The sequence below is a fragment of the Sinohyriopsis cumingii genome, chromosome 16, assembly GCF_028554795.1.
Source record: "Sinohyriopsis cumingii isolate HCF-2022 chromosome 16, ASM2855479v2, whole genome shotgun sequence".
Taxonomy (NCBI): domain Eukaryota; kingdom Metazoa; phylum Mollusca; class Bivalvia; order Unionida; family Unionidae; genus Sinohyriopsis; species Sinohyriopsis cumingii.
Window position 1 is genome coordinate 21,087,775 of NC_142976.1, and position 110,559 is coordinate 21,198,333.

The following is a 110,559-nucleotide window of genomic DNA, read 5'->3' on the forward strand; positions in this document are numbered from 1 at the left end:
ACGGTCGTGTTGGTCCGTGAACCCACAAGACCTATCCGGCCGTCCCAGTTCCTAATTAATTGTATTTAAATTTTGTACAAATTTCAGCTTTTTAGGGAAAGGAATTCCTTAGTTTGTTTTAGTTAATCAGGTCCCTGAACGGTCGTGTTAGTCCGTGAACCCACAGGACCTATCCGGCCGTCCCAGTTCCTAATTAATTATATTTAAATTTTTGTATAAATTTCAGTTCTTTTAAGGAAATTAATGATATTGTTGTATGTGGTGTTTAAGTTGGGGTTTGTGCTATTGAGGAATTCTGGATATGTACTCGTCGATCCTATTTTATTCTGTTCCGTTTTGAAAATTTCCCTTTCTTTCCGTAATTTGTAACATATGTTAAAGATATGGTGCAGGTCTTCAGGCTCCCGACAGCAGTAACAATTTGGGTTGTGATGTTTTGGTCCTATGTGTTTTCCGTAGCTGTTGGCCAACTTGGTTTTTCCTGTATAAATTCTATTTATTACTTTTTGATCTTTCCCTTTAAGTAAAGGCGGTTTCCTATTTCTAGTGGTTTCTTTGAGTGTGGTATGTAGTTTTTTGCCTGTCTTGCTATTGTCCCAATATTCCTGCCATTTCTGATTTATCATGACTGTGATTAGGCTGTAGATTTCACTAACACTGTAAGCCAGTGGTACGTGGTTTAGCTCGCTTAGTTTTAGTTTAGCTAAGTCATCTGCTAGATTGTTTCCTTGTATGTTTATGTGGGATGGGACCCATAGGAATTCTACTTGTTGTTTATTGCTTTTTAGTTTCTTTAGTATTAAATTGGTTTTATTTAGGAAATTTTCTCTGCTGTTGGTGCTGTTATTTAGAATGGTTGTAAGGACGCTTAGCGAGTCGCTTATTATTACTGTTTGGGGTGGGTTGTTTTTCTCCACCCATTCTAGTGCTTGTAGTATTGCCCAGAATTCTGCTGTGTAGATTGAACAGTGGTCCGGTAGTCGGTGACCAACTTGTATTTTAAGTTTGGGGATTACGTATGCAGCTGCTGTTTTTGCGGGTTTAGTGGTTTTTGAACCATCTGTGTATATTTGTAGATGGTTTGCATATTTAGTTGCTAAAATTTCTGATGTTATAGTGTGCAGCTGCAGTTCTTGATTTAATTTATTACCATGTTTGGTGATAGAGGTATTGATGTTTGGATCTTCGTTATACCAAGGTTCAGGGTCGAAGTTATTGTATTTTTCTTTTTGGTTTATGTCTATGGGAAGTAGTTTTGCCAATTCGTGCACTATTTTTCCTGTTGGTACGTGGTGCTTTTGGGTGTTACTAAAGGAGATGTTGCATTTCTCTATTGCTAATAAGGTGGGGTGAGTGTTTGATTGTGTTCGTAATCGGGCTGCATATCTCAGTATTAATTCCTGTCTTCTGAGATAGAGCGGTAGCTCACCTGTTAGTACTTGGAGTTCTGCTAGTGAAGTTGATGGTAATGCTCCAGTTATTGTAATTAGGGCTTTTCGTTGTACTTGCTCTAATTTTTTTAGTTGTTTTGCTGGTGCTAGGTTGTAAACTTGGCACCCATAATCAAGTTTGGATCTTATTAGTGCCCGATATATTGCTAACAGTGTTTCCTGATTGGATCCCCAGTTCGATCCTTTAAGGCTTCTTATTAGATTGATGTCCTTATCACATCTTTGTACTACTTCCTGTATGTGTTTTCCCCAATTTAGGTGTTCGTCGAAGTACATACCCAGGAACTTCTTAAATTTAACATATTTAATTACTTGATTGTTTATTGTAAAAGTCGGTTGTGGTTTATTTAGTTTACGTGTGGGTGAAAATATTATGACTTCTGTTTTATCCTGTGACAGTTTGAACCCCCATTTGTCAGCCCATTTTCCTATGTTATTTAGACTATCTTGTATAGTTTGTATGGTTTTTTGACTGCTGGGGTTGCCAGCTTTCCATATTCCGCTGTCGTCCGCGAATTGCGAAATTTCAATTTGTGTAGTTGCCAGATTTTTATCTAGGTCATTGATCATTAAGTTGAAAAGAGTGGGACTGAGTACACTGCCTTGTGGAGTTCCATTTTCAAATGGGTGTATTTCAGAGTGTGTGTCTCCAACTCTAGTTATTATTTTGCGGTCTGTTAAAAAGTTTTCGATGAAGTTGAACATTTGACCAGTAATTCCATAGTGATTTAATTTGGCTAGTAAGCCTTTGGTCCATACTAGGTCAAATGCTTTTTCTAAGTCTAGGAATACCGCTATTAGATTCCTATCTGCTTTCCTTTTTGAGTTAAAGGCTAATTTGATCGCTGTTTCCAGTCTTATGAGTTGATCCGTAGTGGATCTTTTGTTTCTAAATCACCATTGGTTTTCGGATATTAAATTATTTTGCTCTAGGTGGCATTTTAGGCGATTAGTTATTATTGTTTCCATGATCTTGCATTTATTGTTTGTTAATGAGATAGGTCTGTATGAGCTGACGTGGTGGGGGTCCTTATTTTGTTTCAGGATAGGAATAACTATAGCAGTTTTCCATTTATCAGGTAGTATTCCTGTTTTCCAGATTTTGTTTAAGAAATTAATTATTGATTTTTTTTATGTTAATTGGAATATTTTTATACATGATATATCCGATTTTATCCTCTCCAGGGGAAGTTTCTTTTTTGGTGCTTAGTGCTTTATCCCACTCAGCAGTTGTAATATCTTTGTTTAAGTAGGAATTTTTATTGCCAAGGCCAGTAAATAGTTTACTATGGGTTCTTTCTACCTTGTTTCTATGTTGTTGAAATGAGTTGGTGTGGTTTTTATTACTGCTCATTTCTGCAAAGTGCTTAGCTAGTGTTTCAGCCTTATCTTTGTTTGTAATTGCCCCTGGTAATTTTGGTGTGCTATTATATGTTTTTCCTCTAATGGCTCTAATTTTGTCCCAGACTTGTTTGGTACTGGTTTTGATATTTATACTTTTGCAGTATTTTTGCCAAGTAGTTTCTTTGGCTTGTTTAATGATCTTTTTGAGTTCCTGTTCTTTGTTTTTGTAAGTGGTGAAATCCAGTGAGTTTCCTGTGCGTCTAAATTTACTGAGTGCTTTTTTCTTATCTTTATGTGTTTGTTGGCATAGTTCGCTCCACCACGGGACTGGTTGTTTGTTGGGGCGGCCATTTGTTTTAGGTATGCTAGATGTTGCAGCTAGATTGATAGTATTAATCAGGTTATCATAGTATGTGTTTAAATTATCATTTTCTATATCCTTGTGGTCTATTATGCTGAGTAAGGTTTTTGTACATTTTCCAATCTGCTTTTTCGTATTTCCACTTGGGTTGTGTTTGTTGCGAGTTGAACTGAGTAGTCATTTGAAGGGTGGTTATCAATGGGAAGTGGTCACTGCCTATGGTGTCAGTTTGATCCACTCTCGATTCCGCTACCTGTGCTATTGATGTGGAGCATATGATTAGATCGATGGCGGTGAGGGTACCATTTTCGGGGTTTAATCGAGTTCTGGTACCGTTGTTTAGTATGGTCAGGTTGGATTCTGCTATCCAAGTTTCAACCAACCTGCCTCTTTTGTCCGTTCGATCACTTCCCCATATCTCGTTATGCGCATTGAAATCTCCGCATATGACTACTCGGTCCACCTGTTTATTGTCATTAATTTGTCGGTATGAGTCTATGTTTGAATTTTTACTACTGCCTCCTGGATCGTATAAATTAAATATTTGGATGTTCTCTATTCCAGTGTTTATTATTAGTGATTGAATTTCCACTGACTGATTTTCGTCTACTTTAAGAGGTATGGGCACTGGTGTTACGTTGGGCATGTTATTTATAATGAAGATAGCTAAGCCCCCCTCCTTGCCCTTTGAGTCTATTTTGAAAGTACCCTGGGGCGTAACCCTGAATTTTTGGTGGGGCCCTTATTTTGTTGGTGATTTTTGTCTCTTGAATGCAGATTATGTCAGGTTTTATAGATAAGTTTTGTAGTTTTAGTCTTAGCTCATCTATATTGCCTGACAGTCCCCTCGCATTCCATTGTCATATTGTTAAGTCCCTATTTGTTGTACTATACATGATGGTTATGTTCATTTATTGGTCTATGGTGTTGTGGATTTTTATATCCTACTTGTTCCAATGTGAGTTTTAGTATAGTTTCTAGTTGTTTGATCCTACTTTCTAGTGCGTCTAGTTTGTTATTTGTAATATTTGTTGGATCCTTGATTTGAGTGGTGTTAATGATATGTGACCTTTGTGGGGAGGGTGGGTGTGGGATGGTAGGTCTACTAGAAGTTTTTGAGGTTTTTGAAGTGGCAGCTTTCAAGTTTGTTGTGCTGTTAGATACAGTTTGCTTCGGCTTGTTTAATAATATTTCCTGTTTAGCTAGATGGTAGCTCATGTTTTTAGAGTTCATTAGTTGTATAATTTGTTCTTCTCTAATAGCATGGGGGCAGTTTGGTGTGTCGGGGAGGTGGTTTCCCTTACAGTTTGTACATAGTGGGGTTTCCTTTTTGCATTGCCCTCTGTGGTTACCCCCACACTGTTTACATGTGTGTTGGTATTTGCATTTAGAGCCATAGTGGCCCCAGCGTTGACAATTGTTACATAGTCTGGGTTTATTGATATATGCTTCAAGTTTATATCTGATTCCTGTGGGGTTTAGTTTAATTATTGTAGATAGGGGTAGGTTAGATTCTATTACTGCTATGTCAGTTTCGAATCCGTGGTGGTTCCTTAGTTTGAAGGCTCTATTGATTTGGGTTCCACCTTCCTTGATTTGAGCAGTGATTTGTTCATTGTTTAATTTTTGCAGATTTCTGGTTAACTTCAGGATAGATTTGAAAATTGTTTTTGGTGGCTCTGCCTTTTCCTGTGTTGGATACCTAGGTTTGTTTGGAATTCTGATATTTGAGTTGAGAGTGGCTCCTGTGGTTGTTCGGTGGTGTTTTTCTACTTGGACTGGTATAGTGTTGATGTCCCTTATTTCTAAATATTTGGCCATTTGCCTTTGAGTGCCGCAGTGCACTATTATGTATCCTGTGTTAGGTCTAATTATTTTGAGCTGCCCTGAGTGATTTCTTTGTAGGGCTCCTATGATACTGTTTGTAGTCATGTTGGTAAATCTGGGGTTTCTACTTTTGATGTATAGTGTTAGTTCTAAAGGGTGGTACTTAGATTTTGGTTTTTGATTTGCGTGTTTTGTACAGTTTGTTTGGGGGTAGGTGGTTTTCTCTAATTTGGTAATTTCTTCTATTTGTGGTATTTGGTTTGCTGGAGTCCGTTTTGTATTAGTCGTGTTAGTTGGTTCCAATTTTTGTTTCAAGGGTCCTTTTCCTTTTCCTAAATATCCCTTTTGTTTGATTGTTGTAAAAACGGGGATGGGGGTGGATTCTAATTCGGTTGGACTATAGAGTAAGTCTTTTTCCGTTAATGGTTTGGATGGCCCCGGGGTTTGACTATTATGGTATTTAATTGCACAGCTTTTGGTCGGATTTAAGGGTTTTGTTTGGGTTTTGCCCGTAGGCATTATTGTTGAGTTTCCTTTGTTAGTCTGCTTAATCCCCTGCTGTGCTATCTCGCTATAACTTCCTGCCCCTGCTTTTTTGTCTCAATTTGTATAGTTATAAGTAGCTTTCTAGGGGATAATGCCAATGTTTGGAAATTGGGGGTTGGTGTTCTAAAAGAAAGGTCTATCGTGTTGTTTTCCATGGCCAAGGTACTCTCCAAAACCTTCCCCCCCCCCCCCCGGCAAGGTATCGTAAGTATTGAATATGATGGGAGAACTAGGGCTGAGTTTTACTGCCTGTGCTCTTATCAATTCAAAGTCCGGGGTTGAGGAAGTGAAGGATAATTCCGTGGCTTGTATTTGTTTGGAGTTTGGTGTAGTTTTAAAAGTTCCTATGTGCGTAGGAGTAGAATCTGTAGTGTGTTTTTTAGGGGTTATGGACGTTTCGCCCCACTTCAATGGACATTTCGCCCCACTTCAATGGACATTTCGCCCCACATGGTACATGGACGTTTCGCCCCATGGACGTTTCGCCCCACATCATTGGAAATATCGGACATTTATAGAAATTCACAAGCATTACACCATTATCTTCATTTTACTTTAGGGGCCTGCCGTTATGATTTAATTTCATGCCCCATAATCCCATCACTCTCATCCATTTCAATTACATTCAGCGTGCCGTTATATCAGACAATATTTTCCTTTTTTTTTTCTTCATTTATGTAATAAGATCTGTCGTTAAACTTTTTTTAAATGTTGAACTTTACTCATTTTTTTTCAAGCTCGGGTTAATTAACTTTTTATCTCCTGCCATTTATTGGCATTGTTACTTTGAATTTTGTAAAACTAGCTATAAATCGGGTCCTAATTACTCGACTGAATTGCTGACAGAAACAGTCCAAATTAATATATTTCATTTCTATAGCCCGATCGTTATACATTACATCTTTTCAAAGCTGTGCACAGAATAGCCCGACATATCGCGAGCAATGAAAAGACAGGAGGAGGGGCGAGGAATGTTAATTGTAATTAACAAAAAAGAGATATAAAAATGGTTTCAGAGATTTATATTTTTGAAATATGAAGCATGTATTTGCATTTTTAAATAAAAACACATCACTAATCAAAATTACATCTCATGACAAGGTATAGGTGTCAAATTATGATGTGCAAAAGTATACTTCTAAACAGCAACTATCTATGATTTCTTTTTTAATGCATGAAGTTACCTGGATGTAATTAAGTCATATTAACACTTGCTGGGAGCAATAGTGAACGCCAGAACATTTGTTTTCTTTATGGCACCAGACAGATACACCCCTCCTTATATAAAAAAAATAAAGTTGTTTTATATGTGTATGTTTTCCCCAAAGGTATGAGATTTGTTTGCTTTATAAAAGATTTCTGAACAAAAAAATTCAAAATTTTGTCGGGGTATTTATGTATTTCCCTAGTGTAATATATAGGGTTGTTAATCCTAGTCCGGTTTTTATTTTAAATTTAGTTTAGAATTTGGGTGAATAAATAGTGTATTATATTTAAACGACAAATAAACCATATTGTTTTGTATGATTGATGATGTGTGTCGTTTCTCGCATTACCATTATACTGAGACAGGCTGTACTCGAGTGAGGGTTCATACTTTATTTAATGTGGGGCGAAACGTCCATGGGCCGAAACGTCCATGGGGCGAAACGTCCATGTACCATTTGGGGCGAAATGTCCATTGAAGTGGGGCGAAATGTCCATTGAAGTGGGGCGAAATGTCTTGGGCCGAAACCTCCATGGGGCGAAACGTCCAGGTACCGTTTTTTAGCATTTATTTTGTCCATTTTCCTTTTTAGCCTAACTTCCCTGTAATTTCTGGTGTTCCTATCGTGGATTGCCTGCTTTGTTAAATTTAGAGATGCCATAGTATTAGTTGGAGGTAAATTAGGTAGTACAGTAAAGAAAAGATGAGAGGGCTGTTTTTAATCCTTGTGACAGAAAGTCTCACAATATTACCGGTGCTTGTAGTAATGTAAGGATTCTGTCCAGGCGTATACTAGTATGGTTCCTAGTGCCTGTTTTTTGGATTGGTGCTTAACAGCTAGAGGAGATTAGGTTTGTTATATAGAAGGAGAGAGATTAATTTGCCGTTATTATTTTCTTTTGATTGAAAATCGCACTTCGTTATTGGAGCTATATCGTGTGCGGATTTAATCCAGGTATTTCTAGCATGATTCCTAGAACCTGTTTGGGAAAATAGGCGGCAAATTAGATGAAAAAGATTTAGATATAGTAATTAAAATTTTGAATTTAAAACAGCACAGAGTTTTTGTTGCTCGAAAGCTTAGTAATTTTCGTACCTTGTATTTAACAGTTAAATACTATGAGGTGTTCAAAAGGTAGCTGCTAGGCGGGCTGGTAGGCTGGATTCCTTTGTTCTGTCAGATAAAAATGGCAGCCGTTTTCAGCAAGGCGGGCTGCTAGGCGGGCTGATATCCAAGTTATTGTGGTCGTCCTCCCTCAGGTCCTTGCTGCACCCTGCACGTATTTGGTGGTCAAAAGATTCCAACAGCTTTAGAAAAAACAAGACCTTCCGTTAAGGCCAGAGCTTGCCAAAACGGGAAACTATCGATTTTGTAGTCTTGAAGTACTTCTTCTCCCCTCAGCGGTCTTGATATGAATGATGATGATGATGAATGGTTAGACTTGTTGTTGTTGAGTTGGATTATAGTGGTGTGCGCTCGCAATGAGCATGTACCACTGGTTTGTGGTGCCACAGGCACCTTTTTGGTTGCTCCTGGGGGAAGGAATGGTGCCACTTCCTCCAGGCATTTATGTGTTCACAGAACACTTATTGATTGGGCCGTCAGGTCGAAGTACTTTTGTGTACATATCAACCTGATTGTAAGGCCTATATTTTTGTTTGTATGAGTGGGATTGGACCCAGCACGCACTCTGTCATTCATTTGCATTGCTGAGCGACCAGTGGGATTGGACCCGATCTAGTTCGCGTTTTAATTTATGATGCGTGCACTGCACGTATGGGTTTTGATTGTCTGTCCGTGGTAAGGGGTGAAAGTGGTCGGGCTCGGGCGGAGTTGTCTTGCCACAGGTAAGCAGGGTTTTTCCGATCCAGGATATTTGTTCTAAATTTCCGTCTTTTGGAATTTGAATAAAAAACTCTGTGCTGTTTTTAAGAGAGGTTGAGTTTATTGAGGTAGATGTTAGCTAATAGGTGACAGCAATTTGATTGGTTTGTTTTGCAGCATTGTGCTGCTGGCCCTGGATGGAATTGGTGTTTTTTCCATCTTATTGAGTAATTATTTAGGGTCCTATTTTTCTAGTTATAAGTTTTGGTTGCAGCCTTGTGCTGCTGGCCCTGATAGTCATTGGGTTTTTTGACTACCTTATGCTTGTAATGTTTTGGGGTATTGTTCTATGTTATTGTTATATTTGCAGCATTGTGCCGCCGGCCCTGATAGTCGTTGGGTTTTTCGACTACCTCATATGTGTAAGTTTTGGGGTCTTAATAAGGGTATCCCTGATGGTCTATTCTTGCAACCACCTTATGCTTTCTATTTTTGGGATTACATAGTTATATCTAGGTTTATCTTAGCTGTCACCTATGTATAGAGAAAAGAGTTCTTTTAGCTGTTGGTTAGGATGTTAGGAGAAGGATAGGTAAGGAGGAGTGGAGTAGGATTTTTATTTTCACCACCTACCCCCCTGTATATTCCTTCCTGGTTTTTGTACTAGTTGTTTTTTATGGTTGGTGTTTTTTTAATTTTATTCTTGTTATTTGTAAAGTTTTATCAGCCAGTGGATTTGTTTTGCTTATAATTGTTTGGATTTATCCTTAGTTTGTTTTAGTTTATCAGGTCCCTGAACGGTCGTGTTAGTCCGTGAACCCACAAGACCTATCCGGCCGTCCCAGTTCCTAATTAATTGTATTTCAATTTTTGTATAAAGTTCGGTTTTTTAATGAAAGTAATTCCTTAGTTTGTTTTAGTTTATCAGGTCCCTGAACGGTCGTGTTAGTCTGTGAACCCACAAGACCTATCCGGCCGTCCCAGTTCCTAATTAATTATATTTAAATTTTGGCATAAACTTCTGTTTGTTTAAGTAAAGTAATGCCTTAGTTTGTTTTAGTTAATCAGGTCCCTGCACGGTCGTGTTGGTCCGTGAACCCACAAGACCTATCCGGCCGTCCCAGTTCCTAATTAATTGTATTTAAATTTTGTATAAATTTCAGTTTTTTAATGAAAGTAAGTACCCCGGCTTTAAAGTCAAAGCGCGGACGTGAAGGAAAACATCCCTCCACGGTTTTCGAGCCAGAACGTTCAATGAGTGCCATGAGAGGGATAGTAAGAAGTCAAAGAACATGAATCAAGATTTCTATAGTCAAACAAACCACAAAGGCATTTTTTTCAAAACACAACATTTTTTATTCAAAATCACTTAACACTAACAAACAACTCTAACATTTATAACAATAATCCAACAATATAACATCAAACATTTTGCTTCAAATGACAAACATTTTTTTTCCAACTCACACATTATTTTGGACAAGGCTGACAACGTTGTGAATGAAATTGTGATTTCCACTGTTGGAAGACATTAGGCCATTGATGGACACTACGTTTCCTAGCTTGAAACAAAAGATAAGCATAATGGTCACAAAACCATTGATCTACTTTCACATCGTTTCTAGAAGAAGAACGAGGATCAAAACGAGTCACTAAATGTTCTAAGGAATAGCCCAGGCTGCGATGATGCAGAAAATACACGCAATATTGTCCACACACCAAGGAATCTGTGCCTTGTAATTTCACATTATTGAATCGGGTGGTCTGAGCATTTCTTCTCATAAAGTCAATGATATCGTCTTCCAAAGGTGGCATTCCACACATCCTTCTTGAGGAAAGTAGACGGCTACCCAGTGGGTTCCTGGGAGATGACCGTCGTCCGTGTTGATGACATAAGCTAGATGGTCTTGAGGTTTGCGATGAGGGAGTTCATCTTTAGCACAGACGACAGGATTCCAAGAAGCCGTGTGCGAACTGTGGTTCAAAAGGTAATAAAGTTCCCAGGTATCCATGTTTTGTGTGTCCTTTTTCTTCTTCACAGGTAATAATAAGTCATCAATTCGATCCTGACTTTTTGCTTGAAAATGTCTGACAAATAACCGTTTATTCGCTTCGTCTCCCCACTCTGATTCAGGAGAGCTTCGATACGATGGATCTCTTGAGTGGTTAATGGTGGACAACAATGTTCACGCAAGTCTTTATACCACTGATGCAACACGACTTTGTCCGAGATGAGACTCCAAGCTTCGTCCAGATACTCGTCCAATTTTTCTTCTTGACTCAGCATCAGGCATTTGTCGTGTTGAATTTGACTGGGATGATCGTTTTGACATCCATAGCAATTTTTCTTGATCAATTCCGTCATTTTTTCGACCAAGTGTTTGGCAAAACAGGAGACTAAATGGGCTTCTTGTTCTGGCCATCTTGACTTCATCATGATAACTTCTTCTTCCACAGTCTCCTCACATTTCATGTCCAAAGTTTCTATACTAGGTAAAGAGGGATAACAGTCTTCCATGGCTTCTAATAGTCTAGAATGACTTCTCTCAAACTGTTGATTTCTATCGTATTATCAAATTCTGCATCCAGGATGACGTTCACTGTGTTCCCTGCATCCAGTGGACTCGCAAACTGAATTTCCACACGAATTTGGCCGGATTTTATAGGGTGGAAATGTCCCTCGTCGCTGCCTTGGTCTGGAGTGAAATCGAAAGCCCACAAAGCATAGCCTCCTGCATAATCCTCGTACGTAATACTGTGACTGGTGTTGGTTCCTAACTGTCCGGTGGCTTCGTACAGCGACATGTACGATCTCAAATAATTCCTGTCACCAAAGTTAGGCTCAAAGGGTCGGGTACACAAGGTCTTTCCATCGCGACTGACTTCAATTTTGGACACATTGTAATGATGAAAGTTGAAAGGATTTTCATGGTAGGCTCCGTTGAAGGCTGAATTCTTGACGATACCAACAATCAAACGCTTGGGTAACTGTCCTTGGAACAGATGATCTTCGATCATGGATCGCTGTCCAGCAGGAATGGTGAAGGTTTTCACTTCCACGCGACGTATCGGATACTTGGCGGTCGTTCTGCTCAACGTCTGACTTACGTCGTTTCCCACTTTAGGTAACACTTCCACACGACGCACGTAGAGTCTGGCTTCTTGGATGATGGTTTTGTAAGTGGAACCATCAGCAGCCATCAAATGGAAAGCGGCACTGCTGCGATTCAGTCTCAAGCGGACATCCACCCCTTTCAGCAAATACTTTTCTTGTCTAGATGCAAGCGATCCATCAGTTCTAAACTACGACTTAGATGAATTTTCGTTCGTCGTTCTACAAATCCCGTTGTATTTGAAGCATACCCGGCAAGTGTAAGGCTGTTGAACTTAGTCGCTTTGTCAGGTTTCGATACCACGCAAGCATCCAGATGAGTGTTCTTGGATTCTTTTCCGTACTTCAAGAGATTTTCCATGTACGCTCGATAAGGGTAAGTATCCATGCTGCTGCTGACCAGTTTGTTATTCAAGTACAAGTCCACTTCGCTAAACAAGGAATGCATGAAATTGTTGACGGGAGCTACTGCATCATCATTGTCTAGGTTAGCGTTGGGTGGTTCGATCACTTTCACTTTCAAGTATAGGTAACTGCTATTCAGATCGATGTAATCTTCGGGCTGTCCTTTGATTTCAAACTCGATGGGAGCGGAATCGGTCAATGAGGAGACGGGATGAAATTCCACCCACTGGGATTCTTGCATCGTCATCATGGTGGGGGGCATGGCAAACAGATCCAGTTCCGACTTGGAACAAGCGCAAGATTCTCGGTGCATCATTTTGTTCTGTTCTTTCTCAATAATCGAAAACGTCTAAGTCTCGAACGGTTCTTCTTTTCTTTGTCTTTCTAGAAGTGTGAAGTCTGGTGAAAGGGTGTTTTCTTCGTCGTCTCTTTCTGCCTTGTCCTTGCTGAATGCCTGACTCGGTAGCGTGCAGGGCATTTATAGGTGTTTCTCGGCGGCCCAAAAGGTCTTTGCCCGTTTGCAGCAAGACATTTTTGCCTGCCCTCATGAAGGCTTCTTTAGGGTTTTGTTTGTCGATGATGACATTTTGGAGAAATTCTTTGCCTTGCGTCAGTGCCGCATCTTTCAAGGCGTGCAATCCGCGTGTCACCATCGGTTTCAACACGGGGGCCACCGAACGAAAGGCCGATTTTAACATATCTCCTAAACCGTGTCCTCGCTGTCGAGCAACCCCTCGGTACACTGGATACATGACTTACGAGTCGTGAGACAACCGTTTTCGAAAATGGAGTTTCACCGTGACTTTTCCTTTGGTGAATTAAATATTTTGTCCCAGATCTCCTTTTATAGCAATGTTGACCGTGTCCAAATACGACTTGCTGACAGGCAAATAGTGAGGATTTACAAATTCGCGGTGGACGTGATAAGTGTTTCCACCTTCCTCGTCAGCGTTCGTGGCAGAATCCACTTTGAAAGGAATGACACGCAGTAACGGCACAGAGGTGTGTCCCACCACGTTGTACTCCACCACATCGGAATACACGAACATCAAATTCAGTCCTTGGTTCAGTTCTACCGGGGCACGAAATAACTTGCTAAAAGACTCGTTGTCGTAAATGATTGGTACTTTTTCTTGATCATGGCCATTCTCATGTCCATGTCTCCGCCCAACATGTCAAACAATCCAGGACAAAATAAAATGGACAGGATTTTACTCCCGTCAAATTTCATCAAGAAGCGACGAGCTGCTTTGTGGTATTCCATGGTGACACTTTTTGTGACACTTTCCAAAGCTTTAAGAAACACGACATTAAACCTGGAGGCTATGGTGCTGACCAAATGTTGACCACTAAAATAATAGCCTGGAGGAATGAACAAGTGATAGGTGGTGTACTTTTGATTTTTTGTGCTAGGGGTTTTCTTGTCATATTTGCCATAGGTATCCAAGTACTGTTGCAATGGTTCGTCATGAACTTCCACATCAAAAACATTTTGATTGGGAAGGACATTGAGGACTTGGGTTGGGTGAATGATTTCTACTAAAGCCACTTCAAAATGGGCTTCGTGATCTAATGGGATGGCCTGAGGTAATTTGGCCGTGTAACAGCACAACGTGTTGTTGGGAAACACCTCCATGGAACTGTCACTGGGTTAGGTTAAGTAAAATTTGGTGACTCATAATTCCAGAGTTCTGTGGCTGTCCGAGGGGTTACTGGACGTCAGAGGCGTGTCTCCGACCAAAATGGGGTCGTTGTTGTTGTTATTGGACTGGTGACTGGCACTGGCACTGGACACAAGGTTCCCGTGGTTCCCGTTCGAGGAGAATTTCAGGGAGGGATTGGGAAGCAGGTAACCGATGCCACTGCTCAATAAAATGGTCCACAATTGTTTGTCTCCTTGTTGCAAACTCAAATTGGCAATGGCTACCCCGATGACACAATACACCACGAAGATTTGTCCGAAACAGAAAAATCACCAATACACCACACCCACAAGGGTTGTTTTTGCAAATCTTGTATATAAGAACTGGGTGAAGGATTGGTAGCCGTAGTAGCTGCGTCTGTGTGAAAGGGCATGATGGTCACTTCTTGTTATAGTCGAAGCGTCGATCCAAGAATCAAAACTGGGTGGATATCCTTTCCAACGTACTTTGACTTCTTTGACACGTCGTTTGCCTACTTTACGGGTTCTGCGTTCGAGAATGCTTTCAATGTCGTACACGTCGTCTTCTTTTTTGGTGACACGTTGTAACTCGGGCAAATAAAACGTTCCTTTGAGCACTTCTCAGTTCATGTCTTCCAATTTATAGACGGCAGGATGACGGCCATGCACTCGTCCAGTGACACGAAACAATTCGGTCGTCCAGTTAGGTAAGTAACCTTTGTCGAAAGTGCGTTTGGTTTTGCCAATGCGCACCCAATCTCCTACGGCCAACATTCCACTTTTCATGGGGACAGCCCTCGTCGGGGACGTACCAAACAGGCGCTCAAACACCAACACTTCGTTCTCGGGAGTCACGTCTTGCGGGGCACGTCCGATGCTTCGATGGTAAGATTGGTTGTACGCTTGCACTAGGTGCGGTAAGATGTCGATGTACTTCAGAGTGTGGTGATGCGTAAAATATTTCCACATGCGTTCTTTCAAAGTGCGTTGAAAACGTTCCACGATGCTGGCTTTGGTTTCGGGATTCTCGGTGGTAAAAAAATGAATGTCACGTTTCTTTAATTCTTTTTGGAAAGCTTGGTTCAGAAATTCGGTGCCTTTGTCCGTTTGCCATCGAAGAGGGTGACGACCGCTTTGTTTCAACACTCGTTGCAGGGCTCGCACTAACTCGCTGCTGGATTTGGAAGTCAAGGGCACGACCCAGGCAAATTTGGAAAAGACGTCGATGACACAAAACAAATATTTGTAGCCACGATTGTAGCTGGCCAAATGAGAGACATCGGCTAAATCGGCTTGCCATTGATGATCGATGCCTTCCACTCGGGTGCGACTTCTGGAAAACTTGCGTCGAATGGGTTTGTGTAAAGTGTAGGTAGCTTGTTCTTGTAACCATCGTTGCACTTGAGGTAAACGGAGACTTTTCAGTCGAGTTTTGGCAGCACGATACAATTTTTGAACTCCTGCGTAACCTGCAGGATGGGAGGGATCGTAGTAAATGCTGGCTAAGACTTTTTCCATTTGTTTGTTGGTGTGTTAATAAGGCACCCACTCTTGGAGGATGCTACTCTTTTTCTCTTGGGGTACTTTCTTGGATTGCAATGCTTTACGTGTGCGACCGGCAATAGGTGTTGAAGAGGAGGATGTCTGAGCGGGGGATATCGGTCCTTGTTTCACTTCTGTCTTCACTTCTGTCTTCACTTTCTTTTTCTCTTGTGATGAAGAAGGGGTGGTCATCATCTTTTTAATCCATCCAGGTAGGTGTTGTTAACTTGCGTACTTTTTCTGGTGGAGTTTGAAACCATTCTTCTTCTTCTCCTTTTTCTGTCTTGGTCACTGGTAGTGGTGGTACTGGTACTGGTGATGGTGCTGGACTTTTCATCAAGGTCTTAAAATCTTTCAGAGTGGGTAGAGCTGTTTCGTCTAAAGCTTTCTGGTGAAAGAGTTGCAGTCGTTGCAAGAGTTGATAGTGCTTTTGCGATTTTTCTGTTTCGGACAAACCTTGGCGATCCATCAAGGAATGCAATTCGTGTTGTAACTGGGACATCTCGCTCAAATGGGGATTGGGAGGTAAATGCGGGGTGCGTTGTCTTGCCAACGATGGTATTCCATCCATCGTTTGTAAGGCACTAAAGCTAGTTTTCGTCCTTCCATGGGGTTGTCAGGGGTCGATTCTGAAATCTTGGGACTTCCGAGGGCCTTTTTATCTTGCTCCCACCAGTCCTCCCAACATGGTTCCCAAGACTCCTTTCAGTATGGGGCCTAACAAGAGGGGTAAAATGTCTCCACGTTGGACCAACATCTTCTTTTGACGAATGGGAATTTTCTTTTGAACCATTTGGCGAAAAACGTGACGATGTTTGCCTAAGCATTGTTTCTGGTGTTTGGACAAAGGGATCGTGCCTTTCAAGACGTTCAAACAACATTCGCACACGGTATCGATGACCTCTTTGGAGGCTGATTGAATGAGTTTTTTTTCGTAGAGGTGGAGAAGCTTTGGACAGGACAGATAACATGTCCCCATGTTTGACTAAACGAGGAGGCAGTCCTTTTCTTTTCTTTCCTTGGGGTTGTTTAGAAGAGGGATGTTTTCTGGAGGGTGACATCTTTGAGTCTTCAAGAGCACCAAAAAGACTGATACCCCGACTTGGTCACAGGCCTTTTTTATACTGGAACGCGTCGCCACTGATTGTCTTTACGTCGTATCAATTTGAGGACAGGCATGACATGCCGTGCAGGTGTACGCAACGGAATAAATCGAGCCAGTTCTTGCTTGGACAAATCCAGTAAACTTTGTAACATGCCCGATCTTTCTTGGACTTTGATTTTGGGAGAAGGTACTTTGTGAGCAGCAGCCACTGCCACTAAATTGGAGGGTCCTGCCACTGGGGAAGTTCTTCTTGGGGTCATCAACGGAGAAGTTCTTGGTGTGATCAACGTTTCCAAGTACTCTTCAGTTCTTGGTGTCATCAACGGAGAAGTGGATGAACGTGAGGCTGCCGGAGACGCGGTCACCGCCGTGACAGGTCGTGGTTTGCGAGTGTAAGGTCGCGTCCTGGCCGAAGAAGTGCCTCTCTTGCGACTAGTTTTCTTCTGTGGACTTTTCTTTTTCTGGGGACTTTTTCTCTGTTTCTTTTTCTGAGGGCTTCTTTTCTTTTTCCGGGGTGGTGTCTGGTAAGAGGAGGGTCCCGCCACTGGAGAAGTTCTCCTTGGGGACCTGGTCTTTTTCTTCTTTTTGGAGCTTCGTTGGACTTTGTTCTTGCGGAGAAGTTTGGGGGTAATAGGATCCCATCTTAAGAGCGAGCGAATGATGACCCCTCCTAGAGTACCGTTCCCTCCAGGTTTCAAAATGATTTGTTTTTTGGTTTGAGAGTCGATGCGGGGATCGGCCAGTTGGGTCAAAGCGACTTTGTTTCGATCAAAAAAGCGTTTGGTTTGATGAGGAATCTGAATGATCCCTTGGAGTAACTGACGTGTCGTCACCGTGAACCATCGTAAGACTTCTTTGAGACTAGCTTCTAAGACACGAGCTCGTATTTGTGGATTTTTTCTCGACTGATGCCATACAAGGCACGAATCAATTTGACGGGAAGATGCGACTGAAGGGACGTCATGTTCAAAATGTGTGTGAGACAGACGAAAAGGGTCTGAGGTTTTTATAGATTTTTTTGTGGAGTGAAATTAAGTCGAAGACGGAGACGTGTACAGGACAGGCCCTCCGTCTTGGCACCAGTGGTGAAACAAGTGGGTACGAAATCGCAAATCCTCGGGGGTCGTAGGTTTCAAATCGACGAGTAAATAGGCGTGTGGAGTTTGAGTGGCATCGTCGTACACCTGAGTCAGCCAAGGCGTTCCTAACTGTTTGGCTAAGACTTGCATTTGTGATTTATCTCGAGGGCTTTTAAACAAGACCACGTAATGCGCATTGAGACTGATGTTGCGATGGGCTTTACTTTGTTGAAACAAATTTTGGGTGATGTAAACGACACTGGCATTACGGTGATGGGCTTTGCGCGTGAACCACAGTTTAATTTCTTCTTCGTCTTCTCCTAACATGTCGTCAAAAATGACCAAATGGGTTTGACGGGTGTCAGAGACGATGCCGTCGTCTTCTTTAGGAATGCCTTCCACAAACACGATGGAATCGCCTTGACTTTCTCGCAAGAGGCTGTACGCCGATTGCCACTCTTTGTAACACCACACGATCCGTTGAGGTGGCCGATCGATCAAATGATGTTTATGTTCGATCAAACGTTTGACAAATTCGGTTTTGCCTGAACCGCTAGGTCCAGCAGTGAGCATGTTAAAGGGATGGCGAAGATACAAAGCCTCCCAACTGGCACGATCTAAGTGTTCGTCGATGACTTTGACAGTAGAGGAAGAGGGAGCAGAGACAGCAGAGGTAACCATAGTGTGAGGAATGTCACTTGTGACACGAAAACAAACAAGACGAGAGTTTATATACTTTATTTCAGAACACGTTTATTGAATGTTTTAAACATGAATACGAAAGACAAAAATACATAAAAGCCAAAGGCTTAAGTACAAGGATAAAAGGCACATGATAACAATTAACGTGGAATAAAAACAAGTGTCTGTACAACATGTTTTGGGTAAAGTTCTGACCAGTTCTATAGGGGGTAAGGTCACACAAGTGTCCTCCCGAAAGGGTCTTTCAGGACTGTCCACGACAGTCCTGTCCTGGGTGACGGGTTCTTCTGGCACCGTCACTAACACGGGTTGAAAAGTAACTTTTTTCCTTGAACAACTCTCGTGCATACTGGGCCACTTCTTGGGTCCAAGCCTCAAAATCCCATTCTTTCCAGGCACGGACATCTGTCCAATAGGGGTGTAAGTCACAAGCTACACACACATCGTCATACACGTCTTGGGTAGCTAAAAGTTGACGAATCTTTTTTTTCCCATAGAGGTCGAGAAGTATCCAGATGAAAACGTAAGGCTTTGAGCAAAAGGAGTCTCTCGTGACCATTTAAGACCATTGAGGTGGGGCCCCGAGTGGCCGAGTGGTCTAAAGCGCTCTTCGTTACGGATCACTGCCATCTCACCTCTGTCTGCGGAGGTTCGAGTCTAAGATTCAGCCAATGTGGGCATGTGAGAAAGCTTGCTAGTAGCTTCTCGTGGGTCGGTGGTTCTTTCCGGGGTTTTCCGGGTTCTTCCTCCACCATTAATACTGGCCGCCATGTATAGCCTATCGTGCTGAAAAATGGCGTTAAACCCCACAACAACAACAACCATTGAGGTGGTAAGTACTGTTCGTAAAGAGTCCACAAGGAATCGGCTGGTAAACGAAATCCCAGAAAACAAGTCACTAAGACACACACCACATGTCGACCCAAATTGAATGGATACAGTTCTTGTAATAATTGATGGTAATGATCCACGGTTTGAATATGGTCATTGAGTTCCTTCCACGGAATATGTTGCATTACATACTACATAAGTCGCGGCATGGCAGCCTGTTTTTATAGTCTCTTTGTTTCGGAAACAATACACGTACTTTCTAGCCAGAGATCTTCGTTCTCCAGTGGGGAATCTAAATGTTGCATACTGTAACCGAAACGTCAGAGTTTGTTTAGAAGTTTCCTCTTCCGCTAAGTAGATTCCACGTAAAATATGTCGGTAATCCTTTGCCTTGTCTTCCTCAATGCGTTGCACTAGGTGAATCTCGAAGTAACCAAAATGATCAACACGTGGATCATCGGGGCCGTGGAAGTATTGAACAAGGTCTGACCACTGAAACAATTTCTGACGAATCAGTTCTCTTATACCATTCAGGTACCAGTGGTTAAAGATCTGGTGACGTAACGGATGCAATTGTTCCTTACGTTTCACTTGTATTTTGACCAGCTCTCGGTAAATGCGTTCTCTCAACTCCACAGGCAAAGCACGAATGTTCTCTTGTAAAGTATCCATGAATAAGTCAGTCCGTACAATTCACAATCTTCTTCTTCTAGAGCAAAAGTAATCCACATAGTGAGTAATTTCTGGCCACTGCCATTCAGGGTAACGTCCAAGAATGTCACTGAACTCTTTTGATGTAAACGGTCTAGAGTAATACAATAGGACGAATGCACACTTGACCCAAAGAAATCTAACACACTGGTTGACTTTTTTCACTTTCCTCTTGTGAATTTCTCGGCACAAAAGTTCTACAGTCACTCATTGAGATTTCACTCTGGCAAGTCCCTGCCAAACTTCCTTGTAAATCTTCTCTTGCAGTTCTTTAGGTAATGATTCAATATCGTTTTTGAAATGAAGTTTAAATACTGGTCTCGGTGATGTCCAACATTTGACTCCTAGCCAAACTGGTTTCTTCTTCGTCAACGACATGGTAAGTTATTTTAATGTCTCGGTCCCACTAAGGGTAAGTAATGACAATTCGGTGACCATAGAGCATGTTCTACGTAGGCCGAATCTTGCGGTTCCTAGTGGTGAAGTGACAGACCGCAACTGAAGCACTTGACTTTATCTCCTTCGCCCAAGTAGAACAATCCGGCTCTGGCTAATTCTTCGGGGGTCGGTCCTCCCAGATACTTAGGCCATTTTCCTTTGAACGATTGAAGACGATTTTCAAAGTCGCAGTATTCCGACAAACGCACAGGAAACGAATATTCGTCTTTCACAGGTTCGTTTCGATGAGGGTTGGGTGACATGGACAGGAGTTTGCTCAGGGCTGGATGACATCCGTGGGGGGGTGGGTAGACGTGAAGGCGAACATCCACCTTTAAAACGAAACCCAGTAAAATGTCCAAGAGGACGAGTGGCATCGCTTTCACATCCCTCAGGTTTGACACGCACAGCATCACTTTCCATGATAGGGGTAGTGAGAACAAAGTTCCCATGATGCTTTACGGCATCGCTAGGGTCACAAAGTACAGCATCGTACCCATCGCAAGGCTCACAATTGCATTCCACTTCAGAAGTCCCACACTTGAAGTGTACCTGTCTAAACTTGTTTTGTGTTTCTCTGAAAGTATTCATCTTGTTCGCTCGGTCTTGGTAGTCCCAATGAACTATCGATCTTGACCATAGCCCCTTTTTATACTAGTCGCAATGCAGTCTCCAGCTTGTACATCTTTCCTTTTTATGTTTTTTATGTCTTGTTTTGGAAGGTACCGTCTCTAAGGTACCGTCATCATTGTACCGTAATGTCATGGGTGGAAAGGCCATAGAAAGGTAAGGGCAGTGCGGAGACCATCGCGTATGTTCCAGAATAGCTGAATCTTTATAGATACATAGATCCATTCGTAACTTCAGGCCACAAGCGAAACACTGCACTTCATATCCCAATCCTGACTCAGGTCCCAAGTAGACAAATCCTGTTCTAGCTAAAACATGCGAAGAAGGTAATCCTTCCTTATCCGTAGGCCATTTCTGAAACGTGTCCAATCGACGGGCACAATCACAATAGTCAGGCAAGAAGACTGGAAAATGGTAGGGTTTGAACTTGGAGTTCTCATCGGGTTTCTCACTCGATTCTTGCTGTGGCGAAGTCATCCTTCTAGTGGGTGACTATCCTCTTACAACCAATGTTTTATACCAACGTGTCCATACGGCAAAGTAAAGTGGTTGGGTAGTCGCTCTCACTTCTGGTACACGATTTGATAGACTCTTTCCAAGGGTCGACTGACGATGTGGTGAGTGGTTAAACGTACAATCTTGTTCGGTTGATAGGTGGTCACTTTAAAGTGTTGATCTTTTCCAGACTGCAAGGCTTCTTTCAGTACCCCAAAGTTGACCACTCGACTGGTACGATAATTCAGAGTCAATCCTTTCACTTTGCACGTGCACTTCTCCTTGTGGGTCCTGGTATTCGTAGCCGTAATTTTCTGGACCGCCACTGACGAAACTTAGACTCTTGTCGTCGGGATGCTCGTCTGTCCAGGCTCCTAAACGGTCTCCTTCGATGTCAGGGTGCTGTTGACTCGGGTGATGGATGTAAATGCAACTGTCCGTGTCAAAGTACAGGACGCGTTCCCCTAACAGTTCTAAAGCTTCGTACAATTTTAAGCGAGCATGGGCTGTCACGTAAGCCGCAATGATGACATTTCCAAAAGGGTCGTCTTGTACAAAGTCCAGATCTTCTTCGTAATTGACCAAGATCAAATCCTCACGAACGACGTCCACGTGTTTCATGTATTTGGTTTTGTCGTGAATCATCTGGAAGTAGCGGGAAGGCTCTGTCAAATATTCCGTCTTGGGTAAACACGGACGTTGTGCCATTTTACCCCACAAGCAATTTAACATCACTTTGGCAAATGATCGCCTACCTTCGTTTTTCTCGATGTGGTCTAAAGTGATGCCTTCTTGTTCATAGTATTTCTCTTTGAATGTCATTTGGTCTTCGGGAGTGTGACACCAGGAAGGATAGCCGCTGGCTTCTCGCTTCAGTTTCTAAAAGGCAACCACGTAGTCGGCGAAAATGCCTTTCTGAGTGGGGTCACCCTTGTGGTATTGTTCTGTCTTGGGAAAGTGGCAAATTTCGTACACTTCTAACAGTTGGTATCCCATGTCCAGAGCTTTGAATAATTCCACGCTGACCCACGTTCCCGTCAAGGCCCGTTCTTCCTGGGTGTGCTGACAAGGCAGATCTTGGTTGCACGTTTCGGCAGAAGTACGGCACAAAGGAAACATCAGTTTGCCTTGGCAATGGTGAGGTAGCACGGGATGGTACAAGTCCGTGGGAGGCAAAACTTTACACTTGATCAAGCCTTCGTATTGTCGAATGTTTTTCAGGTCGATGTGTTCCATGAACAATTGTGGGTGCCCTACAGGAAAGCGACAATATTTGCACACGTAGGGATACAGCGAACACACGTCCAAGTATTTGATTTCTTCTCCTTTCTCTTCGTCGGCTTGGTACAGCAAACAGGTGGCATTGGTCCTTCCTCCGTACAAACTATCCCTTGGGTTCAGGGGGTCCATGAACTGGTAACTTTCCACGAGGCGTTTAAATTCGGGATCGGTTTTCAAACGGTGATCGTACTCGTGTTCCCACATTTCCACCACTTGGTATCCTTCCTGTTCTAACTTTAGGCGTCGCTGACAAGTGGCCTGGTACAGGTCTTCCATGGTCCGTTGTAAAAACTGATTTTTAGTGCCACGGTCAGGGTAACAGACAGGACATCCGTGAAATAAGCAACCGTTAAACTCGTACACGATCTTGGGGTTTTCTAAGTCCCAGCCATCGACGGAATGCGTTCCGATGGTCTTTTGGCCTCCTCCGTTGCGGGCATGCTGAATCCATTTGTCTTCCTTGTCGCACAAGTAATGTAACCAGCGTAGGGCTTTGACCGAGTATTGACGTTTGACATAGTGGGTCGTTTGAGGACTAATGACAGCCACGGTGTTTTCAGACATGAATCGTTGTCGATACACTAAGGAACACGCTTTGGCAATGGTTCAAGCTTCTTTCAAAGGATCGACCCCTCCGTGTTCCATGAACAGTTCTCGAAATTTTCCACAGCAACACCGTAAAATGTCCACGTCGGAACGACAATACTTTAGCATTTCTTCCTGAAAGTCGAAAGGGTCCGAGGCATGAGCCTGGTACCAAGCGTAGAAAGCTTCTCGTTGTTCGGTACGCATGTTGTCAGGGTCGTAATAGTGAGCCTCAGGTAAATGGGGTAGAACGGCGTGTTGATTGGCTTCCGTATTGAAAAAGTGTGGAAAGTACCCTTTAGCCATTTCTGTCATTCCAAACGTTTTAGGCATTCGACTCAAAGGCATGGAAAAATAGCTCATCGAATCTTTAAACTGCACTTGTCCCACTTGCATGAAAATGATTTTGGCTCCGTTCAAAGTCACTTTAGGACGTTCGGTGCCATGTTCCGTATAGTATCTGAGAAGAAACTGTCCATCGTATCCGGAGAAATTGTGAGCCATCACCGTGGCAATGACAATCTCCGTAACGTTCAATGTCCTCTTGGCTCCACGTCTTGTCGATGGGGTCTAAGACCCATTGGGCAAAATCGGCTAGCGTGCTCGGTCCTCGAAAGATTTTTTCACGTCCTCCAGGAATCTTGCTGCAGTGAGGGCAATGACTGAAGATAGGTTCTTGAATGCACTTCTCGCACGCTCGATGAGCCACGCAAAAATTAGGAATGTGAATGCCGGTCTTTTGCATGCATTCGAAATCAAAAAAGATGAAATTGCCTTTCTTCTTTTGACCGTCCTCTTTCTCTGGTGGGGGTTGGTATTTTTGCACGTAGCATTGGTGTTCCAAGTCCACGATGTGGTGACAAATGTGACATTTTTTCTTTCCTAAACATACGTGTGCCTTGGCATTATTGGTACGTATGCCTTGTCCACACGTAGGGCACAATCTCAGCAGTTGACAAGCACATTTCTGCTGTGAACCTTGCGTCTTCAAATGTTGTTGGTAACAGGTAGGGCTGACAAACGTGCGCAGACAAGTTGAACAAAGCACTGGTCCTTTGCTCAGACAGGTGGAGAGGCCAAACACCCTGAGCATTTCAATCCGCAATGCTTGTGTTGCTCTCGATTATTATAACCATGGTCATATTTCTCACAATAATAAACATATCCCAGGAATCCGGTGATACTGGTAATGGTATCGAAATGGTCATCGTGATAATAGACATGAATGTATTTTCCGTCCTTAAAGTCTTTCCCTCGAAACAACAGAGGCCCGCGCACTTCTTGAGGGTACACTTTCAAGTGTATCGTGGAGCTAGGGCATCTTGCAATTTTTGTATCTCCGGAATGCCACAGGGTGTGTCTTTGGACAGTCCGGCTTGTTGTAACAGGAGTTCTGCTTCATTTCGTTGTTTGGCTCGGTTCGATTTTCGAATGTTCTCCCAGGCTCTTTTCCATTCTATTGTGTCGTTCTTGTTGGCATAGGTTCGTCCCACCACGATAGCCCTGGCTAAACACATCTGGTCTTGAGGGTTGTGAATTCGGACGAGGCTCGTTTTGGTGATGCGAAGGTCGTTCACCAATAACACCTTTTTGCGGCCAGTCCCTTGAGGAGGAGAGACGTGGGTCATGTCGAGTGTGGCTTTTCCATCGGTGATGTCAAACTGATCATTGGATTGTTGTACGTGTTGAATCTTGTCCATGACTTTGGAAGCAGTCAATTCTGCAGGGGTGCTAAACTCGATCCAAACAGGGGATTTCAAACCGTCGTGTTGTATGGAAAGTCTCAAGCGATCGTCTTCTTTGGCTTGACATTGTCGCTTGAGTGTGGTGAGCAAAGAATCCCACACCCCGGTGATGAACCCTTCTGCTTTCTCTAACGGTACTTCAGCCTTGAAATCTTTAAACTTCACCGTGTATTTGTAAGCCGTGGTTCTAAATTTTCTAGAGGAGTGCTTTTCGGTCTCTCGAATGGAATAGTACTTTTCAGGGTTGACTAAGGGTGGTGAACTTTGTTTAGAGGGTTCGGATTCTGGTTCACTCATGTCCTCTTCAAAATCACTGGCATGAATTTGTGCCAAGACTTCAGCCCTGGTACGAGGCGATAGATCACGTTTCTGCCTCTTACTTTCTTCTTCTTTCTTCTCGAATGAATAGGATCGTTTCATCTTGAGTGCAAAACGTCAAATGACTCAAGTTTAAACACCACAGACTAATGTATAGTCATGGCAAACCAGCGTATATAAAAGGGTGTGTGTCTTGTCCTTTCACTATTCATTTCACTCTCTAACCGAGCACAACGATGGAAGAGACTAGCCAAATCGAACGTTTCATCAGAGCTTTGCGAGGAGTCATTAGAAAATTCTCTTCAGACCAGCCGACGGACTACTCTCCTTCCTTTCGAGATAAAAGTGAAGATACTTGCTATATCTGTCAGAAGAAAGGGCATTGGTCTTCAGAGTGTCCAGACCGTCAGAAAAGAAGAAAAAACAGGGGCTAGAAAAGACAAAAGTCAAGATACCTGTTATTATTGTCAAGAAAAAGGACATTGGTCTCCAGATTACCCAAAAAAGAAACAAGAGGAGTCAGAAGAAAAGAGGGATTCTTCAGAAGAAGAGAGGGATTCTTCAGAGGAAGAAAGCAGCCAGGTGAAGAGAAAGAAACAGGAGAAAAAAAGAAGGGAAGAAAGTGAGGAGGAAGAAGAGGAAAAGACTGTGACGGTGAAGAAATTTAAAAAACAGAGAGAGTAAACAATGAGACAGAAGAAGTGTATGAACTTTTTAAAGTGCTCTGTTGTGAATTGGATTGTAACTATGGATAAAAGAATAAATTAATTATATAAGGTAATTGTCTTTGGGTTTTGATTTTAAAATAAGAACGAACACTCACGCACTCATACACAGACACGTACTATAGGGGTAAAATGTTTTTTTTTTTTTTGAGTTATTGGCAAATTGAAAGTGTATCTCTTTTCGAGAGACGTGGGTGGCCCTGAAAAGGGCCTTTGGTTTTTGGTGTAGGGGTGAGTATAAGCAATCAACTTTAACTGTCTTAAGCATTTGCCACGACCAAGGCCTACTTCTGGACTGCGTACTGTTGATGATGATGATGATTTGGTTGAAATCACTAAGGGTGGTACGGTAGGCTTAGTCACAGGGTTGACGTGTTTAGCTCGGGAAGGTCGTATTCTCTTCGGTCGTAATAAAGAAGTCTGATACATTTGTTTCAGACTTCTTAACTCCGCTAAAATGTCCAACAGTACCGTGACCGTTTGATTTTCACCCTCTTGTTTCTTTGCTGCTACTTCTTCTTCTTGTTTTTTTTTTCTTACCTCTTCTTCTTGCTGCTGTTGCTGTAGGAGAAAAGCTTGTTCCGCTTCCTTTTGTCGTTGTATAAATTTCTCCAATTCTTCTTTCTGTCTCTGTCTAAAATTCTCCAATTGCGGTAATGAAGGTTCCGGAACAAATTCTTGCGAGGTAAGAAAATCCACAAAATCCCAATTTACCTCTTCTGAAAATAAGTCCGGGTTCCCTTGGGCAGTCTCCACTGCTGGTGCACCCCAATGGATCGTTTTCTGAGTTTCCGTCATGTTGAATCACTGTCTCGCATCGATTGACTGCACACAGGCGCTAGCGAATCTATATAGACCACGTGACGTCACAGACTGTTCTCTTCGGATTGGATGCGGACTGACTGAATTTTGTAACGCGTATTCGGATTGGTCAATGAACTCAATCCATCTCAATCCTTCCTACCCCTATAAATAAGCGCAGTTCACTGCATTGATTCACCTGTTCTCGGCGCCTCAAGATGTGGACCACAGTCGAATCATCCACCCTTGTTTCTTCAATGATGTTTAGGACGGACATGTTAATGTATGTCCGATCCAAGTGGACCGTTGTCCACAAGTCAGACACCAGTCTGTGGATACGAAGAGTCTATGTGGAAAGACAAGGATGCCTCAAGAGGACTCTGATTTATGGCCCTACACTAAGACGCAGCTTGAGGACAAGAAGATGCCGCAGATGCCCTTTATGTTAAGGGCATATTAACATAAACCCAAAGGCCCTTTTCAGGGCCACTCATAGGTCTCGAAAAGAGATTGACTTTCAATTGCCTACCCTTTTTTTAAAATTTTTTTTAAAAAAATCCCATGTTAAATTCCCTTTGTCCCTAGACAGACCCAAACTCTATTCCCCATGTTCAATTCCCCTTGTCCCTAGACAGACCCAAACTCTATTCCCCATGTTAAATTCCCCTTGTCCCTAGAGTGACCCAGCAATTTTCTCCATGTTAAATTTCCATTGTCCCCAGAGTGACCCAGGGGTGTTTTTAATGGTAATTCCCATTGTCCCTAGGGTGACCCCCTTAACTACTAATATAATTACACTTAAACATCAAGGACTCAATATGGTACTGAACACATTCCAATATAATTACACTTAAACCTCAAGAACTCAATATGGTACTGAACACGTTCCAATATAATTACACTTAAACCTCAAGGACTCCATATAGTACTGAACAAGTTCCAATATAATTACACTTAAACCTCAAGGACTCAATATGGTACTGAACACGTTCCAATATAATTACACTTACACATCAAGGACTCAATATGGTACTGAACACGTTCCAATATAATTACACTTAAACATCAAGGACTCAATATGGTACTGAACACGTTCCAATATAATTACACTTAAACATCAAGGACTCGATATCTTGCTTTGCTGTACCTCATGTTTACATTTATTTGGAAGGGTTGATCTTTCCAAATATGTGTCACTTCACGTTTCGAACTTACCCTTCTGCTAGCGAAACGATACATCATACATATATTACATGAATATTCAAGGTAAAAGAAATTCTAAGAAAACTTATACGATCAACAATAATTTGATCCTGCTTATCTCACTTACTGCGTCCATCCAACTGGTTGGTGTTAGATGTAATTATTTGAAAGATGGTAACTGACACTTATCTGTGGAAAATACTTTATATTATTTATTACAAGAGGAAAGACTACTCAGTGATTTTGAGATGTGTGCCATCCATAGATCTAACACTTTAGTCAGATAGAGAATCAGGTCAATGGCTAAACTTAAAACCACGAAAATCAAAAGCACAAACGCAGCGTTCCGGAATTATCGGTCTGCTCCGAGCATAGCGATGTAATATATTAAGAAACGTGATGTTATTATTCATGTCTGAAAACTGCTTATCAACTGACATTTATGAGTTAACCAGATCCATTTTTTGCACATTAACCCTGGATATGCTTTGGTATTGCTCCATACACAAACTTATGTTGTTACAAATGCACCTTGATAATTTACCCCAGCCACCCACGCACCCCACCCTAACAAAAAAAAAAAAAAAATCATAATACTATACCATAATTAAATTTATGGAGACTGTTGGCTACTTACAAAATCATATATGATAATAAACTGCATACAGTCCAGATCATGTAAATAATCAAGAAATAAATATATGAATTTCTAAACATTATTGTAGATGAGCCTACTATGTTATGAATTAATGAACATGTTGCACTTATCCAAATTATGACAGGATGTGCATTAACGCCACTTTTCAGCACATGACAGGGTGTTCATGACGGCAGTATATTTAATAGATTATGGACCCTGAATGACCCACCGACCGATGGGAAGTTACTAACAAGCTTTATTACGCGGACAGAGGTGAGATTTGTGCGCGATATGTACTGGCGAGAGCCGTGGACTACTCGGCCACCTTGGATCCCATTATAAATATGAAGAAGAAAAAACATGTTAAAAGCCAAAGATTCCCATAGCAAATCAACCACTTTTTAAATCTGGTCAAATTTAAGACCAGGTTTTATTCTTTGTGCACCATGTAGGTAGTCTTAACTAGAATACAAAATTTAATCTCTTTCCTGGCCGATATAACACATTTCCACATTAGAACTGGAAGGGCATTTAATATTTGCTTGTATAATTAATAAAATCGTAACGACACTGATATTTCACAAAATGTATGCCATTTCATAAAATTGTCATTGTTAAACAAAAGTTGCATAGGCTTCAGATGAATTTAGTTGTGTAGGAATATTTTGGTGTTCGAAAGTATTAGAATATTTACAAGTTTTTGTATCCAGCTTCAACTAGTTAAACGTTTTCATCCACATTAACCGGTTTTCAACATTTTAAAACTCACATCTGTGTATCCGCCATGGATTTATTTTTATGATAGAAAACCTTTAACCGCCTCCTTCTTATACTCCAATTTTTAATGAAATTCCATGGGCAACTGGTTTTCGTTAAAGCTGTTACTACAACAAAATGTCACTAAAAAGATTTCGTTTCATGTTTAACCATATTTTTTAACCCTCTCTGTTTTGGGAAGGTTTTTATATAACTAGCTTTAAGTATTTGTATTAGTGTAAATAAGGGATGATGTTATACGATGATGTTCGAAATGTTTGACGTCACCCTTCTGGCAGTTACATATGTAAATAATCTTAGAGTGCTACAGTGCGACTTTACCTAATGGGTGCTCTTGACTCTCTCTTTCCAGATTCGCTGATTGGATCTTTCACTGATTCATTCATGTATAATAACACCATCTGCGTAAGCCATATTAGCATCCCTTCTTTTTCATCACAGTTAAAAATAAAATTCTCCATTTTTTGACGAGTATAGAAAGACTGATAGCCAATGTCGTAAATCCAGTCAGAAGAGCAGTTTAGGTCTCAGGGTACTAATTTAATTCCCATAGTAAACCTATGCAAACACCATGATATTAAAAATTCAATAACTTAAAATGTTTGAGTGCTCATGATCAAACCTATATTTATCAGTATCGATGAAACCCGGATGTCAGCGTCTGTGTAGAGGAAAGGATATGAGCCGCGGCATTTTCTGTACCTGCATGGGTTTGAAACATGTGCTTTCAATTCCACACCAAAGAGTCAGGTACTATTTTTTAGTAATGAGTGTTCCAAACTCAAAGACTGTTAAGGTAAAGGACTGAAATTCCATCAATAAAACAATGTCTCTAAAAATATCACTTACAACTAGGATAAGCTCTCAAAAGATTTTTTTTCCTAAAACATTGCTTACATTATTAACCAATCCTGGTCAGCCAAACCCATATATACTCTATTTTAGGTTCACCCATTTCCAGGCTGGTTCCCATTTTTCCATACCATTAGTACCGTGTGTCCTTTATATGTCGCAACGTCATACGTTTAAATAAATTTCAACTTAGCAAGTTGTAACAGTGCACTGTAAACAGGTTCATTATTTATGCATTGATATTATTTCCTGACGAGCTTACAGGAGAGAAAATAAATGAATTAATGTTAATATTTTTCACACGATTTGTGAAAATTATGCATTTACAAAATTCTTTCGAAACGTTGTCTGCTTTTGGTGATACCTGCTTACCGTTTTGTACCTTTCCGCTTTTGACAAACAACTTATCCTCGAAACATGGAACTGAAACAAAAGTTAAGCTGAATGTATTGTTTGTCGTCAACAAGGAAACCGGTGTTCAAACTGTCGTCCACACAAAAGAAAATCGAATGATATATAAAGGAAGAATATTTCAGAAAAGAATGAGCGGAAGGCATCATTCACTGTAAGAAACTGAAAGCATGACACACACAAAAATGGACATTTGAAGAAATTACATACAAAATTTTTGTTTGATTCTCATTTCACGAGACTATACGAAACATAAGTAATATATAATATATAAATGCATTGATTATTAAGATGATGATGATGATGATGATGATGATGATGATGATGATGATTTATTTTATTATAGCATATGTAACATATGTAACATCAAAAGTTGTTGTTGTTGTTATAGGGTTTAACGCCATTTTTCAGCACAAGATAGGCTATACATGGCGGCCAGTATTAATTGTGGAGGAAGAACCCGGGAAAACCCCGGAAAGAACCACCGACCCACGAGAAGCTACCGGTAAGCTTTCTCACATATCCAGGTAACATGTTACAGGAGTAATTTACATATGCATCTTAATGAAAACGTAGCAGGAGAGTATGGCACAGAAGATCAGAATATATGTCCTGTGTGAATTTTTTTAGCATAATTGAGAAAACATATTTTATTGATTTAAGATGTTTCTTGAGTATCTAAACAGTACGAATATTTTTTCTTGTTTAATGCTGAATCTGTTTCCAATTTCTACTGTACCTTAATTTATCAGGTGAAGACCTTTAAGGCATAATATAGTATATAGGGATTACTGCACAATTATCCCTGAATCGGATACACCAGTGTAGACTGGAATTCGTTGTTCGCTTCAGTGTTTATTCCATGGAATAGCCACGTATTAGTGATGACACATAAGTAACGGTACATGTAATATGTTACTAAATGTACACACAGATACTTTTTTTTAAAACAAAAACTAATATTGTAATGGATTTAAGAAGACAAACTAATACACCAGTGCAGAATGGAATTCGTTGCTCACTTCAGTGTTTATTCCATGGAATAGTCACATATTAGTGCTGGCAGATAAATAATGGTCTAGGTAAAATGTGTCAAACTGTATATGCATGTTTATGGATTTTTTTATATATATAAAAACTGTTATTCTAGTGGATTTAAGAACACAAATGGATACACCAATACATAATGGAATTAGTTGTTCCCTTCAGTGTTTATTTCATGGAATAGTCATATATCAATGCTGGCACATAAATAATGGTCCAGGTAACATGTTACAAACTGTACACATGCAGATATTCTATATTTTAAAAAAACGAACTGTACTTGTAATGGATTAAAAACTACCACCATACTATTTTTAAATTCTACGAACTCATTATACATGACAAAAATTGCACAAAGTATTTCCATAAAAGTTTCTTTCAAAATAAGTATTGCTGGTAACAGGCTAAATACTGCTTAGCTGTTGGCTTTCCATACAATGGACAAAGTGGTGTCAATTTATATGACAGTTTTCCAACCAACGTCTCCTTTCTAAAATTACGTATGCTATAAAAGCGAGTCATATTTTGTGTATTTGCCTCCATAATGTAATATATATTTAATTTGTATTGTTTGTTTGTTAGCTTTTTTATTTACATTATATCCTCTGGATAAATATTTTTTGGACTTGACCTAGTCGAAAATCATGTCCATTTGCAACCTGACGTGAACCATTGATTTGGGTTTTGTTGTTGTTGTTGTTGTTGTTGTTATAGGGTTTAATGCCATTTTTCACGATAGGCTATACATGGCGGCCAGTATTAACAGTGAAGGAAGAACCCGAGAAAACCCCAGAAAGAACCACCGACCCACGAGAAGCTACTGGCAAGCTTTCTAACATACCCACATTGGCTGAATCCGAGACTCAAACCCACGCAGACAGAGGTGAGATGGCAGTGATCCGTGACGGAGAGCGCTTTAGACCACTCGGCCACTCAGGGCCCCAATATCACAAGTAGCTTGTTCTTAAATTTAGTTACTTTTTAATATCTTAACTTTTTCTTTCACCTTTACTTTTAAAATGTATTAAACTTCTAAGACTCTTTTCACAATATTTAGCAATAGTTTAGCTTTTTGGGTTTAATTATTTCTTGTTAGGTATAATTTCATAATTATCTCTTGTGATTTGAAATATTTAAATTTAAACATTTTTCTTTTGGTATATTTTTAAAACATGATTTGAATATATTAATTTTTAAATCGCGTGTTTTTTCATTTTGCATGATTTTAATTTGTGTAAATTTTAAAACATATTTGCTATGTTTATACTTTTATTATTTTGATTTTTGTCTGTAATATATGTATTTTAGATTTTAACTTTGTAAAAATGTATTATTTTAAAACCTTCTTTAAATGTCACAAATTGTACTGGTTATGTTAGATTAACTATGTAAATAATTTTCTTTTTTTAACAGCTTCAACCCATTTTTAATCTTTTCGCAATGTTTGGTATTTTTATTGCATTGTATGTTTAACGTGTTTGCTTTCTTTGTATAGTTTTATTATTTTAATTGTTGTGGTATTCGTACTTTTTAAAATTTTATTTAGAGTTTAAGAGATTTTTTAAAACTATTTAGACTTTGCTATTCTTTTTTAAAGATGTTAATATATTTTTGTTTATTTATACTTTTTAAAGTTGTTAATTATTTACTTTTTATTATAATTCTTTTAAATTTCATCCAAAATTGATTTAATTTCAAGATTTGAATTTGATTTTCCTTGCTTTTTTATATAATTTTCCAGATTTATTAGGCTGTTTTTATTTTCAGTTTTCGTTTCAGAAATTTTTGTATCTCTTTTGCTAAAATCAAGATTTATGGAGTTTCATTATCAACTAACTGCCACATCTATATCGGAATTAGCATTTCTTTGTAGACCGGTCTAATGACCGCCATGTTGGATTTTAAATGGGTCACTGAGACAGTTGCGCAGCATAAGTGTGTGTGTGTGTGTGTGTGTGTGTGTGTGTGTGTGTGTGTGTGTGTGTTCATACCTGTGGACGCTGCTGGCTAAGACAGTGTGTTAATGACCCTCATCTCTTTCGAATTTGTCAACGCTGTGGTCAGTAAGACTATTGATTAATATGTATTGATGTTGGTCAGTAGTTGACGGTGCGGTCTGCAGGTGAGGGTGTGGTGAGTAAGAATACATATTGGTGTAAATGGTAAATTCCAAAAGATCAACAGAGTGGCCCAACATATTAATTTCCCATCGGGCTCCAGCGTGTTCCCAATTTTTAAATCCCCTTTATGCAGAGAGTGACACCACCCCCACCCGTTAATTCTATATTAGTACTGAATTTTCCTTGTTTCCATAAGTTTATATTTTCAAAATAGCGGCTTGGCATGGAACGCCAGAGCTGTCTTAAGATGAGAATTTTTATTATATGCTGTGCTTTTGTACTTACATGATGTGCAAACGTCTTTATATGCTATGCTTTTGTACTTATATGATGTGCAAACTTCTTTATATGCTGTGCTTTTGTAAGCGTGATGTTAACTTCCCTTCCTCCTAGAGTGAGCCCAGAATGACGCAGTTAACTATTTCGAGCCATTGGCGTCAGTAGGATAGCTCATTTGTATGTGTAGCATATTTCCACCAGTTTATTTATTTATTTTTATGTTAACGATATCTTGAAGCTGACTCAATTTTCTTCTGACGGTTGATAAAGTACGTGTCAGTTTAATCGCACGGTTACATCTGTTTATCCAAATCATATTTTTCGCTGCATAAAGCATGTATTATCGTAAGCTTGGGAATCACTCCCTAACTGCCACGAACACTTTACTATCTTATCAGATTGGATGATATCCCCAAAAATTTGTATCGACCGTTCCGAAGAAATCTTAGCTAACCACTTGAATAATTATTCGAACAAATGTGACTAGTCAGTCGTGGAGAAACATCTTAACATTGCAAGTATGGTTTTGTTGCAAGTTTGTTTCATAGTTTCTCTTTACATGCACGTAATCTTTGGAGATGATGATTTATTTGTGTGCCGACGTGTAAAGGACACGTGCGAGAGAACAGACAGACGGATAGAAGAATTAGAGGAAAAATTAAAACAACTACAGTTGCTTTTACAGTCACCATCTCAAAAGGAGGGAAATGGAATGACCATAACTTGCCAGCGATATCCAAGAGGTATTTAAAATATTTTTTTCGTATTTGTCATTGTATGTATGTATGTATGTATGTATGTGCGTAAGTATATATGTATGTATGTATGTATGTATGTATGTATGTATGTATGTATGTATGTATGTATGTATCTGTGTGTGTATGTATGTATGTATGTGTGTGCATGTATGTATGTGTGTGTGTATGTATGTGTGTGCATGTATGTATGTGTGTGTGTATGTATGTGTGTGTATGTATGTATGTCTATCTGTGTGTATGTATGTATGTATGTATGTATGTATGTCTATCTGTGTGCGTATGTATGCATGCATGCATGTAAGTATGTATGTATGTATGTCTATCTGTGTGTATGTATGTATGCATGCATGTATGTATGCATGTCTATCTGTGTGTGTATGTATGCATGCATGCATGTAAGTATGTATGTATGTATGTCTATCTGTGTGTATGTATGTATGCATGCATGCATTTATTTATGTATGTATGTATGTTTGTATGTATGTCTATCTGTGTGTATGTATGTATGCATGCATGCATGCATGTATGTATGTATGCATGCATGCATGTATTTATGTATGTATGTATGTCTATCTGTGTGTGTATGTATGCATGCATGCATGTAAGTATGTATGTATGTATGTCTATCTGTGTGTATGTATGTATGCATGCATGCATGTATGTATGTATGTATGTATGTCTATCTGTGTGTGTATGTATGCATGCATGCATGTAAGTATGTATGTATGTATGTCTATCTGTGTGTTTGTATGTATGCATGCATGCATGTATGTATGTATGTATGTATGTCTATCTGTGTGTATGTATGTATGCATGCATGCATGTATTTATGTATGTATGTATGTTTGTATGTATGTCTATCTGTGTGTATGTACGTATGCATGCATGCATGTATGTATGTATGTATGTATGTATGTATGTATGCATGCATGTATGTATGTATGTATGAATGTATGTATGTATGTATGTATGTATGCATGTATGTATGTATTCATGTATGTATGTATGTATGTATGTATGTATGTATGTATCTGTCAGAGTATCAGATGGATGAGTTAGATATACAAACCACAGGAGTAGATAATGACCAGCGGTAAACTACTTTTAGTATGTCAAAGGATACCAAGGGTGACAATTATGGATGAAAATGTGCCATTTCTTAAGTGTGTATATGACATGGAACAAATGTATATGCAAAAAAGATTGGCTGATATTTACATACATTTAATGTACAAGAACAAGTTCAAATCTGCCTCGTATTATAGAATTAAAAAGTCCATTTCATTTCTATTTTTCCATAAACTTTCTATGTTTTATTAAATTGGATTTGTTTAGCCAGCCTTAGTTATTGCTTTTGGCAATCGTAGATAGCCAAGACGTCTGGGGATTTCCGTCTTTGTTTCTTTGGTATTATAACTTGTTGAATGATTGTTCCTGTACACTGGTCATATCCACTTTTGTTAACAGCCACTTTGGACCCAATATTAGCAGGCACGTCCATTTGCATAGTCGTCAGTAGGGAATGTACTCACAGGATGCATTTGTATTACTGAATTGCTAGGAGAAGTTTATTTAATTTTCAAAAACAAAAAAGGAATAGGGGTTCTTCGCAAGCAGTGCAGCTAAGTTCGCTGTACACTTGAACCATCTGGGCTAGGTCCTTAATGCAGACGTAGTGGGTTTTGGCGTATTTGCCTTCTACTTCAAACAACAGAAGCAGGTCCGCTGCGTGTGTTCTTTCATTATTGCTGATGCAGACCGAGCAGAGGCCAATCTACCAACGACCGACGTTGACAGCGACTTCCCGGTTCTGGTTCTATAACTTTTCATGGTCTAACACCCTCATCTGGACGTAGAGTCCCATAAAGTTGAGCGCGTCCAGGTGTTCTGACCTTCAGCAAGTCAACCTATCGTCCGCCGGAAAATAAATGATGTGACGGACCACTCGAAACAGCGCTTCTTGTTTTTTTTACGTGCTAATGATAAAGGGGGCGCTAAGCACTTATGCGTCAGGCTTGAGTGATGCTGTTGAAATTTAGATTGCTAATTAAACGCGCCGTGTAAGGTGTAAGCCCGAGTACCCACACATAAATTTGATTCCGATTTACGCGATCTTCTTCTCTGCCTCTTTAGGTAGTATGCCCGTCGTAAGATGGCTGCAGAAGTAGACCGTCACCTGGGTGGCCTGCTGGTCTGACACGCCTTTTTGGTCTGCGCTCACAACACGAGGATCAACTTTACACCTATGGTACTCATCTTCCTGACAATCCTTTCCCACAAATCGGTGACCACTGTGTGAAGAACGTCAGTTGAGTCCGCGGTGCACGGCAGGTATCCTAGTGCAATAGTATTTAACGGGTTTTCTTATGCCAAACATGAATTATCAGAGCGGTACTTCACATGCTTGAGCTGGAAGAGGGGAACTGGGTTTGGTGGAGGCGGTTGCCCTCGCGGCCAGGGAGTGGTTTGGAGGCCCAGGCGGCTGAAGTAGTCGATTTGGTTGTAATGCCTGTGCCTGCAGCAATGAATCTGCATAGTCCATAGCGACGTTGGTTCCTGTTTAAAAATCTTTACATGTCAAAAAGCCACATTATATTCCATATATCTTGTCAGACCGTCCATGCTTTTAGATTTTATGTAGATATTAATCAGGCGACCGATTTCAGACCGATTTCAGGCCCACTCTCGCCTCTTCTTACGGACTGGATTAGGAAAGCCCAAACTCTAATAAAGGTGAACGTGACAGACAATCGTGCTGCCATTGTACTGTCCTGATGTTATTTCACGTTCATCCTGTTAATTATGTCACAAGACATGGTGATAACAGTGCAGAAATGTTCATCTTGATACCTTTGGGGCCTCTCAGCCCTAGTAATTAGCTTATATTTTTGGAACATATATTATACTGTACAGCATTCGTGTGTGTGTGTATGTGTGTGTGATTTGGATTTTTACGTAGTTTTAATAATTTTTCAGCCATATTGCTACGATGTCTGCAGTATGGCATTTTATAGTGATGTCTAGCACTAGGGCATCATGCCGCAGACATGTAGCATCATGTCCCACCCAGTCACTTTACCCTGACACAAGGCCGACCAGTCCACTAAACTCTTAACGCCGGGCGCCTAGCGAGGCAGCTGTTAGTACCATTTTATCAGTCTTTTGTATGACTCGGTCGGGGTTCTAACTCGAGACCTCCCGCATTCGAGGCGGATCCACTAACAACTAGGCCACCGGAGCGGTCCAGCATTCGTGTTATTTATGACAGTATGGATTAGCTTAGTAAGACTGACCCTTTCTAATGTCCTAACATGTGAAATTCTTTTGATGATTTTAGGTGTTCGTGTTTAGTAATTTGAGATAGGAATTATTGCCTGTATTGTGTGTTTGGATGGTGATTTGCATTACATGGCCTTGAAGTACTATTGTTCGGGTCGAAAATCTTACTAATTAGTCATACAAACGTGAAACAAGAACAAATATGCACTTGTGAAACTGGAGTGTTGTGATGAGTTTGCATTAGAAGATTAGCAAAAAATTACTACAATATTTTGGCTTTTAGGGACCTTCAGTTGACAATGACAATTGTCTTAGGTCCTTGGAAATATGGAAAAAATTGGACCAACAAGCCACCTTCACGCAGGGGTTTTGCTCGATTGGATTGACCCTTGCTATTGTTGGTATTATTATTATTATTATTATTATTATTATAGATTGTAAAGAAATATTCTGTGGTGGAGAGACAAAAGATGGAGTATACAAAATATCCCCAGACGGCAGATGTCCTTTTGAAGTCTTCTGTGACATGACAAATGGCGGCTGGACGTTAATTCAGAAACGTCTGGATGGTTCCGTCAACTTCAACAGAGGATGGGACGATTACGTCAGCGGTTTTGGAAACAAAGACGGAGAACACTGGTTGGGACTTGAAAAGATTCACAGGCTTACACAGGGGGGAAGCCAAATCCATTTTACGCTAGAACTGTATAATCGAAAAATTGAACATGCTCATTACAAAGCATTCACTATCGATGACGTCACAACAGCGTATAAAATGAAGGTAGATCCGTATGAATATGAAGGTTCACTACCTGAACTGTTTAGTTACCATAACAACATGAGATTCGCTACATTTGACAGAGATGTCAATGCATGTGCTTTACAATTAGGTGGGGGAGGCTGGTGGTACAATGAATGCTACAAACTGGCAAATGTAAACGGTGTGTACGGCACACAGGGAAGTGTTGGGATTTCCTATTGGGACAAAAACCGCAATGATGTAAAAAATACAACAGTCAAACTCCAAAGGAGAGAATGCTCCTGCAGTGATTTGTGTCACTCCTAACTACACATTTCTACTGTCATACTTAATGTTAACTCTTATCGCATTAAATCCTGCAGCTTTCTAATCTGAATTTATGATTTAGAAGACGTTATATTTTTATATAGCATGCTATTTTATTGCAATTGTATTCTCCATGTACATATTACGAGTGATTTTATTTGGTGAATGTCCGGAATACTCGTCTATATAAATCTCTGATTAGCATGCTGCATTTCATTTCTAAACGAACGCACGCACACACACACACACACACACACACACACATGCATATATATATATATATATATATATATATATATATATATATATATATATATATATATATATATATATATATATATATAGTTCCCGAATGACGTCATCAGCCGTCATATTTGTGGCCAGCGGGCAGATTTACCATTGACTTTATATGGTGTTTGGAAGTTGAAATAAATTCATTGAAACCCAAGATACTTTTATGAAAATTATATAATAAACATAACGCAAATTAAGCTTTCTGTTAGTATCTACATGTGTGATTTATAGGTTGACTGTGCTTCAGCGTGCCTTGTTAAAAATGGTAAATTTTCGTGATCGCATATAGCATATGTCAGGTTGCCCATCGTCCAGGTAAAATCGTCAGAATATCGTCTGCACGTGAAATAATCGGGAAACATCCATTACGACGCAGGATTTATTGCCATTATTCACGGCTGATGCACACGGCACGAATTTTAACAAATCTAATCATGTAATACATTACGTTACATAATGAACTTAGGTATCAAGAGCCGTTCAGACCCAATACATACATACATACATACAGTCATACAGTCATACACACACACACGCACGCACGCATACATACATACATACATACATACATACACACACACACATCACACATACATACATACATACATACATACATACATACATACATACACGCGTCATGTTAGAATTATGTAGTAAAACAGATATCCACAGCCCTACGTTACGTGGTGATCTGATGACCACTCATTATGGGAGTTGTATTCTGGTGACTTTACTAACGGTCAATCAAATTTTTGCTTCAGAACGTCAGTCGTGCCTTGTGACACAACGCAAGCCGACACAATATTCAATTAGTAAAATAATAAATCGTACCTTGGAAAATAATAATTTCCACATACTATCTCTACAAATGTTCAAGTCAAAGAAACTAATATCGACCAATATGTGGAGTATTTTTCTTCTCATCCCACGTCTTGTAAAAACGGTATTCCGTATAGCCAGACCAAAATATACCGTCGTATAATTTCAGAGGATCGTCTAATTTTACATACAATTCTACAATTATATAATTCTTTGTGTGAATTAAAACGTATTTCCAAAGTGGAAATTATAAAGGACATGCAATCGAACCTGCGTTGAACAAAGCCCGTAGTTATACAGCAAAATGTAAAAGAGAGAAATATATAATTCCTTTCATAATCCTTCATTACCAATTATAGGATTTACAATTAATAATTATTGGAGTATCTGGACTTATCAAATAAGAGCAGCTTAAAAACACTTTACAAAAGCAAGCCAATTCTTGTTTATATAATTTGCGATTTTTGTATCAAGAGAGAAAATAAAAAATATGTTTTCCATCATCTAAATGTAACAGATGTATGTACTTATTTTAGTAGCCCCAATACAAATGAAATGTTTTATAATTGATTACATATCAACTGTTGTAATGTATTTGATAACCTGTAACAAAAATGTACCATGTAAAATGTTGGCCAGTTCTCCGTTAACATTTCATAACCTTTTCATACAAATGATCACTCTTTACGTGAATTTTCTTTCATGCCAATCGATGTTGAGTATGGAAAGAAGAATAGACTGATTAAAGAAAGTTACTGGATTCACTGAGGCTAGATAACTTGTATCACACTGGCCTTAATACTAAGGATTTCTTTGTATACAACTGTAATAAAAACAATTATATGTTTTATAAAAATACATGTCCTTGATAAACATATTATTGTATGTATGACTGTTTGTCTCTACATTATAATTCCATTGATTCAGTTTTCATTAGACTCCTGTCTCTGTCTTATCCCGTTATACACGAGATTGTTATGATAATGTATATCATTTATGACGTTAAGTCAACGACGTAATTGTTTAGAAAATATAAATTTCAAAATATTTTGTGTCTGAATAAGCATACAGAAAATCCGAAACTACTCTTTACTTCCATGGTAACATAGCAAAATACTGAATACGGAACATTTGTCACGCATCGAAAGGTGAAAGATGCCTGTTCGCAACCTGCTTGACATCTGTATAAAATTTGGCTAAAATAACTTGAACGCGTTTGAGAGCTGTGCTCGGAAACGACAATCCTTAGAGTCACAAAAATGGACATAACCGATAGCAATATCATCTATGTCATCCTGTACCAAATACCGTAAGCGTATGGATAGGGGTGGGTCGGATACAATTTTGATTGATCTGGCAAATTTAGTCGTGTCAATAAAAATTATTAATCACGCACTTCAATATATTATCTGCATCATCCACATTGTAATATAGTTTTACAAATTGAAAACAAAACGAGTTCGATGGACGCTGACAAATTCTAGTTGTGACATCAACCAGACTTCAAACGTTAAACAATACTGAATCATTCCCACTTCAGTTTTGGCCTTCACAATTTGCATTTTATGCAACTGAATGCAGTATGTTTCATTTTGTTTTAGACTACGATTCTCACTGGAAATATACATATACAGAAAATGTACGAGTTGTGTTTGATTTTCACATTTACTTTGTAAAATAATCCTGAGTGGTTCTTGATAATAAAGTGATAGAACTTTCGAATGGTGTCAGTGATTTTTATGGAAGCTTATTATCCGTGTTTTTCTTGGTTAAGAAAGTCCGGTTACAGTGCCGAAGCGTTCAAATATATCAACCAAGTTTTTTTCCTTTTACATATAATTTTAAATTGTGTTATGGACTTGAGTGCCGTGTGGTGTGCTTAGTTCCAACACCTTCACCTTACATTGTTTTCCAAAACTGAAAAATAGTAGTAGATATCTACAATCTAAAATATTACTGTTTGTACTTTTATAAAAGCATGGTGCTCTACCCAAGACGTATTATCAGTTTAATTTGCCAATTTTAGCAAACATTTCATTATATAAAATCATAGCGTGATACAAATTTCTCAGTCTTTGTGATTTATTCTTGGAAAAATAATGTTGGCCAATTTTTAATAAATTATACCTGCATTTGACAAAAGTCAAATGCAGAAACGGTAGTTTATAAAATATAGGCTAATAGGATGCAAACTGATACAATTCCTTCGAATTAGTTTCATTAACCGTTGAAAGGTTTCTGAATAAGTCTTGTTTAATCTTCATCCACATTTAACAATGTATAGAATTAATAGCACATTATTATATGCTCATTTTTTTCCCCGTTAACTTTACATTGTCAGAATCGTTCAGTATTCCCCGATACTGAACGCGCGCGACAATACACATATAGCATTCACGTGCATAAAGGAACTACTTTCTATTCTAAACAAACAATGGACACAGATGCCAGCACTTTTGATTTATTAAATTTGTCCGTGGATGAAGTAAACCAGCTGTTTGAGCCATTTGAGAGTAGAGATGTCAAAATTGAAAATGTGGATGAATTCATAGAATCACAAAAGAAACTTTCAACAAAGCAGGCGACTGAGCGTGATATCAGAAATGTGCAGTGATGGCTGTATGATAACAAACGTGAGATACGCTGCATTGAAAATATCATTCCGGATCATTTAAATACGTATTTAGCCGAAATATTTATAAGGATTCGCAAAGTCAATGGTTCTGAGTATGAGCCATGCTCTTTAGATTCCATAAGAAACAGCATAGAACGACATCTTAAGGTTAAAGGGTATCAAGTCTCTCTTAGAGACCGTCAATTTCAGAAATCAACCGAAGCACTAAATTCTAAAAGAAATGCAACTGAAAAAGCTGGTTTTGGAAGAAAAGCAAGAGCATCATAGCCGATAAGAAAAAATGACGTATAAGCTTTATTTTCAGTTGCTGTAATGGCCTCTCTTATGCCAGCTGCATTGCAAATTTCCTTATTCTACTTTTTTTGGAAAAATGTTTGGATTTAGAGGCCGAGACGAGCAAAGAAAATTAAAGTTTCGAGATGTATCAGTTTTCACAGATTCAACCGGTACAAAATATCTACAATATGCTGAGAGGGATAGCAAAACAGTTGACGGTACTGGGAAGGATGACTACAGATCAACAATACCTCGCATTTTTTGTACTGGAACAACACCGGAGCGAGACCCAGTTCATCTTTACATGCAATATTTGAAACGAAGGACCTTGGAAATGATGGATGCCGACAGCCACTTTTATTTGACACCAATTACAATTCAGAAACTGACAGAAACTTTCCAGATATGGTAATTAAATTTCTAAAGATTCAATTAATGCCCTTATTTAAAATACAAATATAAATACAGAAAATAATATTCGTAAAAACGTTTACGACAAAAAATGAATTAATGAAAATAAAATTATATGAAAGTAAACAAAAATATATCGGAAAAATATGGAATAAATTTTGTACTCTGCGAACACCAAACCTTGCGAAATATAAGAAAACGGATTTTTATGAACGTGTAAATTTAAACAATATAAAAAGTTGTTTTACTGGACAAAATATTACAAATTGCAGGTATTATCCGAGACTAATGGCAGTTAATCAACTGGGGAGTTTGATGAAACGAGCCGCAGAAAGGGCAGAAATCCAGGGGAGAAATTACCAACCATTCAGAAAGGAAGACTACTGTAACAACCCTGTCGAAAGCTGGCGTCCCTCCAACAAAGATCATGCAAGTGACTGGGCATAAAAAAATGTAATCTATAACTGGTAATAATAATGAGAATAAATCTACTTGCCTTTTTGCATCTTTAATCTCCTCAAAATGTATTTTGTAGTCTCTTTCTGGTAATAAGAACTACGTGGTTTCCAAATACTGATCCACGTCGCGGAAATGTACTATAATCTGTAGGCCTATAATCCAGACAAAATTTTTGAAATCGAAATCACAATGCAAATACGGCTGTACTACACTCCAAAACGAAAAGTATTTGTTGTTCTCTAAAAATAAAATGTTGAATCCAGCATCTTATTAAGAATTTAGATTTAAAAACTTTCATATTTTCCAGCTTACGATTCAAAATTATCCATGGCAGAACAGAAACAGTTGTGCAGCTTGTTTGTTGTCAACGCCAGTTCCTCAAGTCACATGTATCAGTACATCGTGCGAAAACACACAAAAGGAGATAATCAGAATTTAGCTGGATTGACAGAACAACTCAATTCCCCCATTCCTGACCAGCTGAGAACTTTGTTCAATGGCGCAGTCATTCATAATATGACTTTAAATTTTAATTTCAGATAGATAAAAATAGGATTTATTTTTCAAATGAGTGACTGAGTGTACAGGTACAATATGAAGTTAAAAGGTCGGTAAGCGGAGCTATGTGCGCATGAATGTTATTGTGTATTGAAGAATCTACGGTTGTGAATTTATTTTGTAATAAAGAATAAATCAAATACATTGTTTCTTGTATTGTATTTTATTATTAAACCTTAGGTAGTTAAAAAAATGAGCATATAATAAAAATGAGCATATAATAAAAAGATTACTGCATTTGTATGGGAAAATATGAACTCGTTTTGTCGGAAGGATATATTGCACTCACAAGTTCGTGCAGTATTCCATCCCAAAACTCGTTCATGTTTTCCCATACAAATGCAGTAACCTATAAATACTGAACGGTATTTTTACCTGTGCGATTTACATCATATCTGTGTAGCAGGTTATATTTTAAAAACGTCATTTAAAGATTTTCTGTTCTTATTAACAGTGGCCATATCGGATATTAGGTGAGAATCGTTTGTTTCAATGTACAAGAAATTTATGTCAGAATTCTGTCTCAAAACGCTTGTGAAATTCTGTTTAGTGGTTTGAGAAAAAGAATCGTTGAAAGTGTTTTTTATTCTAGTAATTCAGCCACATTTGATGACCGTGACATGTGTACAGATTTTAATGGTTTTGATGCAAGATTGCTTTATATGGAACATGATCTGACGGCAAGGGTTTTAAGCAAGATGTCACGGCTAATTGACATCACTTGAGCACGACGGCAAGGGGTTTAAGCAAGACGTCACGGTTAATTGACATCGCTTGAACAAACCGGAAAGAAGTTTATTGCAAGATGTTTTTGTCAAATGTTGTGAAACTCTGTTTTAAAAAAAAAATAACAGAAACCGCTCGAAGGTTAAGCTGGTTTTAACAGTGGCCACCATATCTGAAGGCAGATCAGCATGGAGTGTACGAAATTAAAAGGCAGTTATATTGGAACAGATTCTTTCAATTTCGGTCACATTCTTTCCAGCAGTTTTCGAGTGAAAGGTTTTGAAGATACTCTTTAGTAAAAGTGGCCATATTTTATTGTGGAACAGCACTATTTTGTACAAAACTGACGGTCCATCATACAAGGATGTCAGATTACTTTCTTTCGTATTCGGTCAAAATCCATTGTGAGTATTAGGCGAAATGTAGGTTTAAAGTTTTATCATTTCTAGTAAGGCTGCAATATTTTGATATCAGATCACATTTTTTGTAAATACACGAACGACCTTCATAACAATAACGTTCGGTTAAAGTTCCTATTCTCCTAAGCAGTTTCTGACAACACATCGTTTAAAGATTTTACTATCTTTACGATAATAGCGGTTATATATAGTGGCAGATCAACATCATTCGTATAAATTTGAATGGCCTTCACGCTTATTCATCTAATTGAATCTGGTCAAGTTATGTTAACCAGTTTGTGAGAGGACACCCTTTATAGCAGTGATTATTGACCGTTTTGGGCGGCGACCCAGATTAGGTTTGTGGTATTAACCTCGTCACCCATCAATGGCTAAAATAGACACTTGGTTAGGAAATTTAAATTTATGAATGCTGATCTCGGTGACTCATTCAAAACATTATGTCGACCAAGTTTTTGGTTACGACCCATTGGTTAAGGACCACTCATTTAATGCCTTTAACTTGACTTAGTAACAGCGGCATTATTTATTGGCGATTTTGTATCATTTGAAATATTACTGAAACGCCTTTTACACCAGAATACAATTCAGTTATTTTCTGATGACCAGTTTTTGAGAAGTAGCCATTTAAAGTTGTTCGTCCAGTCCTTTAGAAATGACGGCCAAATTTGATGAAGGGTAGTCATAATTGTTGCAATGATGAACGTTCTTAACGATAGAATGCCATTTTTAAATTTTTTTCAATGACATACAGCAGTTTTTGAGAAGAATCGTATCAAATCTTCCTATTTGTTGAACCAGCGGTCATATGTTCTGTCCGGTCGGTACAACGCTCAAACGTACAGCATGTCATTATGCCAATATGCTTTCTGTTAAATATGAGGGCGGATATTGAAGACTTCTTTTATGAGTGATGGCGGTCATATTCGGTGGCGAGTTGGCATCATCTTTACATTTATGAAACACCTTTACACTTTCGTTTAAATTTGCTTGGTTAAATTATGACGAGCTTTTTTGTTTCTACAAAATGATGTCGTTTAAAGGTTTTATTTTTTATATTAGGTAGCGGCGGATGGGCATACATTTCACAACTTTGACAGACCCTGATGATGTATGTATGCTGCATGTGAAATTCAGTCACAAATTAGTGGTTTTAGAGATATAATTGAAAACAGCAAAATCTGCATACTGACGACGGAATCATTACCATACCACGAGCTCATTTATCCTTACATCCAGGTAGACTAAACACTTATCCATGTAGACTAAACACTTATCCAGGAAGACTAAACACTTATCCACGTAGACTAAACACTTCTACAATTATAAAGAATGAGGAGTCTTGATCATACTGTTTACTTTTAATAATGATGAAAAAATAAAATCAAAATCGTAATAATAGATAAACATTTTAGTACACGAATGCGTGGCAAAGTTACTCGCGATTGCAAAACGTGTACAATTCGTAATATACTTGTGATATGCGATGCTAGTATCATAGACTCTGAAGCCACGACACGTCCATAACGGGATGTATATCATGCATTGATAGACCGATGGGTAACTGAGTATTTCTTGAAATGTTCCTTTGGTAACCAGTTTGACCTCCAAAAATGACCTCACCATCACGAAGATCGGACGCTGTGAGCTCAACATTAGGAGGCATTCCATCTGGGCATAGAAAATCGAGTGTGCACAGGCGCGGGTGATCAGCGCGCTGGAACATGTCACGACCACTTTCTTGTGGACATGCACTAGAAGGCTCCTGGAGTTGAATATCTGTCTCTTGATCTCTGTAACCTGGTTTTAAAAGAGAGGAACTGTCACAAAATGCAATATTTTTTCTCATATTATATCCTTTGACAAATCCTCTACTTCATGGACAAATAATTATAAATGCTTAACTTGGAACAGTCTCATTTCCATAATGGTGTTTTCGAAATGCTAATATATATATAGAGAGAGAGAGAGAGAGAGAGAGAGGACCCCCCACCCCCGTCTCTATCTCTCTCTCTCTCTCTCTCTCTCTCTCTCTCTCTCTCTCTCTCTCTCATCAAATTATGCCACCATACATAGTTGTAGAGAAAATTACGTATTCAGTTGACGACAAAATAAAAATGTGCATTAGAGCACTACCGTCTAAGAAACGGAAACGTGCGAGATCAGCATGAATATAACAACTGATAAGAATTTGAACAACATTAATCTGAATCCAAAAGCAAGTGTACAAATCTGACATTTATAGGAATATTATAAATGTTATAGATTCAAAAGCGGATCCAGGCTCATCGTTTGTTTCTTTGTAGAATGTGTATAATTTAAACTATCTTCCATCTTACTGTAAAGAAAACTTTCTGTTAGAAACGTTCCATTTGTTTCGCGCTTATTTGGGGGTGGGGGGCGCAATGTCCGACCCCACCCCCTCCTGATTCTCTTCAGTAGTCGATCACTTCATTAATGTTGTTGAATGCCTTTTCATCTCTACTGGAAATGTGTATATTTGAATGAATAGAAAATATCTCCACAAAAGATGTACGCGTTGAATTAAGGAAAAAGAGACAGAGACAGACATAAAGCACTCCATAACTTACCTTCATGTGCACTGTAACATGTTACGGACAATGCGTGATTATCTAATGGTTTTGTACTTGATTCGACTTGCTGCCTTTCCTTTGCTCTTTGATTCTGAAACCAGACAAGAATAACGCGCGCGCCAAGGCCGGTCTCTCTACTAATTTGTGTCCTTATTTGGTTTGACGGGCGATTATTCCGTTGGTAATGTTCTTGTAGAATACGGAGCTGTTCATTTGAAATAGATGTCCGACGCCTTTTTCCACTGCAATTAGATTCGTCAGAATCGATGTCTGCTGAACACGTGTCTGAAACGTATAATGAAAACAGTATATTTATTTTCGTTACTACCACTAACTTGACCGGGACAAGGTACAGTCAGTCAAATCATTGAACTACATCATTACTATTCTGCAGCAGATACAACTAAAAGTGCACACTCAAATTAAAATTGGCCATTATTTCCACGTTAAAAGCCTTACAAAACGTTGCATTTTACAACCCGTTAATAATAAAACAAAACAAAAACTTTACAGAACCACGATTTGCACATAACAATAAAAGTATTCGACAATGCTGGCTCCCTAATCATACTGATATTAAGGGTAATGAAAGAGCAGAAGATGGCCGGCCATAACTGCTCTGAAGTTACGAATTCCTGAATGGAAGATTCCATATACTACCTTCCTAAATTTTAAATGTGCATGTCCTATATACTTTGTAAAATTCAGGGATTTGAAATTTCCACGATCAAGTCATAGAATGATGAAACTCGTTGTTGGTGGAAAATCACTTCCATCATCTAAAAGGTTCGTCGGAAGACAGCGGCGTCCATCGTAAAGCAAGCTGCCGTAATGAGGTTGTATTCTCGCTAGTGCACAGGACACTTACACCTGACCTATGCAAACCCTGCCAATGGCCACTGACAGCAAAACACATTCTTGTCATGTGTAGTGACACACTTTGAGACATAACTCGTTTGTTTTGGGTGGTATTTTATGTAGATTGAATTAAGAACTATAACCATGCTGTTCCACCAGAGAAATGTTGAACGTTTTAAAGAGTGGGTTGTATATAATAACATTTGACCATATATTTTAAAGATCTTATAATTTTGTGTGACCTTTACCGTTCTTTAAGGTGCATTTTACAGACTGTTGTCATCTTCATATTTTAACCTTTTTTTGTGGGACTACATATGTACGTTTATTTGGAGTGGCTTACATTTATACATACTTTCATGGTGACGATAACGACAAAGAAAGAACGTTGCTGTTGTTGTTGTTGTTCTAGGGTTTAACGCCATTTTTCAGCACAAGATAGGCTATACATGGCGGCCAGAATAACTGGTGGAGCAAGAACCCTGGAAAACCCAGGGAAGAACCACCGACCCACGAGAAGCTACCGGCATCCTTTCCCACGTACCCACGCTAGCCGAGCCTTGGACTCGAACACACGCAGACAGAGGTGAGATGGCAGTGATCCGGAACGATGAGCGCTTGGAAAACGTTGATTTGATTATATTTTCTGCAACACGTTTGACCGATACCTGGCGAATATCAAAATACTTGCTAGCTGCATACATTGAATGAAATATTCTTTCTTCGTTTCTCTTTAGATTTATAGATACAACTGCCTTGGCGTTTTTATCAGTACAGCCAGTGTTTCTAAATTTACAATTCTCGCTCGGTGTGACGATTCTCAGATTGGATAATTTATTATGAAGTTTATTATTATCTATGTGATCAATCACAAAACCATCTTCGATCACTCCATTAAATACCTCAAACACAAAGCGATGACAGTGATATCTTTTCTTCCCAGCACTAAATCTAAGATAAACAGCATTACTAACAACACCAACTGGGTTTTCAACCTGCAATGTCTAACTATTCCATTACAATTCGCATCGTAATTCTTGATGATGGGGTGTCGGACAAATTCCTGGTTCATTTTATATAATAATGTCATTTATCTAATTTATATTTGTCTGAAAACTTAGTTATATAATCGCGCTCACATTTCAGCGTATCATTTTTTTTTGTTATAATATCTTTTACGTTCGCGGTATCGCTTACCCCCGCGTTTTGCGCATGACTGTGTTTTACCCCTGACCCCAACACCACATTGCAGACATGGTATTGGCCCTGAACACCCCTTCGGATGCCTTGGGAATATTCTCCGCAGAATTCTTTTCTGCATGATTTGTTACAAACGGTCACGGATCCTATTTTGAGCCACTTGCAATGATTCATGATATATATATATATATTTCTTATTTAAATGTTTGCCTTAAATATAAAATGGAGGAGTTTGAGAGATTATCTGCAATCAAGCCCAGGAAAGCTTCTAGATTTGATCTCGACAGACTAACCCCTGATTCGCGAAGGCGAGCCCTGACTGATCTTTTTGATATTATTAGGGATGCCAAAAACGAATTTCGTAATGATGGAGCATCTCACGCGTGGTCCACATTCAAAATTATACCCAACATTGACGAAGTCAATGTCGACGAAGTCAAGGACGCTACAATGAACGATGCACGAGCAAAAATAATTATCGATTACCTCAATCAGAAATACCATTTCAGAATAAAGTTTATTGTGCGCTCGGATGATGATACTTGGATTATATGTGACAAACGTGACCCTGTCCTTGCTAGTGGAAAAACCGCTCTGTTAAGTAAAGATTCCAAACCAGGAATGCTGACTGGGATTGACAAACCATAGTACGCTCGAGCGTATCCGATAAAAAAATCCAACATTAATAGTCTTGCTCCGATGTGATTTTCAAAGCTGAATTGTGTAGCCGAGCGAGTAATAGAACATTTTAAAAATGCGAAGCGCGGAAACGGTTTAACTGATCTGCGACGTGAAAAAATAAACAAATGGGCTGAATTGGTTAAGGACACAGGAGCGTCAATAAACGATGTTGCTGAGTTATCAAGTAAATTAAATTTTCCAATGATAGTAAAAACATTAACGGGGGAGGTTTTATATAAACCAGATAGTAAATCAAGAGGAGCGCCAATTGAAATTATTGACCATAACTCTCACGCTTGGACCTCCGCGGTAACAATATTTCCACGAAATCGTATTGTGAGATATTACTCGTCAGAGAGATTTTGGAATGGAACATTTGATGCTATTAGCCGAATAGGCAAAAACGACCCTGTGTCAGTGTGGTTGTTTAAAAGTTCCGAAGAAGGCGAGTATGATCAATTTGTAAGACCTAACGGCGAATTATATCGTAAAGAATCTCTCCACGAAGAAATGAGAAAACTCGCACAGAAATATTCAGAAAATACTGAGCAATTATTAACTAATTGTTTTACAGTCCCGTCAATTGCTGCCCATGCCGCGAGAGAGAAAAATTCATGGAGACTAACATACGCTGCATTCCTTGAAGATGTCCAGAATAATTGTATCGAATACGGACACGGCGGTTTGTGGAACACCAAGTATAATATCGGTGAGATGATTTCCGTAGACATGACCGCATTGTTATCCTGGAAGTTTTCTTGGGATGGGTGAATGTGCTGGATATTTTGCGAGATTTGTCATCCTTGTCATGAAATGGTAAGAATATCAATTAATGGTCCATTACCTGATTTTGATCTGACAGGATTTGCTCGTGTAACGTCGTTTGAATTCACTATGAATCTTCATCCGATTTGTTATGTTTGGTTTGGCAGTCACTTCTCGGAGAAACGTTGGGCGCCAATAATGTTATTGCGATATATGCTTGACAGCAAAATATTGATATCGTTGACGGTCAGTGAAGCAATTATATCGTACCGAAAACAAACTTCGGTTTGGTTACCAACACCGGAGTGTATCAGTCTCGAAGAATGCAAACAGGAATATCCGGACCTGTCCACGGATGTCATTGTTAATATTCTTAAGATTAAACTCAACAACAGTGAAAAAACAGCAAAAGATCTCGGTAGAAGAATAATCGGTAAATTTACTCAGGGTGGTGCATATGATCATAAACGACATCACTCACGATTGTATATGGATGATGCCGAATTAGATTTTATAATTAATGATGCCACTGCGAGAGATATACTTTGTAATCGGGAAGATGTTTACTTGTCTGACGGAACAAAGTTGGGTACAATTGTTAGTTACATCGAAGGAGAATCGCCTCAGTACACCCATTTAAAATCTTCGATGTTGGCTTATGTTTCTATAAATTTACTATCGATGATAAATAGATTTCCTAACACTGCAGTTAGAGTTGCTACGGATTCATTTTATATCGATAAAAAATATTCAGAATTACGAGCTCATTTCAAAGCAATGATGAATCATGGAGTTCATGGAGAATAAAAAAAGAAATGTTACATTGTTATTGTGAATCCGCTGATATTGCGGTTAAAGATAGTTATTGTAAATCAGAATTATCAGAAATGTCGAATGCACCGTCTGTGTATGATCCAGTATCCAGACACAAAACTGTTTATTTGAACAGGGCGGGAGCCTCTGGTAAGACAACTCGAGAAATCGAATTATTTCGACAGAATTCGGATATAATCGTGCTAACACCAACACACAGACTTGCCAGGGAGATGAACCAACGAGGCGTTAATTCTAGTACTTATCACAGCTTTTTCAAATACAGCGGTTGTGTGTGGACTCCAGATTGAATGGGACAGAAGTATATTCCAAAAGTTATTATTTGGGATGAAGAGTGCACAGTGCCGTTAGAAACATTAAAAACATTTCTCGATTGGTTATTAACAAAAAATACAGCTGTGGTTATCTGCGGCGATCACGGTCAGCCACCTCCGTTTGTTGGACCATCTCCACACGATTGGTTGAAGAATTTTGTTGATTATTACGAAGTAGTGACTGATGATCACAGATCTCTCGATGCAGTATTAAAGGAATTTAAGAAATTAATCAGACTGCAATCGAATAAAATTCAATGCGAAATTATGCGCGAGGTGATTTCAGAAACCTCCTTGAGCGACTTTTGGAAAACGTGGAAACCAAACGATTTGATAGAGGCAAGTAGAAAGATAGTCAGAGATACACTTCAACGGCAGTTATTTCAATTACACAAGAAAAAGTTTCCAACACTGCCAGTGCCATTGTGTTATAGACCAGCTGATACGCGGTTACAGAATATCGATGTTGATATACCAGGACAGACCGAGAAACAGAATTTAGTATTAAATGATGTTGTTACAGTTGATGTCAATGTTGTTGAAGATGCACTGCGTACCGGTAAATCCCCGTGGACGCTAGGATACGCAATGATGATACATTCATCTCAAGGACTAACTATCTCTGATACAGTTGTTTGGATCGTTGATGATCGTATCGAGTAGTCAAACTTAGTTTACTTGGCTGTATCCAGAGTCAGAAGAATATCTCAACTGCGAAGGATTATCTTGGATGAGTCAATGGCTGATAAAATTAATAATGAAAACAACAGTGATATAATAGGAAAAAAATTAGCTGGTTATAAACAAAGTGACAAAAAAAAAATAATCGAGAATTTGACCTTGATGTCGAATTTATCATGACACTGAAGCAAAAGCAGAATAATCACTGTGCGAGTTGTAATTGTATAATGTTATGGCAGTATTTGAGTAATAATTCAAGACAATTCACCGTAGAGAGAAAAGATAATCGTCTTAGTCATACACAAGAAAATGTGATGCTGACCTGTCTTGAGTGTAATCGAAGTCGGGGTGTTAGTTAAGTGATTTGGGTGGTAATTGTGTGTCTTCGGGAATTACTTGTAATTGTTCACGTGTAAACCCACGTTGAGGAGCAGTTGAATCCAACCTGTAGATTGCTGGTCTACCAGTAGATCTAGTTATGTTAGATATCTTGTGTGTAGTGATACTCCAAATAGGATCAGTCGCTCTTTTTTTACCACCTTCAAGTTCACCTGGTTCATTTAAATATCTTACAGTGACATCACCCAGTATCGGCTGTGTTGAAAAATCACGTCGTACGGGTATATGTTTTTGGGTAATTGCGTTAATAGGTTTTATATTGGTTGTTCGAGTAATTTCATTATTTAATGCAGCTATCACACCTGGTACTCTTGCAACCCATTCGCGCGATCTTTTATCTTGAATGAATTCCTTCGCGTATTGATATCCAAATAACCGCTCAGCAAGTGTTCGATTAAATCGCTCAACAATTGCCTGATCACGGTGAATTTCAGTATGTCCTCGTCTGATGGTAACGTTATGTTGTTTCATCAGTGATGATACTGCACCCTGAAATTCTCTGCCAGGGTCAGCTTGTAATAGATGTGGCCATCGTAGAGGTCCTCATTGATAAATTCGTTCAAACGCAGAAGCAACCTCAGATGCTGTTTTAGTCGTTAATGGTTCCGCATCTTTGTATCTACTTGCAACATCAACTACAGTTAAGGCGTATTTATATGTGTTTTGACGTCTTCGGATTTTAATGGTATCATGTGGCAGAAATAATATGTCAGCCTGATGAACTTCATTTGGCACACTAACATTGAAATGCGCAAAGTGAATTTGTTTAGGCGGTGGTTGGTAAATTTGCCATATTGCCTATTTGGATAACCAATTTTTAGCAGTATCGCGCGTAACTTTTGCTGCTTCAGCGAGTTTACTAATCGCTGCGCTACCCCTCCAATATCCTTTTGGGGAATAATAAATCAACTCCATTATAATTAATTACCAGCACCTAGCGCTAATTTACCTTTCATCGTGGATTTTTTTAACCAGGGAGCTAATTTTTCCTTGAGAGATTTATCAGTGATGGAATTTAACGCGTAAATTAATTTTACATCCGCTAGATGCCTATCTTGTAGATTTTTACTTTTATAAGCTACATCATGAGCATGACACGCCTTATCAATAGCGTTTATCGGATACTCACCTGGTTTTGGTTGATCCTGGTCATCAAGTCTGATATCAAGTCTGGTTCCAGGGCCGCAGTAACTATCTCCTGGGAGGTGTTTTTCTCCTGGGTATTTAGCCCACGGAGTACCGGGTAGTTTTGTTAATTTTGCTGCAATATCACCCCCGTGTTGCTTTTTTTTTACTCAATTTTGACCTTGCTTTTGACCTTGGTTTTGGTTTTGATTTTGACTTTGGCTTTGACTTTGGTTTTGGTTTTTCACCTGACTTGCCAGTGGAAATAAATTTAATTTTTTTTGTAACGCATCGCTCACACTTGCCCGTATCCGCAGATCTATTATTTTTTGTTGTTAAATCACTTGTTGGTGTACGCGCCCTGCATTTCACACAATATAAATCCATATTATTTTTATATATTTTCTAATGGAAATCACTGACTTTTCTGCTACAAGGAAACGAGAACTAGTTAAGCATCACGCAGCGTTACCAAATTCTGTTTGTATGATTATTATAGGTCCATCTGGAAGTGGCAAAACGCAGTTGTTACTTAATTTAATAATGAAGTGGATGAGATGGGATAAACTATATCTGGTAGCACCATCTGTTGACGATCAGCGTTGTTATGATGTGATAAAAGATTATAATGAAAGCGCAAAATTGTTAAGCGGAGATGATGTTGTTGAATTTATAACTGACATTAATGAAGCACCAAGTATTGATTCCATTGATGGGTCAATTAACAATTTAGTTGTGTACGATTATATTATGTTGGATAAACAATCAAATCCTGCCAGAATATTTTCCAGAGGTAGACACAAAAACACAGATGTCATTTATGTAACTCAGCGGTATACACAGATTCCTAAAGTGATCAGCGATAACTGTAATATTCTTACTGTCTTTAACGGAGTTGATACTCATACGTTACGAAATATTCATCAGACCTGGTGTAGCGGCGATATGGACATAAATAAATTAAAAAATTTCTTTAGTCGTGCTAAAATAACCCCGCACGGATTTGTAACAATAAATTTACATGATCCTCGAACACGGTATCGAATCGGGTTAGACAAAAACATTTTAATTCAGAGCAGCAGGGAGGGTGACGCTCTCAACGCGTCACCGACGATCGCGCATTTTTTTAACGATTTTTGCGATCCCCCAGGAGGTCTTAATTTGCGAAAATACAGGTGAACCAATTAGAGTCTGTTCGCCCTCCGTGCTGCTGCTTTACAGCACGAATATCGAAATTGTTATTCTCTAAGGAAACATCTGTATCACTCCAAAAGAAAACGAAAGAAAGACAGAATGATGTGGGGGACAATACGTCACCATATTCAAAGCAGAGAACTTGAGTCATAGAGTTTATTTCTTGGAGAAAAAGAGAACGAATCACAAGCAACATATAGCACTAATGGACCTCAGACTATAAACGAGAAAATGAAAGACAATTTATATGAGTTAGATGAAAGAAATAATACGAAAGAGTGTTCTCAAAAGGTGGTAAATTTATTGAATAGTGAACTGGGCATGGCCGTAAAGGAACGTGATATAGAGTATTGCCCAAAGACTTCGCAGATTTCACAATAATGATAATAAACACGTGATTTCTCAAACCATTTTAATGATGTATACGCTGGATTTTTTGAGAATAAAGGATAACTTTTGTGGGATAACTGATAGTCATAAGGGACGAATTCACAAATTAACCATTTACTGTAATATTAAATGAACTAAGGTAGATCGTATTGAAGATGCGGTCTTGATCTTAAATTGCTGCTATAAAGACTGCTTTTTTCAATGTCCTTAGAGATACACTAAGGACTGGTGATGGGGCATTCTGAAATGAGAGAACGGGTAACACAAATTCCGAGTAGATTTAATATTCCTATTTTTTTTCTAATAGACCTATAACAAGAAATGACACTGTTTGCTCGAGTGTAAGAGCGTGTAGTTGCGTGGGGTGCTGGCAGAGTGTACCAAAACAATATAACACCCGTCGATAGAAAATTTCATTCGTGTCTTGATGAATTTAAAATTAAGGGTTTGTTATATCATACTATTCGTATCAGACAGTGCTGAATACGTGCTCTTTCCTTTTGATACTAACGCAAGAAATGTAGATGAAATGATTTTAATTGCCTGCGTAAGAAACACAGGGTTGAGCTATATACTTAAATGAAAAAATACTATATTAATAAATGATTTTATAAAATGTTTGAAATCAACTAGAAATGAAGTTGAGTAAATGATGGATTTTTGTATGCGGAGGAACATTTTTATCAAATGGTGATTTTAGTCCGTTGCCTCGTTAGATCAAATGTAAAAGCTGACTTAAACTCTAACCAGTTGCCCATCTTCTTTTTCTTCTTCTTCTTCATCATCATCTTCTTCTTCTTCTTCGTCTGCTTATTATTATTATTATTAGTAGTATTAGTATTATCATCCAATGAAAGGGAAATAATTCTGCATCTGAAAGTTGGGATGGAAAAGTGCTTTCCCTACGCTAGTATCTAAATCTAACTTTAAGTATGCAGACATAAAACGTTTGGGGGCCCCGAGTGGCCGAGTGGTCTAAAGCGCTCTCCGTTACAGATCACTGCCATCTCACCTCTGTCTGCATGGGTTCGAGTCTCGGATTCAGCCTATGTGGATATGTGAGAAAGCTTGCCAGTAGCTTCTCGAGGGTCGGTGATTCTTTCCGGGGATTTCCCGGGTTCTTCCTCCACCATTAATACTGGCCGCCATGTATAGCCTATCGTGTGCTGAAAAATGGCGTTAAACCCTACAACAACAACAACAACAACATAAAACGTTTCAGCTAATCAACCTTGCATGGTCCATAAAGAATTGCATCTTTGCTTTATTATCGTATAAACATGGAGAGTTTGGCCACTGTTTCACAGTTTCCAACCTTATACTAATCACATGATTTCATGTCTGAGTATGGTCTATGGATGCGTCCTCGTTGCATGTGGTTAGAGGCGACTAAGTGGAGGCAACTTGTTTTGCCGTGGGTCACTTTCTATTCGTAGAGAAGATTCGGGTAGTTCAAGAGATGAGAAGTCAAAGGTTGCCTCTCCAATGGAACACACTACTTTGGCCTTAGCATCAGCAAGACGGGTGGTCAGAAGGGTCCAGTCTAGTCAATCTGCACGACGGGTGGTAAGAAGGGTCCAGTCTAATCAATCTGCACGACGGGTGGTAAGAAAGGTCCAGTCTAGTCAATCTAGACGAGGGTGGTAAGAAGGGTTCAGTCTAATCAATCTGCACGACAGGTGGTAAGAAGGGTCCAGTCTAATCAATCTGCACGACGGGTGGTCAGAAGGATCCAGTCTAGTCAGTCCGCTAGTCACGCCAAGCTTCAAGGGTAATGCTGATAATGTGCATTCAAAGTCTATAGCACAGAGTTTAAACGTAATGTTTGTGATTAATGAAAATGATGCTATTGGCCAAACCTTCAAAGAAAACCAGTCTATGACGGTGGTGGAAAGGGTCATTTAAGTAAAGTGCAATCATTGCTTGAGAACATCACCTTGTGTATGTATTAAATCGACGTAAATTTATGTTCACTTGTATAATAATTCAACTAGTTACTCTGCTTCAAGGAATTTGGCAACAGTTTCTCGTCACTGAATCAAGTGATAAGAATCAGAAACTAACCAACCTGTCAACATTGTTGATATCCAAGACGCTTCAAAGCCTGTCTAGAGAGCTATGAAGTGTTATGAAAAACTTTAGTTCGGGATGACTACTTGCGTAGTGTAGTTGCAAAGTTCGCTCCAATAATCTACTTTGAACAAATTAGTTTTTGATGATATATATTAAGGGGTTTGCATACAAATATTTAAGTTCGTCAAGAGTTGTAGTTTGATTCCAATCATTTGGATGGCTGCAGTGAGACTAAGATGCACGAAAATCTCAGCTTTTAGATCGTTTCATTAGTAAAGTGAATCCACATTCACCGTAAAGGCAATCCATTCACACCAACGCTTACATAATGACATTCAACAGCGTCGCTTAGCCTACATTAATTATAGCTGGGTTCTTGAACATCCCTGTCGAACCTATCGTTCCTAATAATTTGCGTGTTCCTAGCTGCCAGAAATATGGCCACCACAAAGATGGCTGTAAGAAGAATTCCGTATGTCCCAAATGCAGCCAGGAGAATCAAGATGTAACGTCCCGCTCCGTAAATGTATCTTGTACGAATTGGCAAGCAGAACATTTCTCGTAAGCTATAGAATATCCCAAATGTAAACAAGGGAAGGAGACCCAACGAGTCAAACAAGAGAAGGGCGTGAACTTTCCTAAGACTATGAAATATGTGGACGCTTCAGCTTCGTTCAACACAACTGCCAAATCCTACGCCAGCGCAGTAGAGAAGAAACCTTCCACAAATGCTGCTTTTACACAGACATATATTACATGGCCCAAAGGCAAGCCAAATTCACAGTCCTCATGCCACCAAAACTAGTACCAGCAGTTTCTCAAATCAACTGTGAAGTAGATAAATAAAATAATTACTGTGACAATATAGCAAGCAATACATCTTAACGTTTAGCATCAGCAAATATATGAAAAATTTGATTTATTGAAAATAATTTAGTCTATGCATGTGATTAGCCAGCTCAACGTGCAATGGGTCAAGGCTTCCATTACACTTCCACGATATTTGTATTTTGCTTGTGATATTTACTGGTTTCAGTACAGTTATTCGTCTATAAATGATTTTGTCCTAAAATGACTCAGTGTCCTTCGAATGGACTGACGCACTAATGTCACAAAATAGAATACCTTCAAACGACAATCTTAGTCTTTCTAATAATCAGTCGTGTACCAATCTGCATCCTGCCATATGATCCTACTCATCCTTAGATATTCCCATCTGCAATCCATCTCTTTTACTTGACATTTCTTGAGAAGCTGGTGACAACCTATCTGGTACTGAACACGTTCCAATATAATTATGCTTAAACCTCAAGGACTCAATACGGTACTGAACACGTTCCAATATAATTACGCTTAAACATCAAGGACTCAATATGGTACTGAACACATTCCAATATAATTACACTTAAACCTCAAGGACTCAATATGGTACTGAACACGTTCCAATATAATTACACTTAAACAACAAGGACTCCATATAGTACTGAACACGTTTCAATATAATTACACTTAAACCTCAAGAACTGAATATGGTACTGAACACGTTCCAATATAATTACACTTAAACATCAAGGACTCAATATGGTATTGAACACGTTCCAATATAATTACGCTTAAACATCAAGGACTCAATATGGTACTGTACACGTTCCAATATAATTACACTTAAACCTCAAGGACTCAATATGGTACTGAACACGTTCCAATATAATTACACTTAAACAACAAGGACTCCATATAGTACTGAACACGTTCCAATATAATTACACTTAAACCTCAAGAACTGAATATGGTACTGAACACGTTCCAATATAATTACACTTAAACATCAAGGACTCAATATGGTATTGAACACGTTCCAATATAATTACACTTAAACCTCAAGGACTCAATATGGTACTGTACACGTTCCAATATAATTACACTTAAACCTCAAGGACTCAATATGGTACTGAACACGTTCCAATATAATTACACTTAAACCTCAAGGACTCAATATGGTACTGTACACGTTCCAATATAATTACACTTAAACCTCAAGAACTCAATATGGTACTGAACACGTTCCAATATAATTACACTTAAACATCAAGGTCTCGATATCTTGCTTTGCTGTACCTCATGTTTACATTTATTGGGAAGGGTTGATCTTTCCAAATCTGTGTCACTTCACGTTTCGAACTTACCCTTCTGCAAGCGAAACATACATACATATCATACATATATTACATGCATATTCAAGGTAAAAGAAATTCTAAGAAAACTTACGCTATCAACAATAATTTGATCCTGCTTATCTCACTTACTGCGTCCATCCAATTGGTTGGTGTTAGATGTAATTATTTGAAAGATGGTAATTGACACTTATCTGTGGAAAATACTTTATATTATTTATTACAAGAGGAAAGACTACTCAGTGATTTTGAGATGTGTGCCATCCATAGATCTAACACTTTAGTCAGATAGAGAATCAGGTCAATGGCTAAACTTAAAACCACGAAAATCAAAAGCACAAACGCAGCGTTCCGGAATTATCGGTCTGCTCCGAGCATAGCGATGTAATTATATTAAGCAACGTGATGTTATTATTCATTTCTGAAAACCGCTTATCAGCTGACATTTATGAGTTAACCAGATCCAATTTTTGCACATTAACCCTGGATATGCTTTGGTATTCATCCATACACAAACTTATGTTGTTACAAATGCACCTTGATAATTTAACCCAGCCACCCACGCATCCCACCCTAACAAAAAATAAATCAAAATACTATGCCATAATTAAATTTATGGAGACTGTTGGCTACTTACAAAATCATATATGATAATAAACAGTCCAGATCATGTGAATAATCAAGAAATAAATATATGAATTTCTAAACATTATTGTAGATGAACCTACTATGTTATGAATTAATGAACATGTTGCACTTATCCAAATTACGACAGGATGTGCATTAACGCCACTTTTCAGCACATGACAGGGTGTTCATGGCGGCAGTATATTTAATAGATTATGGACCCTGAATGACCCACCGACCGATGGGAAGTTACTGACAAGCTTTATTACGCGGACAGAGGTGAGATTTGTGCGTGATATGTACTGGCGAGAGCCGTGGACTACTCGGCCACCTTGGATCCCATTATAAATATGAAGAAGAAAAAACATGTTAAAAGCCAAAGATTCCCATAGCAAATCAACCACTTTTTAAATCTGGTCAAATTTAAGACGAGGTTTTATTCTTTGTGCACCATGTAGGTAGTCTTAACTAGAATACAAAACTTAATCTCTTTCCTGGCCGATATAACACATTTCCACATTAGAACTGAAAGGGCATTTAATATTTGCTTGTATAATTAATAAAATCGTGACAACACTGACATTTCACAAAATGTATGCCATTTCATGAACTTGTCATTGTTAAACAAACGTTGCATTGGCTTCAGATGAATTTAGTTGTGTAGGAATATATTGGTGTTCAAAAGTATTAGAATATTTACAAGTTCTTGTATCCAGTTTCAGCTAGTTAGACGTTTTCATCCACATTAACCGGTTTTCAACATTTCAAAACTCACATCTGTGTATCCGCCATGGATTTATTTTTATGATAGAAAACCTTTAACCGCCTCCTTCTTATACTCCAATTTTTAATGAAATTCCATGGGCAACTGGTTTTCGTTAAAGCTGTTACTACAACAAAATGTCACTAAAAAGATTTCGTTTCATGTTTAACCATATTTGTTAACCCTCTCTATTTTGGGAAGGTTTTTATATAACTAGCTTTATGTATTTGAATTAGTGTAAATAAGGGATGATGTTACATATGTATGTAATGGTAGAGTGCTGCAGTGCGAATTTACCTAATGGGTGCTATTGACTCTCTCTTGCCAGATTCGCTGGTTGCATCTTTCATTGATTCATTCATGTATAATAACACCATCTGCGTAAGCCATATTAGCATCCCTTCTTTTTCATCACAGTTAAAAATAAAATTCTCCATTTTTTGACGAGTATAGAAACACTGATAGCCAATGTCGTAAATCCAAACAGTCAGAAGAGCAGTTTAGGACTCACGGTACTAATTCATTTCCCATAGTAAACCTATGCAAACACCATGATATTACAAATTCAATAACTTAAAATTTTTGAGTGCTCATGGTCAAACCTATATTTATCAGTATAGATGAAACCTGGATGTCAGCTTCTGTGTAGAGGAAAGGATATGAGCCGCGGTATTTTCTGTACCTGCATGTGTTTGAAACATGTGCTTTCAATTCGCACCAAAGAATCAGGTACTATTTTTTAGTAATGAGTGTTCCAAACTCAAGACTGTTAAAGGACTGAAATTCCATCAATAAAACAATGTATCTTTAAAAAAATCACTTACATCTAGGATAAGCTCTCAAAAGATTCTTTTTCCTAAAACATAACTTACATTATTAACCAATCATGGCCATCCTAACCCTTATATACTCTATTTTAGGTTCACACATTTCCTAGACAGGTTTAAATTTTTCCATACCATTAGTACCGTGTGTCCTTTATATGTGGCAACGTCATACGTTTAAATAAATTTCAACTTAAACAAGTTGTAACAGCGCACTGTAAACAGGTTCAGTATTTATGCATTGAAATTATTTCCTGACGAGCTTACAGGAGAGAAAATAAATGAATTAATGTTAATATTTTTCACACGATTTGTGAAAATTATGCCTTTACAAAATTCTTTCTAAACGTTGTCTGCTTTTGGTGATATCTGCTTACCGTTTTGCCGTTTTGTACCTTTCCGCTTTTGACATGCTATATTGGTTTGGTAACGAATGATTATTTTGACTCTTTCTCTCTCTCTCTCTCTCTCTCTCTCTCTCTCTCTCTCTCTCTCTCTCTCTCTCTCTCTCTCATTAGTGATGCATGTGGATCGATAGATGGAACAATAACTATCTGCTAGTCAACACAGAATGTCATAACTTTCGACGTAGCTTCACTTGCATCGTTAGTAAAGTTTCTTGTGATCGTTTCACGATACCATTCTCTCACGGTATTCGAAGTTAGCGGGATAGATCTTACATAACATAGTTATATTGTTTAGTTCCGTTAAGACTTTCATGCCTGTGAAGATCGAATACAAAAGGTTATATTTTGGTGCGATATTTACAGAAAGTAATTTCAAAACACAAAATGTTCACAGTGATCTCTGTAGTGTAAAATTATCCCCATTCTAAGATAAAGTGAAGATACCGGTTGTATATGTCAAGAGAACGGGCACGGGACGACAGAATGCCCACAACGTCAAAGAAAGGGAAACAACTTATCCTCGAAACATGGAACTTAAACAAAAGTGAAGCTGAATGTATTCTTTGTCGTCAACAAGGAAACCGGGGTTCAAACTGTCGTCCACACAAAAGAAAATTGAATGATATATAAAGAAAGAATATTTCAGAAAAGAATGTGCGGAAGGCATCATTCACTGTAAGAAATTGAAAGCAGGACACACAAAAATAGACATTTGAAGAAATTACATACAAAATTTTAGTTTGATTCTCATTTCACGAGACTATACGAAACATAAGTAATATATAATATATAAATGCATTGATTATTAAGATGATGATGATGATGATGATGATGATTATTGTTTTTATTTTATTTTTTTATAGAGACACACAAAAACCTATGTAACATCACAAGTGGCTTGTTCTTAAATTTAGTTACTTTTTAATATCTTAACTTTTTCCTTACCTTTACTTTTAAAATGTATTAAACTTCTAAGACTGTATTCACAATATTTAGCAATAGTTTAGCTTTTTGGGTTTATTTATTTCTTGTTAGGTACAATTCACAATTATCTCTTTTAGATTTTAACTTTGCAAAAATGAATTATTTTAAAACCTTCTTTAAATGTCACAGATTGTACTGGTTATGTTAGATTAACTGTTTAAATACATTTCTTTTATTAATAGCTTCAAACCATTTTTAATCTTTTCGCAATTGTTTGGTATTTTTAATTGCATTGTATGCTTAACGTGTTTGCTTTATTTGTATAGTTTTATCATTTTAATTGCTGTGGTATTCGTACTTTTCAAAATTTTATTTAGAGTGAAGGAGATTTTTTAGAGTTAAGGAGATTTTTTAAACTTATTTTGACTTTGCTATTCTTTTTTAAAGATGTTAATATATTTTTGTTTATTTATACTTTTCAAAGTTGTTAATTATTTTTTTTTATATTAGAATTTGTTAAAATTTCATCCAAATTTGATTTAATTTCTAGATTTTAATTTGATTTTCCTTGCTTTTATATAATATTCCAGATTTATTAGGCTGTTTTTATTTTCAGTTTTCGTTTCAGAAATTTTTGTATCTCTTGCTAAAATCGAGATTTTAGGGGTTTGATTATCAACTAACTGCCACATAGGTATCGGAATTAGCATTTCTTTGTAGACCGGTCTAATGACCGCCATGTTGGATTTTAAATGGGTCACTGAGACAGTTGCGCAGCATAAGTGTGTGTGTGTGTGTGTGTGTGTGTGTGTGTGTGTGTGTCCATACCTATGGACGCTGGTGGCTAAGACAGTGTGTTAATGACCCTCATCTCTTTCGAATTTGTCAACGCTGTGGTCAGTAAGACTATTGATTAATATCTGTTGATGTTGGTCAGTAGTTGAGGGTGCGGTCTGCAGGTGAGGGTGCTGGTGAGTAAGAATATATATTGGTGTAAATGGTAAATTCCAAAAGATCAACAGATTGGCCCAACATATTAATTTCCCATCGGGCTCCAGCGTGTCCCCAATTTTTAAATCCCCTTTATGCAGTGAGTGACACCACCCCCACACCCACCACCCGTTAATTCTATATTAGTACTGAATTTTCCTTGTTTACATAAGTTTATATTTTCAAAATAGCGGTGTGATGTTAACTTCCCTTCCTCCTAGAGTGAGAGCGGTGAACCCAGAATGACACAATTAACTATTTCGAGCCATTGGCGTCAGTAGGATAGCTCATTTGTATGTGTAGCATATTTCCACCAGTTTATTTATTTATTTTTGTGTTAACGATATCTTGAAGCTGGCTGAATTTTCTTCTGATGGTTGATAAAGTACGTGTCAGTTTCATCCTACGGCTACAACTGCTTATTAAGATCACATTTTTCGCATGCATTATCGTATGCTTGGGAATCACTCCCTGACTGCCACGAACACCTTACTATCTTATCAGATTGGATGCTACCCCCAAAAATTTGTATCGACCGTTCAGAAGAAACCTTAACTGACCACTGGAATAATTATTCGAACAAATGTGGCTAGTCAGTTGTAGAGAAACATCTTAAGATTGCAAGCATGGTGTTGTTGCAAGTTTGTTTTTTAGTTTCTCTTTACATGCACGTGATCTTTGGAGATGATGATTTATTTGTGTGCCGACGTGTAAAGGACACGTGCGAAAGAACAGACAGACGGATAGAAGAATTAGAGGAAAAAATTAAGCAACTACAGTTGCTTTTACAGTCACCATCTCAAAAGGAGGGAAATGGAATGACCATAACTTGTCAGCGATATCCAAGAGGTATTGAAAATATTTTTTTCGTATTTGTCATTGTATGTATGTATGTATGTATGTATGTATGTATGTATGTATGTATGTATGTATGTATGTATGGATGTATGTATGTATGTATGTATGTATGTATGGATGGATGGATGCATGCATGCATGCATGCATGCATGCATGCATGGATGGATGTATGTATGGATGGATGGATGTATGTATGTATGTATATATGTATGTATGTATGGATGGATGCATGCATGCATGCATGCATGCATGCATGCGTGCATGTATGTATGTATGTATGGATGTATGTTTGTATGTATGTATGTATGTATGTATGTATGTGTGTGTGTGTGTGTGTGTGTGTGTGTGTGTGTATGTATGTATGTATGTATGTATGTATGTATGTATGTATGTATGAATGTATCAGAGTATCAGATGGATAAGTTAGATATACAAATCACAGGAGTAGATAATGACCAGCGGGAAACTACTTTTAGTATGTCAAAGGGTACTAACGGTGACAATTATGGATGAAAATGTGACATTTCTTAAGTGTGTGTATGACATGGAACAAATGTATATGCAATAAAGATTGGCTGACATTTACATGTATTTAATATACAAGAACAAGTTCAAATCTGTCTCGTATTATAGAATTAAAAAGTCCATTTCATTTCTATTTTGCCATGAACTTTCTATGTTTTATTAAATTGGATTTGTTCAGTCAGCCTTAGTTATTGCTTTTGGCAATCGTAGATAGCGAAGACATCTGGAGATTTCCGTCTTTGTTTCTTTGGTATTATACCTTGTTGAATGATTGTATTTGCTGTACAGTGGTCATATCCACTTTTTGTTAACAGCCACTTTGGACCCAATATTAGCATGCACATCGATTTGCATAGTCGTCAGTAGGGTATGTAATCACATGATGCATTTGTATTACTGAATTGCTAGGAGAAGTTTATTTAATTTTCAAAAACAAAAAAGGAATATGGGTTCTTCGCAAGCAGTGCAGCTAAGTTCGCTGCACTTTTGAACCATCTGAGTAGTGTATAGGGTCACCCTAGGGACAATGGAATTACCATTCAAAACACCCCTGGGTCACTCTGGGGACTATGTAAATTTAACATGGCGAAAAATCGTGGGTCACTCTAGGGACAAGGGGAATTAGCATTACATGGGAATAGAGTTTGGGTCTGTCTAGGGACAATAGAGTCTGGGTCTGTCTAGGGACAAGGGAAATTGAACATGGTCAATAGAGTTTGGGTCTGTCTAGGGACAAGGGGAATTGAATATGGGATTTTTTTTTTTTAAATTTTCTTTTTTAAAAAGGGGTAGGCAATTGGAAGTCATTCTCTTTTCGAGAAATATGGGTGGCCCTGAAAAGGGCCTTTGGTTTTTCTTCTTCTTCTTCTTCTTCTTCTTCTGCTTCTAATTTCTTCTTTTTCTCAACCAACTTCTTATTTTCTCTCCTACACTCTTTCTCTTCTTTTCTTTCTTTTTTTTTTCTCCTCCTCTTCTTTCTTCTTCTCTTCCTCCTCTTCTTTCTTCCTCTTCTCATTTTCTTCTTCTTTTTCAATTTTTTCATTCCATTTTCGTATTCTTATCCTTTCCTCTTCATCCTCCTTCTCCTCCTTTATCTCTTTCATGACACCACTTATTATGTCCTTTACTTTTCTTAAGTTATTAATTTCCATCTTTAGTCGATGGGGACTATAGGAATAGTGGTCTTCATTGAGTCTCACTAACATCTGCTCCATCATTCCTAAATTGTCTAAAACGTCTTGTAATTTTTGCATTTTGTCAAGTTGGTTCGAAGCCATCTTCTTTGTAGAATGGTTTGAACGACGAATACTGTGGGTTCTTATACGAAAAGCGCGGACGTGATTGAAAACATCCCCCCAAGACATAAAATTGATATTACCTAGATCATGACCAAACAACGCGCGGACGTGAAGGAAAACATCCCCCTACTTTTTTCATTTCATTTCATTTCATATAATAAAACCCAAACTATACTCTTCACATACGCTAAGAAACCCATAATCTACTATTCACACAAACATACCTGAGCTCTTACAAACACTAACACACAAACACATACCCTCACATTTTTAAAAAAAGAGTTAGTGTTTATATTCACACTACTCTACCTACACACATTGGCAAATGGATGGTTATTTCTTTTCTAGAGTATTGGGGTAGCCCTGAAAAGGGCTGTTTGTTTTTAACTTCAGAGGCCCATGGTTAATGGTGGCACCTTCCGGGTCTGGCACCACAGACACAACGTCTACTCCAATCATTAGTCCAATTCACATGACTCGTTTGAAGAGCAGACGGGGGTAAGTGGCTTCACTATCCCACTCCTCCGTTTGCGGAATAGTGAACACTTCTTCTTCCCTCTGTCTTCTTTGTCTTTGTCTTCGTTGTGATTGTGGTTCAGGTACAGGCTGGCGAGATGTCCTTGCCTCAGGTGTCACCTTGCACACAGGGTTCATCATAGGGTGACACCTGATCTCTCTCTTTCTTTCATTCTCTTCTTTCATTTTTCTCTCCTCCTCCTCCTGTTCTATTCTCACTTCTTCCACAAGGGCCTCCGCAGTCAGCTCGTTCAGTAGGTATCTGGCATACTCCAGATGCATCTGAAGTTCCATCAATTTAGTCAGTCTGCTGCTCATTTTTTACTGTTGATCAATCAACAAGGGTAGCTAGACTGTTCAGCGAGTTTCAATTTATAGTGAAAGTGCGGACGTGAAGGAAAACATCCCCCTAAAAACATAAAATTGATCTTACCTAGATCATGACCAAAGAAACAACGCGCGGACCGAAAAGAAACACTCACTCACTTTTTTTATGCTACCCATTCCTATTCTAAAAATTTTTGTTATTAATCACTTCAATAGACTATCCACATACGCAAAGTAATCCAATCTAACCCCAAATATACACCTCAAACACCAAAAAAAACCATCATTTTAATCTACTATCCATACCAACTTACGTGAGCACTTACAAACACACAAACACACAAACACATACCCTCACATTTTTTTAAAAAAGAGTTAGTGTTTATATTCACACTACTCTACCTACACACATTGGCAAATTGATGGTTATTTCTTTTCTAGAGTATTGGGTAGCCCTGAAAAGGACTGTTTTTTTTGTTTGCTATGGCAATCTTTTTTAGTTTCTAAGAATGAGATGTCCTCTGAGGATAGACTTTCTGGCGATAGGTCTGCTTCTTCGGAAAGAGAAGAAGAACTCTTTGGTGTCGATACGACAATCGACAAAGCCTCTGTCAGCTTCAGGTTGCTGCTGCTGTTGTTGTTGCTGCTGTTGCTGCTGTCTCTGAAGTCTGTACTTCTCTGTCCATTCTTCTTTCTCCCTGTTCACTTCTTCTCTGAAGAGCTCTTCTATCAGGTCTTCAGTGACTTTTAACATTCTCACATTCTCTATTTCTTCTGGCTTCGGTATCAGACTGTGTCTGACCCTATGCAAATTCACGTAGGCTTCGTTGAGCTTAGCTAGTTTGGAGCACATCTTCGTAGGAGGATGAGTCGACAATGGATGGTTAGACTGGAAACAACCCCGGTTCTTAAAGTCAAAGCGCGGACGTGAAGGAAAACATCCCCCACACGGATTTCGAGTCGCAACGTTCAATGAGTGTCATGAGAGGGATAGTAAGAAATTAAAGAGGATCAATCAAACATTCTTATAGCTAAACAAAAGACAAAGGCATTTTTTTCAAAACACAACATTTTTTATTCAACAATCACTTAACACTAAACAACAACTCTAACAATTTTTAACAATAATCCAACATCATAACATCAAACAATTGTTTCAAATCACAAAACATTTTTTTCAATTTATAGTCTACCTTAAACAGGGCTGACAACGTTGTGAATGAAATTGTGATTTCCACTGTTGGAAATCATTAGACCATTGATGGACACTACGTTTCCTAGCTTGAGACAAAAGATAAGCATAATGGTCACAAAACCATCGATCTACTTTTACATCGTTTCTTGAAGAAGAACGAGGATCAAAATGAGTCACTAAATGTTCTAAGGAATAGCCCAGGCTGCGATGATGCAGAAAATACACACAATATTGTCCACACACCAAGGAATCTGTGCCTTGTAATTTCACATTATTGAATCGGGTGGTTTGAGCATTTCTTCTCATAAAGCCAATAATATCGTCTTCCAAAGGAGGCAATCCATACGAATCGAAATATTCCACACATCCTTCTTGAGGAAAGTAGACGGCTACCCAGTGGGTTCCTGGGAGATGACTGCCGTCCGTGTTGATCACGTAAGCTTGATGGTCTTGGGGTTTGCGATGAGGGAGTTCATCTTAGCACAGACGACAGGATTCCAAGAAGCCGTATACGAACTGTGGTTCAAAAGGTAATAAAGTTCCCAGGTATCCATTGTTTTGTGTGTGGTTTTTTTCTTCTTCTTCTTCACAGGTAATAATAAGTTGTCAATTCGATCCTGACTTTTTGCTTGAAAATGTCTGACAAATAACCGTTTCTTCGTTTCGTCTCCTCACTTTGATTCAGGAGAGCTTCGATGCGATGGATCTCTTGAGTGGTTAATGGTGGACAAGAATGTTCACGCAAGTCTTTATACCACTGGTGTAACACGTCTTCGTCCGAGATGAGACTCCAAGCTTCGTCCAGGTACTCGTCCAATTTTTCTTCTTGACTCAACATCAGGCATTTATCGTGTTGAATTTGACTGGGATGATCGTTTTGACATCCATAGCAATTTTTCTTGATCAATTCCGTCATTTTTTCGACCAAGTGTTTGGCAAAACAGCAGACTAAATGGGATTCTTGTTCTGGCCATCTCGACTTCATCATGATCACTTCTTCTTCTTCCACAGTCTCCTCACATTTCATGTCCAAAGTTTCTCCACTAGGTAAAGAGGGATAACAGTCTTCCATGGCTTCTAATAGTCTAGAATGACTTCTCTCAAACTGTTGATTTCTATCGTATTATCAAATTCTGCATACAGGATGACGTTCACCGTCTCTGGTAGAGCATTAGTAAATTGAAGTTCCACACGAATCTGGCCGGATTTTATAGGGTGAAAATGTCCCTCGTCGCTGCCTTGGTCTGGAGTGAAATTAAAAGCCCACAAAGCATAGCCTCCTGCGTAATCGTCGTACGTAATGCCGTGACTGGTGTTGGTTCCTAACTGTCCCGTGGCTTCGTACAGCGACAAGTACGACCTCAAGTAATTCTTCTTTTTGTTTTCTTCGTCGTCTCTTTCTGCCTTGTCCTTGCTGAATGCTTGACTCGGTAGCGTGCAGGGCATTTATAGGTGTGTCTCGGCGGCCCAAAAGGTCTTTGCCCGTTTGCAGCAAGACATTTTTGCCTGCCCTCATGAAGGCTTCTTTAGGGTTTTGTTTGTCGATGATGACATTTTGGAGAAATTCTTTGCCTTGCGTCAGTGCCGCATCTTTCAAGGCGTGCAATCCGCGTGTCACCATCGGTTTCAACATCGGTGCCACCGAACGAAAGGCCGATTTTAATATATCTCCTAAACCGTGTCCTCGCTGTCGAGCAACCCCTCGGTACACTGGATACATGACTTACGAGTCGTGAGAGAACCGTTTTCGAAAATGAAGTTTCACCGTGACTTTTCCTTTGGTGAATGGAATATTTTGTCCCAAATCTCTTTTTATAGTAATGTTGACCGTGTCCAAATACGACTTGCTGACCGGCAAATAGTGAGGATGGACAAATTCGCGGTGAACGTGGTAAGTGTTTCCACCTTCCTCGTCAGCGTTCGCGGCAGAATCCACTTTGAAAGGAATGACACGCAGTAACGGTACGGAGCTGTGTCCCACCACGTTATACTCCACCACATCGGAATACGCGAAGATCAAATTCAGTCCTTGATTAAGTTCTACTGGGGTACGAAAAAACTTGGCAAAAGTCTCGTTGTCGGAAATCACTGCTAGCTCACCTTTTAGCTCAGCTCTCTTTCTCATCTCCATGTCTCCGCCCAACATGTCAAACAATTCAGGACAAAATAAGAAAGACATGATTTTACGCCCCTCAGGAAATTTCATCAGGAAGCGACGAGCTGTTTTGTGATACTCCAGGGTGATGACACTTTTTTTGACTTCCTCCAAAGCTCTCAGAAACACGCCATTAAACCTGGTGGCTATGGTGCTGACCAAATGTTGACCACTAAAATAATAGCCTGGGGGAATGAACAAGTGATAGGTGGTGTACTTTTGATTTTTTGTGCCAGGGGTTTTCCTGTCATATTTGACATTGCTATCCATCCACTGTTGCAATTGTTCGTCATGAACTTCCACATTAAAAAAATTTTGATTGGGAAGGACATTGAGGACTTGGGTCGGATGAATGATTTCCACTAAAGCCACTTCCCAATGGGCTTCGTGATCTAACGGGATGGCCTGAGGTAATTTGGCCGTGTAACAGCACAACGTGTTGTTGGGAAACACCTCCATGGAACTGTCACTGGGTAAGGTTAAGTAAAATTGGTTTTGGTGACTCATAATTCCAGAGTTCTAAGGCTCTCCGAGGGGTTACTGGACGTCAGAGGCGTGTCTCCGTATAAAATGGGGTTCTGATTGTGGTTGGAGTGGTGACTGACACTGGCACTGGACACAAGGTTCCCGTTCGAGGAGAATTTCAGGGAGGGATTGGGAAGCAGGTAACCGATGCAACTGCTCAATAAAATGGTCCACAATTGTTTGTCTCCTTGTTGCAAACTCAAATTGGCAATGGCTGCCCCGATGACACAATACACCACGAAGATTTGGCAGAAAAAGACGATTTGCGTTTTAGGCACACGTTCTCCACACCACACCCACAAGGGTTGTTTTTGTAAATCTTGCACAGAAGAACTAGGTGAAGAAGGAGTGGTCGACGTAGCTGCGTCTGCTGTGTGAAAGGGCATGATGGTCACTTCTTTTTATAGTCGATGACTTGCGAAGCGTCGATCCAAGAATCAAAACTGGGTGGATATCCTTTCCAACGTACTTTGACTTCTTTGACACGTCGTTTGCCCACTTTACGGGTTCTGCGTTCGAGAATACTTTCGATGTCGTACACGTCGTCTTCCATTTTGTTGACACGTTGTAACTCTGGCAAATAAAACGTTCCTTTGAGCATTTCTCCGTTCATGTCTTCCAATTCAGAGACGGTAGGATGACGGCCATGCACTCGTCCAGTGACGCGAAACAATTCGGTCGTCCAGTTAGGTAAGTAGCCTTTGTCGAAAGTGCGTTTGGTTTTGCCAATGCGCACCCAATCTTCTACGGCCAACTCTCCACTTTTCTTGGAGACAGCCCTCGTCGGGGACGTACCAAACAGACGCTCAAACACCAGCACTTCGTTGTCGGGAGTCACGTCTTGCGGGGCACGTCCGATGCTTCGATGGTAAGATTGGTTGTACGCTTGCACCAGGTGCGGTAAGATGTCGATGTACTTCAGAGTGTGGTGATGCGTAAAATATTTCCACATGCGTTCTTTCAAAGTGCGTTGAAAACGTTCCACGATGCTGGCTTTGGTTTCGGGATTCTCGGTGGTAAAAAAATGAATGTCACGTTTCTTTAATTCTTTTTGGAAAGCTTGGTTCAGAAATTCGGTGCCTTTGTCCGTTTGCCATCGAAGAGGGTGACGACCGCTTTGTTTCAACACCCGTTGCAGGGCTCGCACTAACTCGCTGCTCGATTTGGAAGTCAAGGGCACGACCCATGCAAATTTGGAAAAGATGTTGATGACACTAAACAAATATTTGTAGCCACGATTGTAGCTGGCCAAATGAGAGACATCGGCTAAATCGGCTTGCCATTGATGATCGATGCCTTCCACTCGGGTGCGACTTCCGGCAAACTTGCGTCGAATGGGTTTGTGTAAAGTGTAGGTAGCTTGTTCTTGTAACCATCGTTGCACTTGAGGTAAACGGAGACTTTTCAGTCGAGTTTTGGCAGCACGATACAATTTTTGAACTCCTGCGTAACCTGCAGGATGGGAGGGATCGTAGTAAATGCTGGCTAAGACTTTTTCCATTTTTTTGTGTTGGTTGGTGTGTTAATAAGGCACCCACTCTTGGAGGATGCTACTCTTTTTCTCTTGGGGTATTTTCTTGGATTGCAATGCTTTGCGTGTGCGACCGGCAATAGGTGTCGAAGAGGAGGATGTCTGAGCGGGGGATATCGGTTCTTGTTTCACTTCTGTCTTCACTTCTGTCTTCACTTTCTTTTTCTCTTGTGATGAAGAAGGGGTGGCCATCATCTTTTTAATCCATCCAATTCTGGAGGTAGGTGGTGTTGTTAACTTGCGTACTTTTTCTGGTGGAGTTTTAAACCCTTCTTCTTCTTCTTCTCCTTTTTCTGTCTTGGTCACTGGTAGTGATGGTACTGGTACTGGTACTGGTACTGGTGATGGTGCTGGACTTTTCATCAAGGTCTTAAAATCTTTCAGAGTGGGTAGAGCTGTTTCGTCTAAAGCTTTCTGGTGAAAGAGTTGCAGTCGTTGCAAGAGTTGACCGTACTTTTGCGATTTTTCTGTTTCAGACAAATCTTGGCGATCCATCAAGGACTGCAATTCGTGTTGTAACTGGGACATCTCGCTCAAATTAGGATTGGGAGGTAAATGTGGGGTGCGTTGTTCTTGCCACCGATGGTATTCCATCCATCGTTTGTAAGGCACTAGAGCCAGTTTTCGTCCTTCCATGGGGTTGTCAGCGGTCGATTCTGAGATCTTGGGACTTCCGAGGGCCTTTTTATCTTGCTCCCACCAGTCCTCCCAACATGGTTCCCAAGACTCCTTTCAGTATGGGGCCTAACAAGAGAGGTAAAATGCCTACACGTTGGCCCAACATCTTCTTTTTTTGACGAATGGGAATTTTCTTTTGAACCATTTGGCGAAGAACGTGACGATGTTTGCTTAAGCATTGTTTCTGGTGTTTGGACAAAGGGATCGTGCCTTTCAAGACGTTCAAACAACATTCGCACACGGTATCGATGACCTCTTTGGAGGCCGATTGAATGAGTTTTTTTCGTAGGGGTGGAGAAGCTTTGGACAGGACAGATAACATGTCCCCATGTTTGACTAAACGTGGTGGCAGTCCTTTCCTTTTCTTTCCTTTCGGTTTTCTGGAGGGTGACATCTTTGAGTCTTCAGGAGCACCAAAAACACTGATACCCTACTTGGTCACACGCCTTTTTTTATACTGGAACGCGTCGCCACTGATTGTCTTTACGTCGTATCAGTTTGAGGACAGGCATGACACGTCGTGCAGGGGTACGTAACGGACTAAATCGAGCCAGTTCTTGCTTGGACAAATCCAGTAAACTTTGTAACATGCCCGATCTTTCTTGGACTTTGATTTTGGGAGAAGGTACTTTGTGAGCAGCAGCCACTGCCACTAAATTAGAGGGTCCTGCCACTGGGGAAGTTCTTTTGGGGGTCAACAACGGAGAATTTCTTGGTGTAATCAACGTCTTCAAGTACTCTTCAGTTCTTGGTGTCATCAACGGAGAAGTGGATGAACGTGAGGCTGCCGGAGACGTAGTCACCGCCGTGGCAGGTCGTGGTTTGCGAGTGTAAGGTTGCGTCCTGGCCGAAGAAGAAGTGCCTCTCTTGCGACTAGTTTTCTTCTGTGGGCTTTTCTTTTTCTGGGGACTTTTTCTCTGTTTCTTTTTCTGGGGGCTTCTTTTCTTTTTCCGGGGTGGTGTCTGGTCAGAGGAGGGTCCCGCCACTGGAGAAGTTTTTCTTCTTTGGGACCTCGTCTTTTTCTTTTTCTTCTTGGGGCTTCTCTGGACTTTTTTCTTGGGGAGAAGTTTGGGGGCATTAGGATCCCATCTTAAGAGAGAGCGAATGATGACCCCTCCTAGAGTACCGCTCCCTCCAGGTTTCAAAATGATTTGTTTTTTGGTTTGAGTGTCGATGCGGGGATCGGCCAGTTGGACCAAAGCGACTTTGTTTCGATCGAAAAAGCGTTTGGTTTGATGCGGAATCTGAATGATTCCTTGGAGTATTTGACGTGCCGTCACCGTGAACCATCGTAAGACTTCTTTGAGACTAGCTTCTAAGACACGAGCTCGTATTTGTGGATTTTTTTCTCGACTGATGCCATACAAGGCACGAATCAATTTGACGGGAAGATGCGACTGAAGGGACGTCATGTTCAAACTGTGTGAGACAGACGAAAAAGGGTCTGAGGTTTTTATAGATTTTTTTACGTGGAGTGAAATTAAGTCGAGGACGGAGACGTGTACAGGACAGGCCCTCCGTCTTGGCACCAGTGGTGAAACAAGTGGGTACGAAATCGCAAATCCTCGGGGGTCGTAGGTTTCAAATCGACGAGTAAATAGGCGTGTGGTGTTTGAGTGGCATCGTCGTACGCCTGAGTTAGCCAAGGCGTTCCTAACTGTTTGGCTAAGACTTGCACTTGCGATTTATCTCGAGGGCTTTTAAACAAGACCACGTAATGCGCATTGAGACTAATGGTGCGATGGGCTTTACTTTGTTGAAACAAATTTTGGGTGATGTAAACGACACTGGCATTACGGTGATGCCCTTTGCGCGTGAACCACAGTTTAATTTCTTCTTCGTCTTCTCCTAACATGTCGTCGAAAATGACCAAATGGGTTTGACGGGAGTCAGAGACGATGCCGTCGTCTTCTTTAGGAATGCCTTCCACAAACACGATGGAATCGCCTTGACTTTCTCGCAAGAGGCTGTACACCGATTGCCACTGTTTGTAACACCACACGATCCGTTGAGGTGGCCGATCGATCAAATGATGTTTATGTTCGATCAAACGTTTGACGAATTCGGTTTTGCCTGAACCGCTAGGTCCAGCAATGAGCATGTTAAAGGGATGGCGAAGATACAAAGCCTCCCAACTGGCACGATCTAAGTGTTCGTCGATGACTTTGACAGTAGAGGAAGAGGGAGCAGAGACAGCAGAGGTAGCCATAGTGTGAGAAATGTCACTTGTGACACGAAAACAAACAAGACAAGAGTTTATATACTTTTTTCAGAACACGTTTATTGAATGTTTTTTCAAACATGAATACGAAAGACAAAAATACATAAAAGCCAAAGGCTTAAGTACAAGGATAAAAGGCACATGATAACCATTAACGTGGAATAAACACAAGTGTCTGTACAACAACATGTTTTGGGTAATGTTCTAACCAGTTCTATAGTAGGGGGTAAGGTCACACAAGTGTCCTCCCGAAAGGGTCTTTCAGGCCTGTCCACGACAGTCCCGACCTGGGTGACGGGTTCTTCTGGCACCGTCACTAACACAGATTGAAAAGTAACTTTTTTCCTTGAACAACTCTCGTGCATACTGGGCCACTTCTTGGGTCCAAGCCTCAAAACCCCATTCTTTCCAGGCACGGACATCTGTCCAATGGGGATGTAAGTCACAAGCTACACACACATCGTCATACACGTCTTGGGTAGCTAAAAGTTGACGAATCTTTTTTTCCTGTTGAGGTCGAGAAGTATCCAGATGAAAACGCAAGGCTTTGAGCAAAAGGAGTTTTTCGTGACCATTTAAGGCCATTGAGGTGGTAAGTACTGATCGTAAAGAGTCCACAAAGAATCGGCTGGTAAATGAAATCCCAGAAAACAAGTCACTAAGACACACACCACTTGTCGACCCAAATTGAATGGATACAGTTCTTGTAATAATCGATGGTAATGATCCACGGTTTGAATCTGGTCATTGAGTTCCTTCCACGGAATCTGTTCAATAATATGTGACATAATCCGTGGCATGGCAACTTGATTTTATAGTGTCTTTGTTTCGGAAGCAATAAAGGTAATTTCTAACTAGACATGTTCGTTCTCCAGTAGGGAATTTAAATGTTACATACTGTAACTGAAACGTCAGAGTTTGTCTAGATGTTTCGTCTTTCTCTAAGCAGATTCCATGTAACAAATGTTGGTAATCCTTTAACACGTCTTCCTCAATGCGTTGCAGTAAGTGAATCTCGAAGTAACCAAAATTACGAACGTCTAGTTCATCATCATTCACAAACTGAAAGTGTTCAACAAGGTCTGACCACTGAAAAATTTCTGACGAATCAGTCCTCTTATACCATTCAGGTACCAGTGGTTAAAGATCTGGTGACGTAACGGATGCAATTGTTCTTTACGTTTGACTTGTATTTTGACCAGCTCTCGGTAAATCCTTTCTCTCAACTCCTCAGGCAAGCCCAAAATGTTCTCTTGTAAAGTATCCATAAGTATATACACTGTTTTTGGAATCCTTGGGTGGTGGCCAATAGCCTCGTTTACCTTTGTGCCTGATGTAATATCCACTCATAATCAGTCTTCTTGTACTTTGGAACAGAGCATAATTTAAAAACGGTTCAATAACTTTGAGTTTGCGTTTCACTTGTATTTTGATCAGTTCTCGGTAAATGCGTTCTCTCAACTCCACAGGCAAAACACGAATGTTCTCTAGCAAAGTATCCATGAATAGGTCATACTAAATCCTCTTTGGTCTGACACAAGAAATGTACTCTTTGCACAAACATGGTTTTACTTCAGTGTCGAATTTAAATCGTTTAGTCACTAATTTACACATTACAATTCGTTTAGAAGTTTCCTCTTTCACTAAGTTGACATTTTGTTCAAGATGTTGGTAATTCGTTAACTCTTCCTCTGGAATTGGATGCAGTAAGTTTACAATGATGTAGTAGATAGAATCGTCCATAACAAACCAATCCTTTTTAAAACCAGGGGATCGTCAATCAATGTCTGTCCAATGGAACACTTTCAATTGAATCAGTCCTTGTATAGCCTTCAGGTACCAGTGGTTCAAACACCGGTGACGTAACGGATGCAATTGTTCTTTACGTTTCACTTGTATTTTGACCAGCTCTCGGTAAATGCGTTCTCTCAACTCCACAGGCAAAACACGAATGTTCTCTAGCAAAGTATCCATGAATAGGTCATACTAAATCCTCTTTGGTCTGACACAAGAAATGTACTCTTTGCACAAACATGGTTTTACTTCAGTGTCGAATTTAAATCGTTTAGTCACTAATTTACACATTACAATTCGTTTAGAAGTTTCCTCTTTCACTAAGTTGACATTTTGTTCAAGATGTTGGTAATTCGTTAACTCTTCCTCTGGAATTGGATGCAGTAAGTTTACAATGATGTAGTAGATAGAATCGTCCATAACAAACCAATCCTTTTTAAAACCAGGGGATCGTCAATCAATGTCTGTCCAATGGAACACTTTCAATTGAATCAGTCCTTGTATAGCCTTCAGGTACCAGTGGTTCAAACACCGGTGACGTAACGGATGCAATTGTTCTTTACGTTTCACTTGTATTTTGACCAGCTCTCGGTAAATGCGTTCTCTCAACTCCACAGGCAAAACACGAATGTTCTCTAGCAAAGTATCCATGAATAGGTCATACTAAATCCTCTTTGGTCTGACACAAGAAATGTACTCTTTGCACAAACATGGTTTTACTTCAGTGTCGAATTTAAATCGTTTAGTCACTAATTTACACATTACAATTCGTTCAGAAGTTTCCTCTTTCACTAAGTTGACATTTTGTTCAAGATGTTGGTAATTCGTTAACTCTTCCTCTGGAATTGGATGCAGTAAGTTTACAATGATGTAGTAGATAGAATCGTCCATAACAAACCAATCCTTTTTAAAACCAGGGGATCGTCAATCAATGTCTGTCCAATGGAACACTTTCAATTGAATCAGTCCTTGTATAGCCTTCAGGTACCAGTGGTTCAAACACCGGTGACGTAACGGATGCAATTGTTCTTTACGTTTCACTTGTATTTTGACCAGCTCTCGGTAAATGCGTTCTCTCAACTCCACATGCAAAGCACGAATGTTCTCTTGTAAAGTATCCATGAACAGATTATGGTAAGTTACTTCAATGTCTCGGTCCCACTAAGGGTAAGTAATGACAATTCGGTGACCATCGAGCATGTTCTACGTAGGCCGAATCTTGCGGTTTCCAGTGGTGAAGTGACACACCGCAACTGAAGCACTTGACTTTATCTCCTTCGCCCAAGTAGAAAAATCCGGCTCTGGCTAATTCTTCGGGGGTCGGTCCTCCCAGATACTTAGGCCATTTTCCTTTGAACGATTGAAGACGATTTTCAAAGTCGCAGTATTCCGACAAACGCAGAGGGAACGAATATTCGTCTTTCACAGGTTCGTTTCGATGAGGGTTGAGTGACATGGGCAGGAGTTTGCTCAGGGCTGGATGACATCCGTAGGGGGGTAGACGTGAAGGTGAACATTCCCCTTTAAAACGAAACCCAGTAAAATGTCCAAGAGGACGAGCGGCATCACTTTCGCATCCCTCAGGTTTGACACGCACAGCATCACTTTCCATGATAGGGGTCGTGAGAACAAAGTTCCCATGATGCTTTACGGCATCGCTAAGGTCACATTGTACAGCATCGTACCCATCGCAAGGCTCACAATCGAATTCCACTTCAGAAGCCTCACACTTGAATTGTGCTTTCTAAACAACTTGTGTTGTGTTTCTCTGAAAGTATTCATCTTGTTCGCTTGGTCTTGGTAGTCACAATGAACTATAGGTCTTGCCTAGGGTTCCTTTTTATATACAGACCAATACCGACGTGTCCATACGGTAAGGTGAAATGATTGGGAAGTCGAACTCCCCTCTGGTACACGATTTGATAGACTTTTTCCAAGGGCCGACTGACGATGTGGTGAGTGGGTAAACGTACAATCTTGTTCGGTTGATAGGTGGTCACTTTAAAGTTTCCATCCTCTCCCGATTGCAAGGCTTCTTTCAATACCCCAAAGTTGACCACTCGACTGGTACGATAATTCAGAGTCAGTCCTTTCACTTTGCACGTCGTGTGCACTTCTCCTTGTTTGTCCCAGTATTCGTAGCCGTAATTTTTGGGGCCGCCACTGACGAAACTTAGAATCTTGTCGTCGGGATGCTCGTCTGTCCAGGCTCCTAAACGGTCTCCTTCGATGTCAGGGTGCTGTTGACTCGGGTGATGGATGTAAATGCAAATGTCCGTGTCAAAGTACAGGACGCGTTCTCCTAACAGTTCTAAAGCTTCGTACAATTTTAAGCGAGCATGGGCTGTCACGTAAGCCGCAATGATGACATTTCCAAAAGGGTCGTCTTGTACAAAGTCCAGATCATCTTCGTAATTGACCAAGATCAAATTCTCTCGAACGACGTCCACGTGTTTCATGTATTTGGTTTTGTCGTGAATCATCTGGAAGTAGCGGGAAGATTCTGTCAAATATTCCGTTTTGGGTAAACACGGTCGTTGTGCCATTTTACCCCACAAGCAATTTAACATCACTTTGGCAAACGATCGCCTACCTTCGTTTATCTCGATGTGGTCTAAAGAGATGCCTTCTTGTTCATAGTATTTCTCTTTGAATTGTATTTGGTCTTCGGGAGTGTGACACCAGGAAGGATAGCCGCTGGCTTCTTGTTTCAGTTTCAAAAAGGCATCCACGTAGTCAGCGAAAATGCCTTTCTGACTGGGATCACCCTTGTGGTATTGTTGTGTCTTGGGAAAGTGGCGAATTTCGTACACTTCTAACAGTTGGTATCCCATGTCCATAGCTTTGAACAATTCTACGCTGACCCAGGTTCCCGTCAAGGCCCGTTCTTCCTGGGTGTGCTGACAAGGCTGATCTTGGTTGCACGTTTCGGCACAAGTACGGCACAAGGGAAACATCAGTTTGCCTTGACAATGGTGAGGTAAGACGGGATCGTATAGGTTCGTGGGAGTCAAAACTTTACACTTGATCAAGCCTTCGTATTGTCGAATGTTTTTCAGGTCGATGTGTTCCGTTAACAAATGCGGGTGCCCATCAGGAAAGCGACAATATTTGCACACGTAGGGATACAGCGAACACACGTCCAAGTATTTGATTTCTTCTCCTTTCTCTTCGTCGGCTTGGTACAGCAAACAGGTGGCATTGGTCCTTCCTCCGTACAAACTATCCCTCGGGTTCAGCGGGTCCATGAACTGGTAACTTTCCACGAGACGTTTAAACTCGGGATCGGTTTTCAAACGGTGATCGTATTCGTGTTCCCACATTTCCACCACTTGGTATCCTTGCTGTTCTAATTTTAGGCGTCGCTGACATGTGTCCTGGTACAAGTCTTCCATGGTTCGTTGCAAAAACTGATTTTTAGTGCTACGATCAGGGTAACAGACGGGACATCCGTGAAACAAGCAACCGTTAAACTCGTGCACGATCTTTGGGTTTTCTAAGTCCCAACCATCTACCGAATACGTTCCGATGGTCTTTTCACCTCCTCCGTTGCGGGCATGCTGAATCCACTTGTCTTCCTTGTCGCACAAGTAATGTAACCAACGTAGGGCTTTGACCGAGTATTGACGTTTGACAAAGTGGGTCGTTTGAGGGCTGATGACAGCCACGGTGTTTTCAGGCATGAATCGTTGCCGGTACACTAAGGAACACGCTTTGGCAATGGTGCAAGCTTCTTTCAAAGGATCGACCCCTCCGTGTTCCATGAACAGTTCTCGAAATTTTCCACAGCAACGTCGTAAAATGTCCACGTCGGAACGACAATACTTTAACATTTCTTCCTGAAAGTCGAAAGGGTCCGAGGCGTGAGCCTGGTACCAAGCGTAGAAAGCTTCTCGTTGTTCGGTACGCATGTTGTCGGGGTCGTAATAGTGAGCCTCAGGCAAATGGGGTAGAACGGCGTGTTGATTGGCTTCCGTATTGAAAAAGCGTGGAAAGTACCCTTTAGCCATTTCTGTCATTCCAAGCGTTTTAGGCATTCGACTCAAAGGCATGGCCAAGTAACTCATCGAATCTTTAAACTGTACTTGTCCCACTTGCATGAAAATGATTTTGGCTCCGTTCAAAGTCACTTTAGGACGCTCGGTGCCATGTTCCGTATAGTATCTGAGAAGAAACTGTCCATCGTATGCGGAGAAATTGTGAGCCATCACCGTGGCATGACGATGACAATCTCCGTAACGTTCGATGTCCTCTTGGCTCCATGTCTTGTCGATGGGGTCTAAGACCCATTGTGCAAAATCGGCTAACGTGTTCGGTCCCCGAAAGATTTTTTCACGCCCTCCAGGAATCTTGCTGCAGTGAGGGCAATAACTGAAGATAGGTTCTTGAATACACTTCTCGCACGCTCGATGAGCCACGCAGAAATTAGGAATGTGAATGCCGGTCTCTTGCATGCATTCGAAATCGAAAAAGATGAAATTGCCTTTCTTCTTGTGACCGTCCTCTTTCTCTGGTAGGGGTTGGTATTTTTGCACGTAGCATTGGTGTTCGAAGTCCACGATGTGGTGACAAATGTGACATTTTTTCTTTCCTCGATATACGTGTGCCTTTTCAGCATTGGTACATATGCTTTGTCCACAGGTAGGGCACAATCTCAGCAGTTGACAAGCGCATTTCTTCTGTGAACCTTGCGTCTTCAAATGCTGTTGGTAACAGGCAGGACTGACAAACGTGCGCAGACAAGTTGAACAAGGCACTGGTCCTTCGCTCAGACAGGGTGGAGAGGCCAAACATCCTGGGCATTTCCATCCACAACGTTTGTGTTGCTCTCGATTGTTATAACCATAGTCACATTTCTCACAGTAATAAACATATCCCAAGAATGCAGTGATACTGGTAATGGTATCGAAATGGTCATCGTGATGATAGACGTGAATGTATTTTCCATCCTTAAAGTCTTGGCCTCGAAACAACAGAGGCCCACGCATTTCTTGAGGGTACACTTTCAAGGTGTATCGTGGAGCTAGGGCATCTTGCAATTTTTGCATCTCAGGAATGCCACAGGGTGTGTCTTTGGACAGTCCGGCTTGTTGTAACAGGAGTTCTGCTTCGTTTCGTTGTTTGGCTCGGTTCGATTTTCGAATGTTCTCCCAGGTTCTTTTCCATTCTACCGTGTCGTTCTTGTTGGCATAGGTTCGTCCCACCACGATGGCACGGGCTAAACACATCTGGTCTTGAGGGTTGTTAATTCGGACGAGACTTGTTTTGGTGTTGCGAAGGTCGTCCACCAATAACATCTTTTGCGTCCAGTCCCTTGAGGAGGAGAGACGTGGGTCATGTCGAGTGTGGCTTTACCATCGGTGATGTCAAACTGATCATTAGATTGTTGTACGTGTTGAATCTTGTCCATGTCTTTGGAAGCAGTCAATTCTGCAGGGGTGCTAAACTCGATCCAAACAGGGGATTTCAAACCGTCGTGTTGTATGGAAAGTCTCAAGCGATCGTCTTCTTTGGGTTGACATTGTGTGCGGTGAGCAAAGAATCCCACACCCCAGTGATAAACACTTCTGCTTTCTCTAACGGCACTTCAGCCTTGAAATCTTTAAACTTCACTGTGTATTTGTAAGCCGTGGTTCTAAATTTTCTAGAGGAGCGCTTTTCCGTCTCTCGAATGGAATAGTATTTTTCAGGGTTGACTAAGGGTGGTGAACTTGGTTTAGAGGGTTCAAATTCTGGTTCACTCATGTCCTCTTCAAAATCACTGGCATGAATTTGTGCCAAGATTTCAGCTCTGGTACGAGGCGATAGATCACGTTTCTGCCTCTTACTTTCTTCTTCTTTCTTCTCGAATGAATAGGATCGTTTCATCTTGAGTGGAAAACGTCAAATGACTCAAGTTTAAACACCATGGACTAATTTATAGTCCTGGCAGACCAGCGTATATAAAAGGGTGTGTGTCTTGTCCTTTCACTATTCATTTCACTCTCAAGCCGAGCACAACGATGGAAGAGACTAGCCAAATCGAACGTTTCGTCAGAGCTTTGCGAGGGGTCATTAGAAAATTCTCTTCAGACCAGCCCACGGACTACTCTCCTTCCTTTCGAGATAAAAGTCAAGATACTTGCTATATCTGTCAGAAGAAAGGGCATTGGTCTTCAGAGTGTCCAGACCGTCAAAAAAGAAAAAAAACAGGGGCTAAAAAAGACAAAAGTAAAGATGCCTGTTATTATTGTAAAGAAAAAGGACATTGGTCTCCAGATTGCCCAAAAAAGAAACAAGAGGAATCAGAAGAAAAGAGGAATTCTTCAGAAGAAGAGAGGGATTCTTCAGAGGAAGAGAGGGATTCTTCTGAGGAAGAAAGAAGACAGGTGAAGAAAAAGAAACAGGAGAAGAAAAGAAGAAGGGAAGAAAGCGAGGAAGAAGAGGAAAAGAGTGTGACGGTGAAGAAATTCAAAAAACAGAGAGACTAAACAAGGAGAAAGAAGAAGTCAATGAACTTTTAATTAAAGTGTTGTGTTGTGAATTGTGAATTGGATTGTAACAATGGAGAAAAGAATAAATTAATTATACAAGGTAAGTGTCTTTGAGTTTTGATTTTAAAATAAGAAGCTACACTCACGCACTCATACACAGACACGTACTATAAGGGTAAAATGGGTGGGTTTTTTTGAGTTATTGGCAAAATGAAAGGCTATCTCTTTTCGAGAAATGTGGGTGGCCCTGAAAAGGGCTTTTTATTGGTGTAGGGGTGAGTTTAATCAATCAACTTTAACTGCCTTAAGCCTTTGCCACGGCCAAGGCCTACTTCTGGACTGCGTAATGTTGATGATGATTGGGTTGAAATCACTAAGGGTGGTACGGTAGGCTTAGTCACAGGGTTGACGTGTTTAGCTCGGGAAGGTCGTATTCTCTTCAGTCGTAATAAAGAAGTCTGATACAAATGTATCAGACTTCTTAACTCCGTTAAAATGTCCAACAGTACCGTAACCGTTTGATTTTCACCCTCTTGTTTCTTTGCTGCTACTTCTTCTTGCTGTTGTTGCTGTTGTTTTTTTCTTACCTCTTCTTCTTGCTGCTGCTGCAGCTGCTGTAGGAGAAAAGCTTGTTCCGCTTCCTTTTGTCGTTGTATAAATTTCTCCAATTCTTCTTTCTGTCTCTGTCTAAAATTCTCCACTTGCGGTAATAAAGAAGGTAACGAAGGTTCCGGAACAAATTCTTGCGAGGTAAGAAAATCCACAAAATCCCAATTCACCTCTTCTGAAAGTAAGTCCGGGTTCCCTTGGGCAGTCTCCCCTGCTGATGCACCCCAATGAATCGTTTTCTGAGTTTCCGTCATGTTGAATCACTGTCGCATAGATTGACTGCACACAAGCGCTAGCGAATCTATATAGACCAAGTGACGTCACAGACTGTTCTCTTCGAATTGGATGCGGGCTGACTGAATTTTGTAACGCGTGTTCGGATTGGTGAATGAACTCAATCCGTTTCAATCCTTCCTCTACCTATAAATAAGCGCAGTTCACTGCATTGATTCACCTTTCTCGTCGCTTCAAGATGTGGACCACAGTCGAATCATCCACCCTTGTGTCTTACATGATGTTTAGGACGGACATGCTCATGTATGTCCGGTCCAAGTGGACCATTGTCGACAAGTCAGACACCAGTCTGTGGATACGAAGAGTATACGTAGAAAGACAAGGTTGCCTCAAGAGGACACTGATTTATGGCCCTCGAGTAAGACGCAGCTTGAGGACAAGAAGATGCCGCAGATGCCCTTTATGTTAATGGATACATTAACATAAACCCAAAGGCCCTTTTCAGGGCCACCCATATTTCTCGAAAAGAGAACGACTTTCAATTGCCTACCCCTTTTTTAAAAAAAATTTTAAAAAAAAAATCCCATATTCAATTCCCCTTGTCCCTAGACAGACCCAAACTCTATTGACCATGTTCAATTTCCCTTGTCCCTAGACAGACCCAAACTCTATTGTCCCTAGACAGACCCAAACTCTATTCCCATGTAATGCTAATTCCCTTTGTCCCTAGAGTGACCCACGATTTTTCGCCATGTTAAATTTACATAGTCCCCAGAGTGACCAAGGGGTGTTTTGAATGGTAATTCCATTGTCCCTAGGGTGACCCTATACACTACTCATCTGGACTAGGTCCTTAATGCAGACGTAGTGGGTTTTGGCGTTTTGCCTTCTACTTCAAATAACAGAAGCAGGTCCGCTGCGTGTGTTCTTTCATTATTACTCATGCAGACCGAGCAGAGGCCAATCTACCAACGATCCACGTTGACCGCGACTTCCGGGTTCTGGTTCTAGAACTTTTCATGGTCTAACACCCTCATCAGGACGTAAAATCCCATAAAGTTGAGCTGGTCCAGGTGTTCTGACCTTCAGCAAGTCAACCTATCGTCCGCCGGAAAATAAATAATGTGACGGACCATTCGAAACAGCGCTTGTTGTTGTTTTACGTGCTAATGACAAAGGGGGCGCCAAGCACTTATGCGTCAGTCCTGAAATTTAGGTTGCTAATTAAAAGCGCCGTATAAGGTATTAGCCCGAGTACCCACACATAAATTTCATTGCGATTTACGTGATCTTCTTCTCTGACTCTTCAGGTAGTATGCCCGTCGTAAGACGGCTGCAGAAATAGACTGTCACCTGGGTGGCCTGCTGGTCTGACACCCCTTTTTGGTCTGAGCTCACAACACAAGGATGAACTGAACACCTATGGTGCTCATCTTCCTGACAATCCTTTCCCGCAAATCGGTGACCACTGTGTGGAGAACGGCAGTTGCGTCCGCGGTGCACTGCAGGTATCCTAGTGCAGTAGTATTTAACGGGTGTTCTTATGCCAAACATCAATTATCAAGGCGGTACTTCACATGCTTGAGCTGGAAGAGGGGAACTGGGTTTGGTGGAGGCGGTTGCCCACGACCAGGGAGTGGTTTAGAGGCCCAGGCGGCTGGAGTAGTCGATTTGGTTGTAATGCCTGTGCCAGCAGCAAAGAATCTGCGTAGTCCATAGCGACGTTGGTTCCTGTTTAAAAATCTTTACATGTCAAAAAGCCACATTATATTCCAGATATCTTGTCAGACTGTCCATGCTTTTATATTTTATGTAGATATTAATCAGGCGACCGAATTCAGACCGATTTCAGGCCCACTCTCGCCTCTTCTTACGGACTGGACTGGCAAAGTCCAAACTCTAATAAAGGTGAACGTGATAGACAATGGTGCTGCCATTGTACTGTCCTGATGTTATTTCACGTTCATCTTGTTAATTATGTCACAAGACATGGAGATAACAGTGAAGAAATGTTCATCTTGATACATTTCGGGCCTCAACCCTAGTAATTAGCTCATTTTTTGGACCATATATTATACTGTACAGCATTCGTGTGTGTGTGTGTGTGTGTGTGTGTGTGTGAGTGTGTGTGTGTGATTTGGATTTTTACGTAGTTTTAACAATTTTTCAGTCATATTGATATGATGTCTGCAGTGTGGCATTTTATAGTGATGTCTAGCACTAGGGCATCATGCCGCAGACATGTAGCATCATGTCCCACCCAGTCACTTTACCCTGACACAAGGCCGACCAGTCCACTAAACTCTTAACGCCTGGCGCCTAGCGAGGCAGCTGTTAGTAACATTTTATCAGTCTTTTGTATGACTCAGTCGGGATTCTAACCCGAGACCTCTCGCATTCGAGGCGGATCCACTAACAACTAGGCCACCGGAGCGGTCCAGCATTCGTGTTATTTATGACAGTATGGATTAACTTAGTAAGATTGACCCTTTCTAATGTCCTAACATGTGAAATTCTTTTGATGATTTTAGGTGTTCGTGTTTAGTAATTTGAGATAGGAATTATTGCCTGTACTGTGTGTTTGGATGGTGATTTGCATTGCATGGCCTTGAAGTATTATTGTTCGGGTCGAAAATCATTCTAAGTAGTTATACAAACGTGAAACAAGAACAAATATGCACTTGTGAAATTGGCGTGTCGTGATGAGTGGGCATTAGGAGATTAGCAAAAAGTTACTACAATATTTTGGCTTTTAGGAACCTTCAGTTGACAACGACTATTGTCTTAGGTGCTTGGAAATATGGGAAAAATTGGACCAACAAGCTACGTTCACGCAGGGGTTTTGCTCGGTTGGTTTGACCCTTTCTATTGTTGGTATTATTATCATTATTATTATTATTATTATTATTATTATTATTATTATTATTATTATTATTATTATTATTATTATAGATTGTAAAGAAATATTCTGTGGTGGAGAGACAAACGATGGAGTATACAAAATATCCCCAGACGGCAGATGTCCTTTTGAAGTCTTCTGCGACATGACAAATGGCGGCTGGACGTTAATTCAGAAACGTCTGGATGGTTCCGTCAACTTCAACAGAGGTTGGGACGATTACGTCAGCGGTTTTGGAAAAAAAGACGGAGAACACTGGTTGGGACTTGAAAAGATTCACAGGCTTACACAGGGGGGAAGCCAAATCCATTTTACGCTTGAACTGTATAATCGAAAAATTGAACATGCTCATTACAAAGCATTCACTATTGATGACGTCACAACAGCGTATGAAATGAAGGTAGATCCGTATGAATATGAAGGTTCACTACCTGAACTGTTTAGTTACCATAACAACATGAGATTCGCTACATTTGACAGAGATGTCAATGCATGTGCTTTACAATTAGGTGGGGGAGGTTGGTGGTACAATAATTGCTACAGACTGGCAAATGTAAACGGTGTGTACGGCACACAGGGAAGTGTTGGGATTTCCTATTGGGACAAAGACCGCAATTATGTAAAAAATACAACAGTCAAACTCCAAAGGAGAGAATGCTCCTGCAGTGATTTGTGTCACTCCTAACTACACATTTCTACTGTCATACTTAATGTTAACTCTTATCGCATTAAATCCTGCAGCTTTCTAATCTGAATTTATGATTTAGGAGACGTTATATTTTTGTACAGCATGCTATTTTATTGCAATTGTATTCGCCATGTACATATTACGAGTGATTTTATTAGTTGAATGTCCGGAATACTCGTCTATATAAATCTCTGATCAGCATGCTGCATTTTATTTCTGAACAAATGCACTCATATATATATATATATATATATATATATATATATATATATATATATATATATATATATATATATATATATATATATATATATATAGTTCCCGAATGACGTCATCAGCCGCCATATTTGTGGTCAGCGGACAGATTTACCGTTGACTTTATATGGGGTTTGGAAGTTGAAATAAATTCATTGAAACTCAAGATACTTTTATGAAAATTATATAATAAACATAACGCAAATTAAGCTTTCTCTTAGTTTCTACATTTGTGATTTATAGTTTGACTGCTTCAGCGTGCCTTGTTAAAAATGGTAAATTTTCCTGATCGCATAAAGCATATGTCAGGCTGCCCATCGTCCAGGTAAAATCGTCAGAATATCGTCTGCACGTGAAATAATCGGGAAGCATCTATTACGACGCAGGATTTATTGCCATTATTCACGGCTGATGCACACGGCACGAATCTTAACCAATCGAATCATGTAATACATTACGTTACATAATGAACTTAGGTATCACGAGCCGTTCAGACCCAATACATATATACATACATACATAGAGTCATACAGTCATACACACACACACACGCACGCACGCATACATACATACATAGGCTACATACATACATATGGCTGTATGATAACAAATGTGAAACACGCTGCATTGAAAATATCATTCCGGATCATTTAAATACGTATTTAGCCGAAATATTTATAAGGATTCGCAAAGTCAATGGTTCTGAGTATGAGCCATGCTCTTTAGATTCCATAAGAAACAGCATAGAACGACATCTTAAGGTTAAAGGGTATCAAGTCTCTCTTAGAGACCGTCAATTTCAGAAATCAACCGAAGCACTAAATTCTAAAAAAATGCAACTGAAAAAGCTGGTTTTGGAAGAAAAGCAAGAGCATCAGAGCCGATAAGCCAAAATGACGTATAAGCTTTATTTTCAGCTGGTGTAATGGCCTCTCTGACGCCAGCTGCATTGCAAATTTCCTTATTCTACTTTTTTGGAAAAATGTTTGGATTTAGAGGCCGAGACGAGCAAAGAAAATTAAAGTTTCGAGGTGTATCAGTTTTCACAGATTCAACCGGTACAAAATATCTACAATATGCTGAGAGGGATAGCAAAACCGTTGACGGTACTGGGAAGGATGACTACAGATCAACAATACCTCGCATTTTTTGTACTGGAACAACACCGGAGCGAGACCCAGTTCATCTTTACATGCAATATTTGAAACGAAGGACCTTGGAAATGATGGATGCCGACAGCCACTTTTATTTGACACCAATTCCAATTCAGAAACTGACAGAAACTTTCCAGATATGGTAATTATATTTCTAAAGATTCAATTAATGCCCTTATTTAAAATAAAAATATAAATACAGAAAATAATATTTGTAAAAACATTTACGACAAAAAATGAATTAATGAAAATAAAATTGTATGAAAGTAAACAAAAAAATATCGGAAAAATATGGAATAAATTTTGTACTCTGCGAACACCAAACCTTGCGAAATGTAAGAAAACGGATTTTTATGAACGTGTAAATTTAAACAATATAAAAAGTATATTTTACTGGACAAAATATTACAAATTGCAGGTATTATCCAAGACCAATGGGGGTTAATCAACTGGGGAGTTTGATGAAACGGGCCGCAGAAAGGGCAGAAATCCAGGGGAGAAATTATCAATCATTCAGTAAGGAAGACTACTGTAACAACCCTGTCGAAAGCTGGCCTCCCTCCAACAAAGAACATGCAAGTGACTGGGCATAAAAATATGTCATCTATAACTGGTAATAATAATGAGAATAAATCTACTTGCCTTTTTGCATTTTTAATCTCCTCAAAATGTATTTTGTAGTCTCTTTCTGGTAATAAGAGCTACGTGGTTTCCAAATACTGATCCACGTCGCGGAAATGTACTGTAAGCTGTAGGCCTATAATCCAGACTAAATTTTTGAAATCGAAATCACAGTACAAATACAGCTGTACTGCACTCCAAAACGAAAAGTATTTGTTGTTCTCTAAAAATAAAATGTTGAATCCAGCATCTTATTAAGAATTTAAAAACTTTCATATTTTCCAGCTTACGATTCAAAATTATCCATGGCAGAACAGAAACAGTTGTGCAGCTTGTTGTCAACGCCAGTCCCTCAAGTCACATGTATCAGTACATCGTGCGGAAAACACACAAAAAGAGATAATCAGAATTTAGCTGGATTGACAGAACAACTCAATTCCTTCATTCCTGACCAGCTGGGAACTTTGTTCAATGGCGCAGTCATTCATACTATGACTTTAAATTTTAATTTCAGATAGAGAAAAATAGGATTTATTTTTCAAATGAGTGACTGAGCGTACAGGTACAATATGAAGTTAAAAGGTCGGTGGGCGGAGCTATGTGCGCATGAATAATGTTATTGTGTATTGAAGAATCTACGGTTGTAAATTTATTTTGTAATAAAGAATAAATCAAATACATTGTTTCTTGTATTGTATTTTATTATTAAGCCTTAGGTAGTTAAAAAAAAATGAGCATATAATAAAAATGAGCATATAATAAAAAGATTACTGCATTTGTATGGGAAAATATGAACTCCTTTTGTCGGAAGGATATACTGCACTCACAAGTTCGTGCAGTATTCCATCCCAAAACTCGTTCATTTTTTCCCATACAAATGCAGTAACCTATAAATACTGAAAGGTATTTTTACCTGTGCGATTTACATCATATCTGTGTAGCAGGTTAGATTTTAAAAACGTCATTTAAAGATTTTCTGTTCTTATTAACAGTGGCCATATCGGATATTAGGTCAGAATCGTTTGTTTCAATGTACAAGAAATTTATGTCAGAATTCTGTCTCAAAACGCTTGTGAAATTCTGTTTAGTGGTTTGTGAAAAAGAATCGTTGAAAGTGTATTTTATTCTAGTAATTCAGCCACATTTGATGACCGTGACATGTGTACAGATTTTAATGGTTTTGATGCAAGATTGCTTTATATGGAACATGGTCCGACGGCAAGGGGTTTAAGCAAGACGTCAAGGCTAACTGACATCACTTGAACAAACCGGAAAGAAGTCTATTGCAAGATGTTTTTGTCAAATGTTGTGAAACTCTGTTTTCAAAAAAAATAACAGAAACCGCTCGAAGGTTAAGCTGGTTTTAACAGTGGCCGCCATATCTGAAGGCAGATCAGCATGGAGTGTACGAAATTAAAAGGCAGGTATATTGGAACAGATTCTTTCAATTTCGGTCACATTCTTTCCAGCAGTTTTCGAGTGAAAGGTTTTGAAGATACTCTTTAGTAAAAGTGGCCATATTTTATTGTGGAACAGCACTATTTTGTACAAAACTGACGGTCCATCATACAAGGATGTCAGATTACTTTCTTTCGTATTCGGTCAAAATCCATTGTGAGTATTAGGCGAAATGTAGGTTTAAAGTTTTATTATTTCTAGTAAGGCTGCAATGTTTTGATATCAGATCACATTTTTTGTAAATACACGAACGACATTCATAACAATAACGTTCGGTTAAAGTTCCTATTCTCCTGAGCAGTTTTTGACAACACGTCGTTTAAAGATTTTACTATCTTTACGATAATAGCGGTTATATATACAGTGGCAGATCAACATCATTCGTATAAATTTGAATGGCCTTCACGCTTATTCATCTAATTGAATCTAGTCAAGTTACGTTAACCAGTTTGTGAGAGGACACCCTTTATAGCAGTGATTATTGACCGTTTTGGGCGGCGACCCAGATTAGGTTTGTGGTATTAACCTCGTCACCCATCAATGGCTAAAATAGACACTTGGTTAGGAAATTTAAATTTATGAATGCTGATCTCGGTGACTCATTAAAAACAGTATGTCGACCAAGTTTTTGGTTACGACCCATTGGTTAAGGACCACTCATTTTATGCCTTTAACTTGACTTAGTAACAGCGGCATTATTTATTGGCGATTTTGTATCATTTGAAATATTACTGAAACGCCTTTTACACCAGAATACAATTCAGTTATTTTCTGATGACCAGTTTTTGAGAAGTAGCCATTTAAAGTTGTTCGTCCAGTCTTTTAGAAATGACGGCCAAATTTGATGAAGGGTAGTCATAATTGTTGCAATGATGAACGTTCTTAACGATAGAATGCTATTTTTAAATTTGGTTCAATGACATACAGCAGTTTTTGAGAAGAATCGTATCAAATCTTCCTATTTGTTGAACCAGCGGTCATATGTTCTGTCCGGTCGGTACAACGCTCAAACGTACAGCATGTCATTATGCCAATATGCTTTCTGTTAAATATGAGGGCGGAGATTGAAGACTTATTTTATGAGTGATTGCGGTCATATTCGGTGGCGAGTTGGCATCATCTTTACATTTATAAAACACCTTTACACTTTCGTTTAAATTTGCTTGGTTAAATTATGACGAGCATTTTTGTTTCGACAAAATGATGTCGCTTAAAGGTTTTATTTTTTATATTAGGTAGTGGCGAATCAGCATAAATTTCACAACTTTGACAGACCCTGATGATGTATGGATGCTGCATGTGAAATTCAGTCACAAATTAGTGGTTTTAGAGATATAATTGAAAACAGCAAAATCTGTATACTGACGACGGAATCATTACCATACCACGAGCTCATTTATCCTTACATCCAGGTAGACTAAACACTTATCCATGTAGACTAAACACTTATCCAGGAAGACTAAACACTTATCCACGTAGATTTAACACTTCTACAATTAAAAAAAAATGAGGAGTCTTGCTCATACTGTTTACTTTTAATAATGATGAATAAATAAAATCAAAATCGTAATAATAGATAAACATTTTAGTACACGAATGAGTGGCAAAGTTACTCACGATTGCAAAACGTGTACAATTCGTAATATATTTGTGATATGCGATGCTGGTATCATAGACTCTGAAGCCATGACACGTCCATAACGGAATGTATAGTATGCATTGATGGACCAATGGGTAACTGCGTATTTCTTAAAATGTTCCTTTGGTAACCAGTCTGGCCTCCAAAAATGACCTCACCATCACGAAGATCGGACGCTGTGAGCTCAACATTAGGAGGCATTCCATCTGGGCATAGAAAATCGAGTGAGCACAGGCGCGGGTGATCAGCGCGCTGGAACATGTCACGACCACTTTCTTGTGGACATGCACTAGAAGGCTCCTGGAGTTGAATATCTGTCTCTTGATCTCTGTAACCTGGTTTTAAAAGAGAGGAACTGTCACAAAATGCAATATTGTTTTCTCATATTATATCCTTTGACAAATCAACTACTTTATGGACAAATAATTATAAATGTTTAACTTGGAACAGTCTCATTTCCATAATGGTGTTTTCGAAATGCTAATATATAAAGAGGATCCCCCCTTCTCTCTCTCTCTCTCTCTCTCTCTCTCTCTCTCTCTCTCTCTCTCTCTCTCTCTCTCATCAAATTATGCCACCATACATAGCTGTAGAGAAAATTACGTATTCAGTTGACGACATATAAAAATGTGCAATAGCGCACTACTGTCTAAGAAATGGAAACTGCGAGATCAGCATGAATATAACAACTGACAAGAATCTGAGCAACATTAAACTGAATCCAAAAGCAAGTGTACCAGTTAGTACTAATATTAGTACCCTTACTCGTACCTCGTGGACAGGGTACTACTAACATGAGCATATACGTGTTAATGGAGCAAGCCGGGTGTGATTCACACCCGGCGCTCTTTTAGCCTAATAATAACACTTTAAACAAATTCCTTGCATATAATCCAATAAACTGAGTAGTCCTCTTATTTAATACCGGAAGTATCGAAAATCTTTGAAGAAATAGTTGTAAAATCTCGTTTACCTTTTTTAGCCGATATTTTCGTTTAGATCGTCCGCCATATTATTTCAAATAATGATTACTTCCGTTCTCAGCCTCGTTTGTTTGTGTGCCATATAAGGACATTGACGCCTTATTTGGAAATGTAAACAAATCGTAGTAAAAATTTGGCGCGGTTTGAGTCAGAAATTCTGCGCATTAAAGGTAAATACGGTTTATCGGCAACTTTGAAATTCCACCAAGAAGCGATTATTCGCACTTGATTGATAATAATATAGCGTAGAAAATCCAAATATGGTCTGGCAACCCTTACGTAGAAAAGGGGTCACGGCGAGAGTCTCGCGTTATCTGTCATGGCGGACAGGATAAGGTTAGATTAACCATGCCAATTTATTTTATCGTGTAAGGGCTTAATAAATTCAAATTAAGCCAAACTTGTTTCACAACATGATTATACTTATGTAGTTGATTTGTACACTGTTTGTTTTTCTGACCTAAGTGATGATTTTTTTTGCTCCATTACATCATATGGGATCAGTTCGTAGCCTCAACCACAACAAATCAAGCTGAGGCTACGACATCGTAGCTAGTGTACCAATTTGACATTAATAGGAATATTATAAATGTTATAGATTCAGAAGCGGATCCAGGCTCATCGTTTGTTTCATTGTAGAATGTGTATAATTTAAACCATCTTCCATCGTACTGTAAAGAAAACTTTTTATTAGAAACGTTCCATTTGTTTCGCGCTGGGGGGGGGGGGACGCAATGTCCGACCCCACCCCCTCCTGATTCGCTTCAGTAGTCGATCACTTCATTAATGTTGTTGAATGCCTTTTCATCTCTACTGGAAATGAATATATCTGAATGAATAGAAAATATCTCCACAAAAGATGTACGCGTTGAATTAAGGAAAAAAGAGACAGAGACAGACATAAAGCACTCCATAACTTACCTTCATGTGCACTGTAACATGTTATGGACGATGCGTGATTATCTACTGGTTTTGTACTTGATTCGACTTGCTGCCTTTCCTTTGTTCTTTGATTCTGAAACCAGACAAGAATAACGCGAGCGCCAAGGCCGGTCTCTCTACTAATTTGTGTCCTTATTTGTTTTGACGGGCGATTATTCCGTTGGTAATACTCTTGTAGAATACGGAGCTGTTCACTGGAAATAGATGTCCGACGCCTTTTTCCACTGCAATTAGATTCGTCAGAATCGATGTCTGCTGAACACGTGTCTGAAACATAGAATGAAAAACGCTATATTTATTTTTGTTTCTACCACTCACTTGACCGGGACAAGGTACTGTTAGATGCGGACTTTGGAAAGCTTCTGTGTTAATGCTAGTGAACCATCACTTTATCTCCGATGAACAAAGTCGCTTTTCAACATAATAGTAAATTATCCTCCAATCCCCTTATAATATCGTCATTAGGCCCACTTGGAAATTAAATTACACTCGACCTTTACGGATACAAATCCGCCTCGTCTTAGTGTAAAATAAATCAATCTTGCCAATGCTGCAAACTTGTACATACCCAAAGCAGCACCTTGGTTATTACACTTGCAACATATAATGGTTTTATCTTATTCGATTCCAATAGTCCTTGCGTGATACTGCCCCCCCCCCCCCACCCGCCGTAATTTTACATGGTAAATTCAATTCAGTCAGATTTTTCTAACGACGAAAAACGTTTCTGTAAAAAAAAAAAAGATAGTTATAAAGATGAAGACTGAGATTCGTCTCGAGTCGGTTACATAATACAATCGGCATTGTTTACCGCAGAAATTACAGCCAATCAAATCATACAACTACATCAAATCTATTCAGCAGCAGATACAACTAAAAGTGCACACTCAAATTAAAATTGGCCATTTTTTAAATTTTTTATTTACACATTGAAAGCCCTACAAAACGTTACATTTTACAGCTCGTTAATAATAAAACAAATCAAAAACTTACAGAACCATGATTTGCACATAATATACGGCAAAAGTATTTGATAATGCTGGCTCCCTAATCTTACTGATATTAAGGGTAATGAAAGAGTAGATAGCAGGCCAAAACTGCTCTGAAGCTACCAATTCCTGAATGGAATATTCCATATACTACCTTCCTAAATTTTAAATGTGCATGTCCTATATACTTTGTAAAATTCTGGGATTTGAAATTTCCACGATCAAGTCATAGAATGATGAAAATCGTTGTTGGTAGAAAATCACTTTTTTCCATCATCTAAACAGCTCGTCGGAAGACAGCGGCGTCCATCGTAAAACAAGCTGCCGTAATGAGGTTGTCTTCTCGCTCGTGCATAGGACACTTACACCTGACCCATGCACACCCTGCCAATGGCCACTGACAGCAAAACACATTCTTGTCATGTGTAGTGACACACGTGGAGACATAACTCGTTTGTTTTGGGTGGTATTTTATGTAGACTGAATTAAAAAGTATAACCATGCTGTTCCATCAGAGAAATGTTGAACGTTTTAAAGAGTGAGTTTTATATAATAACATTTGACCATATGTTATATATTTTAAATATTTTATAATTTTGTGTGACCTTTACCTTTCTGTAATGTGCATTTTACAGACTGTTATCATCTTCATATTTTAACCTTTTTCTGTGGGACTACATATGTACGTTTATTTGGAATGGCTTACATTCATACATACTTTCATGGTGACGATAACGACAAAGAAAGAACGTCTTATTGGCCTTGGATAATCAACATATATATACAAGCATGCAAATTGCATTCTGATTAAACGGGCATCTTACGTCGTCATGTCTGAATCCGTATGATACCTGATGTTTGGCTAGTGAAGTGCTGAGGAAACATTTATTATGCCATCGTCTAGACGGCTATAATTAGGCTTATTATATACCAAAGCTCCACCAGGCCCACCCAACACTTTATCAACGCTGTCAGTGGCCGTAAATTATCACGCGGAAATGGAAGCTCAACAATATAATTTAACTTTTTTATATTTATAGAACTCATAATATGAAATGATCACGTTCGTAACTGATTTACACAAAACACTTTCCATCTTTCTTTTTTACTGTCAGTTTTAGGTACAAACAACTGTCCAATGAATAACCAACTTAGCTACAAAAAACTATCAAAGTTAGGTACAAGCCTAGAGATGAGAACGTAAGTAGCGAAAACAATTCGTTTCCTTTGCCATATAGGAACCCACAAATGTGCTGACATGGTAGTTCAGTGGTTAGTGTACCGGACTAGGTCGGTTACCGTAGTGTAACATTTGGCGAGGCGCTAAACTTCAATGGGCTCGGCACGTAATAGCCTGCTTTGAGTACCCGTGGAGTAAAACACAAAACAACAAATACCGTACAACTGGAGGGATAAATCCAAATCAAACTTTCTCAAAGTCGCAATATTATATGACTAATAGCTTTATTTGTTAATTTATTTATTGGTTTAAATAATTAAAAGCTGAATTGTCCGCAAGCGTATTTTTCAAATGCAAAGAGGAGATTAATATTAAAAAATATCACTCCTTTACTCTGACCAACAGCATCAGATTACTGATGACATTTCTTGTGCAAATAACACACAATTGTTTAAATCTGAGGTGCGATGGTATCAATAGCGTTTTTGTGATTACATGTGAATAAATAAATTAACACTTACTGAAGAAGATCCATATCATTATGTATTCACGAAAAGCTAAAGTTCGAAACTCTAGAAATATAATCAGGTACCTTGCATCAATCTCATATATTCGTAAAACTTATCATTACGGCTTTAATGACAGAAAATATTTGTGGAAATAAAAGCGTAGGAATGTAGGAATTACTTTATTACACGAATAAAAGAGATAATTTTTATAAATTCAAGCTTGATATTTCCTCAAAGAATTCGGTATACATCCAGTCTATGTTTAGTTGCTAAATTGAAGGGGAAAAAAACACATAAAGAAAACAAAAACATTATTTTACTAAGAATTGGAGTAATTTCAAAACCATTATTATACAGAAACAGATAATTGTCTATAAAGTATATTTGAATAAAAACTTAAATATTCTTTATCCTCTATATCTACAAAATACACACTAAAAGAATTACCTTTATCACATTCATTTTAATTAAGAGTGGAACATCCTCTCTCTCTCTCTCTCTCAAACACACACACACACACACACTCACACGTACAGTTATGGAAAACACACACACACTCTCTCTCTCACACACACACATACACGTACATTTATATTAAGAGTGAAAAACTCTCTCTCTCTCTCTCTCCAATTTGGCTCATCAAAGTCCTTACCATTGCCAGCCATTTCACCATAGTCCTCCTTACAGATCAGCATGTGGTCATCTTTTAGATAAAAGAAATCCCCCGTCTCGATCTGCCGTCGGCAGATAACACATGCGAAACAATTTAAATGGTAGACTCCATCCCCGGCAACCCGTGCTCCCTCTGTCGGGAGAATAACCTCACCGCAGGACGTGCACCGTGTTCCGTGCAACCTTTGAATATAAAGCAAGATGCAGTTACCTTGTACGATATCTGTAAGGCATGTACATAAGTAGAGTGTCAGACAATGACGATGGGATGGACTGACGAACGAACGAACGAACGATAGATAGATAGATAGATTGTATTGTACTGGATCTCATGCAGTATTTATGACTGGTCTGCCGACCTGTTTTGTTTTTCTAGTATTATTATTAACTCCAATGACAGCATGATACATAATTGTCCATTTATTATGATACATGTAATAAAGGTGAGCGATATTTCTTGTTTTTCTATATATAAAAAATAATTTAAATATGGCGTTAGGAAATACCCATACCTCATAAAATCCAGCAAACAGTAGACCCTGTTATCTTTGATGTGACAAAATCTAGACGTCTGTTTCTGGCAGACAATGCAGCGCAAGCAGTTTTCGTGCCATGTCTGGTCATCTACAAGTTGAATGGTTTTGTCAAATATAGCTTCTTCACATCCAAAACATATTGGTGGTCCATTCACTGCAGCAGTCGAAAAAGTAGGAATAATTATTTTATATATTATGTTTTACGAAAGTAGTCGAGAAAATCAAAACTGGTCTTTTATAAAAGGGGAAAATCACAATGCGCACTTCTGCTGGCATCCGACGTACACAACACACGCGCGCGCGCGCGCGCGCATTAGTAAACAATCATTGGGTCACACGTCAACAGATCGTCTGTATCAGACGGATTATCATAGTCGTATCTATACTTTCATTTTCTACTGGAAACATCATGTACACTTCCATATTTTCTGAAATGTAATAAAACCTTGAAAAGACATGTTGTGCCCCATGGTTATATTCATTTTCGCTGCATGTCAGAGAAAAGCACTATGGAAAAGCATCATCATCTGAGATTCTATTTCACTGAATGTTCCCAAAATCAATTAATTAATTCGCATTAATCGGTAGCAATGAAAGTAAATATTGAATATCCGCTAAAAAGGTTTGCTTTAGATAGTTGTTCAGTTATCCTAAAATTATGGAATTGCTTTTTAAGAGGATAGTCCGAGAATAATGATGCCCAGAGCTGGTGTATTTTGTTTTGAAGTTCTGGTACAAATATCGTCTTATCTCCTATTGTTTTTCAACAAAACAACACGCTTTATTATTAACTATATTTCCCTCCAATTTAGTGTTGTTGGTTTTTTTAGTGATATAAATTGCTATAAGTACTTCTTGGATCTGTTGGAATTTGATAGGCCTTCTCAATTATTTACTGTTTATTTGCTTGTTTGCTGCTTGGATATTCGGGACCAATGTATTTATTATAGATATGTACGCGGAAAACATTTCGTTCATTCATTTTTTACAATTTATTTTGCATTATTCGAATTATCTAAAACTGCCCGATAGTGTCATTTGAGTGCAACATATTGTTTCTCCATGACTGGAATCACTCCTACCAATCGAACTACACGTGCACTTTTCAAAGATCATTTCTTTAGTTTGTTAGATAAGGTTTCTTTCAACATATTATGTTTTGATGGAAATACTTAAAGCTAGTATATGACCGTCAGCGCAGCATATTTCACTACACCGAATAGATTTGTCCACTGTAACCTCGGAGTTATTTAAATTACAGTTATTTTGTTATTGTTAATTTTATTACTGACACAATATAATTCTAGTCTTACTTAATATAACAAAATAAGTTTAGGTTATTTAAATATTAGGATTAAAAATTTATACGATATGTATTATGTGGATTATCAAGTTTTTCACAAATTAATAGAAACATAAATATATACACCACATTGCGATTGGTACATCAAGATTCTGAAAAACAAGTCTTTTTAATCGTTTTTAATCAGAATACCCTTCAAAGTTTATTTTTATTTTAGTGCAGAATCCAAGAAACGTATGCATCTTAAATGATGATGATAATTACTATGATTATTATTTTTATAATAGCAAGTAACACACACACAGATATATATATATATATATATATATATATAATTTACTGTCTTTAATTTTCAAAGACTGATATTCATTTTCGGTACCTCCGTTAAAGACCTCTTCTGTTTCGCCCCATTTCTTTGATTTGTGATTTTTTTTCTTCTGTTTTCTATTGTTTTAAAAATTCTGACATTCTATGTATTTTGTTATTTAAATAATGTAATTAATGAAATTTTTAAGCATACTATGTCAGCATTATATATTTATTTTGTAACTTTACGAATTTTACTCTTGTTCATTTTCTTTCTCATTAAAAACGTGACGAAGAAATTAAGTGCATGTCTAGTTATGTGGTCTTTTCTTCTGTTTGATCGCAATATCCATCATATTGTTGATAATTCGTCTTCAAAAAGCGAGATTTGTGATTTTTATATACTACACGTGGATGTAGAAGAATAAAAATGTCAAAGTAAAATAAAATCCGACCCCAAGTAGATACCACTCGATATATATATATATATATATATATATATATATATATATATATATATATATATATATATATATATATATATATATATATATATATATATATATATATATAATTTATTACTAAGTAGAGATAAACAGTTTTATAAATAGTTGTGTTATGTATAACGCACACTTGTTAATGACATAGAAAATAAATAAATAGATTCAAAAACATAAAATAATAATAATAATATTTCTTGATATTTTCTTGACAAATGTTTAATAACTTATCAGAACTCAAGTTATATAATAAAAAGTATGGTGTGCATAACGTTTACTATCAAGTATTTTATATATAATTAATCATATTATATTGAGAATTAATTTCGATTTGCATTTTCTTTTTTAAAGAATTAGTAAACTTATTTTTATATTAGATTATCTTTTACCAATAAAAAATTTCTACAAAGTAGAATAATATAAACATATTCTTATCTAATTGTAAACAAGGGACTTAATCCAGAAGAAAAAAAAGATAAAGAAAAACAGAATTAATGAATGTCATATAGTGTTTTTGAATTTAGACCTTTTGGATATACCGTGCATTATACAATAGGTTTCCTTTAGCAGACGTTCCATTTCAGAATCAGCTTTAACAACAGGATGGAAGGAGAAATGTTGCAATGTATGAGAAATTTTGTTAAAATGTACGGCAACATGAGATGAAAATGATTGATCGATATAATTTTTTATATCTGATCTATGTTGGTTCATACGTTTAGATATTTGTTGACTGGTTTGTCCAACATATTGGATGCCACATTTTCTGCATGTTATCAAATAAATAATATTTGATGTTGCATAATTAGTATCACAATGCATATTAAAAGTTTCTTACGTATTATTACTTTTGAAAGAAGTATTTTCATTAATAAATGAACAGTGTGAACATCTAGGTCTATTACCTTTAGTTGATGATCCTATTTTATATGATGTTTTATCTAATTTATAATTAGTTGGGAAATCTTTAAGATATTTAGTCCTTTTATAAGCAATTGTGGGTTTGCTTTAGTGTAGTGATTTAACACTTTCTTTACATGATAAGTTTAATAAATCCCAATATTTATTGATAATCTTACCTATATTAGGCAAACTTGGATTATTTTCAACAACAAAAAGAATGATATCTTCATTCCTTCTTTTGATTTTATATTTTAAAGATTAAAGCTGTGTAAGAGAAGATACTTTTTGGAAAGCAGTATTAATGATGTCATTATGGTAATTTCTATTTAAAAAATGCTGACCTAACTCTGTCAAACATGATTTAAAAAAACAGCGTCATCCGAAATAATTCTTCTATGTCTTTTTGCTTGACTATATGGTATCTCATTTTTACATGATCTGGGATGGCATGAAGAATATTCAACATATTGATGAATATTCGTGTTTTTAACATGAACCATGGTAGTAATGTCATTAACTTCATTTTTCACGACATCTACGTCCAAAAATGACACTTTATTTTAGAGACATTGAATGCAAATTTTATTGTTGGATGTATACTGTCTATAAAATAATAACAACACATTCTACGTGTTGGTGTTATTTTATAATTTATGTGTGTGTGTGTGTGTGTGTGTGTGTGTGCTCCACTGGCAACACTCGATATATGTATGTACTCGGCTGGTTTATTGTATGATGAACCAGTGTATGCCGCTCGAAAATAAACGTGTGTATACCAGTCTATGGATACATGTACAGACTGATCTCACTGAGAGATTTTCTCACAAGAGACACATTTTATTCCATTGATTTCCATGCACATGTATGTAGACTCTAGTATAAAAGAAGCGCGTGTATTTTTTTAAAAGATATCTATTTTTATGGTTCTCAGAATCACCCCTTTAGAAAAAACAAAACAATTGAAATGAAAACAAAAGGGCTAACCCAGGATCAATATCTTATAGAGACACGTTTAGAATTCAAAATGAAGAAAATAATGTTGTGTGTGTGTGTGTGTGATTTGGATTTTTAACGTAGCTTTAAAAAAATTCTGTCATATCGCTAAGATGTCTGCAGTGTGGCAATTTATAATGATGCAGTGGGGCATCATACCGCAGACATGTGTCATGATATCCCACCCAGTCACATTATCCTGATAACAGGCTGACCAGTCCTAACACTAACTCTTTATGGTGAGCGCCAAGCGAGGCAGCTGTTAGTACCATTTTTGTAAGTCTTTGGTATGACTCGGCCGGGAATCAAACCCACGACCTCCTACATCCGATACGGACGCTCAAACCACTAGGCCACCGGAGCGGTTGGAAATAATGTTGTAGTACTACTTATATTAACTGATTATTGTTATTATTATTATTATTATTAAGAAAATATTTACCAACCTTTGTATATAAAAATTCAACTTTAGAAAAAAATTAGGTCTTTTATACACAATGATACCTATTAAAATTATGGTGGCTAATTTAGCAATGTTTACTATATAAAGCCTTCAAGATTAGAGAAAACATTTTATCAACGACCCCTGTTACATAAGACTTTAGATCAATACCACAAATATTGCTCCATACACGTTTTAGGGTCACCTTTAAATCCGTTTGGTTGATTAATATTCTGTATATACCTATATCTCACTCAATTCGATAAAGCAATAATGATTACTTTTAATGTATATTACGTCTTATAGATACAATGTTCTTTTGTTATGCACTATAACATCTTGGTGTATCGCATGATGTATTTCTATGTATGATGGGCCAGAGGCACAACTGAACATTATTATTATCATTATTATTATTATTATTATTATTATTATTATTATTATTAAAATCTATATAAAAAAAATGCACTCACCAGGACTATTGAAGGATGCCATGACTGGACTCCCTGTCGACGTAAAAGACACTGCTACTGGCGCTCCTGTAGATGGGGTAACGCTACAGTCTCCTGTTAGTTCTCCTGAAGTAGGGGTAATGATACAGTTCCCTGGGTGCAGCTTCATATTTCGTTGCCCGTTTTTAATCATCACTATGTAAACGATCTCCCTGACGCTATAAGAATTTAAAAACTGGAAATTACTAATATCCGAAAAATATGATATCGTGTAAATAGATCCTCTTGTAAATTTGATGTGCGTTTTGTACAGCTTGTCGGCTGATGTGGTCACACGCCAGATTACTTATTAATGTGTACAGAATGGATCACGGGGGACCCTGTCTTTATACAACTATATTTAAATTAAATCCTTTCAAGTCCATGACAGGGCTATTTTGGCCCTTATAAAGCCCTACCTATTATGAAAGACCCAATCAAAGTCTCTGGTTATAACCCTAGGCGAGTGGTCATTTCTTGTCGGAAATCTTTGAAAGTCTGCATTTATCGAGCTAACACTAATCCAGTCAAATAAACAATAAAATGGATTGTTTTGAATGGTATATCATCAGCAAACAAAGACCGTCTGGGACGACCTTAGCCGGACATGGTGATAAAAGGTAAATAAAGGTTGTTAGACTGTCTGATACCTGGAGTGCGTTACATATAGGGGTATGGAGATGTTTTATTGGCTCAGCGGCCAGACGGTTAAGTTGTGGCAGACCGTCTGATTCCGCATATTTTAGCAGAAAAACTGAACTTGCCAAGCATGGGAAATTTATGGGGTACGCATTGGCAATTTTATCTAATGTGTCCACGTGTCATAATTACGCAACAACAAAAAAAAAAACGTTTTTCTTCTGACCCAGTTTTACCCCAAATATTTAGTTCACATAGTTTACATTACGCATATCTGCTGGTGAGCAATCTTTGTTTGCACCAGGCAACCAGTTTTCACTCTAAAAATCAATAATTTCTTTAAATGAATAAAAAAAAACAAATAGGATACGACATTAAAAAAATCCCTGCGATGGCTATTAATTTTGCTACTGTTCGTTTGGAATATTGTGCATTGTAAAATTAAAGTGTATTAAATACTTATATCAAAGTTTGTTCAAAATATTATGAAAAATGGCGGCCACAAATGTTCATTGATAACAAAAGATTATAGAAGACGGGTTCAAAAAATTTTCCCACGATCGCAGCCAATCAGTAAAGAGAATACTGTATAATAATGTCATGGGCTTATTTGGACTGGTCATAATCGCATAAAGTGATATTTTAAAGTGTGGTAATATATACAAATTTGAAACTGCACATACTATAGGAAAACTATAATTATATGCTTACAAAAACAAAAATCTCTGAGTACTAGCATCCAAAAAACATTCTAACACATACGCATAAAAGGATGCACTATGCAAAGTGTTCATAAACAGTATGAAGATTCACATTCAATTCTTATTCATCGGAGTCTTGTCAAGCATCGTAGGGGACCAGGTTGGCCGATTGTTCTAGGGCGCTCGCCTTCAGTAATCATTGACATCTCATGCTACGGCAGGTTTACTCTTTTGATCATTAGATTTAAAACAGTACACCCAACCCCACCCCCAATATAGAGACTCAGTTAACTGCACCATGTGTGCAAAATACCAAATGACCCCCCCCCCCCTTTCTCTCTCTTTCTAATCATATAGGTAAGGTACTGTATTACAAACGAGAAGACCCATGTGAGGAAAGTGTGGTAACTGGAACAACTAAGCGGAGAACCCGGCACGTTCGTCTTAAAGAGCATTTTGTATGGTTGATGTAAAGTTACTACTGCTTTTTCATACCGGCGCAGCGATGATATCCATCAAACTCCGAATAAACTATATCCAATGTCCCAGCTAAATGCAACTAGATGTATCTGGCTTCCTTGGACAACTGTAACTCGGTCATAAATTTCGTACCATGGTGACGTATCATTGCAACTTTCTATCAATTGAAGATTTGATTACTGTCCAAAACGTGCGTATTTAAACATTTATAGAAAGTGATAAACCAGTGAGGACCAGGACGTATCATTCAGATTGTCACTTTATTTGTGATATGGTAAGCCATTACATATGTTTGAGAGAGAGAGAGAGAGAGACAGAGAGACAGAGAGAGAGACAGAGACAGAGACAGACAGACAGAGAGATCGTCTATTGTGTGATTAGTGAAATTTGTTAGGATTGTCTAAACATTTCGGCTCCATAACCTATCTGACCTTGTTCCCATTGTAAACAGAAATTATCCACACACTTTAACGACGGAAATATTACGATACCTTTAGTCTGCACGTACATATTCTAATCATTGGATGGAAATTCACTCTCCATTCTATTCGTAACAATGTACAAGAGAGCATACTTTTGGGATTCCTATCCTGGGATCAGTGGGAAGAGTAGGTTGTGGATTCCATGCCAAAGAGTTTATAACATGTCAATTTACAATGACACTGTCAAATTGTTCAATGTTGGTTTCTTTTGTTGTTTTGTTTTGATTTTTGAAAAAACAAAAACAAATTGTGTGTATGCAATCATTGTATGAACTCACCACACTCATGGGGCTGGTGTGGTGTGGAAGTGGTGTGCGTAGCAATGTATGATGATAAGTATGGAGATATCTTATACATATTTCATTATGAAACTGGTGCAGCAATAATATTATATCTATCATACAAATATTGTTTTGACGTTACCTTCCGCTTTGCTTTCATTGTCATTATTATTATTATTATTATTATTATTATTATTATTATTGGTGTTGGTGGTGGAGGGGTTATGGTGACGGTATAGTCGTTTATTGCTGATGCTGTCGTTGTCATTTCGGAATTCAAATACGTAACGTCGTAGTTCGCGCTACAAAATATACATCAAAATAACATATGCGGGCATTTTTCTGTCTAATTTAAAACCGCCCGTCAACACCCTTTGACCATATCCTTATGAACCTGACCTTATATGTACTGTATTACAGACCGAAGTCACAGAAGTCGCAGGTTATTTGTTTTTGCTAATGTGCACAAACATATACAGTTATACAACAGTTATACAATGTATTAAAGACAGCCGTACTTGACCTATTATACCAAGGAAGTCGTATGATTTCAAAATACATACAGTCTTGCAAAGACGGATGGTTGGCAGCTTTTAATGGTTAACCTCTCTTGTTTGGGGGCATGGTTGAATTTTAATTACAGTTCGTTCGATAAAGGTGTGACAGATATATTAACGTAATGTCATGGTGCGGGAAATAAGAAAACTGAGACAAGCCAGAGCCAAAATTTTGAGTAATCTTGGTCTCTTCGAAACAGGTGTCATGAAATGATAACTTGCATAATAGTTATTAATAAAGGTGGTTTAGAGAGAATACAACTAAGATGACTGATGACCCAAAGCAAAGCAAATACTCTTTCTTGCAAACTCATGTATTACAAGGAGAATTTTCTACCTCGATGACACTCATGCTAGCAAATAAAACAAACACTTACAAACCAACAGATAGGGAGTACAGCTGATATTCTGATTCGTTCACACGGACACTCCTTCTAACAGACAAGCTGCACTGAAAGCTGTATATGAAGTCTCAATATATAGTGAGAATATAAGTGAATAACGTTATTGCACGACCAAGCGTCATCATCAAAAACTGGCACAGTTCAACAGAGACTGACTGGTTCCCGTTATCCAATAATCCCCCAAATCAAACCTCCAATCTGTGTTGATACTGATAGGCTATATGTGGGTATGTTGGCACCAATTTATTAAAATGTGCAATTTTGCTGCATACAAATCCTCCCGTAACACACCTGCGTACAGTTTAGACATTTACTGGTATTTGGTAACAGCCTTCTCTAGCGCGAAATTTAAAATGGCCACATGAGAAAGGGTTGTGTTATTCTACGTTTATTTACAAGTCGTCAAACATAGGATTTGATCCGGAAATGCTGTACATATTGCCAAAAGAACCCCGCAACTGATGGTAGCTCAACAGCCGCGAGAAATACAAGTAAATGTATCAAATATACATCGATGTGTGCATACACGGATGTCCGCAGATTTGTGTACGTTTTAATGAATATGCGATATCATCCCTTAAACCGCCAGTCAATATCGTTATATGTGTGGGGCTGATTTAACCGCTTAATTGCGCAGTTGCATTCTGTCATCTTGAATATTTTTTTCTTTTAAAATAAGAATCACCAGAAAACGTTGCCCCATCCAAACTACAACTATTACCGTTATTAAACTAGCATATTTTGATTTCACGCCCAGCGATCTTAATCTTTGACTCAGCAGGGAGCTATCTTTCATCAAGTTCAGTGTAACTACGAAGTTCATAAATATTGCGGGTAACTTGAGAACTTGCCTTGAGAAACCCAGAATGGCATTCTTAGCTTCACTGACTTTGACAGTTGATTTCTAGGCACGGGAAACAAAAGTGAAATGTCCCTGCGCATGTATAGACTGAATATGATGAATATTATATAAAAGAAATTTAACTTTTAGAGCGAAAGCCCCGACCCAATAAAGTAAAAATAAAAAGGTATAAAAATATA

At 38.8% G+C, this 110,559-nt stretch overlaps 3 protein-coding genes across 3 annotated transcripts; 2 read left to right on the forward strand and 1 right to left on the reverse strand.

Annotated features, from left to right (window-relative positions):
• Positions 1-33,158: 33,158 nt before the first annotated feature.
• Positions 33,159-90,567, forward strand: LOC149780045 (microfibril-associated glycoprotein 4-like). Its single transcript, XM_089936803.1, has 3 exons — positions 33,159-34,798; positions 66,257-66,421; positions 89,464-90,567. Exons 1-3 carry the CDS (start codon positions 34,576-34,578, stop codon positions 90,093-90,095), a joined length of 1,020 nt encoding a protein of 339 aa, XP_089792929.1. The 5' UTR covers positions 33,159-34,575; the 3' UTR covers positions 90,096-90,567.
• On the forward strand, positions 43,159-44,040 carry LOC149780046 (uncharacterized). The gene is made up of 2 exons (XM_089937222.1): positions 43,159-43,590; positions 43,866-44,040. The coding sequence occupies exons 1-2, from the start codon at positions 43,277-43,279 to the stop codon at positions 44,038-44,040; spliced, it is 489 nt and encodes a 162-aa protein (XP_089793348.1). The 5' UTR covers positions 43,159-43,276.
• Positions 90,568-95,225: 4,658 nt separating the features above from the next.
• On the reverse strand, positions 95,226-106,126 carry LOC149780047 (LIM/homeobox protein Lhx4-like). Its single transcript, XM_089936306.1, has 5 exons — positions 105,957-106,126; positions 101,013-101,190; positions 100,481-100,683; positions 97,130-97,417; positions 95,226-95,560 (listed from the first exon to the last, which is right to left on the reverse strand). The coding sequence occupies exons 1-5, from the start codon at positions 106,102-106,104 to the stop codon at positions 95,256-95,258; spliced, it is 1,122 nt and encodes a 373-aa protein (XP_089792432.1). The 5' UTR covers positions 106,105-106,126; the 3' UTR covers positions 95,226-95,255.
• Positions 106,127-110,559: the final 4,433 nt, after the last annotated feature.

Bases quoted from the DNA above. Each gene is read 5' to 3' on its own strand.
- LOC149780045 (XM_089936803.1), top strand. From the start codon at position 34,576: ATGGTTTTGTTGCAAGTTTGTTTCATAGTTTCTCTTTACATGCACGTA. The intron at 34,799-66,256 runs GTATTTAAAATA...TGATCTTTGGAG, and splicing joins TTGCCAGCGATATCCAAGAG to ATGATGATTTATTTGTGTGC. The intron at 66,422-89,463 runs GTATTGAAAATA...TTATTATTATAG, and splicing joins TTGTCAGCGATATCCAAGAG to ATTGTAAAGAAATATTCTGT.
- LOC149780046 (XM_089937222.1), top strand. From the start codon at position 43,277: ATGTTTGGATTTAGAGGCCGAGACGAGCAAAGAAAATTAAAGTTTCGA. The intron at 43,591-43,865 runs GTAATTAAATTT...TACAAATTGCAG, and splicing joins ACAGAAACTTTCCAGATATG to GTATTATCCGAGACTAATGG.
- LOC149780047 (XM_089936306.1), bottom strand. From the start codon at position 106,104: ATGAAGCTGCACCCAGGGAACTGTATCATTACCCCTACTTCAGGAGAA. The intron at 100,684-101,012 runs GTATGGGTATTT...TTATATTCAAAG, and splicing joins TGTTTGCTGGATTTTATGAG to GTTGCACGGAACACGGTGCA. The intron at 97,418-100,480 runs GTAAGGACTTTG...TCTATGTTTCAG, and splicing joins TGGTGAAATGGCTGGCAATG to ACACGTGTTCAGCAGACATC.